The sequence below is a fragment of the Astyanax mexicanus genome, chromosome 1 (genome assembly GCF_023375975.1).
Source record: "Astyanax mexicanus isolate ESR-SI-001 chromosome 1, AstMex3_surface, whole genome shotgun sequence".
In the NCBI taxonomy this organism is placed as follows: Eukaryota; Metazoa; Chordata; class Actinopteri; order Characiformes; family Acestrorhamphidae; genus Astyanax; species Astyanax mexicanus.
This window is the reverse complement of record NC_064408.1, coordinates 51,669,789-51,779,868: the sequence shown is the minus strand read 5'-3', so window position 1 is coordinate 51,779,868 and position 110,080 is coordinate 51,669,789. Positions and strand designations below refer to the sequence as shown.

At 37.2% G+C, this 110,080-nt stretch overlaps 4 protein-coding genes across 7 annotated transcripts; 3 read left to right on the top strand and 1 right to left on the bottom strand.

The window, feature by feature from the left end:
- The first annotated feature begins 20,328 nt into the window (after nucleotides 1-20,328).
- On the top strand, nucleotides 20,329-28,328 carry LOC103046133 (solute carrier family 66 member 3). The gene is made up of 7 exons (XM_007240734.4): nucleotides 20,329-20,656; nucleotides 24,290-24,372; nucleotides 24,494-24,563; nucleotides 25,451-25,508; nucleotides 25,603-25,723; nucleotides 25,820-25,861; nucleotides 27,261-28,328. Exons 1-7 carry the CDS (start codon nucleotides 20,511-20,513, stop codon nucleotides 27,350-27,352), a joined length of 612 nt encoding a protein of 203 aa, XP_007240796.2. The 5' UTR covers nucleotides 20,329-20,510; the 3' UTR covers nucleotides 27,353-28,328.
- Nucleotides 28,329-28,669: 341 nt separating this feature from the next.
- On the bottom strand, nucleotides 28,670-81,703 carry LOC103045824 (rho-associated protein kinase 2). 4 transcript variants are annotated; one of them, XR_007439295.1, is made up of 34 exons: nucleotides 81,232-81,703; nucleotides 72,173-72,254; nucleotides 71,532-71,632; nucleotides 68,875-69,012; nucleotides 68,212-68,472; nucleotides 66,637-66,781; nucleotides 66,058-66,196; nucleotides 64,350-64,441; nucleotides 60,261-60,420; nucleotides 58,800-58,893; nucleotides 56,733-56,821; nucleotides 54,646-54,694; nucleotides 52,282-52,417; nucleotides 50,966-51,057; nucleotides 49,481-49,727; nucleotides 47,172-47,278; nucleotides 46,835-46,994; nucleotides 45,961-46,121; nucleotides 45,102-45,286; nucleotides 43,347-43,416; nucleotides 43,048-43,151; nucleotides 41,668-41,854; nucleotides 40,991-41,084; nucleotides 40,750-40,844; nucleotides 40,473-40,661; nucleotides 39,919-40,087; nucleotides 39,397-39,594; nucleotides 37,006-37,073; nucleotides 36,799-36,887; nucleotides 35,683-35,761; nucleotides 34,869-35,133; nucleotides 34,404-34,671; nucleotides 32,101-32,191; nucleotides 28,670-30,249 (listed from the first exon to the last, which is right to left on the bottom strand). XR_007439295.1 is itself a non-coding variant. In XM_049479762.1 (34 exons), exons 1-33 carry the CDS (start codon nucleotides 81,328-81,330, stop codon nucleotides 31,085-31,087), a joined length of 4,494 nt encoding a protein of 1,497 aa, XP_049335719.1. In that variant the 5' UTR covers nucleotides 81,331-81,703; the 3' UTR covers nucleotides 28,670-30,249; nucleotides 31,065-31,084. The 4 variants fall into 4 exon arrangements, 3 of the variants coding, with proteins under 3 accessions (XP_049335719.1, XP_049335721.1, XP_049335729.1); XM_049479762.1 differs by lacking the exon at nucleotides 32,101-32,191 and adding an exon at nucleotides 31,065-31,166; XM_049479764.1 differs by lacking the exon at nucleotides 32,101-32,191 and having other exon boundaries at nucleotides 81,232-81,702.
- An 18,331-nt stretch (nucleotides 81,704-100,034) lies between these two features.
- arpc5b (actin related protein 2/3 complex, subunit 5B) lies at nucleotides 100,035-106,686 on the top strand. Its single transcript, XM_049479780.1, has 4 exons — nucleotides 100,035-100,304; nucleotides 101,591-101,662; nucleotides 101,880-102,056; nucleotides 105,258-106,686. The coding sequence occupies exons 1-4, from the start codon at nucleotides 100,164-100,166 to the stop codon at nucleotides 105,318-105,320; spliced, it is 453 nt and encodes a 150-aa protein (XP_049335737.1). The 5' UTR covers nucleotides 100,035-100,163; the 3' UTR covers nucleotides 105,321-106,686.
- Nucleotides 106,687-108,546: 1,860 nt separating this feature from the next.
- LOC103045211 (coiled-coil domain-containing protein 42 like-2-like) lies at nucleotides 108,547-109,763 on the top strand. The gene has a single exon (XM_007240731.3). It carries the CDS (start codon nucleotides 108,840-108,842, stop codon nucleotides 109,539-109,541), a length of 702 nt encoding a protein of 233 aa, XP_007240793.3. The 5' UTR covers nucleotides 108,547-108,839; the 3' UTR covers nucleotides 109,542-109,763.
- The last annotated feature ends 317 nt before the right edge of the window (nucleotides 109,764-110,080 follow it).

The following is a 110,080-nucleotide window of genomic DNA, read 5'->3' as shown; positions in this document are numbered from 1 at the left end:
TAAAATGAAAGCCGATATATATATAATGAAAGCGATATATATATAATGAAAGCTGATATATATATAATGAAAGCCGATATATATATAATGAAAGCGATATATATATAATGAAAGCCGATATATATATAATGAAAGCGATATATATATAATGAAAGCGATATATATATAATGAAAGCCGATATATATATAATGAAAGCCGATATATATATAATGAAAGCGATATATATATAATGAAAGCGATATATATATAATGAAAGCCGATATATATATAATGAAAGCCGATATATATATAATGAAAGCGATATATATATAATGAAAGCCGATATATATATAATGAAAGCGATATATATATAATGAAAGCCGATATATATATAATGAAAGCCGATATATATATAATGAAAGCGATATATATATAATGAAAGCCGATATATATATAATGAAAGCCGATATATATATATAATGAAAGCCGATATATATATAATGAAAGCCGATATATATATAATGAAAGCGATATATATATAATGAAAGCCGATATATATATAATGAAAGCCGATATATATATAATGAAAGCGATATATATATAATGAAAGCCGATATATATATAATGAAAGCGATATATATATAATGAAAGCCGATATATATATAATGAAAGCCGATATATATATAATGAAAGCGATATATATATAATGAAAGCCGATATATATATAATGAAAGCGATATATATATAATGAAAGCCGATATATATATAATGAAAGCCGATATATATATATAATGAAAGCCAATATATATATAATGAAAGCTGATATATATATAATGAAAGCTGATATATATATAATAAAAGCGATATATATATAATGAAAGCCGATATATATATAATGAAAGCTGATATATATATAATGAAAGCTGATATATATATAATGAAAGCTGATATATATATATATATATATATATATATATATATATATATATATATATATATATATATATATATATATATATATATAAAACGAAAGCTGTTAAGACCCTTTAAGAGGTAAACGGGTGGTCCGCACAGTCAGCCTGAGAGACTGAAGGTGGCGTTGTGGTTCAGCCGGCCGCAGCTCCTCGCGCAGGGGAGGCCGACCACCGGCAGGCAGCGCGGCGCATTCTCTCCACGGAGGTGCAGCGCGACCGGCCTCGGACTGGCTTTAAAGTGTCAGGGGGCGAAGGTGGCAAAAAAGCACCGGCCCGCGAGCTGCTTTCACTTTCCCCGAGCCGGGGACGGTCTACCAGCGTTCATTATATATATATATATATCAGCTTTCATTATATATATATCAGCTTTCATTATATATATATCAGCTTTCATTATATATATATCAGCTTTCATTATATATATATCGCTTTTATTATATATATATCAGCTTTCATTATATATATATCAGCTTTCATTATATATATATCGGCTTTCATTATATATATATCAGCTTTCATTATATATATATCGCTTTTATTATATATATATCAGCTTTCATTATATATATATCAGCTTTCATTATATATATATCAGCTTTCATTATATATATATCACTTTCATTATATATATATCGCTTTTATTATATATATATCGCTTTCATTATATATATATATCAGAGTTTATTATATATATATATCAGCGTTCATTATATATATATATCAGAGTTCATTATATATATATCAGTGCTATCCTTACTTCCTTTTCCTGATGATTTAATTTCCTGTTCCTATTTTTCCCCCCAAGCTAGCTGCTGTTGTTAAAAAAACTTATGGAGTGTTATTTGTAACAATATCATATAAATAAATGAATAAAGAAATAATTGCTTAAAATGTTAAATAAATATTTAAAATGAGATTTAATTAATTAAAAAATAATTAATAATTAGTTTCCCAAATCCCTATATTTCCCTATATATATACGGAAAAAATAATTAATAATTAGTTTCCCAAATCCCTATATTTCCCTATATATACATATATAGGGAAATATAGGGATTTGGGAAACTAATTATTAATTATTTTTTCCGTATATATATAGGGAATTATAGGGATTTGGGAAACTAATTATTAATTATTTTTTAATTCCTATATGTATATATAGGGAAATATAGGGATTTGGGAAACTAATTATTAATTATTTTTTCCGTATATATATATATATATATATATATATATATATATATATATATATACGGAAATATAGGGATTTGGGAAACTAATTATTAATTATTTTTAATTAATTAAATCTCATTTTAAATATTTATTTAACATTTTAAGCAATTATTTCTTTATTCATTTATTTATATGATATTGTTACAAATAACACTCCATAAGTTTTTTTTAACAACAGCAGCTAGCTTGGGGGGAAAAATGGGAACAGGAAATTAAATCATCAGGAAAAGGAAGTAAGGATAGCACTGATATATATATAATGAACTCTGATATATATATAATGAACGCTGATATATATATAATAAACTCTGATATATATATAATGAAAGCGATATATATATATATAATAAAAGCGATATATATATAATGAAAGTGATATATATATAATGAAAGCTGATATATATATAATGAAAGCTGATATATATATAATAAAAGCGATATATATATAATGAAAGCTGATATATATATAATGAAAGCTGATATATATATAATAAAAGCGATATATATATAATGAAAGCTGATATATATATAATGAAAGCTGATATATATATAATGAAAGCTGATATATATATAATGAAAGCTGATATATATATATATATATAATGAACGCTGGTAGACCGTCCCCGGCTCGGGGAAAGTGAAAGCAGCTCGCGGGCCGGTGCTTTTTTGCCACCTTCGCCCCCTGACACTTTAAAGCCAGTCCGAGGCCGGTCGCGCTGCACCTCCGTGGAGAGAATGAGCCGCGCTGCCTGCCGGTGGTCGGCCTCCCCTGCGCGAGGAGCTGCGGCCGGCTGAACCACAACGCCACCTTCAGTCTCTCAGGCTGACTGTGCGGACCACCCGTTTACCTCTTAAAGGGTCTTAACAGCTTTCGTTATATATATATATATATATATATATATATCAGCTTTCATTATATATATATCAGCTTTCATTATATATATATCAGCTTTCATTATATATATATCGGCTTTCATTATATATATATCAGCTTTCATTATATATATATATATCAGCTTTTATTATATATATATCAGAGTTCATTATATATATATCAGAGTTCATTATATATATATCGGCTTTCATTATATATATATCGCTTTTATTATATATATATCAGCTTTCATTATATATATATCAGCTTTCATTATATATATATCACTTTTATTATATATATATCAGCTTTCATTATATATATATCGGAGTTCATTATATATATATATCGGCTTTCATTATATATATATCGCTTTTATTATATATATATCAGCTTTCATTATATATATATCAGAGTTCATTATATATATATATCGACTTTCATTATATATATATCAGCTTTTATTATATATTTCCTGTTTGGCTTGCCATAGTATGTATATATATATATATATATATATATATATATATATATATATATAGTGTTTTGGGGTTCAAAGCAGCGATTTAACAAAACAGCCACCTTGTTTGATCAAAGTTGATCGCACACTGCATAAAAAAGATTGGTCAGTGGGATTGTCTCCTTAAAAAGCAATACAGGTGGGAGATTTTTACCAAAGAGCCATGGGACAAGTTCTTTAGTCCATGACAAATTCCTAGTTCTTTAAGATCCAGACAGCTCATTCACACTATTGCAGTTGCTGCTCTAAATGAATCTGAAGGCAATGATTAAAGTTCTGCCTGTCATTTCAGACACATGCAAACAAGCCTAAAAAAAGTGAATTGCAGATGGAAGTGCTCAACTTACATGTAATGAAGAAAGTCTTCACACTCCTAATCCATCACAATCCATCCAAGAATGTACATCTAATGTCAAAAAGTGGGTGACCAATATCTGTGAGGAGAGTAAGACATTAGCTGTGACTGATGGTGACCAGGCTAATCTGCATCATCTTCCAGAGCTTATCCCACATCTGGTGAGGCTCTTACCTACTTCTCTGGACAGGTGTAATAAAGTGGCCACTGAGTGGAACTATAAGGTAGGTGTTTGTAATAAAGTGGCCAGTGAGTAGAACTTTTTACTTAGACCACTTCAGTTTCTGAATCAGGTTCTCTAATTTTGGTATTTATAGGTATATGTTTGAGTAAAATGAACACTGTTGTTTTATTCTATGAACTATAGACATTGTCATGTAGAGCATTTATTTGCAGAAAATGAGAAATGGCTGAAATAAGTAAAAAGATGCAGAGCTTTCAGACCTCAAATAATGCAAAGAAAACAAGTATTCATGCTCAAATATTCATACAGTCAATTAATATTTGGTGGAATAACCCTGGTTTTTAATCGCAGTTTTCATGCATCCCTGCATGTTGTCCTCCACCAGTATCACACACTGATTTTGGATAACTTTATGCCACTCCTGGTGCAGAAATTCAAGCAGTTCAGTTTGGTTTGATGGCGTGTGGTCATCTATCTTCCTCATGATTATATTCCAGAGATTTTCAATTTGGTAAAATAAAAAACACACATCATTTTTAAGTGGTCTCTTATTTAAGGTAGGCATTTCTGACAAAGTGGCCAGTGAGTGGAACTATAAGGTAAGTGTTTCTAGTAAAGTGGCAAGTAAGTGAAATGATAAAATAGGCAGTTTCTAATAAAGTGGCCAGTGCGTCGAATTAAAAAATAAGTGTTTCTAATAAAGTGGCTATTGTGTGGAAGTACAGTGTATGTGTTTATAATAATTTAGCATGTGAATGGAAAATACAGCCATATATGTGACATCTGAATGAATAATGAATATTCAAATGAACTGTATTTATCCTATTACAAGGATGCAGCAGATCATTACATTACATTACATTTCATTTGGCAGACGCTTTTGTCCAAAGCGACTTACAATAATGAAGTACAAAAGTAATAGGAATTTAGATAACCCATTTTTAGATAGGGCTTAAAGGAGGTCAAAGGGGAATAATAGGATAGAGAAGTGAAGGAGGGGAAGAAGGAAATGGGGTTAGAAGTAGTTAGTGTGTTAGAGGTGTTAGGAGAGTAAGTGCTCTTTGAAGAGCTCTGTCTTCAGGAGTCTCTTAAAGATAGCGAGAGATTCTCCTGATCTGGTAGTGGAAGGTAGTTTGTTCCACCGTTGGGGAACTCTGTATGAGAACAGTCTGGATTGCTTTGTGTGAATGTTTGTTTGGTAAAGAGAGGTGACGTTCATTGGAGGAGTGCAGCGGCCGGGAGGTAGCGTAAGCCTTCAGGAGCGAGTGCAGGTAGGAAGGAGCCTGTTCTGTCATCACCTTGTAGGCGATTGTAAGAGTTTTGAATTTGATGCGAGCATCAACTGGTAGCCAGTGGAGCTCAATGAGCAGCGGGGTGACATGTGCCCGTTTTGGTTGGTTGAAGACCAGACGTGCTGCTGCAGTCTGGATCATTTGGAGTGGTTTTACTACGCAGGCCGGGAGGCCAGTTAGCAGGGCATTGCAGTAGTCGAGGCGTGAGATGACGACCGCTTGCACCAGGAGTTGGGTGGCCTGTTGCGTCAGAAACTGTCTAATGTTCCTGATGTTATAAAGCGCGAAGCGGCAGGATCAACATGGTGCGTGAAGGAGAGCTGGTCATCAACCATAACACTCAGGTTCCTGGCAACCTTTGTCGGTGAGAGAGAGAGAGAGTCGATGCTTATAGAGAGGTTGTGTTGAAAAGATGGTTTTGCTGGTATGACCAGAAGTTCAGTGTAGATCATGTATATCATGCTTATCATCTAGATGCAAGTTCGTATACATTAGTGTTAAGGTAGATAGCATCAAATCTTTTTATTTTATGGCACTAAAACTTTGTCATACTTTTTTATTATGTTGCATTCTGCTGAAGATTCTGTTCAGCTTTAATTTATACCCTTTGGTTGTTTTGGTTCTGTTAAGGGATAAGTAATTGATTAGCTATTCAACATTGGCCTCCTTCTGACCCGAGTTCATTTGCACTCAGGCAATTTGTTAAATGGTCTGACACAATTAGTTAAAGCTGACATGCGTGAAATGCAGTAATAACTTAAACACCGAAGCCTCTGTCAGATCTGTGAGAGTAAATGTTGCTGTTTATTGTGAAAACCTACCAAAGGCATCGATTGTTCTGCACTTTAAATCTAAAAAAGATTTTAACATAAAGTCTCTGGGTAGAGTTTTAGCAGCAGAGTTGTTTCAGAGCATCACTCAGTTTTTGTGAGCTATTTGGGGAGGGTGGGTGTTAAATTTTGCAGCAGGGTTTTGAGCATCCCTCAGGGTCTGAGCCATTACCGAACATGTGTGAGAGGGTAGTGGAGAAGCAGAAGTGAGGATGAATTAAAACTGGGGGTATTGGTTAAAGTTTCTTTAAGTGCTTTTACAACAGTTCTACTCAAAAGCTTTAGACACGCCTACCTATTTCCACTAAAATCACATTAAAAATTTGAAATTGAAAAAAATGTAAAAAAAACAAACAAAAAAAAAACATTTTAAATATTTACAGTCTGTATTGACAACACATTTCTGGATTTTTTAGTTTCACAACCTCTTACAATCATTTACCCTAAAGTATAAGAAACTAGACTGATTTTACATGTATTGCAACATATATTTTATATACAGTTAATGCAATATTTTTATGTTGTTTTAGTCAGATACTTGTACAATATATTGTTTTTTTTATTATTGTTTACACATTTACTGTACTCTTTAGCCCAAATGACTTTTTATTTAAAGAAATGTTATTTTATCATAAACTGCTTACTAGGATTTGTATTTCTGTAACATTATTCTGCAACAAAATGTACAATATCTTACATTTATTATGTTTTTTATTTATTATTAATTACAGTAGACAATAATCTATTTTTATGGTACAATAAAATTGATTTAGTGCCCTGTGCACTAAAATCCCACTGTTTGTTTTAACTCTTTAAAAGTATTGTAAAATATCTTGAAATAATCTAAATGTAAATTTACAATATTTTATTGGCAGCTACAATTGTCAGTAATTTGATATCATTTTTACAGTACATTTTTACACTATACATCAGTTTTTAATATTTATTACCTCCCAGTTAACCTGACTAGCTGTATATTGCTCTGCACTTATATTTGAAGGATTGTAATTGAAGTACAGTAATGTCCTACACTTACACAACACTGTCCTGGAAAATGTACATGGCTTCGTATTGGATAATATGCAGAATTGTACTGAATACTTAATGTAAAACTTAGAGTATTATTACCTAAAAAAAAAACTTTGTTTGAATATCTTAGTGAAACAGTGAAAATATTTTTAAATGTGATTAATAGCGAACCAGACTTTAAACTAATTTCTTTAGAGGTCTGATGCAAAATCCATCTTTCTTAGATGCATGCTTGATGTAAATGGCTGTGGTCATGTGACAAACTGCACCACCCACATATAAGTTGACTTATGAAATGAAGACAACATATAATTTCAGTTACAGCTCTATGTTCATTGTAGAACACATTAACAGCTTTTTCAGAGCCTTCAAAGTCACCGTCGGTGGGATTAAATGGCGCAGGTTTAAGCTTTTAGATCACAGTTTTTTAAGATTACATAAAACTCACATTCAATCAAGTGTGTCCAAGCTGTGCAGACTGGCATATGTGTGTGTGTGTGTGTGTGTGTGTGTGTGTGTGTGTGTGTGTGCGCGCTAAAAGGCAGGGTGCTAGAACGAGAGCTTCTTTGTTTGTGTGTGTGTGAGTGTGTCAATGGCTGGAATCTGAGATACGGCACTGAGCATGTGGGTGGACAGACGTGTTGTCACTGCTAATAGCAAACAATCAGTAACCCCCATCAGCCCACGCACCTCAGTTTCTCACCACACACACACACACACACACACTGACTTATATTCAGACCCTGCAAACCTACAAATATATGCTTCTAAATGAAAGCATTCTTTAAGACATTTCCATAAACACATTTCTCTCTTTTTCAAAGCTCCTCTCGTCCTACACAGAGCAGAACACACAATAAAGCCTCCTAAGCACTTCCTGTCACTCCCACTGCTGTGGACAGTGTGGACACACAGCAGATAAACCCCAGCACACTCCACCTAACAGACCACCACCTAAAAGAGAGGCAAGCATGTTATGCATCCAACAGTCTGTCCAAATCCTTTATTCTGCCTCAGTCTCACATGGATCAGTGTTGAGTTACACCACAGACATAGTTTCCACTGGGGACAACTTTTCAAAATCCAGTTTAGCTTCGCCCCTATGAAGGTTAGCTACAGGATATGGGCAAAATGATAGCCTAAATATTCTGCTCATACTGTGCCCTGTTGTAATCATGATGATAAAACTACAGCAGGGATTTGGCTTATATAGTTCAGGGCAAACAAGTGCAAACTCCTACTACCTGTAAATTTCTTCTCAGATTTATAGCTCTAGCCTAAATCACAGCTAATCCTTCACTTTAGCCAATATACCCATTTTTTTCATGGTATAAGTCCATCTATGTGTTTGAACTACACCAATTTCCATGGTTATGATCTTAAGATCTTCATTGAAATCCTTAAAAAAGAAAATTAAGCACTATTAATAAGGCACTATTACTGAACCAATACAAATACAGCTGAGACCCACTAAAATAAATAAGGTATAGTCTATGTAACATTTCTTACTGCATCACACAAAATGTACCTCTTTCCGATTGTCTTCTGGTATTATTTATTTGAATAATAGATGGGTCCCTCCATCCCTTACTCACAATCAGTGTGTAGTATTGCCAAATGAACATGATTGGCGGTACATGGGGAAATACTGTAACTCTGCACACAGTTCCTTCATTGCAATTCTTTGCCAGCATGAAGTCAGACTTGCGGTAACTACAACACTGGCCTTCAACACTGTGGTCATGCAGTCATCAAAGTAAATATTATTAAAGGGGGCATATTACACCTCTTTTACCCCAAGTTAGAATATGTCTATGGGCTACACAAGACATGTTTACAAAGTTATTTTATATAAAGAGATCTCACCAAGATCTTGCCATTTTCAGTCCTTTTCAGAAGGAGCCGTTTAAGGGCTCTCTCACTTTTATGCAAATAAGCTGTTGTTGGCCATGCCATATATGTGCTTAGAGTTTACAACATGTTAGTGTTAGCTTGTGCTAAATCACAAAACACAAACTAGCTAGTTCATGCTTAACTGCGATAGCAGCAAAAAACTCTTTAATTGAATTACAGTACTTACATCTCCAGTAGGCAGTAGGTACAGATCCCTCCATCAGACAAAGTCTGTTAGCTAACCCTGCTGTGAACTGTTTAAGGATCTTAACCAAAAAAGTAAAATGTCGGATCTTCAACTGATCTATTGTGTGCGGCTCTGGTTGGGGTTAATGGGTTACAGGTGGTTCCAGAATGGTTTTCTTATTGTGATGTCACAATAAGGGAGCCATCCAAAAGGCTCATTATATCATATGATTTCTGAAACCAAACTCTTTCAGCTTATTACAGAAAACTGATGGATGGAAAGTGGAAATACAAAAGCACGCAAAAAAGTGAGTTTTGCCTAAAATGTCCCCTTGAATGGTGAAAAGGAAAAGGTGGTTTGCACACAGAAAATTGACCAGTGAACTTTAAAATTTAAAAATCCCTTTACTTCAGTATATAGTGTAAAAATAACCCATCTAGACCGGTATTACTGTCCCACTGCCTGAAATCTCAATATGCTGTATTGCATTTCCCTGCTTTTAACACAGCCGGATCATAAAAGCCTGGATAAGCCACTGAAAAGATCTGTAAGATTATTTCTGGTGTATTCTCTCACACGGATGCCAATCATACGAGCCTTCAATAAAAGCCTCCATCTGCATGTCTGTGGAGCAGACGGCTGTACAATGACTAACACATTCAAGCCTAATGGCCACATTACCGTGTGCAGCTTCAGTTGAATGAGCGGCGAGACAATAGCAGCTGTTATGATTTAAATGAGGGAGTCGGTTTATAATAGAAAGGTTTATAGAAGGTAAGCCAGGTGAGGATGAAGCAAGTCCCAGCCAGAAGACTGGCAAACTGTAAAATGTCTTTATTATCTACAGAATATATGTGACATATTATACTGTATATGTCTGTATTTTTTTTTCCAAACTGACCAATAAAAATGCTCCAGAATGACAAGGAATAAAATCATATTACATTGATCCATTAAAATTAGGAAAGCTTCTACATTTCTTCTGTAAAGTTGACATTTTGGAATGAAAAGATTTTTGCTAGAGAACATCAAGAAGCTAATTCTCAATAATAATCATATTTTATTATTATTGCAACTGACTAAACTAGATAAATACTACTAATCAGAATTTACATTTACTGAAGAAAAAAAGAGAGAATATTTTACAACAGAAAAGAACCTTGCTCTTTTCTGTTATATAAAACATGTCTTTTGTGCTTTACTTACAGAGTGCAAAAAGACCACATATAATATGATATATATAATGTTATATATAATACTATTTATATACTATTGCAACAACATAAATAAAAAATCAACAGTAAGGTACTAAGATGATTTTGTATAGAGATCACAATATTGTAACATAAATAATGTAACATAAAAATAATTTTGAGAATACAGCTATTTGTGTAAAAGTGAATTACACAGTACATTAAAACACTACACTAACTGAACTGCTCAGAAAACAAAACTTGTAATGCACATTAATGAAACTTCATTCAAATTAAAACCCAAAAATGTGGTTAATATGTAAAAAAGTATATATCCCTAGGGGGTTATATATGATTCGTTTTACAGAGCAGATTAACAGAATTTTCTGTAGAGCATCAAAAGACTCCATAGATTCTCAGCATATTTCCAGTTTTTGAAAAAAGAACTTAAGAAAATTGGCCAATTGTCCCCTGTTTAAGGCCAGTGATAAAAGGAAAAGAACAGAGGAGTGATGTGTTTTCACATTAAATGGGTCTGAATATGAATGATGTGAAACGTCTAGGTTAAAAAACAGCAAATCTATTCTTTAAGGCCAGTGAGTTATGAAGGAAGGTCGCGGTTAGCTAGCTAATGGCCCCATGGCTCAGTGCCATGATTTTGCCTCTTCCACCACCACCCCATTAGCTAAAGAAGGGCGGTGGCCACTTCGTGAAGGACAATTTTAATGTCTCACGCAGAGGCAAATGAACAAATTATCACTGAAACATTTTCGCCTGAAGCTTGAGTGACAGACAGGGGCCTAAAATACCTGGAATTTAAGTTTCCATTTAGATCCAGAACAAATTTATCCTGAATAAAATCAGGCTAGACTTTTTAGTTGACATTTTTTTTGTAGCAGACAGACACCATAAAAGCAGTGAGTAATGCTCTATAATGTTCAACTACTCTCTCTGGCATACAGTTGGTCTGTAGGTCTTTATGAAAACTGCCTCCATGCCTCTGGAGCAGTTTATTGTGGCAGCATTTTTCATTCTTCTCATCTTCTATATTTCCAAGTCTGCACACTCGATAAATCAGGAAACGTCTAATTACTGAAATTGGCCATGAGTGACAGAGCATGGGGCTCGTGAAAAGCAGGCGTGTGGGTAATTAATTATTGCTAGCTGTGAGAGCACACTTTTTACTTTTTGAATAGTTCTCCCAATACAGATGAGTGTTTTGACTGATTGAGTATATCACTATAGGCAGAAAGTCATAAAAACACAAACCTCAGTATCATTTCACAACTTTTTTTTACACTAAATGTCTACAGTCTATATTTACAGTGCTGTGTCACATTATGCATGTTCTGTTGTGCTGTGGGCACTATGTATATAAATTAATTTATATGATACAATTACTTTAAGTGCTTTAAGTGTGAGTGAATCATGAACTGTAGATTTTAAATCAGATATAAATGAGGCAATTAATACACATACATATAATATGAATATGAAATACTACCTAAGAAAATAATTTGCTTAAGTAGGATGAGAGAAAATGGAGAAGGTGGAGCTAATAAATTGTTTAAAAATGAAGAGTGCAGAAACACTTTTAAAGTATTGCAGTTGTGTGCCTTAATGTTTTGGAATTATGGCCATTTATGGTGCTAATGTAGTCTCAGTTTTTATTATGGTTCTTTATAAAAAATCTTTACATTTAATAAAGAATTTTCAAAGAATAAAAAACTTCTTTATTGTTACTAATTGTTCTTTTAAAATGTACTTTTTCATTTAAATAACAAAAGAAAGTAAAAAAATGGCATCACTCCATACTGCAAAATTAATGGTGTATTGTTTCTAAATCCACCTTCAACACGTGATATAAATAATATATAAAAATATATATAGTAGATTATTTTTTTAGAAAATCATATTTTATATCCAAATGAATCAGTATCTATATGGGCAATATTTCCCACAGTACCAGCACGCTTTATCACTTAAAACCTGCAGGCAGCACAGGCCATGGTAACAGACCAAGCCATTGTGTTCTTCAACCGAGGTCTCAGTTTGTCTCCAGGAAAATCAATTCTGCCTGGGCTTCACATAAAGACTATTAATGTCCCCATAAAGCACCCAGTGGAACTGGACACAAAACAGCGGGCAGATAACGGAGAGTGGAGCTGAGAGCTGAACAATGCAGAGAGGAGTTCTCACATGATGTGCAAACACACACATCCATACACACACATACATCACAGGTCAGCTATTCTAAAGCTCTTCCATGCACAGGCCGTAAAAGTTCCCTTTCTATCTTCTGCTGCACCATCAGGTGATTGTTTTGGCACCAGTGAGCAATGCAAGGACAGCCACACACAAACACAATCACAGGCCCTGTAATACTATATTGTGTTAACAGAATAAAGGGACGGGGGGGGGTGGTTACATTTTCTAAAATCAGTTTGGCAACCTTGGGGATCAAGGTCACAAAATATATATGTGTGTGTGTGTGTGTGTGTGTGTGTGTGTGTGTGTGTGTGTGTGAGAGTAAAGTGGCAGAGATTTGTGACGTAAAAGGTTGGCATTGTTAAGCACAGTTTGGAACTGGACAGTTTAACAGCCTCTCTCTTAGGAAGCTTTTATAGTAGACTAATCAAAAAGCAACACCACCACCCAACACAGTGTCTAAATGAATGCATGAAATGAAATCAATTCAGTCTATAAAATACATTAGAGAAATTACTTTATTCATGCTATATATTAAAAATAAAACAAGCAACCAATCTATCCAGAACCACTAGGTACTAGTTAAAGAAGGGCCCAGTACATGACAAGATACCACACATAACTACTCACTTCCATCCAGTGGGACAACAGCACAGTATTTTCACGTCATGTGTTTTTTGGGGGAAAGAAGAAACCAAGTACCAAAAGAAAACCCATAGAGATACAGAGAGGACACATCCAACTCCTCATAGATCAGACCAGACACCAGGAAAAAGGATTGAATTTCTAACCCTATGTTAAAAAATGTGCAGCATGCATATTGCCTGCTATGCTGTTCTTGTTTAAAAATTCTGGAAAAAAAATGTTTTATTTGATCTTTTCAGCTTTGCAACAAAGTTAAGATCATGCTTAACTTTTTTCTGCCTCTTCTTGAGTTTCCAAAATGTAACATCACTGAACTGATAAATTGCATTCTTGCAGAAGTACAGCTTGTCTTTTCCGTACAGCTTGTCTCATCAGTCCATAATCAATCCACAGGCTTGTCTCTGTACTTCTTGGTGAATTCCAGTCTGGTCTTCTTAATGGTTTCCATTTTTTGCTGATGCTTGTGTTTTTGTTCATGAAGTCTTCTGTAAACAGTAGATTGTGATATCTTCACTCCTGTGCTCTAGAAGTCATTGCTGATGTCACCAACAGCTGTTTTAGTCTGGTCTTTCTTGACAGAACTCACATTGTTTCTGTCATCAACCGCTGCAGGTTTTCTTGTTCTACCTGTTTGACATCTGTTATTTACTACACCAGTGATTACTTTCTTCTTCAGGACATATTAAACCGTTGTTCTGGCTTTGGACAATATTTGTGCAATGGCTCTTATTGATTTTTCATCTTCTTTTAGATTCACAAGTGCTTGTTTTTCACTTTTGTTTTTTAATTCCTCTAACTGTAAATGCACAGTCTGCACAGAAAATCCCAAATCTGAAACTGAGTGTAACACATTCAGTGCTGTTTATTGTTTGAATAAATAATGTATCGGGAAGGACCTGGACAGCTAAACACACCTGAAGATGTTATTTTCTGAATTGTTTATCCCAATGTAAATACCTGGACATAAAAACTGAAATATTGATCTTTTGTCTCATGTTAATCATTTAATGTTAAACTCACATTTTTTTCAGTCTACAGCAAAAATAAAGGGATTGAATTCACAGTTCCAAAACTTCAGAAGGGCACTGTACCTGTACTAATTTAAGTTGGGTGTATTAATTCTGCTTTCTTTATTCAGTGTTTTGTTTGTACTTTTTACTGCATCAAAATAAATCATCACTGTTTGAATGGACTTTTGTGTAACAGTGTGGTACCTTTATCCATTACAAGATACTCAGCTATACTACCTGGTGACTAGGTGTCTCCCTACAGGGGAGTTTTGCAAAGCATAAAACTCTTATTGGACAGGTAAAACTTATTTCTGAGAAACAACCATATTACTCATTGTTCTAAAGTGGGAATCATTCACAATCAGTACTCTTAAGTTTAAAACCATTTTAAAAACAGACTTTAGAAACAGAAATTTTAATGTATTATGATTCAAGAAAAAAAATCCATAAAAGATGAAATGAGAGGGAGGGACATAAATGCAGTAAGATTTATTTAAAAATAAATAAATGAATAACAACCAAGAAAGCAAACACAAGTAGGTAAACTTAAAACCAAAATAAACAAAACTATGAAAATCAAACTAAGAAAACAAGACTAAACCGATTTAACTTGACTATGAAAACAAGAAACAAAGAACAACTAAGAACAGGAAAGGAGCACAAAAAAGCGACAGACCTGAAAAAAGCACACAAAGCATACAAAACACCAGACAAGTAACACTGAAAAACTGATTTATGAACTCTGAAAAAATGCAACAATTCTGTAGATGTTTTATCACTGTGGGTTGTTACACTGTCATTCACTATGTCACATACTGTATAGGTGACCCAATAGCTAAATTTAGGGTAAATCTGGGGAAAGATCTAAACTTTGATTGGAAACATTTTTGCTGTATTGGTGAGCTTACTCATAATTACTTTATCACTCTTTTTAGTGATGAGCAAATGTTGCTGTCTTCACTTACCATATGATTTCTCTGATGTGCTTCCTATGATGCTCTGCTCTGCCCACCTTAACAACCTCAGAGAAATCAAAACTATTGTTACATGTAAAGTTGTGTTTTTACAACAACACAAAAGCCCTTATTGCGACTGGCTGCAAAAATGTAAGAGGCTACAACCTTACCTGGCAAATTTTACAAGATGGCCCATTTTAGCTGACTCCACCCTGTTTTTGCATCAGTTTAACTACATTTAAATGTTTAAATGATCTCCCAACCTGCTTTACTACTTAACACTTATTATACGTAAGAAACAAATGGAATTTTTACTGAGTGTGAACTGGGGGTTAAGAGAGCACTGCTTTATGAGTACATGCTAGTGTCTGATTATAGAACTATTAAACCTATCTATCATTAAAGGTGTACTCCGAAGACAGAGACCAAATGTACTTCCTGCAAGTCATCAATCCAGGGCTTGCCAACTGGAAAACAGTGTGTGTGAGTGTGTGTGTGTCAGACAAGGTGAACTGTACTGAAGCTGTCCTCACAAAGATGGCAAGAAAAATAGTAGTGCTCCAAAAGAAGGAAAACATGATGGAGTGCAATATGAAGAAAAGGTTGAAAGCTGGAGCAAGGACAAACGCTGTCAGCTACGGTCAGGAGCTAGTGTTCCAGTCACAAACTGACAGCACTCACAACAGGCTTTAATTTTCATAAGTAACCTCCCCAAGTGTGTGCCCTGTGTTAAAAGAGTCGTAAATCTCCCTCCCTGTTCCTCCTTCACCCTTATACACACACACAGAGACTCATTCTGTCTCCCTCACACACACACATCTCACTCACCCAGGGTCCTGCTTCTGCTCCCAGACAGGCTAATGCTCATTACATTACTGTCACATTAGCATTAGCATGCTAACTAATGGCTTTTAATAAAGTAGGAGTAATTAAAGCCTGATATCAATGCTGACATTTTTTGCCATGTTAGTTCACACTTCTTTTAAAGCATACACTTAATATATGTGCAGAAAAAAAACATGAATTTTAATTTAATTGTTTCTGTGATGTCATAAAACACAATACATGTACATATCTCGGCCTCTTCATGCTACAGCAGTTTATAAGTGTCAGGGTGGGGTGCGGGAAGGACGAGGAGGCGGACGCAAACGCAAACTATACAAACATTTAACAAAAATGAACACAAAATAAACATGGAATAAACTTAACAAGGAAACCAGGACTGAGCATAACAGAAAAACATGAGAACACTAACAGACGTAAAAACGTACAAGGATCGACACGAGAGAAGGGAACACGGACTTTAAATAGTGGTGGACACACACGGGAAACAGGAAACACCTGGGACTAAGGGGCGGAGCTACAAATGAACACAGGTGAGTGGAAAACTACTAAGACAGGAGACACAGAGGAGCACAGGTCACGTGGGGATATAACAGACATGATACAGGGCCAGAAAAGGTAAATAAACACAGAAACATGAGAACAGACAGGGACCACGTGACAGAACCCCCTCCTCAACGCGCAACTCCTGGGGCGCGAAAAAACAAACCCCCAGGAGCCGGTCAGGAGAGGGTAGAAACCAAAAAAAAAAAAAAAAGAAGACAAGACTAAGACAGAACTCCAGTGAGGAGGCTGAGCAGGGAACGAGGCTGGAAACATAAACTGAGACTTGGGCGGAGGAAAAAACTGGGACACAGACTGGACAACGGGCACAAATGGAGATTGAGACGGAACAGAGAACGGAGACTGGACAGGTGAAGTGACAAAAGACTGGACCGGGGACTCTACTGGAAATGGGGACTGGACATTACTGGGCAAGGGACCGGGACGAAAACATTAACAGGGACAGAAACTAACACCGTAACTGGGACAGGAATAGAGACAGAGACAGAAACGGGTACAGGGACATAAACAGAGATAGGAATTAGGACAGGGAGAGAGAGGTACAAATAACACAAGAGAGTGCCCAGGACCAGCTAAAGTCTGTGGGGTTAGCCTGGGCACACTACTGGGGGCAAAGTCAGGAGAACTCGGGGCAGGCCTAGAAACAGGGGGCCTGGGGCCAAACATTGTTCTGGGAGCGGGCACAGGGGCAGCGGGAGCTGCTGGTGCTGGAGCTGGAGCAGAGCCTGAAACTGCTGGTGCTGCAGTGTATGCAGATTCCAGGGCTGTGGGAGCAGCATATGCAGGTTCAGGGGTGGCAGGAGTCGAGGAGCGCGGATGAACCACGGGAGTCACGGAGCGCGGCGTCTCGGCCGCGGGCTTCACGGAGCGCGGCGTCTCGGCCGCGAGAGTCACGGAGCGCGGCGTTTAGACCACGAGAGTCACGGAGCGCGGCGTTTAGACCGCGAGAGTCAGGGAGCGCGGCGTTTAGACCGCGAGATTCACGGAGCGCGGCGTTTCGACCACGAGAGTCACGGAGCGCGGTGTCTCGGCCGCGGGCTTCGCGGAGCGCGGCGTCTCGGCCGCGGGCTTCGTGGAGCGCGGCGTTTCGACCGCGAGAGTCACGGAGCGCGTCGTCTCGGCCGCGGCCTTCACGGAGCGCGGCGTCTCGGCCGCGAGAGTCACAGAGCGCGGCGTTTCGACCGCGAGAGTCACGGAGCGCGGCGTCTCGGCCGCGGGCTTCACGGAGCGCGGCGTCTCGGCCGCGGGCTTCACGGAGCGCGGCGTCTCGGACGCGGGCTTCGCGGAGCGCGGCGTTTCGACCGCGAGAGTCACGGAGCGCGCCGTCTCGGCCGCGGGCTTCAAGGAGCGCGGCGTTTTAGCCGCGTGCATCATGGGAGTCGGGATGGCCTTGGGAGCTGTGCGGCCGAGAGCCGAGTAGAGTACAGCCCCTGGGGGAAACGGCAATGGAGTGCGGGCTGGTGCGGGGTAGAGCTCCTCCTCCTCCTCGGAGCTACTGGGTGCACATCCCAGGTAGTCCCACGGGCTGTGCGTCACCTGCCTCGGGTACTCATGGCTACTGCCTACATGGGTAGAGACCCGAGGCTCACCGCACCAACCCGTAGCGCCCCCCCAAGAAAATCCTCCCCCATGAAGGGTACTTCTTCGGGCAGGCGGGACCCTTTAGAGCGCTTACCCTGAGGCTTCCTCCGGCTTCGGTGCCTCGGGGTCTCCTGCGCCAGGGTGCCTAAGGGGGCACGGCGGATGGCCATCCTGGACCCGAGCCAAGGGTTTGCTGCGTCCATTATAGGTCGATCCTTCTGTCAGGGTGGGGTGCGGGAAGGACGAGGAGGCGGACGCAAACGCAAACTATACAAACATTTATTAACAAAAATGAACACAAAATAAACATGGAATAAACTTAACAAGGAAACCAGGACTGAGCATTACAGAAAAACATGAGGACCACTAACAGACGTAAAAACGTACAAGGATCGACACGAGAGAAGGGAACACTGACTTTAAATAGTGGTGGACACACACGGGAAACAGGAAACACCTGGGACTAAGGGGCGGAGCTACAAATGAACACAGGTGAGTGGAAAACTACTAAGACAGGAGACACAGAGGAGCACAGGTCACGTGGGGATATAACAGACATGATACAGGGCCAGAAAAGGTAAATAAAAACAGACAGGGACCACGTGACAATAAGGAATATTTATAATAATATTTTTGTCATAAACTTTTTATATGAGGCACAAAAAAATAATTTTTTGAATCCTTATATTCCATATTAATTCCATTGATGATATAACAGGACTTCAGGGGTTTTGATTATCTTACAAATTTCAGGGCTAAAATGCAGGAGTGGATGTTAATTAATTAATAAAATTAAATTGATTACAAAAAAAAAAACATTAAATATTTGTGTTCTTTTCAATAATTTATGGCTGTATTTATTATTATTTTTCTTTGCATTTTCCATACTGTCACAACCTTTTCTGGTTTAGGATTGCACTTTAGTTCTGTTAAATGAGCTTTTTAGATAAAATGTCTCTAGTTTTTGAGCAGAAAAAGCTAAAACAATATTTGCCTTACATTCCCTACTGAAAAAGAAGTATGAACAGTTAGTTAGCCAAGCTGATTAAGCTGATTGACTGGCTTAGCTTTTAATCAGCATAGGGTTCTTGTTTGGTTTTGTTATCTTTATAAAATATTATAAAATATATAAATAATAAAAAAATATATACATATTTTTTATATATATATATACTATGATGTTTTTTTTAAGTATTACGTTCTGTATATCCTCAATGTTATTTATAATTTGCTATTACTGGAGCTAAAATCATCCAAAAGAGGATCAATAGAAAATTGAACCTTCTTCTTTCCTTGGAGCCCCCAAAGCTGGTTTATGGTGAGCCTCCCACTTCCTATTTTCCCTGTTAAATCAGATAATTAATGCAGACCGCTAGAGGGAGCCCGCGAGTCAGTCCTTTCCAAAGGGAGTGAATGGAGCTAAACGGATAAAACTCTAATTAAAAATAATAACTACTTGCCCAGTATATTCCTTAATTTATATAAAGTAGAATTAAGTATTTTTCTTTAAAAAGTATAGAAAGATGCCTAAATTTTTCAGTTTTTCCTTAGTAAACAGGTTTTAGGCAGCAAAGCGCTGTTCCTGCTACTGTGGAGATACAGCCAGCGCAGGTTTAAACGGTAATAACTGGAGTTAAGTTTTAAACATTGTGTATTGGGTATTTAACATATGATATTGTTCTGTGTTGAGGAAATAAGTCAATGTTTGTTATAAAAATGGTCAAACATTTATAAACTATGATTATTCTTAGATGTTCCATAGGAACCCATTCATTTTAACTCACTCAGGAGCGCTGGTGTCTGACAAATTCAAGAACACTCAGAACAGTCTGAAGTGGGTATTCCCCTCTGTATAGATTCTGTGGGACCCCCCTGTGGACCATCTAGAGGGGCAGTTCTCCTCAGTAGAGCCTTCAGCGCCCCCTTTTGATTAAAACAACCTCCTGGGTTCTCACCTCCATAAATAACTTTAAGTGAACTCTGTCCATGAGCATCGGTAGTGTTCACTGCAGCCCCCTCAGTATTTCTGATCTATCACATTTTTGTGTGTTTTTGTGTGTGTGTATATATCATGGCTGATCGTGTGTGATGGTCAGAGTGTCTGGTGGAGGTTGGACCCGCTGAGTCTGATCCAGGGGGAGATAAATCAGGAGATAAAGATGATCAGAGATCTGCTGCTGCAGTCGCTGAACCTCAGCACGCTGCTGGCCTGTTCCGTGCTGAAGGTGCCGCAGATCGCCCTGCTGACCCGGACCAAGTCTCCTAAAGGTATCAGTCAGAGAGGACTAGTCCTGGAGCTTTTAGGGTAAGGGGTGCGGGAGCAGCATGCAGTTTTTTTCTTCTTTTCATTGAAACCTATGAGGGGAAAAGCCCTTTTAAAAAATCATTACTGAGTATTAAAGTATTTGTTAGTTAATTTGTCTTTGGTGAAATTAATAGCTAAAGGCCAGAGTAAACCTACAGCTCAAATGCAAACATAAACAAGCCCTTAAAATATTTAAAATGAGAACCGATCAACAAATGATAGTTATGATGAAGGACATTTCAGAAACAATAACAACAAAACAATATAATACATGATCAACTAGAGAGTGCACAAAAGTGAAAAATAACAAGGACAGCTTATAGGAATTCATAAAATGGACACAAACAGATATCTTAACATGTTCAATTTTATTAATCACTTCAGCTTCAGCAACAGCTGTTTTACAGGTGTTTAGAATAACTACACCATTAAAGGGAAAAAAGGAGAGCAAAACGCAAAAAATAAAACAGAAATAACATTGTGAGGAATTTGTATTCTACAATGTATTATCACTGTTAGTAGTAGTATTATATTTGCAAAATAAGAGGTAACTTTGACCCTGTTCGACGGCAATCGGCTCCGTACCTTTGAATTATAAGGAGCAACTTCTCCAAACATTACAGCACAGTATTTTGGGTCGTGTTTTTTGCACGTCATTGTTAGCATAGTTGTATAAAAACTTTATTTTCTAAAGCTATGAACAGATTATAAATCTTATGGATCAAATGACAGAAAATCAGTTCTTTGTAAAAAAGAACATGGGCCGTGTCATAATCGAAAACGTTTATTACTGGTTTAAAGACACCCCGAAATGAATGAAAGTGAATGGACAGCTTCGCTCAAATTGTCCTCTCATCCCTCAGCAGCACACTTCCGGTGGCACGTTTTGGAAGGGAAAAGCTGGGGGCCTAATGTGCACATCTAGGACTGCGTCCAGAAACTTTTGCTACTCCTCCTCTCCTACTTCTCCTCTCCTACCACGGAAGAAGGTGGAGGAATCACAAGTACCCCGGAATCAAGGAGAGGAGAGGAGGAGGAATGGAGGGAAGGAGCTGTAATTGGGGAAATGTGACAGCCGATCCCTTTTAGAAAGGATGATGACTACTGATTAACTGAGCCTATCACAACGCTCACTTTTAGCACATGCCGGATACTGCCCAGCCAATTACAGCTTCTGGATAGAACTCCGCATACAAAAATAAAAACGAGAAAAATTAATAAACACAACTCCAGATTATAAAGATCATAACTTTAACAAGCATATCAAGTTTCAAAGTACAACCTGATTACCTGAACTTTCTGTCAGTATGATGTAGTTTAAAACAATAAACACATATTTTGTGCAATGAACGCTTGTGTATGATTTCCTTTTAGAGGAGATCCAAAGTGAACTAATTAATAACTGATCTGGTTTTAGATAACACAGAGACAGTGTGTTAACTTCTCCATTTTCGCATGCTCTGTGGGCGTGGATGCAGTGATGTCATTCGAAAATCCCTAAAAGTCTTCCGGAGTAGGATGCACTGATGTATCCTCCGTTGGAAGCCTCTTCAAGGAGGATATTAAGCGGCTTCTCTCGCCTCCTGCGGTATTCAGACAGGCGGCAAAGATGGCGTCAGGAAATCAGTTTCCGGGTCACGGAGGAGAGGAGGACCGTTGTAGTGTGTTCTGATACTTGTTAGACTGGAGAAGGAGGGGGAAGTGTTGTACATGAACCTTCAAACTGAGATTCTCCAGAGGCACATTTAAAACAGGGGGCTATTAGAGTCACTAACAAGATGGCCACACAAATTTAAGTTTTTTTTTCTTGATAAAAATGACAACCACATTTTACCATAGTTTAATTGACTTCATAACAAGCATAAAAAACGCTAGTATCTTGTCTCATTAGCAAGTTAGCTAGCTAACTTTCCCATTCCACCTTAAATGATGCATCAGAGGCTGCAGCATTGTGGCTTAAAACATTGTGTGATCTGTGTATCACGTGACAAGCGCATAGTAGAAGCCGTTGCTGTGCGGCTCCAATAAAGAGCACACGTCCAGTAACAACAGCTCTTGCTGTGCCTTTCTTAAGAAGTACAAAATATAACACCTATCACAGTGGAATTAAGGAATGGATAATAATGAATTGCTGCACCACCTGCCCCTTTTCTGAAGACAAACAATGCCCTAAATGCAAACTAGTTAAGCAGCAGTTATGTTACTGAAGTTTAGCGTTACATTGCTATCGGATTCTGAAGGGTTGTCTGAGGTAAAAAAGATATAGGACAAACATATGGTTACTTTGCCTATTCTTTGCGGTCACTTAGAAGTGATGGAACTCCACATTCTTTTAAGTGCATTGGTTTTGTTTTCTACAATTTAAAAAGAGTAAAAAATGGATTGGAGTTTTGGCCAAGCATTTTAATTATCTCCAACTGATAATCACAATGGTGGATCAATCAAGACTGAACATTTAATTTAAGTTTAATATAAGCAAGTCTGGACACAAATATCCCTTCGCATGTAAAAATATGAAGATTGAAATAGGATGTGTTTTACAGTAAGATAAAAATCTTAAACTCATCTCAAAATCCACAGTACACTGATATGTGGATAGATCCTAAATATCTCTGAGGACTGGAAGCATTTATAGATTCACATGTAAAGAAAGAAAGATTTAACAAACAAGATCTGAAAGACTATTAGCCAGTTGCAATACTGATTGTGTAAAGTCTTGTTTCAGGCCTTAATACTGTTCTCTACAAAACTGTACAATATGGAAATAAAGATAACACTTTACAATAAGGGTACATTAATTAATAGTACTTACAATAGAATATCTCAACTAATTATGATATTGATATTATGATAGTTATTCCATTATGAAGTTTTATAACTAATGTCTCAATTCATGATTATGAACAACATTCGTCTTAGTTAGTGTCAAGAATTAGTTGAGACATTACTTAACCATATATATTAATGTTCAATATGGTCGTCAGTACTGTTAATTGTGGCACTTATTGTAAAGTGTTACCAAAATAAAATGTAACCTTGAAAGTCGTAATTATCTTATTAGATAAGTGTGTCATATTTAACTTTATATCTTTTAGAAATCAGTTTATTTTTCCTTTGCTCAGTAACAGAGCTCTTGATCAGGGCTGGCTATACTTTCGTATGCTGCTGTACAGTACATCAAATGTGCTGTATAGCTCTCATCTTTGTGAGTCTCTCTGTGTGTGTATGTGTGTGTGTGGCAGTAAGGAGGGGGGTAAGGGTGGAAAGTGCGTTCTGTGGAAAGTACAGCCTCTCAGTATAGAAGCGCAGCTGTTTGCTGTCGTAACTCTGTACCGGGATTCGTGCAGGGAAAGGTCAAGTGGAAGTGTTATTTTGGAGCACTTATGTGTGTGTGTGTGTGTGCGTGTGGAGATTGCGTTGACATGCAGTGCATGCTTTGTTAATGGACATACAATCTCTGCTAATGGATGGCCCTGAGGGCTGTGCTTTTTTGATTACACATCATGTAGTCTTCTGTACTTTCTTTTCCCACACTCTGAAGTTAAAATCTGAATGTTAAATTAAATGTACTCAATGTTTTATGATTTTTTGCGGAACAACGACAAATGGGATAAACTCATGTCTATATTTCAGGTATATTGTGTTTACAACATATGAGATGTATCATGAATATCCACTGGAAGCATACTTGGAGTACCCTGCCCTCATAGCCCAAGGTAAACCAAAACCCTGAATGTGTCTGAGCGTCTGTTGCCTGTCCACAGTCTTCATTCATGTTCATGTTGGTGGGAGAGAGTGAAAGAGAGAGTGAGAATGAAGTGCTCATGCTTCTTCCAGATACTGTCCTGTTCCTGCTGATACTTCACTATGGAGGTAACCTGAGACAGAGCCTCATCTACAGCCTCCTGTATCCTCTCAATCAGTCATAAGGCAGAAGGGTTTTACACATGGCAGTGTCAAATTATACACACTTCTGTTTACCTCATCATGCCTGCTTGCGTTAATACATAAATGTGTCCATAGTTTAGTCTAAAATAAAACATATGCACATTATTTTTTTTATTTCTCTCCTTTTTAAACACATAATACAGAACATAAAAGAATGGGGATCCACTGTCTAGTGTGTAATACAGTCTTCTAATTTTCTCATCTCTAACTAAACCTGTCAGGAGGTGTGTTTATGCTGGGAAATTGCCAAACTGTGTAGCAAGCTATTCAGCGCTACTTCTGTAGGGACTTTGGATTAATATAGTGTATGTAGCTGACCCCTGTTCTGATTGGCTGCCCTGCACGATTCCTCATTTAAAGGAACCATCAGGACTCAACTGAAGGGGTGGCAATATTTAAATATGGTCATAGCTGTGATATAATAGTAATTCCTGTATTTTAAGTATATGAACTGTATGGAGTAGAGAGTAATCGTTATGTAACACATGGTTGCAACATTATGTGATGCATTTCTTGCTCCTGCACTCCCCCTAAAGTCAATAAGCGGAGTATTGGCTTTGAGTCTCCACTAAGGGCCGCACTTTTCACATCCATTTCTGGACAAGGTGAGAGATATAGAACAGTCCCTGGAAGTGAAAAAAGCACAAAAAAGGACACGTTTAACAATATACTATTCTCAAAATTACATGTCTTTGGAAAATCAACTTGATTTTTTCTAAAATAGTGATGCTGTAAAGAGAGCCCTGCTTGTTAAGACATGTAAGCTTTGATATGGTGGACATGGTGTCCAATATCCCAGACGTAGCATAACTTGTGTGTTCACGGTCGACCTTGACAGCCGTTCAGTTTTGTTGGGGTGTCGCAGCTCCTTACTCTGAAGAGCTGGATCATTGATTCAGCAATGGTGAGCATTCACTGTGAAGTCTCCTATCTGCAATGTCCATGTGTGTGTTTTGTCTAGTGTTGGGAACCTGTGCATGTGTGTGTTTTAAACACAGAGCCTGTGCACATTGATGAGTGCGAGCAGTAGGTTTGCTCAGTTGCAGTGCCTCTGGCAGACCAAGGATGCAGGTCAGGTGAGCGCTCTGACTTGGGCCATGTCCACATACACTTGCATGGGTAAGCCTGCAGCCAATCAAATCTATTTGCTTGGAAGAATTGTAAACTGCAAATCTGTGATATAAAACTCTTCCTGTTCTGCATTTATCTGTTTAGCCAGAATACTGACTACTGTTCTTACTTCTGGGGATCTGAAAGGTGAGTATAAGAATATATTGTTACAGAAATAATATATATAACAATAACAATAAACAATATTATTGTAATTTTAAAGCAATTTTATGTCACTGATATTATGAGCATAATGATGCAAATACACAATGCTTTTATCATGAGCCCTTCTAATGAATTACAATACAGTGACCATTTTTACATTTTCTTAATTTAATTAATTTTCTTAACTAATAAGTTATTTTATTTTATTATAGTGACTTGAATAGAAACATAAATACATCTTAAGATAGCACAATTTAGTTTCTCTGAAAAAAAGCATTAATAATAGTAATATAAGAATAATAGAAAAAATAGTTGATGCAGTACATGGTGGATACGTTGGAAGGGCATTTGGATTTGACCATAAAAATAATTAATATCCTAAATAAATGAAACATAAATCAAATAAAAAACACTATTTTTAAACAAAATCGGCATAGCATATACTGTCCCATGATACGGGTTAGTCCAATTTTAATAAAAGTCCTGTCCACATTTATTTAATAATTATTTATGTAATTATTATGAGAGGCTAACAGAAAGATCATAGAAACAGCTCATATTCATGATGCATAAACTTAAATCCCATGATCACATCCCTTGCCATAACCCCCTTCCCAAAACTAGAGACTGTTATCATACATAGTCATATTACATGAAGGAAAAAAACAATGGTTGTGCCAGACCTGAGGTTCTAAACAGGATTACAGGGTATTACAGTAGGAACCACATTATAAAAGTCCAGTCTAGATTAAACCTCTAGGCATCTCTACATCACACCAGCTCTCTTTAAAGTATTGAAAATATGTTTTAGATTATGACATTTATTTTACACAGCATATTTATTTTAGGCTCAAAATTTAGAAGAGAGTCAAACCTTTAGAAGGGATTAGAATAAGAATTTTATATGTTTATATTATTTTATATGCTGTTGGAGTTTTTAAACACCTTAGCATTCTGTTACCACTGATAAATGTCTAGAGGATGACCAACACAAACTGTGCAGATAGATGACGATATCTACAAGCTGGAGCAGCTATAGGTAGGAGTGTGTCATATGTAACCAGTGTTTAAAAATGCCAGCAGCACTGCTGTGTCTGATCCACTTGCATCATTACAACACACCAATCTCACTGTAGCGCTAAAAATGATTAAAAAAAAAAAGTCAGTAAAACAATTGGGTTAGAACTGATGAATTCCTTCGTCTGTAAAGTCACTATTTTGGAGAAACAAAGGCAAAGTACAAATGCATTATTTCCTGTGGCGTCACAGAAACAATAAATTGAAAATAGACCGGAGAGTGTGATACTTTGTGTACCAGAAGAAACATTCAGTAACATTTATTTTTTAATGAAACAACATTTCAAATGTTCTTGCTCTCCAGTCCTCCTGCGGTTTGTCATCATGAGCACGCTGAACGGCTGGGTCCTGGCTACTGTGGTCTTCTATAAGTGGAGTGGTGGAAAGCTAAAATGACAGACGATTCAGACACTTCTATGGTGACTAAGTGAACACTGCCCTGCCACTCACTGACCAACCTGTGACCAAGCTGAGGGGAACGAGTGAGGCTTCATTCGCCCAGGGGCCAGGCTTTAGACTCTCTTTAGGCCAGTGCTGTTTATGAACTCAGAAACCAACCAAGATCCTTTCTCTCAGTGCGTTTCCTAGTTTCCTCAGAGTTTCCCAGAAACTAGTGATCTGCAGGAACTGGGTATATTATCAAAGCATACATATATATACATACATACATACAAAGTAAACATATTACACCTTTACTGATCATACGCACAATCAGCATCATACGCACAATCGAAGCTCAGTACTCATCTGAATGACGGTTTGGGTGGGAACTGCTGTTAGCAAGCATCTGTTATTCAAATGTTTGGGCACATGTATGCTGCAGTAACTTAGTTATTTTAATATTGTCAAAAATGTTTAGTTTTCAGAATATCATAACATATTTAGACATATTTAGAAAAATGCTGCAAAATACAAGGAGCAACAGTGTACTTTTTCAAATCATGTAACTTACTCAAAATGTTTACAATTGTTCACAGTTGTTGTAATACACTAATGCATGTACGGTAACTGTCAGTAAGGCTTGGAAAATTTATTTCTTTGGACATTTATTTCTTTAATAACTCACATATGCGTAACCGCACTATTTAATTACAGTATAGCGCTGGAATCCAGTGAGCTCTTTACAACCTCCCATTGTTTTACTAATGTTAGCAAAGCCAGACTGAAATACTTCAAATTTAGTGACTGATTAAGATCTGTCCCAGTACTACTGTCTATACTCATTGATTCAACTTAGTTGATTACCATTTATTAGTTAAGTTCATCATGTGTAAGGAAATACACAAAAACCATCAACTGTTCTAAACATCTTACCCTCAGCTTCCCATCCCTCCCTACCTTTTTAAATGCCCATGAATAAGAGTGTATGATTGATTATGATGCAAACTGACAAAAAACATGACTTTTAGTAAAGGTTTTGATCCATAAGAAACTGTCAACTAAAAGATCATGCATGCTTAAAAAAATGTTCTTTATCTAGTGGGAAAATATCTTAACCCATTAAAATGGGCTCCACTAATGACAAGTCAAAAACCTTTGTTTACAGTATCCTATATATTACTATACAAAACTTTTTTTGTAGCTTAAAGTGTTGCTGTCCCCAGTTTACTGATGGGCAGGTGTCTGTTTTAATTGTAAGTTTATGAAATCTTCATGATTTTATGGTTCATGGTTTCTCTATAGTTGGTGTGCATACACAAGAAACAGAAAAACTTTATTTCCCCAATAAAACATTTATTTCTTTCCAAATAAATCTTTAAAGTAAATGAATAAAGCCTTGTTGTGCTGCATTTAGTCAGTGGTGTTTGTCTGTTCTAATAGGGTCATCAATCTTATCCACAAGAGTTTTTTATCCCAACCAATGAAAACCTTGCATTATATAACTAGGCAAGTGTTTGAAACTTTTTTGAACGGAGAAATGGTGCTTAAAAAATGCTTGTGCCAAATTTTTTTAACCAGAAGGCGGTGCTAAGACCTCACAAAATCTGCTGGCAAATATATTAAAAAGGCTCAATGACCAAAACAGACATAAATTTAGTGCAATGTGTTGTAGAAGTGTTAAAGTTGGCCCCCCTCTGCAGCTCCAACAGCAGGTGAGGAACTCTGCAGTCAGTCAGATCAGCAGTGTTGGAGACATTTATATACTATGCACTTCAGCACTCAAGACAACCTGCTCTTTAATCTTATGTGGGCAGATTGCCCTGGTTTCTAATGCTTCGACTGTTCAATAATATAGCTTTAAATCACACACGGACCTAGATATCTGATTTGTACTGAAAAAAACACCCAAATAAATCTGAGGAAAATCTACTGTAGATGTACAAGTAGAGGTCATGTAACCTTTTGAACATTCTATCACAGTTTGATGAAAATAGATTTTTGCTAAAATCTGCATTTTTCTCTATTCACAAAAAACAATGAAAATAAAGTTAGCAAAAATGTCCACTGTAAAGTGCGTTTTCGAAAACGACCTTTAAATGCCACCACGTTCATGGAAACATGTCTAGTTATGTGTGAGACACTGCTGATTAAACTCTTAAAACTCTAAAAAACCTGCAGCCACACTGGCCCCTGGTGGATAAGAGTGGTGACCAATGTTCTAGGACAAAGTTCATGTATAGACAGCGTTTGGACCAGGGCTGCACATTCTGCTCATGTAGGTAGTTTTAGTTAACTATAAATTTGCAAAACAGATAATATAATGTGCAGCATATTGCATCTCTGAACACAAAATAGGCACTTTTTTTGTATTCTTTCCTTCAAATACAAACATTAATATCAGACAACCTGGCTCTTTCTGAAGCTTTAGCTCTTAAATATTCTTTGTTTTTCAGCAAGCTTAAATGTAGTGTTTGGCTGTTTCTCTTAATAGAAATAAAATAGCTGAGTACATAAATTCAGGACAGAGTATGCTTTCCTGACTTACTACCTCACATACAGTATCTTCACACAATCGACACACACAGACATACGCACATATATACAAACACACACACAAACAAACGTCAAAACTGTGTCTTAATACTTTTAAACACTTTCACACTGCAATATTGACACCTTTGGAAACTTGACACAGAAAGGCAGATCTATAAAAAGACCAGACCTGTTGAAAGGCACATATTACTGTATGTTTTAACCTGCCACACTTTGCGTCATGTAGAGCCTGTTTACATTAAAACCCTCCATTAGATGGTTGTTCTCTTGATGGATTTGTCGGTAAAGTCCTTTGTGTAATGTCCAATGTTCTGCAGCATTTGCTACATGGGAGTGTGTCCAGTGCTGGTCAGGGTTAGCTGTAAAAACAAGTACAGAGGAGAAGTTGTCAGGTCATGCTTTAATCACTAATGCAAACTGCTGCATGCAGTACACTAGGGGAGAGTAGGGCACAAAATGAAATAGATCAAGTGAACAGGTTCCAGAAATACATGCTTTATGTCTTCTTCAAAATTCTCACTGTCAGCAAACAGATTTAACCTTAAGGTACCATTAAGACACATTTTGATTATTTAATTGCTCTCACTGGCTAGGATATCTCACAATTTTCAAGCAACTTAAGTAATGAAAACCAGGATAAAGTACAGCCTCCACATTATGAAGTTTGCTGTGTTACAACTAACCCTCTCAAAATTTACAAAAAGAGAATATCCTGAAATTGCTGATCCTTTATGATTTTTATTACAAAAAACATATGTTTGTGCTATATTGTGCCCTACTGTCCCCTACAAGAAACCAATTCAAAGTGCATCAGAACCACAGCACACAACACTTGCAACACCAGGCGCAGTGCATTAGTGCCACACCGCAATTACTGTCACAAACAAACAGCTACAAAAAAAAGGAACACATCAACTTTACTCATGTCTCTAGGAGAACAGTTTTGTTTATATATGTGATGCAATTGAAACAAATTTCTAATATATACTACATTTTAAATGTGAGTGCAACATCTTCTAATCTAATTTAATACAAACAAATAATTTCATCACACCAAAGTTAGTAAAAAAGAAGATCATCATCATAATCATTATTATAATGAAGAGCCCTCTCACACAACAAGCTTTAAGCTGCTTTAGATGTCATCATACTGATAATGTGCCACTCTGGTTACCCTGCAGTCTCTTCACATCTTCAGAAGTCAAACATATCGTCATCATCATCATCATCCTCATGAACAGCCCAACCCCAGTCCTTCAGTCCAAACTCTATAATGCTGGAACAGGAGAGGGACCACCTTGGTTATGGAGAGTCTTTCTCCATTACTTGCCATGATCTGATTTGCATTACTGATCTGTGTTTAAATCATTAAAAAAAAACTTCTTGTCGAATTGATTATTCAGTAATGAGTACACTGATACTCCCTGTAAACTAGGGGTGGGCAATATTATATCATATGCAATATATCGTGACACAGAAATATCATGATATTAAAAATCCATATCGTGATAATAGGGCTGTTCTGTCTTAAAAGTAGTCTATTATTTACTGTGAAGCTTTAGGTGTATTTATTGTTTAATTGTTTAGTTTGCAGTTTATATGAATGCACTAAATATTCTGCAATATTATTTGCTGCATTATATTATTTTATGCTATATTATTTATTTTGCCACATGATTATACTGTTATACTATTATACTATATTCCTGAAATGAATGAATTATTTTAGTTTTCCTATATCGATAAGTATATCGCTATCGCAAAAATACCCGGAAATATCGTGATATTATTTTAGAGCCATATCGCCCACCCCTACTGTAAACCTTAGTTAAGAGTATCATTATCATCTCATTTTAAACATATCTCACTACCTGCCAGTTGGTACATATGTACAATTCCTGTTTCTCTCGTGCTTGCTGACTCAATATTGTTTAATAATATTTGTAGGCATGAGTGGTAACGTCACCTAATAAACTACACACACTAGATACTGGATCATTTGCTTCTGCTCGGTTGGTTAAAGCTGGAGTTTGCATGGAATTAATGCAGTTGTTGTTGTTTGATTATTGCTGGCCCTTGCAGGTTTGAAGTTAATGATGTTATTGTGCTGCCAACAAGACAAGACAGATAGTGGTGCTGCATGGCCAGGTGAGGATTTCAGCACAACACAGACAAGCAGACATGCGGGCTGGTCTGCACCTCATACTTACTGTCACACAAACACACACTCAGCCGCAGGGTAAAGGAGTAAGATCAGGGAGAAGAGGTCAGTGTAGAATGATTCGGAGCATGGGGCCAGGGCTAAATGGGGTTAGCAGTGTAAAGAAAGTGATTCAGTAACATTTGAGTCAGACAATTAAAATTAGACTTAAAGTATAAATGCCTTGATCAGGGGTCAGCAATTAAATTTGGCCGAGGGCCAGATATTTTTGAAGCCATTACGTGGCGGGCCACAAAAAAAAAAAAAAAAAAAATCAGTTTTGGAAAATTTTGTGTAATGGGATGGGGTGCTAAAGACAAGTAGCTCTTCAGCCCAGAGGGTTGTTGAACCCAATTGCAGAACAGTTAAATTTAAAGCAGGTAAACCCAAAAAGAAAGAAATCAAAAAAATAAAAAATGAATAAAATCACACTGCTCCTCACGCGAGATCGAACCCGTGTCATCAGGGTCACGGTCCAATCCACTACCGCTGCCCTGGCTAGTGAATTGGGACACAGCTGGGGAAAAAAACACCCCTATAAGGAGGTAGGGAACCCAAGAACGGGCGGAGAAACAAGAACGGCGGAAACTAAAGTCACGCCGAGAACTACAGAGAGACGGGGGAGGAATGTAAACAAAAGCTCTCCAAAGAAGCATTTCATTTAATTTAATTTTATTTCCATTATCGGTTATTATAGTTCAAACAACCGACCCCTGGCCTAGATTATAACATTAATGATCTCTCTCTCATGGGTATCATTCCTGTACACAAATACCTTTTACATTATCTTCATAAACATTAAGGGTAAAAATGTGTCTATTTGATCAACATTCTACAAGTTAGTGCTTCACAGTATAAAGTGACTACATACATTCCTCTACAGCAGTTCTTAAGGTAGTATGAATGATAGTATGATAGTCTCCACTTTAATTTCAGCCTAATGGGGTGCCAACAATTGATAATCTACTGATAATCTGTGTCAGTGGGTGGGGCTAATAAAAAGCATAATTTACTAAGAATGTTCTTGCAAATAAGAAAAATGGGTGCAATAAAAACTAATGATTATAAGTACATGATTACTCTGTGACATTATTTTTAGCATAAGTTACATTTTGAAAAAGAAGCGTGTGAAGGTTTAACTATTTGCAGCGCATCTGCTTTCTGCAACATTTATGCAACATTAGCTACAGGGTAGCTTCAGCAGCTTTAGTAGGACTGTGCAAACAAATGATGTAATCAAGCAATCATGCTTTGTTATAATAATCTCCTTACAATATGATTGTCTTTAGAGAGAAAGTCCTATAAATGCAGATGCAAAGCAGCTAAAGCAATTAAAAGCAGCTACCACCAATTTAATGTTAATATGGATGCTAAAAAGCTGCTGTGCCTTTTTATTAAATCACAGAAAACCAGTATAGTGTCTGCAAAGGCAATCTGACCCTAAAAGAGCAAAACAGAGCAACAACAATGTTATTCTGTCTATTGTTATACTTACATTGTGCTATCTAGTTTATGCCTTACTTGACTTTGATAATCTTTATTCGTAATCTTTATTTATTATTAAATTAAACTTAACAAATTCTCCTCTAGGACAAAAATATCACGTAATTAGGGCAGTTGTCATATCTGGACAACTTAGTCTGGTTAAATCAGACTCTGGTTCATTTTAACCTTTAGTGCAAGGTTTAGTTTACTTTAGCTACTTTCTTGCCTCTACCTTACACAGCTCTGACCAATCAACAGAAAGAGCATTCTCACATGGTTGGTTGTGACAGATTTGCACTTGGATTTTTCTCTGTGTGAAAAAAGTGCAATCCAACTATAGGTGTGAAAATGCCATAAAACATCAATTTAATGCTAAAATATGCCATTGCAGACCTACAGGACAGTTTCCACAGACAACTGGTTGAATGAATGAGATAACATATACTGAATTTAGTACAGAGAAAGTGTGATAAGAAGAGAAAATATTGTTAGGGGCTACTTAAAAGTAGATGAAAAAAAAGTTATGATTTTTTAGCTACTTTAAAATCTGTTATTAATGAAATAGAATTAAAATAATGGAATAAAAGCATGGCTATGAGAAAATGCATTTACATTAACATGCCACACAGTTTAGACTGCTGCATAAGAAATTAGAATGCCTGTTACCTAAAATGACAGAACTAAAATGTAGAGTATATTGGTTCTCTAGTTAAATGCTATACGGTACCAACACACGGGGAAACTAGTACTGTGTCCTTTTTCTTTTCTCCACTGAAATTATCTATAGATGAAATATCAAATATACAGGTTATGCCTTTGGTCACTCACCTGGTCTTAGCAGAAGGTGGAGGACCTCTGCTCTGCACCCTGATAGCCCCTCTGGGGGAGAGTTTTGGGGAGTTGCGGGGCGACAGGAGTGGTGAGGGCTGTGGTGGTGACGTAGCGACAGGGGGCTCCTGAGGGGGTGTGTGGGTCAAAGCTGGTACAGATGATTTGCGAGGAATTCGCTTTAGTAGGCGACTGACCCATTTCTGCTGCTCTGCCGTGGAGCTCGCCAGCAGCAGCAGCTCTTTAGCCGTGGACATGTCGTAGTTCACTGCAGGAACCACACAGCAAAGGTTACTTACAGTACAGGACCTCACACGTGCACGCACCAACCCATAGATAGATACACATGTACTATCATTAACATGTAAATCATTTACACTAAAAGATACTTCTGAGACAACTGCAACAGACTGTTGTAGCCACAAAATAAAACTTGTAAAAACAAAGCACAGGTGATCTCCTGACCTTTGCAGGGCGCAAGCACCTCCTCCTTTCGGTCCAAGTGGTCTTTGTGGCATTTGAGGCGGCAGCGACGGCACTCCAGAGCTGGAGGAGGCTTGAAGACGTTCCATAGGGGCCGTGGGCACACCTCACAACTAGAGGGGAAATGATAGAGTGTAGGCACAAACTCGTGACCTTTGTGGGGGATGCACGCTGACCTGTCCACCGACAAAAGTTCCATAGTGCCCTCCTGATCCTTCTTACTCTCCCCCTCATTATCATAGAGTATCTATAGAGAGAGAGAGAGAGAGAGAGAGATATTATTTATTAAAATACTGTAGACATATAGAAAACAATACAGTTGTATAATGACTAATTTGAGTTATTTGGACACAACCACATGCGTCTCCATACACACAGAGTGGCACCAACAGGTGAAGTGTGAAGGAAAAAAAAAGAACTAAATAAAACAGAAAAACAGCATTTAAAAATATGCTGCAAACAGGCTATACATATAATATAATAATACAGTTTAAATGAATGTATGGTCAAATTATGTTCTAATGAGTACAATTACTGATTATGTGCTAAACTATTTAACATATCTGGAAAAAATACTAAATATGGGATGTGCAGACAACTTTTAAAGTAACAATTTAAGGTTTTAAGTAAATAGGAGTAAAGCAAACAAATCTGAAGACCTGTGTGTCACAGGCAGGACACAAAACGTGTCAATTGACAGCACATGCCCAAACCTTTTGCATAAAAGACTGTAAACATACAGTGCAGTGCCTTTGTACAGCAGTGTAACTGCACTGAAGAAGACACCACATGTTACCTGGAAAATGCGTGGGATCTCTCTGGCATCTGCACGGTAAACATCTGTTTGAGTGACAGGCCGAACATGGAAGAGTTTACTGAAGGAAGAGAAGAGAAAACGGATCAAATTATGTGCTATCTAGCTTTCTGCCATCTGCCACTTATTCGCAGAGATTTCTCCAGATTCTCTGAAACATGATGATATTATGGACTGTAGATGATCAAATGTCACATTGAAAAATGTTGTTCTTAAACTGTTGGACTATTTCCTCAAGCTGTTGTTCATAAAGTGGTGAACCTCACCCTATCCTTGCTTGCGAACGAGTCTTTCAGGGATGCTCCCTTTATACCCAATCATAACAATGACCTGTTTTCAATCAACCTGTTTACCTTTAAAATGTTCCAAACAGGTGTCAAGTTCAAAATGATTATGATTGAATGATTAAAATGATTATCTGTGCTATATTCAAATGAATATAGGTTAAACCGGATTTGCAAATCTTTTTTTAGTTTTTACACAACATCCCTTTCAACATCATTGGAATTGTAGTTGTACTAATTATGTTAAGAGTTGGCTGGATTTGTATGCTGAATTTGCTGGTATTTTGTGGAATCTATTCACACACATGCTTCAAAAATGATGTTATTTTCATGAAACACTTGCTGTTTTCTACCCAACTTTCTATAGCTGTTTTATCACTTTGTTTACAAAACTCACCTCGCGCGCACAAGCTATCTTTCTCTTGCCCGCGTGCATGCCCTCTCTGTTTCTCTCTCTCTCTATTCACTTGAATAGTTTGATCTTTCATTGATAGAGTTTGTGGATTTTATAACATAACTAACTAAAAGGTTATTTAACATTAAGGAGTAATTACATTTATTTTATATTACATTTGGTTACATTTATTATATTTATAAGTTACATCTGGCCCTTTGAGGACAGCCATTATGTCAATGTGGCCCTCGGTAAAAATGAGTTTGACACCCTTGTTATATGTCTTTTATATTTTAAATCATGGGTTTGGTGAGGTTTCTCCGTTTATTATGGCTCAGCAATTTGGTGCTAATGTTTGTTTAACACTTTAAATCTGATATTTCTTGTAACATAATGTTGTGTGTGGATGTATGGACTCACTCTATATCCAGTATCATAAATGGGTTGGACTGTTCTCTATCTTCCTCAGAATCATAGAACAGGATCTTCTTACTGCTCATCACCACATACTACAAAAAACACAAACAAACATGGATACATACATTCATTTTTAAATGCATTATTTCAGATCATGTCCCTGTGAGAGTATGTCTCCATAACTGGGAGTTTAATGAATTGGTGTTTTACCTTCTTATCCCATCCAAATCTCTTGGTATTCTTACTTGGAAGGGACAGCCAGCCCTCCAGACTCGACTCTGTGGGGAAGCAGAGAAGAAAATATACATTTTTACAAATCATTAAGGTAAATTTAAGACTGACACTCTGGATACCCAAACATATCTTTTGGCAGTGCTAGCATTTTCACACACTCATAACACATCACACCACAGCACACAATATTAATAAAAACACTGCACGCCATACAAACCAACAAAGCAAGTTTCAAGTGTGTGTTATAGGCTATAGCCATCAGTGTGACCAGTGTACAATGTTAGCGTGTGCATACAGTATCAGTCAGTCAAACCTTTGAACTCACTGATTGAAGGCAGCTTTTCCAAACCTTTTAAACGGCCTTAAGCTGACGAATCATAGTTTTCTGTATATACAGTCATATGAAAAAGTTTGGGCACCCCTATTAATCTTAATCATTTTTAGTTCTAAATATTTGGGTGTTTTTAACAGCCATTTCAGTTTGATATATCTAATAACTGATGGACAGTAATATTTCAGGATTGAAAAGAGGTTTATTGTACTAAAAGGAAATGTCCAATATGCATTAAACCAAAATTTGACCGGTGCAAAAGTATGGGCACCCTTCTATTCCTAACTACTTTTTACTGACTTACTACAGCACAAAATTGGTTTGGTAACCTCATTGAGCTTTGAACTTCATAGCCAGGTGTATCCAATCATGAGAAAAGGTATTTAAGGTGGCCAATTGCAAGTTGTTCTCCTATTTGAATCTCCTCTGAAGAGTGGCATCATGGGCTCATCAAAACAACTCTCAAATGATCTAAAAACAAAGATTGTTCAACATAGTTGTTCAGGGGAAGGATACAAAAAGTTGTCTCAGAGATTTAAGTGAGTGATGTGAAAGAAGCCATTTCTGCAAGCACGCCACAAGCAGAGTCGCCTGAGTTGTGCTTGTGCTTTTGCATACCTCAGGCGACTCTGTTTGTGGCAGAAATGGCTTCTTTCGCATCACTCTCCCATACAGCTTCTCCTTGTGCAAAGGGTACTGTTGACCGATGCACAGCGACACCATCTGCAGCAAGATGATGCTGCAGCTCTTTGGAGGTGGTCTGTGGATTGTCCTTGACTGTTCTCACCATTCTTCTTCTCTGCCTTTCTGATATTTTTCTTGTCCTGCCACTTCTGGGCTAAACAAGAACTGTCCCTGTGGTCTTCCATTTCCTTACTATGTTCCTCACAGTGGAAACTGACAGGTTAAATCTCTGAGACAACTTTTTGTATCCTTCCCCAGAACAACTATGTTGAACAATCTTTGTTTTTAGATCATTTGAGAGTTGTTTTGATGAGCCCATGATGCCACACTTCAGAGGAGATTCAAATAGGAGAACAACTTGCAATTGGCCACCTTAAATACCTTTTCTCATGATTGGATACACCTGGCTATGTTCAAAGCTCAATGAGGTTACCAAACCAATTTTGTGCTTCAGTAAGTCAGTAAAAAGTAGTTAGGAGTATTCAAATCCATAAAATTATAAGGGTGCCCATACTTTTGCACCGGTCAAATTTTGGTTTAATGCATATTGCACATTTTCTGTTAGTAATATTTCAGGATTGAAATGGAGGTTTATTGTACTGTGTCCATCAGTTATTAGATATATCAAACTGAAATGGCTGTTGCAAACAGCCAAATATTTAGAACTAAAAATGATTAAGATTAATAGTAGTGCCCAAACGTTTTCATATGACTGTATATCTCAAAATACCACAAACAGGCCACTCTGCAAGTTTGTAATGAACAATAGTGGTCTCTGTACAGTTTGTTGTGGTGCCTAACACAAGATAAAGGTATGTGACGTAGGCCTACATTTTTTTATGTTATTTTTTATTTTATATAAAGCTATGCTGTGATAATCACAAAATGTTCAAATATACTGGAATATACTGAGCATGCAGGAGTACCAAATTTGCTTAGAGACCTTCTTCCAGTTTCTAATATTTTGAAACAGTAATACATGAATGAGTAAATAAAAATGTACTCATTCATTAAAAATTGGATTGGAAATCAGGTCAACTTTTACTCACTTAGCCATTTAAAGTAACGGAAATTTTGACCAGAACTGCCCAAACTGTTGAATGCAACTGTGAATTTTTAAGGTTGGTGTGTATGTAAGACCCTGGTTTCACATCCAGAACATTTTTTTTGTCTTCATAGTTCGAATTTGCGTCATATTATAGTGGTCTGCAGTGCTACTCTAAACTTCGAAAAACAGTAAGAATAAGCAAAACTATTCATTATAAGACGAGTCCAAAGGTTTGACTGTGCATGCATGCATCTCATTAACGGGTGTGTGTTTTTGCGCTTTTCCTGTCTCCATGCAGGGTCACCTGCAGGCTCACAGTCAACGGGCCTCTCGTAGGTGAGGGCCAGCCGAGGCCGCTGCTGCTCTTCCTCGTCCTCATCCTCTGAGTCCAAGGGGAAGAGAGGAGTGATGCGACACGGCCGGGTGTCGATACACACAGACTTGGAGCTTCGCTGGTACGAGAATGACATGGACTCCGATGTTTGTGAGTGTGTAATGCGCACTACAGCGCCACCATGGGGGCAAGGAGTGAAGAGTGCACCAGTTAAAAAAGGAAAGGGATAAAAGACTTCTATTAAAAGCAGAGGTTAGGTGGACAGAAGTGTGCAACAGAAAAAAAGATTAGGAGTGAAATACTGACAACAGAAATAAGATAGAGAAAATGAGAGCTGGAAAAAAAGCTAGAGGTGAACATATAATATCAAAGAGATGGCAAACAAAGATGAAGAGGAAAATACCCTTTTTAGCACATTTTAATATGCATGTGTGTGTTTTGGGTGTCAAGTTTTAGTGTGTGTGTGTGAAAAGTGAGCTAGGACTCACTGACCTGGGTAAGACTCGTCGTCTCGCTCATTGCCTATACTGCTGATGCTGGTGGTATCAAAGGAATGGATACTGAGAGAGGTCAGCTGACTGCGCAGGCGCTCAATATCACTGTCCTTACTGTCCAGAGCCATTTGCAGATCCACACGCACCTGCGACTCGTCCATTATCACCTACACAACACATAGTATTCAAAATATTGTGATATGTTCTAAGATTTTTTTTAAATAAACATTTAGGAAGACTGTCATAGTATTAAAACAACACAGCAAAGGAGACTGAAGAAAAAAATACAACACTGCTAGGTAGTGATCAGGGTTTAAATACAACACTAAATGAAAACGTCAGATATTAAACTATTTATTAAGAATATATACAGTTTTTTTGTAAAGTTTCTATTTTAGAGATCAATGATTTGGTGTGACATCTATGTTATACAACGACTGCTAATGGTGTATACTCAGTGTAGCTTAAGTGTAGACAATGGTATGATTCTGTTTATTTGATATTTAAACTCTTTTTCTGTGGAATATAGGGTGTAGTTTAGTTGGTGCTCACAGCCTGCATCTCACTAATCTCCTTCTGATACTTGATGATGGTGCTGTTGAGCTTCTCCCTCTCGGTGCGCAGCTCCAGCTGCAACTTCCTGTTTTCCTTCTCCCTCCTGCGCAGCTCTATGTCGTCGCCACGGCGACCGCTGGGCACAACATCCTTCCTGTTCATGATCTCAGCCAGCTTATTTATCGCCTAAACACGGGAAACATCAGAGGAGCATTACACACCTTTGGCTGGAGTTCCTCCTATTTTGTGGATTAAGTAGTAAAGCACCACCCACCTGGATCTTGAGCGTTCTCTCAGACTGAAGCTGCTTTTCAAAGGAAACTTTCACGATGCTCATCTCTTTCTCCTCTTCTTTAGCCCTCTGCAACTCTGTGTACACCAAAAAAAAAAAACAATTTTACATTGCTCTCAAGTTTGCCTTTTTACCACTGTTTCTTCACAGTAAAAATCTAAAAAAAACCCACACTTTTTTATTATAATTAGTTTAGTCATTCTAGAAATGTTGCGGAACTTACGCTGCAGAAGTTCTTTAAGCTGGTTATTGAGCTCTTCTTTCTCACTGGCCAAGTTGCCCACATCGACTGTCAGCGTGCGGTTGGACTCCTCTAGCTGACCACACACAGAGCACAGAAAACAAATGGGTTGAATCACATGGGCAATAAAATATGAACTAGAGCTACAATGTATTTACAATAAATAAATATTTTAGCAGGTACACCCTCCATGTAGTACACTTTATAGCAATACAGTTGCTGGCCACCTAAGGACCACTGTTAACTTGGTATTATTCAGGTGGGGGAGCATTCTCAGGAGTGGATAAAGCACAGGAGGGTTGCCAGGTGTTTTGAACAAACTAGACTCTACCAAACTATAAAAAATTATCTGGTAACTGTTCTCTTGTCCCATATAGTGCTACACTCATTGATGGCCTGTAGGTCATGCTCTATTGTATGTTGCTGATGCTTGCATCCCAGTTGGTCTAAAACATTTGGCAATTTGGCAGTGACATATCTGAAAAACTCTTAATATGTGTGGGTTAGCATTATCTTGCTGAAAAATGCCAGCTAAAAGCCCTGACATAAGGAGCAACACGCATGGCAAAGGACTATGGGTCACGGTCTGTCGTATGCAATGTCTCCCCATACACCCTAACATGACAGCTAAAAGCTAATTTTTTAACACACTTTCTCACCGAGTTGATAGTATTGTCCTTGTCGCTGAGCTCCTGCCGGTGCCTGGCAATCATGTCTTTGATCTCCAACTCCTTCATGATTTTCTCCTTCTCCAGGTCTGAGTACTGCTCCTCAGCGATGGAGCGTGCCAGCTGCTCTGAATCTGCCTTCGTCAGGCTCACCTCCAACTGAGCAGCCAGGGAATCCCTACACACAAACATATAATTCAGTCATCTACTGATTTTACTTTTTGAGCAGCAAGTAGAGCATTATCCAATCATTTATATAGCGGTTCCCAGGCTAGTGGTGCTCAGACACGCCACGCACTGTCTTAGAGCAAGACAAACATTAGAATATGCACACTAAGGGTATTTTAGAAGTAATGCAGTAATAGATTTAGTGATAGTATAGTGAACAGTATGTGCCACTAGATGGAGCTCAATGCACATTCTATGCATCTTTTGGAATTTCTGCTGCATCACATAACGCAGCCACCACCCCTTTCCTTAAGCACCAAATTTTTGGTAGCACTTTATTTTATTTAATGTTGCGTAAATACAGTATATTTAATAGGTAAATCATAGTAGTCAGTAAGTACTAATGATTTACGTTACATGCTTAGTAAGTCAGTAGTAATTACCAGTAAAACTACCAGGTATGTACAGCAGTACTTTCTCAGAAATAAATAGTAGATCTGTAGTAATTACAAAAAGATGTATACATACTTAGCAATTACTGTGAAATATTTACTTTAACACTTACTTTAATATTTAGTACCTACAAATACATACTTCGCAAGAACAGAGTAACTCATCTCTGGCAACAAGGTATGAACATTAGTACAGCAAAATGTAATAATCCTTCAGAATCGAAGGTGTAGTAAATACTAGTGATGTAAAAATGACCATGTATGAACATTAGTACTTAAATAAGTATTAAAATATGTGGTTAATTATAAGTAGCTTTCTCTCACAACTACAGTGTAAAATCAGTTCTGTACTGCGGTACTTATCAGAATTTACCAAGCATTTGCTAAAAATGGGGCCAGAAAACTGTAGGTGCAACACAATTAGTGGGTGAATACACTTGTATGCACTCTGTACTACTACAAAAAATGGACTGTAAAACAAAGTGTATTGTTGTGCATAGTACTTAATTAGGAAGTCCTGTTATTTGCATGTAACCCAAAAACCTAACACTACACAAACACTGCTTAAATATATTTGTATCTACCCAGTAAAACTACAAAACACTGGAAAATAAGGTGTAGTGTTTTGCATAGTACTTAAATATTAATTTTCTTTATTAACAGTCTCTGTGTAGTGTATGCTACATGTGTAAGAAAGGCAGCTAAGGATAATGTCCAGTCTTGATTCTCCTGACATTTTCCAAGTTTATACCTCTCTTCCTGTAGATCCTCAAGTCTCTGCTGGGCATCCTGGTACAGTTTTGTTTTCTCATCACACTCCTCTTTCAGCTCACGAATCTGGGTCTTATACAGTTTCTGTAGACACAAACACATTTTACATATAATTTATGAATTAGGACTTTACGTTAGCCAGAGATCATAATAACAAACTATCTTGTTTAATAAGAGGACATGGATGTTCCTATTAGATGTGTTTTTTTATATATTACATATCTTTTTGTTATTTTATATATTACAAACAAAAAAACAAAAACAATAAAGCAGACATACAGTGAAATACTGCTCAGCTTCCAGTTGGTCCTTCAACTCCTTCAGGTGCAAGTCAGCCTCTTCTCTCTCCCTGATTATACACAAATAAAAATGACTTATCTCCACATATTACGGATAAAGTGGTATGAAAAGTTTGAGCACTCCTGATAATTTTCATGATTTTCCTTTATTGGTTGGTTGGATCAGCAATTTCAGTTAAATATATCATATAGCAGATGAACACAGAGATATTTGAGAAGTGAAATGAAGTTTATAGATTTACAGAAAGTACGCAGTAATTCTATAAACAAAATTAGGCAGGTGCATAAATTTGGCCACCCTTGTCGTTTTATTGATTTAAAAATATTTAACACTAATTACTGGAACACACAATTAGTTTGGTAAGCTCATTTACCCTTGACCTACATACATGGATGAATCCAATTAAGAGAAAGGGTTAAGGAGCCCTTTGCAAGTTTTTCTCCTCTTTGCATTTTCTCTAAGAGCGACAACATGGGAGTCCCAAAAAACAACTCTGAAATGACCTGAAAACAAAAATTTGTTCAACATCATGGTTTAGAGGAAGATATAAAAAGCTCTCAGGGATTTCAGCTGTCACTTTCCACTGTGAGGATCACATTGAGGAAATGGAAGATCACAGGCACAGTTCTAGTGAAGACCTGAAGTAGCAGAACAAGAAAAATCTCAGATAATCAGAGGAGAAGGATGGTGAGAACCGTCATAGTCAATCCACAGACCAAAACCAAACACCAACATAATCATCTGGCTGCAGATGGAGTCACTGTGCATCGTTCAGCTATTCAGCGAGTGCACTTTACACAAGGAGAGGCTGTATGATAGAGAAATGCAATCGATTGAGGTATGCTAAAGCACATTTGGAAAAGCTAGCTTCATTTCGGAATAAGGTTTTGTGGACTGATGAAACTAAAATTTAGTTATTTGTAGGGCGGTTATTTATGCATGGAGGGAAATGAACACCACATTCCAAGACAAACACTTTACCGCTCCCCACAGTAAAATTAGGTGATGGTTCATCATGCTGTGGGGCTGTGTGATCAGTGCAAGTACTGGGAATCTTGATAAAGTTGAGGGTCGCATGGATTCCAGTCAATTTCAGCAGATTCTTCAGAACAATGTTCAAGAATCAGTTAGAAAATTAAAGTTGTACTGGGGCTGGATACTTTAACAAGAGAACAACCCTAAACTCTACTAAAGCAGTACAGAGGAACAAGTACAACATTCTGGAATGATCATCTCAGTCCTCAGACCTGAATATTATTAAAATCTGTGGTATAATTTAAAGTGGGCTGTTCATGATCAGAAACCATCAAACCTGACTGAACTGGAGATGGTAAGTAAAGAAGAACGATCCAAAATATCTTCAACCAGAAGCCAGACTCTCACTGGACGCTAAAGGAAGAGTTTAGAGGCTGTTATTACTGCAAAAGGAGGATCTACTAAATATTGATGTAATTTTTCTGTTGGGGTGCCCAAATTTATGCACCTGCCTAATTTTCGTTAAAGAATTATTGGACACGTTCTGTAAATCCTATAAACTTTATTTCGCTTCTTAAATATATCTGTGTTCATCTGCTATATGATAAATATAACTGAAATTACTGATCCAAAAAAAAAAAAAAAAGATTTATAAAGGAAACTCAAGAAAATGACCAAACCTTTTCATGCCACTGTACCAGTAGCCTCTCAGTGCTATTGGATTTGCTTAACAGGACTAAAGTAATTACAGAAACACACCTGCGCAATTCTTGGTTATTTTTCTCCAGACTGAGTTTGAGCTCCAGTAGATGGTTCAGTTCTTGTTTGAGTTGTTTTTCTGTGGAGCGAAGTGTGGTGACCTCTTGCCTCTGAGCCTTCAGATCAGCCTGAGAGAGATTGCGCCGCTGAGCCTCCTGCTCCACACGCACAGTCAGCACATCCACCTACACATACATACACATTAAACATTTTAAGGTGCAACAATCTTCTGATACACATTGTGTATATCAAATGTATGCCCATGTTGATACATTTCATTTAGGACACAGCTGCACAATTGTTATCCGTTTTTCATACTGATTGGCTCTTCCAAAATATCACACAAATTGTAATCCATGTTTATGAAGGTGAAAATTTGTCAGCATGACACCTGGCTGTTCACTGCAGCTTCTTGCAGATGCCACTTGTTTTGGAGGGTTACTGTCTTTAGTTTCCTCTTAAGCAGGTAAAATGCATGCTTTATAGGGTTTAAGTCTGGAGATTGACTAGGCCAAGCTTAAACCTTCTGCTTCTTCCTGATTATTAACTGCTTTGTTCTGGCAGTGGGTTTTGGGTCATTGTCTTGCTGGATCTCCCAATCACGTTGGGTGCATAAATGCACAGTCTGCACAGGCATAACCCAAACGTGAAACTGAGCATAGACATTCATCACTATTTGTTGTTTGAATGATCAATGTAACAGGACACATAAAAGGCGCCTTTTAAAAGGAAGTTTATAGAGAAAATATGTAAATACACAAGCCTGACAGGTTCAATGGAAATAAAGACAACCTACATACACACACAAAAAAAAAAAAAACTTAAAACAATGGCCATTAACACAAATGAACAGACATACCTCCTCGGTGAGTTTGTGTTTGTGTGAACGTAATTCCTGCAGCTCATTCTGTGCCTGTTTATAATCACAGTCAAGGACAGACTGATGCTTCTCCAGCTGCATTAGTTTACCCTCCAGCTGCTGCTTAGATTGGCGCTCTTCCTGTAACTTGCGTTCCATATCTGAGTGCACAGAAAAAAAAATGTTACATGCATGTAAATTCAATGTATGTAATATTCTAATACATGCACTCTATACTTTTACAAAAACATGGGCTTCTTGACATTAAAACACGAGATGCGACACTAATATTTCTAAACTCACAGGACTTAGACATGGATCAAATTTCAGTAAATAATCTGTTTTAGTAAAATAGCAAGCACAGACCATATCAAAATATTTAGAATAACTTCAATTAATCAATCAAGCAATGTTAGCATCTCCTGTAGTAAACTAAAGAAGCAGATAGAACCAAATGTATTTAACCAATTAATCAGATTAATAACAACATTTTTGTGGACTAGCATTTAATAATGGATATTTTTTTGGGCCAGGCAGTGATTGTTTAACATTGCACCACTAGAATCAGCTAAACATATAGCTCATGGCATTGTTAGAGAAGCCAGGGTATAAAGAGTGAAAGTATAACATTCAAAGAGAAAAAAAATATATTAAAAAAAAAAGAAATTGTATTCTGTTGACAGTCCCTAATTACATTTGGTGACAGGGCAAATTAGTTAATCATAGAAAATCTTGATTTGCCAAGCTTACGGTGTGTAATTCTTTCCACAGGCCACAGTAAGTACGTTTTTACATTATAAGGGAAGTTGGACAAATGTGTAACTGTGCATTTTTACAGACATTCTCATCAAAGCATCTTTATAATAAGTTTCACCTCTCAGGACTTCCGACTTGGCCTCCTCAATGGACTGGTTGAGTTTGCTGTGGTCAGCAAGTCGTGCTTTAGTGGCCTTATGTTCTTCTTCCTCTTGCTCCAAACGCTGCTGGACAGATTTGAGCTTAAAGGAGAGATCAATCTCCTGCTGACTCCTCAGCTAAAGAGACAGAGAGAGAGAAAGGTTTTAGAGCACATGGTTCAGATATTTCACACAGAAAAAAGCTCTAAATTGGAAAATAGTTTTAACACTTGATTTACAAACTTAATAAGATCATCTGTGTTAGTTGTGTGTGCCAGAGAGTGAGAAAATGAGGGTCAAATGATACACATGTACCTTCTCTAGGCCGGTCAGTTCCTCCTGTAGCTGTCTCTTCTCCCCCTCAGCCTTAGAGAGAGAAGCTTTCATCTGCTTCAGCTCCTCCTCCAGACCTGAGGCACGAGCTGAGAGGGCGAGAGAAAGAGAGAGAGAGGGAGAAAAAGAGAGAGAGTGTAAAACGTAACCCACTTTTGGCCTCAGCTCGTGAGGTATACTGGCCTCAGAAGAGAAGACCAATGGTGGAATGTTCTCAGAGGTTCAAATGTGACGTCAGACACCTGCCCCCTGCCTCTAGACTAGGGGGCTGAAAAGATCACTGAGGCAGTGTTTACTCTCTGCAGGAGAAACTCCACCCAAACACAACAGCACCACACAGCCCAACCAGACAAGGGTCCAGTGTGTGTCTGAGGGAGAGGAGGCTTATGCTCAGCACCAAAACTCAAACTACTAACACGGCTTTACACACACAGGCAATAGGTGGGAGACATTAGAAAGTATATAATAAAACACTTTGAGAGTCTTATTAGATCCTTCTAGGAACACCAGAAATCTAACCAGGTACAATCTTAGATTTTTAGAGTTTTATTTATCTAGACCAAGCGTGGGCAGCATGGCAGGAGTCCAGTACAGTAAAGAGAGGCCCCTGCTCTAACAGACCTAATAAATATGCCAATGAACAAGTGAATCAAGCATGCTTGCATAGGAAAAGCACAACAAAACCGTTCAGGAACAATTATGTCATGTCTTTCTCACAAATTAATATTTAGAGATAATGATGACTGAAATATACTAAATATACTGTTATGCAGAAATATTCTGTTATTCTGTTTCTGCCCTTTAAAATATGAAATTCAGAAAACATTAATATAAATGTTAATTAATTAATTAAACTTGATTCACATATTATATATAAAGGCAAAAGTTCATGCCTTTATATGACTTGCCTTAAGCCACTGCTGCCCCTTCTACGATACCCTAAGCATAACCGCCACCTGTTGCAACATCTCTGCAAAAGTGGGACACGTTTTGGTAATAAAGTATAAGGTCTTTAGAAAAGCTACAGTTGTGGTCAGATGCACATACACATATCAACATGAACGTCTTGGTAAAAATTGGTTTACTGTGGTAGGAGAAGATGAGTGTAAAGCACAAGTAAATTTTTTGCAGGGTAAAAAATATACATTATTAATGCAGTGGTGAAATGGCCAGGACATTGCTGGGTTTGTTTGAAAAAAAATAACTGGAAAGACCAGCACACAATACAGTAAAAATTCCTCAAGTTCCACAATAATCTGTTCAAAAACTGTACACAAGCACAAGTTATTGGTAAGTGTAGCAAATTTGTCCAGGGTCTAGAAACAACCCAAACTGTCACCAACTGCTTGGAAACTTGGACAGCTTGGTTTGGATGATAATGGACAACCAAAGAATGACAAAAGCAGCCGAAAAAGAACTGGAACCTGCCGTGTCCAGTATCACTGTCTACATTCAAACAAGCTTTACATGAACTAAGAGACTGCTGTCCAATACAAAGCTTCAAAATTAACACCTTCAAGATTGACCAATGCAGCTGAACAAATAGACAATTAAACAGCCTTCTGGAGATAAGTTCTGTGCACACTGTGGCCAAACAACTAGTCTTTGACCAGAATAACAACAGTTTAAAGAAACCAATTTTACCATTTACAATGACCTTCACCACCTTGATGAGTATATATTATTCTTCCGACAACAATTGTATATGCTTTTGTCTTTTGGATTTTTGAGTAATGCATTTTATTTTAGTAGAAAGAGTTTGCCATACAGTTGTTTGTTAAGGAACTAAAGAGTGATTTTGACACATGTCATGATTAAAGTAGACATAAAATAATACTGCTGATATTTCACTCACTTCTTCCCTTGACTGTGTTCTTCTGCTCTCTCATTTAATTATGTCTTTCTGTCTAATTCACTTGCCTACTTTATCCCTCGTTTTTTCACTCTCCCTCTCATTTACTCTTAATTTAGTTGTACCTTAGCTCACTCCTTCTTTCTTTTTTCATCACATATTCACTCTTACATCACTCCTTTGGGCAATCTTTCATTCACTCCCTCCCTTCCTCTATTTGTTCTATTTACACCTTCCCTCCCTGTCTCTTTTCCCTTAAGGTATCCAATCATTCCCTTCTTCATTCCTTCCGCTCGCCCCCCTATTTCCCTTAACCACTCTTTCCCATTATCGTTCTATTGTTCTAGTGAAGTCTTTTTCTCATTATTTTTTTTTTTTTTTTTTGTTACCCACTCTCCCTCCCTCCCTTCGTTTCTGAGCCATTCCCTTTTTTACGCACCTTGCAGGTCAGTAATGGTTTCGGTGCCAAGGCTGTGCTCCTTCTTCTCAGCCTCCAGAGCGTCCTGTAGGCCAAGTTTGTCCTGCTCCAGCACCAGTTTGCTGCTCTCCAGCTGGGTCAGCCGCTCCTGCAGTTCCCTGAGAGTGAGCTCCAGCTGCTGGGCCTGCTTTACTGCCTCACCCTGAGCTTTCTTCAGGCGTCCAGACTCCTGCACCTCTGCCTGCAGCTTAGCACTGACCTCCTCCAACTACAGACAGACAGAAAGACGGAAAAAAGAGGGTGTGATCCATACCTTCATCATACAAAATATTTGTATACACACATTTCATAAATCACATTTTATAAATAAATCAATAGGCTGCACTGAAGCTGGAACTCCAGAATAGGCGTGCAAAAACTAGATTATAGTATGTTCACTCTACCAGGTTGAAGTGATTAAAATCCGATTTATTTGTTTCAGATTTTTCTGTGTGGGCATGTCAAATTGCACATATCTGAGTTACTTTCACATGTGGCCCTAGACTAGATATGTATTAGAGCTTTCTGCCTTTACACATGTGCTTAATGCTGCTGTTTACATGCTATTTTGTAGGTGATGGAGGCACAAATGTGCACAAATGTATTAATATGTGCTGTTTTAGAGTCATTCACATTAAAGACAAATACATGTCATTTACATCTATGAATATGATCCGCCAAGAAAGAAAAAACTTTGATTAACTATTGATTAAGAAGGCTTGTAATGTAAACATAATTTTAGACTGCCTCATTTAAAGGTGACCAATAACAATTAACAGTACTGATATTATAGCATGTTATATAATAGCATAACATTACATTAAAATGAGACAGTACAGGGCACCCAATCAGAACAGATCTTGTTTATATATAGTCAGTGTTAATAGAACAATATAAAAAAGCCTGTTTTATGGAGCCTGTATTATGAAGGAATAAAATATATGAAAACTTGGTTGTGTAAAATGAGAAACTGTTACATTAGATGTAAGTGGATTATGGGCCCAATTGAGAACCAAACAAATTTTTGGAAGAAAAAAAAGCAAATAAGCAAATATTTTAACCAATGGAGGTCTTAAATAATTTCTGAAATAAATATTATTGTAACTTATTGTTATAGATGGAATGAATTGTGGGTCCATAATTTTAATCTACTATATAGTCACAAACGTATCCCAAAACACATCCCCATCCAGTTTGTTTATTTCATCCTGTAAAGGATGGGATATAGTCAGCTTGCCTGTAATAATTGTAAGTCTAATGTAAATTCAAGTCTCAAGTTACTAGTTGATATTTTTCAGCTTTCCAGGTCAGAGCCAAAGTAGTAAATAGCGTGACTTCAGTCTAGGTCTGCTTTTACTATCAAAAAACACGAACAACGCGGTTCTGCTCAGTACACAATCAACTGAATTCCACTTTACAGCACTTAACAGAGTGTATGTGTTGATCAAATATTGCAGCAGCACTGACCTGTCTCTCCAGGTGGATGTTTTTCTCGGTGGAGATCTGAGAGATCTGGCTCTTCTTCTTCAACTCAGCCAGCTGCTCTTTCAAACCGCTCACTGCACAACAAAGTGCACAACAGCCACAGTGTTAGCATAACTAATATGTTCTGGATGTGTGAAAATCAGCAGGGAGCATGGAATGATGTGGGGTGGCAACCATTTATTTATGGGCTTTTTTACAGACCAGTCAAAGCAAACAGGTTCAGCAGTTATACAAGTCAATTCAAAATCAAAGACCAGAAGCAAGTGTTGATAAGAGTGGCAGTTTTAGGTGATTATTAAATTAGTTTAAAGTTAGAGTGTGTTGCTATGCCCCAAGCGCATATTAATGACTATGGGTAAGAGATCAGCATCAATATGCATCAGTATGAAAATTTAATTATATTAATTTATATTTAAATATCCAAATCTTAAAATAGCACACACTCACATTGTGTGATGTCATGTTGTTAGCTATGTGTTACTCTCTATGTGATAGTAGAGTCTGAGCAGTGTAACCACGACAGCCTCACTAAAGATACTCATTTTAAGTGATGTGCTAAAGTTAAATGTACTCAATCCATCACTCACACTTAGTACTGGGCTATTTCTAAGTATTGCCCGATGGTAAAGGAGGAGCTGCTCTCAATGCTGGAAAAGTCTGAAAACATGTTGAGTTAAACGCTCCAAAAATACTCATGACAACGTTACAAAATATCCATAACAATACACTCTCTCAGCAGCTTTCATTGGGGGTTAGAAAATCCGTTGTTTTCCTAAGCGGACACAATATTAATAAAATGAAGAAATGTAGACTACCTGAAATAAAGTTACAGAAAAATACATTTTTTTTTACTATTCCTTTTTTTAATTATTTGAATAAATTAAACCTAAAACAATACAGAAATTCAGTATAAATCAGGCATTCCCTACACATCCTGCTTTCCACATTCTACAATAAATATGTCATCAAACATTCATCAAATTTAAACATCTATTGCTGATTATTTTTTTTAAGATATTCTCTGCGTATACTGACTTGATTTAGACATCACTGTACACATATTGGTTTAGTGTGACCCCAGTTTTTTTTTTCTAAAAGCATTTAGGCCCCACCCAGCTAATTAACAACCCACCCCCACAGACCTAAACTAGGTCTGTTCAAGCAGGAAAAATGCTAAAACATGCAGAACTGGGTGTGCAAAACTAGAGGGCAAGGATTAGTTAGTGTCTAGTACACAGTTATGATGCAGAATAAGTTTAAAATTAAAGTTAAGTATGTCATTTTGAAAGTGCTCTTACCTTCATTCTCTAAGCCACGCTTTCTCTCCGTCTCCAGCTCTGCTTTTCTCAGGCTCTCTGTGTTCTGGTGCTGCAAGAGAGCGCTCTCTCTCTCCAACTTTCTTAAAAATTCCTCCGCCCTCTGCCTCGAACTCATCTACACAGAGGGAGAGAAAGCATAAAAAGTGAGCGAGAGGGAGAGAAAATGTTCTCAGAGAAGTAGTTCAGCGGGAAATCATACAGAACTGTTTTACTGCACTTTTGGCAATACATATTTAATTACTTTCTCAACAAACTACACACTGTCCGGACCCCTTAAAAATGATGGAACAGTCAATGGAAACAACTCAGGGTTGGGGCCAAATGGCTCTGCTGAAAGGAAAATGGGTTTTCAATTTCCAAACTAAAATCAGGTTTAAACCAAACCTCAGTGCAAACACCTCTAAAAGCCACTTAATATGATTTATGTTGCATTACTCAGAACATACTGAACCAGTTAACTCTTATTTTGGGCTTCTTCATTTGACTTTTGCATTAAATGAAAGTTTCAGTCTCACATGTAATAATAATAATAATAATAATAATATGACCACATTGATTACATTCATAACATATAAAGTACTGTGCAGTCTTAGGAACATAAGTAAACAGTATAAAAACATTTATCTGGGCAATCAGTGTAGCTTTATGTGTAAATACGCCACATAATGAAATCAAATATAAGGAAAAAAGGAAGCAGTAACAATAATATCTTGTATTTGTTAAAACACATTTTAAAAAGTCGCAGTTTTTTAATAGCACAATAAATATAATTAGTCAACATAGCACTATCAAGATCAATATATTTTCAAGAACTATTTTTCCAAAATAGTGCAGCACTAGTAAGAACGCAGGATAGGTTTTCTACATCACCACTCCAATAGTCTGCCAGATGTGGGTCTTTTATTGGCTCTGTTATTGTTAAGTGTCATTTCCTAATTATATTTAAAAATCGACACTGATTACACTACAATAAATATATGTTTTAAATATACATTTCTCAGACACGTACGACTGTTTCTGGTAGTGCTAATATGCTATCTTAAGAACAGGAACTTCCTTGTATGAAGCTATTTTGAGTGCTAAACATTCCTCAGAGAGAAGCAGACATTCCTCACTCACCTGACATTTCCAGGTTGTGACAAACACTATGGACCAGAATATCTAGGGGATTTTTATGTAACCAGAATGACACTACACATACAAAATGTATAGTTATAATACACTGAAGCTTCATGTCAACAGAGAATAGGCTACACCCATTCCCATCAGACATTCCTATTCTAGTAAATACATAAAAAGAAAAAAGGAAATGAGCATTAAAGATAATTAGTTTCAGCTGTGCCTAATACTAGTAATACATATTAAGTTCACTGTTAAATGAAAAGTCGTTACTTCTTTATATCATTATTTTTTAATTACTGGTAAAGGCCACTTGCACTGTGATTACACAACTGCCAAGTCACTGGTAGTTTATATTATTTGCATTGTTTGTGGTTTTATTGTTTTGTGTGCTTTAAAGTGGGTACAACCACGTGGGGTATAAATTTCTCATTAACTCATATGATTTCTGAAGTGTGAATAAATGTATTTAAATAAATATTAGTCTTATTTTGTGTTACATGCTCTATTTGCACATTTTCTGTTATGTTCCTGCATGTCGCTGGTTACAGAGCACTCTGCCAAAGCTAATTCCTGGCATGCTGTTCTATTTATGAAAGAAAGTGTTCCTAAATCTGACAGTAAACACCAGCTAGAGCGAAACATGGAGAAAACACTGTGTCATTTAGGAAATGCTGAAAAAGTGAGTACAGCTTACCACTGACATTGCCATTACATGGTCAAAATTACTCCTTTGCTCCAAATAGAGCTAATTTGAGTCATTACTTTAAAAACACTTGGGCTGTGCCAGAAGAGATATAAGACTGTGTGTAACTATAAGGTTTTTAGAAAGAAAATCAGACTTTAGCATGAATTAATTGGATTAACTATGCTACTATAGGTGTTGCCTATTTCTGTTCTGTATTAGCTGTCTTAGCTCTACTACTACTACTACTACTCAAAACCAGAAAACAAATAACAGACATATTAAACACTGTCAATTGTCCCTAAATGATTTTATATAGCAGCATCATTCTACGGGGCTCCCCAGAAAGCAGTTCTCTCAAGAAATGCAGTTCTCTCAAGTATTCTGCTGCAGCTTTAAATGGTTACATAGTTTTTTAACAGCAAATAGGAAATACGGATAGGGAAACTTTTCTCTGTATTATTGGTCAGTGAAAAATGAACATGATTTTTAATGCTAATGTTGCTTTAAGTGATATTTGCATGTTCGAAGTATCTTACCTCCTCTTCGAGCTCTTTTGACAGTTTATCTAGCCGATCGTTTGCAGTTCTAATGACATAAAAAACAGTAAATAAATGAGTATGTAAATATACACAGAAACATTTTAATGAACAGTACTCTGCATAAAACAGGGATTTCTTCTTTCATTTATTTTTGTTCCAAACAAAATAGTTAATATTTATAATTATTATATATTTTTGGTTGTTTTTGTTGACAAGTTAATTTGCTTACAATTAGTGATCTCTGAATTTCAATGGAACACAATAAAAAAGACATGAGGGTGTTATTACATGTACATTCAGGAAAATAAGTATTTGAACACTCTGCGACTTTGCAAGTTCTCCCACTTACAAATCATCTTAGGTGCATGTCCACTGTGAGAGACATAATCTAAAAACAAAATCTGGAAATCACAATGTAATTATGTTTTAATAATTTATGTGTGTAATTTCTGCAAGTAAGTATTTAAACACCTGTGAAAATCAATGTTAATATTTGGTACAGTGGCCTGTTTGCAATTACAGAGGTCAAACGTTTCCTGTAGTTTTTCACCAGGTTTGCACAAACTGCAACAGGGAGTTTGGCTCATTTCTCCACACAGATCTCCAGATCAGTCAGGTTTCTGGGCTGCCACTAAGAAACACAGTTTGAGCTCCTTCCAAAGATTTTCTACAGGGTTTAGGTCTGGAGACTGGCTAGGCCACTCCAGAACCTTGATATGCTTATGGTACCACTCCTTGGTTATCCTGGCAGTGTGCTTTGGGTCATTGTCATGTTGGAAGACCCAGCCATGACCCATCTTCAATGCTCTAACTGAGGGAAGGAGGTTGTTCCCCAAAATCTCACAATACCTGACCCCAGTCATCCTCTCCTTAATACAGTGCAGTCGTCCTGTCCCATATGCAGAAAAACACCCCCAAAGCATGATGCTTCCAGCCCCATGCTTCACAGTGAGGAAGGTATTTTTGGGATGGCACTCATCATTCTTCGTCCTCCAAACACTTTTAGAACAGGTTTAGAATTAAGACCAAAAAGTTCTATTTCGGTCTCATCTGACCACAGAACTTTTTCCCATGACTCCTCTGGATCATCCAAATGGTCGTGGGTAAACTTAAGACAGGCCTGAACATGTGTTGATTTAAGCAGGGGAAACTTCTGTGCCATCCACAACTTTAAACTATGAAGTCTTAGTGTATTACCCACAGTAACCTTGGAAACAGTGGTGCCAGCTCTCTTCAGGTCATTGACCAGCTCCTCCCGTGTAGTTCTGGGCTGTTTCCTCACCTTTTTTAGGATCACTGATACACCACAAGGTGAGATTCTGCATGGAGCCCCAGTCCGAGGGAGATTGACAGTCATGTCTCTGGTGTCTTTGAACAGCTCTTGGTCTTAGTTATGTTAGTAGTTAGAGTCTTACTGATTGTTTGGGGTGGACAGGTGTCTTTAGGTCTTTGAGGAACAGAATGTTTGCTTATTGGCAGGTATTCAAATACTTATTTGCATACTTACTTATTTTTTAATTATTTAAAAAATTCATACATTGTGATTTATTATAATTTTTTTAGATTTTGTCTTTCACATTGGACATGCACCTAAGATAAAAATATTTCAGATCCCTCCATGATTTCTAAGTGGGAGAAATCGCAGTGTTCAAATACTTATTTTCCTCACTGTATGGTGAAATAAAGAGTATATAAAATAAAATAAAAAAACAAAAAAAAAAACATATACATCAACGTTTACAAATATTTAACAAGTTCATGGCATCTGTCCAAAAATGTATCATTGTTGCTATGACATTATGAAATCTAGCTGTTTTATGCTCCAAGATGAGAACGTCCAAAAAAAAATCTGCATCACAGGCTGCTGTTGTTGCTGCAATTATAACTTTTCTTTGTTGTACACTCAGCATTATATTTTCAGCAGTCTGTCCTGGAGTTTAGTTTAGTGAAAGATTAGATATCATATTATTAATCTACTCAAAAATATTCACAAAATAAGAACAAAAGTACTTGTGCTTAATGGCTAAAAGGAGTTTTGTATAATACTAAAGTTCTGCACAAAATACGTATGTCCTGGGCTTTACCTGCATTTGCTTTCCAGCTCCCCCTTGACTTGAATTTCATTTTTGAACTTCTCCTCCAACTTACTCAGCTTCTTCTGCAGATCATCAGACTTAGGAGAAAGCACATCATCATCATTTAAATCATCAAATCATTCACTGTGCATTTACATAGCTCAAACTGTTTCTGCACATTCTGCACTGTACAAGATCACAAGCTTATAAAATGTAAAATTATAATGATACTATTAAATTTGGTTATCTGCTGTGCAGTTAGAAGTTAAGGTTTTCTGATAGGAACTACACTACACAAAAGGTACAAAGAAACTAAATATTTTTACAGTTGTTTTTTTCTTTGGATTGGAAAAGAGAACACCCGCACTAAACTCCTGTAAAAATTCTCTTGAAGGATTGCCCAGCTAGTCAAGCCCACGCTGGTTACACACACAGCATTTTGTGAAATTCCATTGCAAAGAGAATTTCACTAAAGTTATCTTTAAACTGCTGCTTGACACAATGTTCATTTGGGGTCTCCCACATTGAGTGATATATGAAAAGAGGCTGACTGTTTTGTTTTTTGTTTTAAATAGTGTTCTCTGTTTGCTAATTAATCTTGAAGCATCAGTGACAGTAAGTAGAGTAGTTGCTACGTAACGCACACACATCCAGACATTAGGGCTGTGTTTTGGCAAGATATGCATTACGATTCAGGGGTTATGATTCAATATGTCAAAACATACAGGAATACTGTAAGATGGAAAAGTATTCTGACTGTTTAAATCAAATTTTAGAACAAAAATGTCATAGTACAATAAACATCATATGTATACAATCTGAATATTTACAGATTTTACTGTAGCACTAGTTAAGTAAGACAAAATACTAGTTAAGTTTATTTAATTTGTTAACAGCTATGTAAAAATGGCCCAAATGCTACAGATTGTTAAAAATGTTCCAAATCATACAATAATTATACATCAAAATATTATGAGTTGCAATACCATATCAATTAAAAAAAACAAAATCTTAATAATTAATAACAGTTGACATCTAAAGACTAACAAAGTTGCTAACAAAGTTTGATTTCAAATTTATCAAAAAATCCAGTGTGACAACCTAAACTGATCTAAACACTAAGCAAAGCTGAGACATATTTTCGGATATGTATACTTTGTGTTTAACCAGCATCTCACACACAGGCCTAATCCCCTTTTGTTCCATGAATAAAACTAATCTCCTACGAATACTTTTTTACTTTAATTTTGAAAATCACAAACACTACTAATTATTCAGAGACATTGAGGTGTTTTATCTTTTAATATTTAAACTGTCTACAGCGTAACCTGTGCACGTGACCTATACTGCTTTGCACGTTTATACTTTTCTGTTTGTGTTTCTGACCAGCGGACCAATCACAGCTGCTGCTGTCCACACTGTGTGGTCAAGTTTCTGGGGTGTGAATCGGGCTATGGCGAAGGGTATGCAGAGGCTACGGCAAAGGTTCCCTGCAGACATATAAATTGGCCTTTAATTGTCACCAACCAACCAAGCTAACTGTGTGATGTCCATTTTATAGTAACCTAAAATGCCATGTTTACATAGATGGGCAAACAAAAAAAAAATAAATAAAATAAGTTGCATTTGAGGGGGGAAAAAAACTGCTATGCTAAATACATAGGTGGAGAAAGGTAAATGATCTGGTTCTCATGTCAATTGAGAAACAATAAAATTAAAATGGGTAAATTACTGCCTAGTTTACATATATCGTCACTGTCCAATGAAAAACGATTTTTAGTTTACTACATAATTTGAACAGACAAAATGTCCCTTACACTGTGTCAAAATTTCTTGATGAACGAATCAATAGAAATACTTCAAAATTACCTGAAATAAGCTCCTACATAAATAAGCTTTTCCATGGACTTTTTTTTTTATCTCCTGTAAAGTTGCTATTCCTGAGATACTTGTTTTTCATTGGACAGCAATGATATGAACTGTGTTGCATAAAAAAAAAATGTTTTGAAATTTAATCTGGAAAGTAATTATAAACATTTGCATTTAAGGTACAAGTGCACACACAGACACACTCACCTCAGATTTGGCTGAGTAGCATTCCTTTTCTGAGGGACCGTCAACATAGATGTCTGATTCATCATCTGCAGAGCTTACGCTGTTGCTTAACAACCTGAGTAACATCAGATAGGGAGATGGAAAGAAAAAGAGAGGGAAAGGGGCAGGAAAGGATAGGAGTAAGAAGGGAATTGTAAGCGAATGCCTGCAGTACTCAGCTATGGCTGCTCTAACCACTTCCTTTAACATAAACAGTGTATTTCCTGTCTCCGACCGGTATTACCTAACTTTACACAGAAGCTCACTGTAACTCAACAGGCCCCCACTAAGACCCATAACAAAACACATGGACAGAATTAGACACTGCAACTGTGAGCTGTGGTAAAAAGGCTTTCATTCAGTTACTTTGTTGTTGTTTTTTCTCAGTCTTTCCCTATTAAATAAATGTTTTTATATCACATAATTATTACCACTCTAATCATCTTGATGATAAAATAAAACACTATACATTTTAGACAGATTTGTGGTCTAGCTTAAATCACTGAAGAGTTCAAGAGAACTTTGTCTCTTTAAAGGAGAAGGCTAAAATGCTGCCAATTTTTTGTATTCGGGTAAGTCAACATTAATTATATATTTTACTCATTTTAGATTAGTTCTATTGGTCTATTGTGTCTACTATGTTCTGTTGTATTCTTTTCTTGGTGCTTACTTCTGTCTTCTTAACCACACATTTAGATTTCTCTAAATGGGTCAGTGAAGCAGTGAAGAGAACACTAGATCTTCTTGACGTCTGCTGACGTCTGCTGTTCAACAACGTACCAGTTCTTGTAGATGTAGATTGCAGAAGAAAGGAGTCTCAGACAACGTTATTGCAGGAAGATTGTAGCTTTATTCGGATAGTTGTTTAAAGCATGGACACTGAGACAAGCATGGTCCAGCCTTAGTACAGCCTTACGGCTGTCCAGCAGCTCTCCCAGCCAGCTCACCTCCAACACCAACGCAGTCTCTCTCTCTAACTCATTCACACACATTGGCTAAATAGTGTTTAGACATGGGGGAGGTGTACCAGAAACAAAGGACCTTCAACCATCAGTCCCAAAAACAGATGTCTTGCTCTGTTAAGGACCCAGCTTGACACCTGGCACCGCTATGTCTGGTCTAAAGATTGCTTACAGGGTAAACTGACATGCTTACACTGGTAAACTAACACAAGAACTAATTAACAATGATTAAAAAAATTATATTCATTACATCAGTTCAAATGATAAAGAAAAGTAAAAATCTGGACAGAGAGCCTTTAGTTAAATCACACAGGTTTTTTAATTCTGCAGTGTCAGAATCCTGGCCAAACACATGGTGTGCATTTCTGTCTCTGTGTGTTACATAAAACAAAGTATTTACAAAATCCAGCAAATGTTAATCATTCCCTAACACACATACTCACATGCACGCACACACACACACACACACAAATATACTTACTGGTTCTCTCTGAAGTAGGTAAAGCCCACAAATGGTAGTTGATTGCCTACGAAGGCGCGGGCTGGAGGGAACGTCTCCACATCTCCTTTCTCATCCTCAATGTCATCAAAATGACTGGTGTCAATATCGCTGTTTAGCTCTGGCACCACTGGAGCCATGGCTGAGAGAGGGAGAGGGAGAGAGAGAGAGGGAGAGAGAGAGAAAATATAAACCTGCAAATACCTTCCTTTTTCTGTGAGTGTGTAAGTGTGTGTATGAGAGTGAGCATGTATGTATGTATCATTCTCTGAAAGGCTCAGTGTGTGTAACACAAAGTCGACCCTGTAGTTGCAGGGAGGAGTGAAGTTCAGTCTTTGCCAAGCTGGCCACGGCTCTACCTACTGCGCCCAGGCTGGCTCACACACATACAGATACACACACATTAAGATTTCATACCTTTTCTGAACACGTGGTCATGCACGTGTCCCACCTCAATGAAAATGTTTAAAGCCTAATGCTAAAGCAGGGTAAAGGTGAACCCTGTTTTACTCTAGTTTTCATAAATAGCCTGCTTTTTCCTTAAAATCTATGAAAACAAACACGCACACTCCCTCACAGTGTTTCTCTCTCTCTCTCTCTGTCTGTCTCTCTCCCCCTGTATATGATTAGAGCATGCATTTCACACCCACAAAAAAAACGCATTGAATGAGAAGGTGTGTCCAAACTTTTGTCCTGTAAATAATTATTTTGACAGAAAAAAAGGATGCTCTACACAAAAGTAAACGTGAAGGGAGACCTATAACAGCTTGAATCACAGCCCTCTTGAACAGTTTGGGGAGGGGGCGGACAGTGTAAAGTTTCAATGCCCTTATAGCAACATTGCCACTCGGAATTATATTATAAATGTTATTGTTATTATTATACAATTACTCTACTGTATCTTTCAGTATATCTGTACATTACAGATGTGAGAGGCCAGACTCCCATCCACCTTTAAACCAAACTGATCCAACACGTAACCACCAGTATCACATCTAGCTGTAGATGAATATTTCTGGCAACTGCATCTAGCCCACATCTGGGTCATCATTTCAAGTAGTGTGTGGTTTACCTTAAATGGCGGATTTGGGCCAGATTCAGAAAGGGAGGGGCTCTGGGCTGTTACGTGCATTTCGTCTGACCTCACGCATGGATGCAAACACGCTGTGAAATTCTGTTGCGTGTTGCAACAGAAAACATGTCTTCAGTCTGTCAGGTTTTTTCTTTTTTAACCATTGGGGCTCAATCTTAGCCAAGGCTACTGTAAAATGTTTAAAACTAACAAGGAAGGAGAGGAAAGATTTTACACACCACTAATGCCAAGTTTAAAATAAACAACATTTTAGTCACTAATACACTACACTATTTGTTGTCCTATAATTTGTAACCAGTAGGAACCTGCAATAAAGCTGTCTGCTCTACAAAATGATGTTTTGTCATGTCATTTCTTTTTTTAAATGGATGTTCTTAAGAAATTAGCATTTGTTGTCTGTGCAATGACTTGCATTGTGTATTGCATTATGTCTTGTTTGATATCGCAAAGCAGCAAAACAAAGAATCAGTGTTATCTGTTGTTTTAGTCTTTTCTTATATCTTTTTTGAACACTTGGACAGCTAATTAATGTGAGAGAAATTATTTAGGAGAAAACACATGTTGAGGTGTTTTTGTTTTATTAGTTAACTGCACCTCACTAATAATCCTAACTTGACATACTAACTTCTGCAACTATATGTAGAACGTTATACAGAAAAATACAGTAAATGGGGTAAACAACTAACAACAACTGCGTTTTTTTTCTCATTCCCCCAGCCCCCAAAAAAGTTCCAAATTAAGGCAACTAAATGAAACCCAATTTTATGATGAAAACCAGTTTTTCTAACTGTGAAAAGTGTGGAAAGTGTGGATTGGGAGAACATTCTCAAACATATCAATGGAAAGAGAACACTACTTAACAGCAAAAAACATAAGTAAATTTGAGTGAATATCAGAGAATAATATAGAAACACCTAAAATCCCTGACTATTCATGAGTGTGTCCCATATTAAATTCACTTTTTTCTACAATGATGTAAACAGGGAGTAAACGTTTCAGAGCAGTATGAATGGTATGGTGCACCAACCCTGTGCAGATCTGCTAGTATTTGCTGGGTTAGTGTTCTCTGGTCTTATGGAATCTGGCAACTGTGCTGTACTGGGTCTCTGCTCTTTAATAAGAACCCATTCTGGCTGAAAGTGACTAAAAACAGCTCCTGCAGAGGGAAACAGGCTAAGGACTGGGAGGCACGGTAGAACCCTCAGAGCAATTTTCTAGCAAGCTCCCAGGGAACTGCTTCCAGGGAGGGAGAGCGAAAGCAGGAGAGGCAGCCTGGAGCCTGCTGGTGGTTTTGAATCAGTCCTCTCATTAGTAGCTCTGCATTGGCCACGAGCTGGGTTCCACCCGTATCCAAAAATGTACACAACACAACAGTGTAGATAAATGCCATACAAAATGTGTGCCTCACATTCTAAATCACACTAGAAACCATATGAAAGTTTTCATTCTTGCAGTATATCTATTTGTAACAACTATGGAAATAATAAAATCAGTACAAAGGAGAACGACACTTAATGTATTATCTGTTTTTTTTCATTATATGTATTTTTCACTTTACTTTACACTGCCCACTTCATATAGATGCATTCTCACTGGCTCAAAACGAAAGGAAACAATTTAGTAAATACAGGTATAAATTAAATAGTTACACATTTAACATTTCGATATATAAACACGTACTATAATAGAAATAGAAATAAAACTTTTTTAAAAACGTTCTAGAACTAACTAACATCCTGGTGGTTAAATTAATTTGTTCATAATGAATTCATACTGTTATTATTTAAAGCAATAAATGTATTTTTGCATATGATATTGTAATTTCTAATCATTTTTAAACTGTTTATTCTTTGAAGGCAAACAATAACTGCATTTTCTCTAAATTACAAACCAGCCAGTGATACACTTGATACGTGTACATTACATTCCACAGTAACTGTTAAACCAAAACTTTACTAAAGAAGAAAAACATTTCAATTTGTTACACTAGTTAACAGATTTTGTTCTAAGGAACTTGTTATTAAAACCTATAAAAAACAATTATTATTATTATTATTATTATTATTATTATTATTATTATTATTATTATTATTATTATTATTATTATTGTTATTATTATGCTGCTATGTAGGCAAGATTACTCTGTATTTCAGTTAACAGACATTTGGCAGCAACTATTGTTGCTGTTTGTTGTTTTTAAATAAAATGCATAACTTGTCTTTTGGATGTTTTTGGATCATGATACAGAGAATAGTTTAGAATCGTGAGTATCAACAGCGGCGTCCACAACATACAGTTCAAATCCACATTATTCCAATAAGAGTCCTTGACAATAATTCCAAAACTACACTCCTTCATGTGTGAAATTTATAGTTCAATTATAAGTCAACCTAGATAAGAGCAGAAAAGGCAAACACTGTAAACAGAAATGCATCCGTTTACATAATTTGAATACAGGTCTAATAACAAACATTGATACTATGACCTATAACCTACTATTCAATATATACTGATTAATCAGTAACTACTATTTATTCAATAATAACTAATTAAGCAGTATCTGCTAATGAATTCAGTATATAATAATTCTACTAACAATTCGAATACATATTCTGTAAATAATCTAAGTTTTACAGACAAGGATTAAGCCTGGTTGTAGACTATATTTTTCTTTCAAATGAAAAGGCCGTGCTTAATCACATTTTGGGAAACCATCTCTACTAAATACTATCAACTAATTATTCAGAATCTACTATAAAACTCATTTGTAACTTGGTCTTTACTGTAATATGTAACAGGTATGTTTTGTGTCATGATTTTATGTGTGTATGTGTCATTCACAAGTAAATTATGTAGATCTGTATCAAATAAAATTGCTGCACCATATTCTGTTATTTGTATTTTCACACACAAACACACACACACACACACACACACACACACACACAAACACAAAAACACACACAGAGGATGCTTACTGTCTCGTATGGTGTCGAAGGTCCACTGGTCGTTTTTGAAAAAGGGATGACATTTGATTTCCTCCACTCCTGTCCGGCCCAGCCTCACCTCCCTGAACATACCAAAATACTGATTAACACACACACACACACACACACACACACACACACACACACAGCTGCAGAGCACAACTTAACTACACTACTTCACTTCTAAGTAGTCCATTCAGTAACTGTGTGCTGCTGATATAAAGTGTATCTGTGTGTGGGAGAGAGAAGCAATGCAATGAAGAAGAGCAGCCACAAAACTCAAGATCCCCAGCACACACACACACACCCCTCCCCTCCCATATTTACTCCCTCAAGCATGAGCAGTGCAGCAGACTCTACGCTGCCACGTGTGGGACATACCAGCAGAGCCTAAAACTGGAGTAAGGATTGTGCGTGTGTTTGTGTCTGTGTCAGGCCAAACACTGCTCTTAAATTGTGCTGCCAAAGTTAAGGAATTGAATGAGAGTTGACCTCAGGAGCAAGTAAGTACAATTAGTGGAGGCAGCAAGTTAAAAGGAACTGAACAAGGGTGATTAAGATAGAGGAATGAGTAAGTAAAAGGAGGAGAAACTGATGGAGAATGATAGGTGAGCTAAGATACCAAGTGAGTTATAAAAGATAAAAAAATCTTAAAACTATTAAGTTAGCTTGAGGAGAAAATAAATAAAAAGAAATAATAACTGAACAAGAGTGAGGGAGCTTGAAAAGTGAGGAAGTGAAAAGAAGGAGGATTTAATCAAGAGTGAAATTGTTAAAGAGGTGCATAAGTAAGATGAAGCACATAAGTGAAAAGAATAAGAAACTGAATTTGAGTGAGTAAACTAGAGGAGTGACTAAAAGAAGAATGAACTAGACAGGTGTGAGCAATAAGTAGAAAGAGAAATTAAATGTGAGTGAGCAATCTAAATGAGTGAGTAAAAAGAATGAGCATGTGCTAGAGGAGAAAGTAAGTAAAAAAGGAGCAACTCGATGAAAGTGAGCTTGACAAGCAAGCAGAAAAGAAAAAAAAGAAGGAGAAACAGAACACAAATGACTAAGCTAAAGAAGAGTGAATGAAATAATGAAGAAACTTAAGAGTGAGTGAGCTTAATAAGCATGTGGGTAAACAGAATGAGGAATTGATATAAAGTGAGCTAGGCAAATGTGCAAATGTTTTAGGCACCTGTGGGAATTTCAGTAAAGAAAGAGCTTCTTATCTGTGAAGTGTTTATTAGCTCAGTAAAACACCAGCACTACAATAAATACAAACAGCAATTTTACAAAAAGCTGAGCTTTTACAGCCCTGTTTTCCTTAAAACATCTCCTAATAAATTGTTGCGATTTACTGTATGTATGTCTATATTTGCATATGTTAAAATAATATGTGATGTGGCTTTTTCAGGTAAAAACACTGAGATAAAGACTATTGCTGACATAAATGGATTAGTGTAATTTGCTTTGGTGCCTAAAACTTTTGCACAGTACTGTATATATATTGTTATAGTAGTGCCAAAAAAAACAAAAAAAAAGCAAAAAATGGACAAATATCAAAAATAACTAATAGAACTATTATTTATTTAATTACTCCAAGACCACTATTAAACTACACTGGTCTAACAGCATAACTTTCTCCATCGTTCTCTCTGTGTACCCTTGAGCAATCACTCTCTCTTGACCTTTCTTTGTGTATCATTCTCACCTGTCAGTCAGAAAGGCACAGATCAGGCTTTTTGCTTCTTTTGACATTTCCACATCATCAGGAAATGTCAGACTGTTTTTGTGGTCCATGATCTTTCCATAAGTGCCCACTAGTGACTCTGCATAGAATGGAGTGTCACCTTGGGAAAGGGTTAACACAGGGTTAATAATAATAATGACAAATCACGTTACAGTGGTAATGACAATGATGATAATGATTATATATATATGTATATATATATATTTTTTTTTTTTACCATTGGCACCACTGACTAAAAAACTGAGTATTGCATTTCAGTGGAAAGACTATCCAAAACTATCAAAACCAACAATATTGAAAAGAAAAGAAAAACAAGGAGAGAGGAGGAGAGGAGAGAAGAGGAAGAATGAATTAGAAGAATAAGAAGAGGTCAGAACAAGAAAAAAAAGAAAAGTAAAAGGGTAAGAAAAGAGAAAAGAATATAAAAGAGAATAGAGAAGAGAGAAAAAACAAAAGATAAGAGAAAAAGGAAAAAACAAAAGATGAGAGAAAGGAAAAAGTGAAGAGAAGAGAAGAGAAGAGAAGAGAAGAGAGACTTACCAACCAGTAGTTCATAGAGGAAGACTCCCACAGACCACCAATCACATTCACGTCCATAGTAACCCGTCCCACCCTGTGACATCAGCACCTCTGGTGAAATGTAGTCAGGAGTCCCTACAGCTGTGTCACATCGGACCATGCCAGTCTGCGGGTACCCACACACACAATACACAAAACAGAATACTTAGATATAGTAAATGAATACACTGAATCAGAAACAGACATACCATTTTTTGCAATTTGTGCAGTTAAGTTATTCTCCACAAGATGGCAGAATTTATTGCTTTTTACACACTACTGTCCAACTGTTTGGTTGTTTGTAATTTGGTGGAAAAAAAATTATGGTACAAATAATTGGAATTACTTAGAAGTGTTGAATCATTATGTAAAAACTTTAGAACTACTGTTCAGTAGTTTTCAATTATTATTGAGTAGATTGGAACTGTTCTGAAGTTTGAAAATGAAAATGTTTAAATTCTAGTTCAGATGTATGGAGACAAAAAACAATTGTTAAAATATTTTAAACCACTATAAATATAAAATAATTATTTGATCCCCTGTTGATTTTGTAAATCTACTCCTGTACAAAGACATATAAACAGTCCATAATTGTTATGGTAGGTTTTATGGTCTATGGTAGGTAGAGAGACAGAAGGCCAACAAAATTACAGAAAAAAAACAGTAAATAAAAGTTAAGAATTAATTTGATGACGTTTAATAATATTTAATCCCCTACAAACCAGCAAGAATTCTCACCCCCATAGACCAGTTACAGGCACATAAATTAGTCCTGTCCCTTTAAGTAAGCAATCTTACTCTGAATAACAGACACCAATAACAGTCATTGATTGCATAGAAAATCTGTGGAGAGAGCTCAGCAGCTAAGTGTCATCCTAAAAATCTTTAAGATTTACATTGATTTTTTGTGAAGAAGAGTGGGACAAAATCCCTAAAATGTGCATAAACCTGGTGACTAACTATAAGAAAGGTCTGAACTCTCAAGGTGTTTCTTCAAGTAATAAGTAACATTTTGCTTGAGGATCAAATACATATTTTACTGAATTATATAATTTATTAATTTATAATATTTATTTCGTGTTTATTTCTGAAATTATTTTTTATTACCCTGTCAAAATAAACCATCATAAAATTATAGACAGTTCATGTCTTTGTAAGGGGGAAAACTTATAAAATCAACTAAAATACGAAATACGGATTTTGCTGACTGTAGCTAGAACTCCTAATATGTTTAATAATTTCATGTTTTATACATACAATTTTAGTACAAGCCGTAGTAGAAACTGTGTATATAAAGGGACAAGTAAGAAAACATACTGGAATTACCTGAATCTGAATGAACAGACTTATTTTCTAGTTTAGTCATGCCAGGAGTTACTGGCAGATTCTGGAGAAGGCATTTGGTACATATTAAGCATGAAATAATCCCACAATGAGAAATGTTGCTCATAATAAAGACAAATAAAAACAAATATTTTGTGGCACAGATACAGATACACACACACACACACACACACACACACAAACACACAAACACACACACACACACACACACACCTTGTCCATCTTCATGCAGGTGCCAAAGTCTGCAAGTTTAAGATGGCCGGTGCGGTCGAGAAGCATGTTGTCGGGTTTGATGTCTCTGTGAATGAAGCCCAGGGAGTGGATGGCATCCAGCGCCATCACCACCTCTGCCGTGTAGAATCGAGCCCACTTTTCTGGCATGTCGTAGTTCATTGTCAGAGTAACTAGGTCTCCTCCTGGCATGAACTCCATCACCAGGTACAGGTGCCGCTCATCTTGGAAAGCACAGCATAGCTGCAGAGAGAAAAGAACTGTACTGTAAGAGATCAGAGAACAAATGTTTCCTAAATGCAACACTCACTAACCTCAATCTCGTTCTTAAATGTAAATCTGTCAACCTAAAACCTAAAATAAAAACATAACACAGGTAACACTGAAAGTTTTTCAACAATGCTATAAGAGACCATCAAAAGAAAGAATGAAATATTTCATGCTATTGTTTTAACACACCATGTACTACCACATTTTAAGGGTGTCGCAGTTCATCCAAACAGTTACAGTCTGGTGTCAGTAAAGTTTGCATTTGCATGGTATTGTGGGAATTGTGAAAAGGTGGGTATTTTCTTTCATACCCATAACAAACAAAGTTTGTGTGTGTGTGTGAAGTTTGCGCATGTGGGTGTATTTAAATTTTACCTGTACAATCCAGGGGCTGTTGGAGAAGGCCATGATGTCACGCTCCTCCCAAAAGAAAGCAGAATCTGAGCGCTTGATCATCTCAAACTTACTCAGCTGCTTCATAGCATAGACTTGCTTAGAGACCTTGTGACGCACCTACAAACACACACAATGTTAAACACAATGTTCTAATGTTGCTTCTTACACTGAAAGCTGCAGCAAAAGTATAAATCCCATTATTAGGTTAAAGACACAAGATTTATATAATCAAATGTATAATAGACCTGAATGATAAACCAGAAGAATGACATACTAAATAGCATTCCAAGTTGACTTTCATATCCACACACACTACATGTCCATATGTTCGTGGACATCCCTTCTAATAAATGCATTCAGCTACTTTAAGTTGCACCTATTGCTGACCGACATGTCCAAGCACTCACACTAGTCCCTGTAGAGAAGAATTGTCAATAGAATAGAACTGAAGCTCTCAAGAGCAGATAAAAAATAAACCTAATGAGCTGTGGAGCAGTGGAATGATAATGCTCCATCCTTTATTTCTGGGACGATTTGGAGAGTTGTGGATGAGGTAGAGAGGTTACCATCCAACATCCTGACCTCACTACAGTACTTAATGCAATTAATTCCCCACATTAATGCTCGAATAGAAAGCCTTCCCTGGACTATAGAGACAGTTGCTTTATCAAAAGCAGGATTAACTATTTAACACTTTTAGCATTTCCACATCTAAGGCAGCCTGTTTTTTTTTTCTTTTTTACATGTGGCAACTATCAAAAAGCTCATACTTTCACCAATGAAGAGCAACAGCATGTATGGTACAAATGGTACAAATATGAGGTAAAGGTACCTCCAATTATTTTTTAATGTTACACAAAAACAAGCACTAAATAAAATAACAAATTACAGGATTGTGTAGTGTGATCACTGTCCCTGGCATGAATTACTGCAGTATATGAGCAAAGTTCAAGGCACCTGTGTAAGCTATTTTCGGTGGTTTAGTACTTCGTTAATGATATAAAGCGAAAGATGAATGTAACAATTATTTTAACAATTTTTTTATAGTGTCAGCATTTGTTTATACTTTCACCAATGAAGAGCAAAAGCATGTTCCTTTAGTAGGCCACCTACACATGTTTGTGTAACATGCCTTTAAGCAGGAAGCTCCAAACTAGGAGCAATTACAGTGTTTATGATAATAGCAGGAAGAACTAAAACTTTTGGTGTAAATAATGGACAAAATAGATCAATGACATTATTTAATATCCAATATTCATAGCAGATTTCTGGTCAGTCAGGTGTCTTAAGCTGAATTCAGACTATGCTTCATGTAACAAACCGCATTCACGCTCAGCCAGGTTCTTCAAGGGTTCTTTAATAAAAGCAATGAAACTGTGACCACGCAAAAACAACTTGGACTCAAATAGGTCTTTGGTTGGTTAAAAGGAATCTTAAGTGTTGGAAAAACTTTTTGTACATGGTTGTGTACCATGGAACCATCATTTTTGGCATTATGTATGCCTGCAGCAGGATACAGAAATTAAATTTAGGGTAAATTAACGTAGAGAGTTTTGAGTAAAAAATTAGAGGACATTGTTGATTTTGTTAGTATGGTACAAATATGAGGTTATTTTTTAATGTTACACAAAAACAAGCACTAAATAAAATGCTTTATTTAAAAACAAATTACAGGATTGTGTAGTGTGATCACTGTCCATGGCATGAATTGAGCAACTGCAGTATATGAGCAAAGTTCAAGGCGCCTGTGTAAGCTATTTTCGGTGGTTTAGTACTTTGTTAATGATATAAAGCGAAAGATGAATGTAATAATTCTTTAAACAAAATTTTAATAGTGTCAGCATTTGTTTATATCAGTGGGTATGCCAATACAAAGCACATTTACCTCTCAAAACTGAGGAATAATAAAATATTCTGTGGAAACGGAGTGCATCAAATTTTGATAAGAAGGGCCAGCGTGTTGCGCAGGATTCATACTATGAACATAACAAGGATGTATGTATGTATGTGTTAACACCTACACACAAACAGACTTCACATTTTCATAACAGTCCACATATGTAAAAGCTGTCTCTAAGCTGCAGTATTCTAATTTGGGTTTAAAAGTAGCCGAACACTAAAACTTATGAACACAGAATGTATAATGTGATGTCCTGGAAAAAGGACACACACACAAGCAGTTGGTTTTGATGTTTTTGTAAACATAATAATAGTTGTGGTTTATTAACACTACACCTAAAAATAACTGTAAATGTATATTAAAGTGCCAATTTTTATTAAAAAGAAAGCATTCAAATTTGATCAAAATAACCAAAATACCCTCACACACTAACAAATGATGACATACCACTATGATTGTAAGGACAAAGACAGCAATACACACACACACACACACACACATTCACACACACCAAGCAAAGCCTCAATTATAACCTGGCGCTTCACAGAGATCACAGAGATCTTGAGAGAGTCCAACTCACACACTCCTGTCTGGGCTGTGCTCTCTTTAGGCGTGTACAAACATGCAAAGGTCTTTCAGGCATTGATGCAGCAAAACAAAAAGCCAATGCCTGAGAAAAGATTGACAGTTTTTTTTGCTGCGCTCTCTCTCTCTCTCTCTCTCTCTTACAACTTACCAGCTGCACTGCCCCATATGCTCCTCTGCCAATCAGCTTTATTCGGTCAAAATCATCCAACCTTGCTTGCAGCTCCCTCAGACGGCTAACGGCCTTTTCATCTGTACAAGAAATCATACATATCTCTCAAGCCCACTAATTCACACATCTATTCACAAAGAGACTTTACACCACCACTTTTTATGGATTATTAAGGGGAAATTTCAACAGAAGTTGCTTCAGTAAAGGGACATTTACAGACAAAATCATTTTTAAGGCAGAAACAAAGCAGACAAAATAGACAGGCTGAATTACTGATTTTTTACGTAACTGAATAGTAACAGTGGAAATTAAACACTAGATGAACATTTTGAAAAGACTATTAGAAAAGAATGCAAAATGTCTGCAGATTGTTAATGGGTGTTGTCCACACAAAAGATGCTGCACGTACACCAGCCTCACCGGATTACTGCACTTCGTAGCAGGAGTTAGTAAGGTATGAATGTGCTTCAATGTAAAGGTCACAGTTGGGTTTTGGAAATAATTTTGCAGAGTGAGTTCTAAAGTCTAAGGCAAGTTTAATAAACTTAACATAGCTTGTTTTTTGTCCTTCTTAAGCTTGCGTTGGAATACATGTATATTCTCTGTTATAGGGGACTTACATCTGCTTAAGAAGGCATCAATGTTCTTGTTCTTCCGAAGTGCAGGGTGATTCAGGTCAAGGGCCAAGGCGTTCACGGAATCCTGCACAAAGAGAGAGCAAAGATTTAAACCATTAGGTAGAGGCATCTGCGCTAAAGAATTTCTTCAGCACCCTTAGGGTGTAAGAGATCTGCTCCACAACTTACTTACACATCAAACTGAGGTCGGCAGACTACACCGCCATTTAATCAATTTAAATCTTTTTCGACATCAGAAAAAAAAATATCTACATGTACTAATCTTCAGTTACAGTTGATACAGGAATCAACATTGGAATATATAAGAATAAGAAGATACAGCCCAAGTATGTAACGATGACAGGGCAGCAAAGTTCTTTAATGTGCTCATTAAAGTGCAGTATAAAACCAAAAGGACAAAATGTTTCAAAAGTAACAATGTTACAACCTTGGACCATGCTTTCAGGTGTGGAAATGCCCTTCTGTTTCTCACCATTCCAAACACATTCAGGGATATTGAGGTCTGGTCTCAACAGTAATGGTTAGTCCACTGTTAATAAAACACCAGCATCTTGACTTGATCTAATGTTGGTCTCTTTTACTTTCCTCAGTATGAACATGTGCAGTTTTTGTGATCTACAAGGTAATTGTACAGATGATAAGGCTGTTTTTAATGGAATAAACTGAGAGTTGTCTCGGACTCTTGCTCAGTACTGTAGTTTCTAACAGTGTACGCCATACTGCTAATGTCATTGCTGCCAAAAATAGCTATGGCTTGTAGGTCAATGTATCATGATCAACTGCGATAGTGTAAGTGAGGAGATATATGGCGATAGTTTAAATAAAAGTTTAGGGAAACTATGATAGTATTAAAGGTTATTCAGAGCTAAGGAACAAATTGTTAGAATTTGTCTATGGAATGCCACCAGAGAAGTACAACTGAGATAGCTATTTGTGTGTGTTTAAAACAGTTCTGTATACACTAGTTAAAAGTAAAAATCCACCTCAGAGTTTTGTTCCAACTGCTTGGGCAGCTCTGCTGTGGCTCAGCCAACAAAACTCTGGGGTGAATTTTTACTTTCTGGACCTGGATTACCCACTTCTGAGTGTTTACATAGGATCTCCGGTGGATTTTGCATTTTACAGAGACTAGGACTAGGTCAGTAGCTTAGCAGGGCATTACACATGTTGTAAAGTAACATATTAATAGTGTAAAAATTCTTTATTTTAAAACTTTTCTAACTGTTGTCCGTCTCACCCCCCTACTCATTCACCAGACTAAAGCAGCGTTATACCAGATTTTTTTAACAAACAAATGCTTTCAGGCATTCATTCATACGAGACCACAACTAGACATTTTAAAATGAATTAAAAAAAAGATAAAATGAGATCTTTAACAAACACATCATATTTATAAAATCTGAGTAAAAGAAAAGTTAACATTTTATGCAAGAGTGTGATCTAACAACAGAGTGCAACACTGCTGCCTAGTGGGAGACAACACTATCTGACAATCTTTACATGTAAATTAAAAACCAAAAATCAGTACTGCTGTTTTGAAAACCAATACAGTATTGCAAAATATTTCCCTATGCCTAAAGTAAACAGTGTCAGGTTCTACAAAACAGGTCTTGGGACTGTGTTATCTTGCAGTTTTCATGACCTCTGGAGAAGGACCTTCCTAAGAGCACATGTCACATCTAACTGAGCTTTTTCTAAATGACAGCTCTGGATGTTTCTAGAACGTCTTCTATAGCTTTAGTCTCCACCAGCCTCCTGTCACACTGGTGATCCTCCACAGGGCTGTAAAGTCAGAGCTAAAAATATGTACAAAGGAGACCTCCCCTGTTGCACAACCCCCCAATAACCTAAACATCCCCATCTGTTTCTCTTTCACACACAACACCGTCCACACCATGGGTGTACAAAAGTTCAAGAGTAATACATACATACTTTTTGTAAAATGGTTTGGGCTATTATTTGACATCTCTAATACTCCCCGGCCTTTACACTGTAACATGCAGGGTTCCTCTCACTGGGTATAGTGGTATGCAGTTAACATGTTTACCCCACAGATCCCTAGATTTGTATGGCTTCCCTCCATGTGAGACTCATTTCACCTCTTCCATAAAAGATACACACACTCCTGCGTCATTAACATTGCCTCTGCAAATGAGCTGGAGCACAGCGGGCATGCACTCACATGCATATACACACAGAGACAGGAAGCAGCCTGTGTTCAAAATGCCTGAATTGGTTATCTCTCGCTACTCAATTCGAGGATGTGACTTCAGCTTCCTGAATGGTCTTTCCCTCGGAAACAAGAAAAAGAGGTAAAGAGGTGGGTGTGGAATGCTCAGGTCTACAATCACCACCCAGACTAAAACCCCAAATCTTTCTCTCTCTTTCTCTCGGATATACAGAGTTTGAATTGAAGCAATTATTATTTATTTTTAATGTAACTGATCTATTCAAACCAATGGTAAATTCTGCTGCAAAAATTGCCTCTGCTGACGTTAAGTTTAGATTGAATGTTAGTCATGGCATCAGTTGACAAACATTTTACGTGAGAATAACGTCTAATACTGTTACTTGCCTGCAGGAAATGGGAATGTGCATCTCCCCTGTCTAAGTTCCAGAATTTAACATTTTCTTAAGAAAAGACATTACATGCGAAACCTCCCTGTGGGTAAAAGTCATTACTTTCTTCCATTCAATAGCTGGTTACACCATATTACCATCACTAACTGCAACCAAACACCTTTTGCAGTTGCTGCTTATTGTGTGACAATGCTGTGGAGGAACTGCCTTAGCCTTGCAGATTAGCAGGCCTGCCAAGCGTGAACTTCACATTTCAGTTTCTGCAAAAATCTTTCAATAGGGTTTAGGTCAGGACATATGGTTTTGTATAGCTAACCATTGCGGTGAAAAAGATTTGAGCTAGTTTGAATCAGTGTCTTCATTCATGACCAAACTCTAGTGCAGCCGTAGATCAGAATAGATGGCCTAAAATAATCTTGCAGAGTTAACTAAAACATATTTCAAAGTTCTGAGCAGAATTTCTAGTCCAGGTCCTGATGCAGCAACATATTTAAAAAGCACAACTCTACCAACCACATGCTTCAAAGTTAGTACTTCAAAAAGCAGAGAAAGGTTATCACCTGCAGAATTTATGAAGTTTCTTGGCAAACTTGCCAGCTTATACATTTTTTTAAGTTTTTTTTTTGGTTTGTTTTAGCTCAGCTAATTAAAGGGAGGAATGCCATTCTTTAGATGTACTTGGTTCTTTGTCAGTTCCAGGGTAAATTTATAGCTTTCTCTTGAAGACATTTGTGATTTTGCGATGGACATTCCCTTCTGGGAGAACTAACTACTGTTCTATAATTTCTCCTTCTGTTCAGTATGCTTCTCATTATACAGGTGCATCTAAAATAATTATAATAAAATATTGTTAGAATTGAAATGTTACTTTTAGTAATTCAGTTAAATTTCAGTAATGCAGTTCAAAATGTAAAACTCATATTATATAAATGTATTATGCACATAGTAATCTATTTTAAGCGTTTATTTATTGTATTGTTGATTATGGCTTGCAGCCAATGAAAGCCCAAAAATCAGTTTCTCAGTAATTATGATTATTATATAAGACAAATTGGTACTTTTGACAGTGTGGGCAGTGTGCCAAGTCCTGCTGAACAATGAAATCCACATCTCCATAAACATTGTCAGCAGAAGAAAGCATGAAGTGCTGTAAGATTTTTCGGGAAAACACTGTACTGACTTTGGACAGTGGACCAAAACCAGATGACTTGGCTCTCCAAACCATCACTGATTGGTGAAACTTCACACTAGACCTCTAGAAGCTTCGCATTTCAAAAGAAATAAATGCTAAAAATACATAACTCTGTTTGTAATACACCCATATACGTTTCACATTTTGAACTGAATTACTGAAATAAAGTAACTTTTTACTAATATTCTAATTTTTTAGATGCACCTGTAGCTTGGTGGAGTACTGAAATACCCAGTTAGATTTGGTTTACATTACCTGGGGTAAAAATACCTGTTCACACCTTAAGACTGTGTAATTGAAGGCATCAGTGAAATACTGTCTTTTATGTCAGTTTCCCTCCAGAGTCTGTAGATTACTGTAATCAACTGTAAAGTTAGACGCAGTATGATGTAAAAAGTAGGCACAATATACAACACTTAAAAAGTGTTTTAGCTCATACAGCATTTTGACAGTCAAACCACAGCAAAGCTTCTTTACACGCATCACTCCTAAAATCATAGAAACAAAAAATATTATGCATTTTCCTCTAGATGTTAAAAGCATATCAGATAAAAAAAAATGCTTTGTATTCAGCCATGCCTCAGTCCTCCTATTTGTCTCCTTTAACCTTACCAAGCCCAGCTGATCTGTCCGTTAGCATCCTAGGCTCTCACCCTACTCAGACTGGCTGCTAGCATTGTGGCTAACCCTCACCAAACTTGCAATGCTGGGCTGTTTTCTCTGTCAGCATAGCGGTTCAAACCCTGCTGAAGTTGGCTACTAGTATTGCAGCTAACCTGCTTAAATAATGTGGATTCTGCCTGCTGTCTGAAGGGGGTGTAGGAAAACATCACTGTGTGGTTTGTTTAGTGTTTAAACTATGCCCACTAACCCTAGTCTGACACCTATCTTTACATGTAAATGAATAATGATTTTTTTTTTTATCAATACTGTATTGCAAAAGTAAATGTTGCAATACTTTGCTATATTGATATCTTACATGCCAATATTTCTTGCTCGAAATGTTGTATTTTGTACCTTCAAAAAAAAAATACAATGTTTGTAAACATAAAAATCTATAGTATGTATTGTCTAACTGCTACACAGTCACTGTTATTCCAATATTGTGGACAGTAAAGCACAAAGGTCAACACTCCACATCAGACTGAGCAGCACACAATCAGTTACAACTTCAAAGTACAAAAAATGTGAAATCTATTTTGCCCTGTTTTCTCTGTACCCCCCAATGTAACCAATGTAACAAAGTAGCATTGTGGTAAACAATATGCCTAAATAATCACAATTATTCATCAGTATTAAGTAGGGGTGTGACGAGATCTCGTGGCACGAGAGTTCTGGCCAGATTAAAAAGTGACGATCAAGTTTAAACCTGTCTCGCGGGAAGAAAAAAATTGTTTAGTGTGGACTTTTTAAGAGGGATCTGGCAACCCAGTAGCGGTACAGCGGGTGGCTGAGGAGTGAGAGCAGCTCTCAGCAGAAGAGGAAAATTCGGGTATTTGCATAGAACAGTTGTCACTAATGGGCGGACCGTCCAACGTTGTCCAATGCGGACCCAAACCTACTGAGAAGGATTTAATTGTATACACGCTTTGCGGCGCAGTAAATCACAGACCAATCACGTGTGCGGTAAGATCACCAAACGCTCTCTTCAGTCATTCAGACCTGTGCAGACGCGGTAAGGAAAAAACAAATAAACACACCGCTCCTCACGCGGGACTGAACCCGTGTTGTCAGGGTCGCGGCCGTGAAAAAACGCCTTTATAAGGAGATAGGGAGCCGGAAAACGGGCGGAAAAACGAGAACTGGACCACTGAATTCTAATGAAATACTCCTGGCATAGAAAATGTTTCTGCTACTTTTAAGTTGCATGTCTGGCTGCATTTTGGCTCCAGTGGAAACAATAAACAGTAACAGAGTGACCAACAAGACACAAACCATATGTAAATCGTACACGTGACTGTTTCATAGGCAGTTGTACTAATCCCTTAGCTCTGTACTGTATTTAAAAAAATGTTCTGTCTCTGTTTGCACTTCAAGCATAGTCTTAATATGACTGATTATGGTTATGCATAGTTAAATTACAAGAGATTTAGGAGACAAAAAAACACAAACCATAGTCTTAATATGACTGGTTGTGGTTTGCACTTATTGTTTGCACTATATAAGAACTTTATTTTTATTTTTTATTCTTATTTCTATTTCTTATAAAATCAAAGTGTGAGAGAAACCAGTATGTTAATTGTGTGTTATATGATTTTGTTCAATAAAACTAGTTTTTAAGCCATTTTTCATTTTTGACATTTTCTTTAAAATTTTATTTTTAAATCTAGTCTCGTCTCGTTTTCGTGAACCCAATATCGTGTCTCTTCTCGTCTCGTGAGATTAGTGTCTCATCACACCCAGAGTATTAAGGGGCTATTATGTATAACATTACTATATACAGGAATAAGAGTTGAATCAGCCTTTATGTAAGTCCAATGTAAATTAGATATCAGGAAGTTAGTTTCTTTCCTTGTCCTGAGCTCTGCACATTTTGTGACGCACATGCACCCAAAATAAATCACACAATAACTCAGCAGCACTTAATTGCAGACAGCTATTATTTTTCATTAAGCGCATAAGCATGCAAGTGATGCAAACACTCAAGAGTGACCATCCAAGACTGACATCTGTGTTTGTTTGTCTGTATGTGTGTGTGTATTTAGTACATTAAAAGGTCTGTTATTATATAGTAATGTGTTTGTTTTACTCATCACACACTTCTAACCTAACACTGCTGCCATTGTTGTGTTTGTCACAAAAGTAAAAAAAACTCACTTTCAGTTCACCTAAGACTGTTCACTAGACCAAAACATTAATGTTTTGTAAGGAATGTGTAAAACACCACTCCAAGAAACACATTAACTATTTGAATAGGAACCTACTGATAATTTGCCTGCATGATAGGAAGAGCCAAGCATTTGCCAATAGATTATTCTGCAGGTTCCAGAAAAGCTTGCTTGACAAGTCCCCCCTCATGTTACTCCAAACAGCTTATGGTGCAACAAAGGCATCCATAAACCAGAGAGCAGACATGCCATTAAATGCTTAGCAGGTAAATAACAAAGAAAGATGGTTTGCTGCAACATAAAGGGCCAGTTGTGTGAAGATATCTAATTTACACACTTTTCCCCTTACTAAAAATGTAGTCTGTCAGTCAAGATGTGTGTGCTCTCCAATATTTGCTTTGGTTTCTTTGGTATGGAACAAGATATACAAGGCTAATGTAGCAAACAACCGCTTAAAGCCTATACACAAAAGCATAAATTAGGATTTATACATTAATCAACAATGCTGTAAACTAAGCTAAGTTACAATATTTATTACTATTTTTAGAAGTTAAGTTAGGTTAAAATATTAAATATATTAAAATATTACAATAAATACTGGGAAAAAAGAGGTATTATGCCACCTCTAGGATGCATATGCACACACACAAACTGATTGGAAATAGACCAGCAAGGGGCAGGCACATTCTTGAGAAGAAGGGTGTGTTCCCCACATAGAGATCCTATCTAACAAGCTGATAAGAGTCAGAAACACCGGCCTGGCACTTACGCTGATTTGTCTGTATACTCCTCAAGTTCTATAGTTTTGTTTACTGGTGTGGTTTTGCATATGTTTTGTCGACATATGTGCAATGCTGTTTCCAGAGAGTTTAAGTGTAACATAAGATGGGAACTGACCAGAAAGCTGTGATATTTGAAGGCATAGTGGTAGACGCAGGCTTGCAAGACTGGTTTGAGGATGTTTCTTGTTTGTCCTTTTGCTTTTTGAAACCCAGCTTAAATGTCCAGAAAGTTGAGAGCAGTTGAATTTAGTATTGCGTTTTAAATCACTACTCTTCTTAGCCAAAACAGGCAATAATACACTTTTAATTAATCGTGCTAAATTATTAGTGGAATTCCAGATATACTTAGCCTCTGTAATGGTATAGAATAATACTAAGAGACAAGAAATCATAGTCATGTTTATGACCACAAATAGTCAAAAATACTAGCCAAAACCAAAATGTAATATCTAATGAAAAAAAAGAATAATTAGCCTACACTATAACGTAAATGCCAAATTACAGGATCCTACAGGTGCTTGTGTACACATGCCATACTCTATTCTGACTGATCTCGTTACTGACATATACTCAAAGTTGCTGGAGAACATGCAATGACATAAGTTTGCATAGCCAACTTGTTACTAATGTGTCAAACACGCACTTCTACAAGTACATAAGCAGAGATGTACAAAAGCACTAGAGACCGAGACTTGAATAAAAGCACAAGTGACCTATCAAAAAAGAGACTTTAGTAGAAGTGTTCTTTAAGCTCCACACTTAATTGGAAGTACTTGTATGCTTTGTATGTTTTGGTACTTACGTATTGCAAGTATTTTGTTTTAAAATGTACAACTGAAGTAGTGACAGTAAAAGTACAGTACTGTGTTGTGTAGTTATTACAAAAAAGCAGTGGAAAGTTTTCAGTGCTAAAGGCAGAACAGGAGCAGTCAAGGATCAATTCAGAGCATCTACCGCTCTGGCTTAAGTGACAATATGGGTTTGGAATGAATCCTAACATTTTAATAATTGTTACGTAATTATGTAACGTTAATTGTTGAGTAATGGTGCAGCACATAAAATAAATGTATTTATACATTATACATTTATATATTATACATCTCTGTATATAACTACTAGATTATATAACTCATAGTATTAACTGTGTAGGGTAAAACTAGGCCACAGCCTGAAGCTAACGTTAAATGTTTAATAGTTAAAAAGATTGTACTTTTAGGACATAACATTATAAAATGTACCACTACTAACCAGAATATATTTGTCTGTTTTCGTTTATTACAAATATAACGTTACTTTAATATATTCAGTGTGTTGTGAAAAAAAGATTAGTATAGGTTAACTAACTAATCTAGCCAGCGTTGACTAATTTTAGCTAAGCTAGCTAGGTTAGCTAAGCTAATTTGTTTACTAGCGTTAGGTAGCTTAGCTATGTTTACTAATTTGTTAACTAGCTTTAGCTAGGTCAGGTGTGCTAAAATAAGCTAGGTTAACTAAGTTAGTTGGTTAGACAGTATAAAAGCAGTCTGTTGCGAGTTTATAGTTAATTAACACGCAGTTAATTATAGATAACTAAATATACAGTATAGTATAGGTAACGTTGGTTAACCTATCTAACTATCCTCAGTTCAGTGTCTCTCGGCTCCATTCACACTTCCTTACCAGCAGGCTCTCCAGGTTTAGGGCTGAGCGCTGTTCTCTGATCAGCGCCTCCAGTTTCCTCAGGCGGGACTCCAGCCTGCTCTCGGCTCCGGGAGACATGCTGGAAGAGCGGGCAGCGGGTTACAGTCCGCAGATCAGACATGTATCTGTAAACCACAGCCACACTGGGAGCCGTCCAGTCCCAGTAACACCCCGCCGGAGGACCTGCCCACTTCCAGCACTGCCCGGGCGAGCGGCTCCAGGAGCTCCTCGGTTAGTCTCTTCTCCCGCGGAGTGACTAAGCTCCCAGTCCGCGCCGAGGGAGCCGACCGACAGCGCCTGCGTGCTGTTAACACACTGATAACACCGCCGCGCTGCTCCCCTCCTCCGCCCCTGTACTCTAATACTGTTCACCTGTAAAACCGGAGCCAGCGGCGGACTGCAGCCTGCCTCTCCGGCCCAGTCTCACTCACTCACTCACTCAGTCAGACAGGCCGATCTAAAGCTCTGACTGTCTGTCTGCCCCCGGGGCGAAAGCAGGAATTCCTCCAGCCTTATCTCACACATCACTTTTACCGCTCCTACTTTTAGCATGGAGGCAGTTCCGCTCACCATTAGCGCACACACACTCTACATACTCTATTAATAGAGAATTGCACGTTTAGTCAACACGTTTCTACATTCAGCCTCATCGATAATCCCTGCTTTTACCTAGGGGTGAACTCTAGAAACTTGGTCCTAAAATGTGTACTAAAATAAAGTGGCTTTAAAGTACACATTTCAATAAACAAATTATACATTTAACACATTTTTTTTTGTATAAATGTTATTTTTTGATAAATAAAACCTAGAAGTTGCACTAAGTTAGACAATCACCAATTCGATTTCTCCACCCATATTAATCCTATACAGTCAGGTCCATAAGTATTAGGACAGTACACTTTTTGTAATTTTGCCTATTATTGACTATAACAAATCTTTTGAATGACACTGATATAAAAAATATAGTAACAACAGTAACATCACTGTAAAAAATAAACTTTGTAAAAATAAACTAATTTTGTGCCATTTTATTTGGGAACTCATATTAAAACTTAGTTATTTTTTAAAACGTATATACTTTTTATTAAAACATAGAGCAGTTACACATTTACTTAATGGCTTTATATGTGTATTTTGTATGAGAGCCAAATTGTTTTATTAGATTTGAAAAGGTTTCCATAAACCTGCCCTGCCTGCTCTCAGGAGATTCCTCTTGGCAGATGAGCCAAGCAGGTCCCCCGAGTTCCTTGTAGCCACCCGAGGCAAGAAAAGAAAACAAAAGCAAAGCAGTTGGATAAAAATACATGATCAAAACCACAAATAGTGCGTAGTTATATTATATAGAAAAAAATCGGACAGACCTTCAGATGCTGCCTCTGAATACACTGTGTTTTTGTTCTGTATCATGTGATGTTTCTAGTGATGAGGATAGGGGTGGTAGTGGATCAGTGTGAAAGAAGAAGTTGCTGTGTCACTTCAGCTGACTTGTTTATCATCTTGTGGGGAGTGAAAGTGTGACGTTGCAGCATTATTATAAACAGGATACATGACGTTTGCTGGTTGGCATATACTTAATTGTGGTTAATGAAAGGTCTGAAATAGTGGAACAATTCTTTCTGTGGCACAAAATGCATATTAGAACCTTAACAAAAGTAGGATGCTGTTTTAAAGGCCTTAATCTGGAGTTCAACAGTAACAGAGAGACTGGATTGTATCTGAAGATGAGTAATTAAAGAAGTGTGCCACAAGCATGGTGACACAAGCAAACTAATCCTGTACTAGCACAGGCATACATGCCGAGTGATGTCATCACGGTGTGGCACAGCAGCTGTTGACATTGGCGTCTTCTCCCTGGCAGATCATTAACCCGTGTTAGACCTCAGGGCAGTGTCTGCTCTGCTGTTGGGAAAAATAATATTTTCATTTATTTAAGTAATTTTAAAGTGTTAATACAACAAAAAAAAATGTTTTATTTACAAAACTTTCACATCACCCTAAATGTAGCTCACCAGGTAAGATGTGTTTGGTGTCTACATTTTGCTTCTTTTATTTTTTAATAAGTAATGTGAGTTGATACTTTGTTTACATAGCATCAGAGTTTTTTAATCTATTTAATATACTATTACGTATCTACATGGTGTATATAAAAGATATAGGCCACATGTTTGAGGCAAATGTGTAAGGGTAGGTCCACACATTTCCAAAGGTTACATCATATGGTGTAGTCATCCATCATTTTGCATCTCCATTAGCCATGTAGGTACAGTCGAAAATAAAGGAAATGCTAAACATCAACCATACAGATATGCATGGGTGTAATAATTTACATGAATTACTGAAATCACAATACGAAGATAAAATAAAGAAACACGAGAAAGATTTCTGCAAGTATTTCTAGAAATACTACAAGATATTTAAATAATACTGTATCAAATGTACTTTTTACCAGCACAAATTTCTATATAATCATTATATATTTTTGAACTAAGGGTCTGTTATTGTAATGTCAGTGTTTCCAGTCGTAGAATTGAATTCATAAATTAGACACATGGTACAGTGTGCATACAGTTTTGCATACTCCATTTGGACTTTTTTCATAGAAGCACATACGAACAAAACAAAAACTTCTTTATAATTAAAGACATTTTAATAAGATTAAACAAAACTTAATGGTTTTTTGGAGTAAAAGAAAAAATTGTCATTGCATTTAATCAAACACAGCAGCAAAATGATCTGTTTTTATCTTCTTTTCTAAATTGAGAGATAACTATTATTAGCTAATTGGGAGCTTATGCACTAAAGTAATTTAACAGTAACCCAAAGTTAACAACCTAGCCCTCAAGCTAACAGACTAATGCAGTAAACATAAACTAACACACTCACAAGTGTGAGCTAGTAAGGATCTAGCGATGAGCTACTAAACCAACCATGATTTCAAAATACAGTGCATTAATGCTGCATTCTATTTACCTCAGAAGTCTGATGTCAGAGCTGAGAATGATGTAACATCCAAGGTTATGGGTTTCCATACATTGCAATAACTACATTATTTCAAAACGTTTCCCCAACAATTAGCCAAAGGTCTTGAAGTTCCCTACATTTATATTTTAAATCTTTTACCAGTATTTTATGGTGAATCTAGCAAAAATACATCACACTACTTTTTTAGGTTGTAGGTTGTTATTGTTAGTTTGTTCCAGGTTAGCCCTGTTATCAATACTAGTTCATAAGTATTATGATTTTCTGCACATTCAACCACCATGGAAAATGTCCACAGATAGAAATTGGACAGTTCTGTGTGTAGACACAGATGTACAGAGATACAGATGTTTATAATTGATAATATTTAGTACTGTATAAAACTGCTGCTTTTACTACTGTTGATGTGGTTCAGTCATCTTCGATTCTGAACTCAGGGTTGGTGAGGCTCTCCCGAATCGGTGAGGAATACCAATTTGTGGGGGCGTTCCTGGTAAAATACTACTTGGAACATGGATATTCCAACATCTGAGTTCACATGGAAAATAGCATAACTAACTAACACATTAACTGCAAGCAGGCTCTATAGCCACAAGGCAAAAATGAAAACGATTCACTTTGCTCTAACCTATTGAATGTACGCGACCAATCAGGATTGTCATTGTATTAAATAATACTGTGTTAATTTAAATGTGACTTATTTGCTACACATAAGAAGAAGAAGAAGAAGAAGAAGAAGAAGAAGAAGAAGAAGAAGAAGAAGAAGAAGAAGAAGAAGAAAAAGATTTTTGGATCTGAACACTTGATCAAACCTAACTGTTAAGAGGTAAATTCTCACCTCTGGGTGCTAAAGTAAGTTAGGGCAGGTCAGAGCAGAGTCCTGAGACAACACCCACAAGAGAACTGTTTATTGAGAAACAAGATTACAGTGTTTGCAGATAATAATCTACAGCTTAGTTTTCCAGACACACATTAGGCCCATACCCTGTAAGTTTTTATTCATACCGTTAGGGTCCCTATTGACAGGTAATGTAGTTTATGATTAATCATTGTCTGTGTTGGTTCAAAATACAAATTACTTGTGGTGGCTCCCATATGAAGCTGGTGGCGGACTTTGTCAAAACAGTTGGCAAGTAAAGGGAAATGGCTTCAGTGAAGTAATCTAGCAGCATTTAATTTAAGATACAAGAGCATACAAAACTAATTCAGATGGAGTAACGTTACTGCTAAAGAAGACCAGATAAACAAGAACTGAAAAGTAGCCCACTCCTAAATTTATAATGACTGTGTGAACTTGCAGCATTTCTATGAAAGATTGCCCTCTACTGGTAAAATACACTTAATGCAGAGTTGAACAGTTGCACTTATAGTTACTTTATTAGAACTTCTAATGTTTCCTGTACTGTTGTCCTTATTCTTTTTTTCAAGACCTATAATATTGTCCGTATTTCACCTGTAAGCGTAAATGTCCTTAATTGACAAACAATATACAAACACAAAACTGTTGTTCCCAAAGAAGTTGTTTATTTATTGTCTTGTCCAAAATCAAAGGTAGATAAGGTTACCCTCTTGTATTGGAATAACTGTCTTTACAGGGAATATATTTTACACATCACTGCTGTGAGGATTTGAATTCATTAGCAACACACTTGTACTGTTCCATAGTTCAATGCCGGTGGGGGGGTGGGGGGGTTACATGTCTTTTTGAGATGTAAAACTATCTGTGACGGGTGTCTGGAGTTAAATTACCGTGTACTTTTGCTTTCAGTTTTGATTGGATAGACATCCAACCTTTCCTGTGTATGGATGGAGGCTGCCTGACTCTCAGTGTAAATCGGGTTGGGTTCACTTGCTCAAATCAAGCAAGTGTGCTATAAAGTGCATGCGGATTGGTTCTTTTTTGGTGCTTTGTAGACCTATTATAGCCGTGCGTCATTCTGTAGTCCTCGTAGAGGTTTTTCCCTTTTGAGGAAAATGAATGGGCTATATCGTTCACTCGATTTAATTATTTTTTTTTATCCATGGCCACTCCCTGGCTCGTTAAAGCTCTAGTGCTGTAGTGCTGGAAATACAGTGTGCAGATTTTGTCGTAGCGGTAGCGTCTCCACAGCGCGTGGGGGAGAGCCAAACCGTGGCGTCTCCCCCCTTATATTTTTTGTGGGTTTTTTTTTATTTTTATAATGTAATTATTTTTGTTTGGTTTTATGTTTTTTTTTATTGTTTTTAAAATGTTTTTGTTATTTTATTTTATGTTTTGTGTTTTTTATGTCTTTTTTATTGAATTATTTTTTGTGGGTTTTTTAAATGTAATTTTTTAATGTAATTTTTTATTTTTTATTTTTTGGGGGAGAGCCAAACCGTGGCGTCCCCACAGCGCTCGGGGTACTAACTTATATGTCTAATCTAAATTAAACTTGTATGGGAATTAAATGTAAATTAAATAATGTACTACATGATATACATCATTACAAATCAAAACTATAATCCAGATTTATGAGCTCAGAAACACACATTAACAGTATAATCACAGACACTGTTTTTTTGTACATATTTTAGTGATACCGGCGGGACAAAGCTCTTTAAGCTTCCAATTTGGTCACCTTTCACATGTACACAATGATGGAAACGCAAAATCGCATTTCATGTGATATTTCTATATCTGATAAAATAGACTAAAGCTCTGCATATTGTCAAATCACAGTGTTCAGAAACATGTCACAAGCCTCAAAAAGACATATAAAACAAATAATTATAAACTTGTTCAAGCTATATTTTCTGAATTATGTGTTTTTTTTTTTTTTGCTACAAAGATTAATAAATGCCCTGTAACAGCCCATAAGAGGAAAATGTTCCTTTTCCTCCGAGCCTCTTGTCTTAGTGCGCATAAAAAAACGTTACCTCAAATTACAGAAATCATTCACTTGAATTATAGAAATCGTTCGCTCGAATTATAGAAATCGTGAGCATGAACTGCAAATCGTTCACTCGAATTAAAGAAAACGTGAGCACGAACCGCTATATTGTTCACTCAATTTAATTATTTTTTTTCACGGCCCCTCCCCGGCTCCATAATATAACTAATAAAAAAAAAAACAAAAAAAAAAAACCTTCCATGCATCCTCGATAATGTGAGAGAAGGGGCAGGAGCACATCCGGGTATTAGTTGTGTACTTGGCTAACTGCGATCTTCTAATTTGAACAGTACTTGGGCTGCGACTGATGACGTTACCCGAGTCCAGAAGAACACAAGTACAGACAAGAACGCAGATTGAGAGCTAAGCGTCAACTCTAGCCTGGGACAGAGCAGGTTTGTACAAATGTATATGTTGCTGTAGTAACTAAACTAGGCTTAAGTCTAGCCTCTTTCGTGAAACCAAAATTTGAGCAAAATGAGCTAGGCTCGTCCTAAAAAGCCTGGATTAGTGAGTTAGCTCGCTTCGTGGACCAGCCCCCTGGTCTCAGCGAGGGCAGATAGTTAGTTGATTAGTTAGTTGTTAGTTGATTATTTGGATCAGCTGTGCTGTAATTAGTATAAACTAATGACCATAAATAAATGTTAAACCCAAGGGCCGGTAAAACTCACTTTCTCTTATTATCTGCTGTTTAAATCTTAACACAGACTACACTGCTCAACACCATACTGAAAGTGTTCACCACACCCACTCCACACCCCTCACACGCCCCGCACCACACACACACACACACACACACCACACATACTCCACACCACACTCCACACACACCACACACCCACTCCACACCCTACACACGCCCCGCACCACACACACACACCACACATACTCCACACCACACACCCACTCCACACCCTACACACGCCCCACACCACACACACACACACACCACACACACTCCACAACACACACGCCCCACACCACCATGGGCGTGGTAGTGGGGGGAAAAGTGGACCTGACTACCCAGGGCCCGAGTAGGGAGAGGGGCCCATGAAAATCCATATTTTTATTTTTTCGCTCACGTTCCTTGTGTACTGGCATGGATAGAGGCCCACTGACTTTGAGAGTGTAGCGGGCCCTGAATTTGTTGCTACACCCCTGCACACCACACACACCACTCACACACTCCACGCCCCACACTACACACATACACACCACACACACACACACACTCCACACCACACACACACCACACACTCCAAACCACACACACTCTCCACACAGCACACCACAAGCACACTTCACACACCACACACACACTCCACATACCACACACGTCCCACACACACACACCCCACACCACACACACTCTCCACACACCACAAGCACACTTCACACACCACACACACACACACACACTTGTCTGGTGAAGATGGCCCTGTCTGGTCAGTCACACGGCCCCACCTCCCACCTCCCAGGCTCCAATTTGCCTTAAATTTGCAAAGTTGAAATTTGCCCAGCTATTCTTACTGATCATAAAATGATAAAACTTCATATTAGGCTGGATACTGGGGAATTTAGGCCAAATTTAGACTTAAATAGCCTGCTATTAACTAATACAGAACTGATTTCCACTATTACAGTTTTTTCCAATTGCTAAGACACTATAATGACACGAATAGCACATTTTTAAACTGACACACAGAGAGTATAACCTCTTCTCAAGTATCCAAAACTCTAAACACGTTTTCTGCTTTACACACATTTTACAATTCAGAATGGCTCTTTTTAACTGCACTGAACACGATTCTCTACATAACACACAACAATCTGAGATAAAGTCACATGTTTGCCATGTCAAAACACTGCCATTCAACATGACAAAACATGAGCTCATCCAAGAAAACACAATATTCAGCAACATTCAACAAGTCAGTCTTTCTACATTGGCTCGCATTCTCAAGCGAAACCAAATCAGAATGAAACAACTTTATAAAGTGCCTTTTGAGAGAAACTCTCAAAGAAACAAAGAGCTCAGACGAGCATATGTGGATGTAAGTACAATATTGACTACAGTACACATTGTTTACCAGCGTACTGGATAACACCATGTTCACTGATTTTTGTTCTTTGTTTTTAGACAGTACTGGAAATGGATGCTCATGCAACTCCACATGAGTTCATCTTTATAGATGAGGCTGGGTTCAACCTAGCAAAGACCAGAAGAAGGGGAAGAAATGTCATTGGCCACAGAGCAATTATAAATGTTCCTGGCCAACGTGGTGGGAACATCACAATGTGCGCTGCCATCTCCAATACGCATGGTGTCCTCCACCGCCATGCCAACCTTGGACCATACAACACAGCCCATATTCTCACATTTCTGGGTAGACTCCACAACATTCTCATACCAGAGCGAATTAATGACGCAGACCGTCACAGAAACAGGTAAGTTGTAGTATGGGACAACGTGCAGCCACAGTCCAAAACTGGTTTGCTGACCACCCACCATTTCTCGTGCAATACCTCCCACCATACTCACCATTTCTGAACCCCATAGAAGAGTTCTTTTCAGCATGGCGGTGGAAGGTATATGACCGGCAGCCCTTTGTGCGCATGCCTCTTCTGCAGGCTATGGAAGAGGCATGTGATGAAATTGATGTGGGTGCAATTCAGGGATGGATAAGGCACTCAAGATGCTTCTTCCCTCAATGTCTGGCAAAGGACAATATTGCCTGTGATGTGGACGTGGCATTGTGGCCAGACCCAGCTGTACGGCAAGAAGCTGTCTAATTATTTTTGCAGATTTCTTTTGTATTTTTTTTTTCAGTTTATTGTTTTTGTGAGCATATTTTTGTTTGTTCCAATGTATTTCTGCTGCATTGCATTGACTTGTTTTACTGAACAATAAAATATTCGGCAGCATCTGTGTGTGTCTGCATATATTTCTGTGCATGTGAACAATCTGAAGAATTTTCTACAATTTGAACTGTTTTTGTATTATGGTTAAGCTTACTGAAGGTGACAGTGCTTTTCATTATACCCAGCAGTGTGTAGCTGGTTAGACAAAAATCTGGTAACCTGAAGGAAGTGTGTCTTAGTTGGTGCAAAAGTTTGATTTTGATAATGCTGTATTTAGTTTTGCTTGCAGTGCTTCATTTTGCAGGATATATAAGGTGTTTTGCAGTTTGAGTGTGTGGTTTCGTGAATTGTGTTAAATATTTGATAAAACAAGCCTAGTTTACAAAATTGTGTTTTAGCAATTGGAAAAAACTGTAATAACCTTATTGATCAATATTGGGAAAATGCAAATAGATGCAAACAATTCAGGTTACATTTGGGAGTTACTAAAATACGAAATTAGATGCTCAGCAATTGGTATAGGAAAAGAAGTAGCTGCTAAAAAAGTCAAGTCAAGTCAAGAGTCAAGAGGCTTTTATTGTAATTACAACTGAGTACAGGTACACAGTGTAGTGAAATTTCGTTCCTCCGGAACCATGGTGCAACATAGAAAAACAAGCAATAGACAACATAAAGTGCAGGAGTGACGATAGTGCAACATAAAACTATAACATTAAATAACACTAAATACAATATATACAAAAGATAAGACAATTTAAGGACATGACAGTGCAGTAATGATACGGTGTAATAGAGTGTATAGTGGGGATAAGGTGCAAAGATGTGTAACATACTGTAACATATAGAACATGATCACAGCAGTTACTAAGTTAGAGAGTTTGTAGTTTTTGAGAGTGGCAGCAAATATTGCTCATAGGAATAAAGACATTTCATTCTCTGTGTGCTGAGTGTGTGTGTGTGTGGGTGAAGTTCAGTCTTTGTGTGTGTAAAGGGGGGGTGGGGGGTTCAGTTCAGTTTTGTGTGTGTGGTGGGTGGGGTGGGGTTCAGCTCTGTCTCTGTGTGTTGAGAAGTCTGACTGCCTGGTGGATGAAGCTGTTGCAGAGTCTAGAAGTGGAGGCTCGGATTCTCCTGTATCTTCTGCCGGATGGCATCAGAGCGTCCGTGTGAGGGATGGGTGGGGTCGTCCACAATGCTGGTGGCTTTGCGGATGCAGCGTGCGGTGTAGATCTTGGTGATGGAGGGAAGAGAGACTCCGATGATCTTCTCAGCTGTCCTCACTTTCCTCTTGGGTCTTGCAGTCTGAAATGTTGCAGTTCCCAAACCAGACGGTAATGATGGTGCTCAGGATGCTTTCTACAGTCCCTCTATAGAACATGGTGAGGATGGGAGGTGGTAGATACGTTTTCCTTTGTCTCCGCAGGAAGTACAGGCGCTGCTGAAAAAGGTTAAAATAGAAAATCTTGTTCATAGAATTGTATCCATTCAGCAAAGCCCTTCTTTTTCTTCATCTCACGGTACAGAACTTGAAGTCCTACAAATGGAACATAATATTATTTATACAGAAATAGCCAAAAGTGCTTTTGTTAGATCAAGGCAAAAATGGCTGGAAGCTGGTGAAAAAAAACAGTAAATATTTTTTTGGCCTTGAAAAAAAAAAATCGTAATTCTCTAATCAACAAACATAAAATTGATGATGAAACCTCATCTGATGCATCTAAAATCTTAAAATATGTACAACAGTGATACTCAACATAATAATGCAGAATTATTCAGTGTCCTTAAATATCTCATTTTAGCAGATGAAGGTTACAAATTGGAATGTTCAAAACCCTTAACATTAGAAGAAATTGAAGAGAGCATTACCAGATTGGAAAACAATAAATCACCTGGAAATGATGGCTTAACCTCTGAATTTTATAAACTTTTTAAAGGAAAAATCTCAAAATATCTTATCTTATCTTATCTCATCTAGCTGTATATGTAGAGTCATTTGAGGCAGGCGAACTGCCTTCCAGTATGAAACAAGGAATTATTACTCTTATTCCAAAGGCAAAAAAAGATCATTTCTTGGTAGAAAATTGGCGCCCTATTATTTTACTAAACAATGATAATAAAATAATTTTCTTCTGTTTTGGCTAAAAGATTTAAATCAGGTCTTAATAACATTATTAGTGAATCCCAAAATGGTTTCTTAAAAGAACGCAACATTTCAAACTATGGCTGCATTATTTTGGTAGTCGACTAAACTGATGATCATTTTTCATATATAATATAGGGGTTATCTATCTATTAAATATAAATCTTGGTTTTGTATGTGCTTCATGAATATGCAGACAAGGGGTCTAAACGGTTCAGGTCAATGGAAAAAAATTATATTTTAAAAACTGGCCTCTATTACATTCTGTGGTAAATAAATATGCTCAGAAGAACCCTGTACATTTTATTCTGTATATATGTACATCTTGAACAACACTGGATCCTCTGAATTTGGAGATCGTTTAGGGGTAATTATTAGAAAAATGCAAGCTTTAAGCTAATGCTTAACGTCAAAGCACAGTGGCGGACAATGGCAGCGGACTCGATTTTGCACTACACCCAGGGGCAGATTTTACCACCACGCAGCCCACGCAATTGTGTGGGGCCCCCCTGCTGGCCAAAAGTTTTTTTTTAAACACATATATATATACATATACAGAGGGCAGTTAGTTCATTAGTTGGCTCAGCTGTGTGTAATATGCCCTTAGTGTTGCCAACTCCTCAGTAAGGAAAGTAGCAATTGGCTGTCCTAGTTGCAGGAAATCGCTAAATGACGCCATCGCCTAATTTGCATAATATATGTTTTTGAAGCTGTAAAGGATTAACGTTGTGGGACAAAAAAAAAATTTGTAAAACACCTTAAAATATGTTAGAAATGTTACACATGAACTCTAACAAATAAACAACTTCTGTTGCTTTTTTAAATAGACAGTCACTTCTCAAAATAGCTTTTTTTGTACATTAATTACATAAATCAGTTTTTTGCCGTGTTGTTAAATGTTATTATAAGAGCAGCAGTTAGCCGGAACTGTTATTCTACGTTTTTTTTTTTTTTAGTTTTTTTTTTCAGGGTTTTGTTTTATTTGATTTTTTAAAGTTTTCTTTATTTTTAAACATATTATAGACAAATTGTTCAATGATGAGCTATCTGGCTAGATGTTTAGTCAGACACTGTGAGTGACAGGCTAGTGACTAAGGTGAGTGACTGAGACTGTGTGTGTGTGTGTGACCACTTTTACAATGTACAATTTTTTTTTTTTTTAATTAAGAATTTACTTTGTTTCACTTTTATAAGTGCTATTGTAATGTAGGGCTGCAACCAATGATTATTTTGGTAGTCGACTAATCTGATGATCATTTTTTCGATTAGTCAATTAGTCAACGATTATTTCTACCATGTCCTCCATCTCTAAAAACAACAGAGAAACAGCTAAACATGAGATTTAAAAGGCATTTAAATGTCCACATGTTGTTTAAGCGTGGAGAGTACTGATATTTAGTTAATAAATATGTAATCTGTTGTGTTTGGGCACTTTTGGAGACCAAGTTCCTTTTGTCCCCAGTACTTTGTGTAATGCGGTTCTGTTACAAAGTAATGATTAGACGACAATGAGAATTGTAGTCTATAGGGGTGTCACAATTTCGATATTTTATCGAAATCGATCGAAATTATGTCATGGTCTCGAGCATCGAAGTCAAAAAAGATGATCGACGATACCTTCCTCTAAGCTACGCAAACACGCGCGTGCTAGCAAATGGCGCAGCACATGCCGCGGACATTGTGACTGCTGAAAGAGCAGCCCTTTCTCAAGAATGTGGACATTCTCATCTTCTTAAAGAAAAACTTATAAAATATAAAAATAACAGTTGTTTTGTCTAGACTCAAATATGTTAATAGTTTTGGTACCTTAAGGAGCATCTTTCTCTCAGATAAAGTTAATAATATATCTTTGTTAAAGAAAAAAAATTTTCATTCTCAGGGACCGAGTCTTATTTTTCATGTTTAACTGTTATAGTAGGATAGAGTTCAGTTTGTTAAGGCTCTAAATGTTCTATTATTTTGTACATGACTGTTCCTGTATTTTTTTATTAATTATTTTATGTTGCACAATTGCTGTTTTAATAGTGCCCGCTGCTGCTACCAAAAAAGCCACTAGATGGGATTACATTTATATCTTTAAAAAACTGGCATAGGCCTCTCTGCTGTAAAAAAAAAAAAGAAAATTGAGAATCAAATCGAATCGTGACCCTAAAATCGGAAATAAAATCGAATCGAGGATTTAGAGAATCGTGACACCCCAAGTAGTCTACAAATTTAAATAATCGATATTGTCGATTATATCGACTAATCGTTGCAGACCTATTGTAATTTACACTCACCCAAATCTTTGTGGACATCCATTCTAATGACTAAACGTCACAGATTTGACATACCAAGTTTGAAGAAATTAATTTCAGGGAGGTACCCCCGTATGGAGTCAAAAAAGGGTCATAAAGATTTTGAGTTTGTAAAACAGAAGTCACAAATGTACTGAAACTTGTAACTGCGTTTAAACAACTACATGCACAAAAATCCAAATCCACAAATTAACTGGAATGTGCAAACTTGAAACAGAAAGTAATATTAATAATAATTCAAATGTACAAATGCGAAAAAATATTTTAATTATATATAAATATATATTTTTTAATTTGTAAATCCAATCTCTTGAATGTGTGAATCAGTACTGCTCAAATGGCTTAAGCTGGGTCAGACCAAAAATCACATTGAATTTGTGAGGTTGTAAATGTGACAGTGGGTGTTTTTCACTGTGGAGCTAAAAATCCTCTCATTCACCTTCTCTGCTGCGTGTGCGAAGCTCTAGCTGCAGTTGCGAATTTTGACCCTGTTTTGACGCCTGATTGATGGACCAATAGGAAAGCTTTATCCGGACCAATCAGATTACGGGGTTTGTTTAACCAATCAGAACAATGGGTGGGTCTCTGCAGCTCAGAGTACTGGGCGTGTCGAAAGGTGGTCGTCTATTGGTCTATTGGAGCTGACGTTCCACGTGGCCGCCATTTTGGAGTCGGCCACCATGCGCCCCCCAGTGGATCAATTTACACTGAGGAAGGAGTTTAATAAACCGATAATATTCACAACTCTACCAATTTACACACGGTTTGGTTTGTTACAAACAGCAGAGATGTAGTAATGATACAGGACGCTGTCACACATTACAAATATGTGCTTTCATGCTGAAATACTTTACATTATGCTCTTTATCAAAGACAGACATATGGTATAGCATATTAATTAGTACATAAATTAATTAATTTATTAATATATATATATATATATATATATATATATATATATATATATATATATATATATATATATATATGTGTGTGTGTGTGTGTGTGTGTGTGTGTGTGCATCTATGTACATAAATATAAAATTAATTCATATAATTAGAACATAATATAAAGTATTTCAGCATGAAAGCACGTATTTGTAATGTGTAAATCGGGTAAAAAATTGGTAGAGTCATGAATATTATTGTTTTATTAAACTCCTTCCTCTGTGTAAATTAATCCACCGGGGGCGCATGGTGGCTGACTCCAAAATGGCGGCCACACTTTCGACACGCCCACACCTTTCGACACGCCCAGTACTCTGAGCTGCAGAGACCCACCCATTGTTCTGATTGGTTAAACAAACCCCGTAATCTGATTGGTCCGGATAAAGCTTTCCTATTGGTCCATCAATCAGGCGTCAAAACAGGGTCAAAATTCGCAACTGCAGCTAGAGCTTCGCACCCGCAGCAGAGAAGGTGAATGAGAGGATTTTTAGCTCCACAGTGAAAAACACCCACTGTCACATTTACAACCTCACAAATTCCATGTGATTTTTGGTCTGACCCAGCTTAAGCCATTTGAGCAGTACTGATTCACACATTCAAGAGATTGGATTTACAAATTAAAAAATATATATTTATATATAATTAAAATATTTTTTCGCATTCGTACATTTGAATTATTATTAATATTACTTTCTGTTTCAAGTTTGCACATTCCAGTTAATTTGTGGATTTGGATTTTTGTGCATGTAGTTGTTTAAACGCAGTTACAAGTTTCAGTACATTTGTGACTTCTGTTTTACAAACTCAAAATCTTTATGACCCTTTTTTGACTCCATACCCCCGGACCAATTTGGGATGATCTATCTATATAATATATAATATAGGGGTTATCTACCGTCGGCGGGCCAGAAATATGTCGTAATTGATATCTTGCTGTGTTTATGAATAATTATGGACACCCAATATGCCATTTTAAAGCCTAGAATCTCTGCTTTTCTGTATCTAGCCTATTTAGCTGTATGTCCTTTCAGGAAATAAACATTTAGGGCAAAAAATGCCTTGTTTATTAGAATTAAGATTCATAATTTTGAATCAGGTAAAGCTTTATATTCTTTATATTCTATAATTTGTATGAAACATGTTTAAGTAAAGGGTGGTCTGTTACTTTCCAATGTATACTTGTACTTATTTGCAATAAAAAGGCATTGTAAGATCTACCTGCTGTTTTATTTATTCAAATTCCTGCTCCATGGAAAATATGGGCTGGATTTGGGCATGAAACTCCCGAGCTAAAAAAGTGGCCCACTCTGGCCCTGGAGCAGTGTAATGTTGAGCAGTGTAGTCTGTGTTCGAGCTTTAAAAGGCAGATAATAAGCAGCACTTCCCTGTAGATTTAATATTTAATTAAGGTCATTGGTTTATTCTAATTACAACACACCTGACCCAAATAATCAACTAACTATCTGCCCTCACTGAGGCGAGCTTTGTGATGCAGCAGTTACTTCAGAAACAAAGCTAGAACCATAGAATTTAAAATACTTAATGTTAAAAGGCTTAATGTGTGTGTTTTTCCACTGAAACCTATTATATAACCACAAATCCTAACAAGGATTAATGTGCTAAAACAACAAACCAGAAACACTAAACATCTCTAATTTATTTCACAGCATAATAAAGATTGTATATATTAAAACGTGGTACAGTGTTTAAAGCTGGTTCTGGGGTAACTCTGTGCTGTTGGGTTAGTGATTTTCTGCTGTAACACTCAGTTCTCCTCAGTGAGGGCAGTTAGTTCATTAGTTGGATCAGCTGGCTGTAACATGCTCACTGGTGTTGTGCCGAAGAGAGTCCCCTGCCGATCTCTGCGACTCTGAGGTCAGTTCACTCCACTGTAGCATTAGCTTAAAGCTAGCATTTTCCTCTTTACGACTCTTAAACAATCTTGTTGGATGATAACCAGTCCATCGTATCTCACATCATCTTAAAAGTATTGGATGAACACCATCATTCCAGAGAACACAGTTCCACTGCTCCACAGCTTAATACTGGGGCTTTATACACTATTCCAAGGGATGTCCACAAACATTTAAATGCAATGTATTATTATTATTATTTCTTATTATTTTTATTTTCAATACTGAGATTAGTTCCCAGGTGAATAGCTGTTGAATTCTACTTTGTCTTGTGTCTAAAATTTACAGATGTACTGTAGTCTCTATTGTTCTTTTGCTGTGGGTGACATTTTCTGGTCAAACATTTTCTGGTGAGTTGAAAGCCAACCTCTCTTTTACAGTTTTTATTATTATTAATGAATTATCCTTCTTTAAATTTTCCCGTTCCACTTTAAATGGTGCTGGAGGCATAAATAGCACAGAGGCACCAGTAGGCAACTGCTCCAACTTTGTTCTTTAACTACATATGTTAAATATTTACTATTAGGGTCACACATCATCTTATTTATTTATTTATTTATTTATTTATTTATTTATTTATTTATTGAAACACACCAGCTGGAGTAGCCAGTTCTATTGTGTAAAGCTAAATACATGTATTTATTTTTTATAGTGTTTTCTGTTTTCTTTAGGCTACTAATGTGAGAGTAATACAGGCCTTAGTGTCCAAGATTGCTGTGATAAGTGAGGCTCCCCTACGGCTGCAAGAGAAAATCAAGATATTCTAAAGTTTAATATAGATTTTTAATGCTAAATAACTAAAAAATTCCATTCTAATTTAGAAATGACTCTTTTTTTAATTAGAAGAGAAAAGACTGTCTGCTTTTTAAAATTGATTAGCTAGTAAATCTGATTCACATTTGGAAGTAAGCCCAGTGTTTAATAACTTATTGATTTTTATTTATTTATTTTTTTCAGAAGGAAAATCTAAAATGAAGTCATAAGTAGTTATTATACACATTCTGCCAACTAATGAACTAACTGCCCTCTCTGAGGAGAACTGAATGTGTTAAAGCAGAAAATCACCAACCCTTAGTGATTAGATTTTTTTTTTATTTCTGCATACTTGTTTAAAAAAATGTTTTCCGTTTTTCTTTTGCCAACCTTTTGGCCAGCAGGGGGGGTGCGTGGTGGTAAAATCTGCCCCTGGGTGTAGCGCAGAATCGAGTCCGCTGCCATTGTCCGCCACTGTGCTGTGACGTTAAGCATTAGCTTAAAGCTAGCATTTTTCTAATTATTACCCCTAAACGATCTCAAAATTCAGAGGATCCAGTGTTGTTCAAGATGTACATATATACAGAATAAAATGTACAGGGTTCTTCTGAGCATATTTATTTACCACAGAATGTAATAGAGGCCAGTTTTTTTAAAATATTCATTTTTTTCCATTGACCTGACCCCTTGTCTGCATATTCATGAAGCACATCCAAAACCAAGATTTATATTTTATAGATAGATAACCCCTATATTATATATGAAAAATGATCATCAGATTAGTCGACTACCAAAATAATGCAGCCCTATTTCAAACAATATCTGGCTAATTTTAGACCTCATTGATTATCAAGAGTTTTTACTTTATGACCCATATATTCTGTTCTTATATTTTCATAAAGCCATTTCATATCACTATAGAATTGGCTTTTAATTTACAAACATAATTTTTCCCCTCACAGGTTTTTATTATGGAACAATGAACATATTTCCCTTAATAAGGAAACATTATTTTCTCAATTGCTATTTGGAAAAGTTTTAAAGCATTACAATTGAATTTAAATAATACAAAATATAAAATAAATAAATAGAAAAGATAATTTGAGAAATTCTTGTGGATCATCATTATTTTTGCAATCTTTTCAAAGGATGAGATGACTATGGAATTCTTTTTTTTTTTTTAGATTGTTTTGGCAATTCCTCTTGCTTTTTTCTCTTTTGTTGTTTTTTTTCCTTCTTTTCTTTATTTACTAATCTTTGACATTGTTTATTTGCTGCTGTTACTGCTTGTTTCCTGTTTTGATTTATCACGGCACCTATTTGCATAACTAATACACAAAAAAAGGGGACGTCCTGATCATGGTAGCGAGTCATTGGAGCACCTCCAAAGGGAGGTGCACAGCTCCAAATAGGGGGGACATGTGTGATTATTATTAGTTGAAGAGAAATTCAGCGTTTTTTTTTTTTAATAAAATGTTAATCATTATTTAGTTACGTTTCTTTTCCATCTTTGTTATTTTTTGTCTACGGTTAATGGAATATTTCATGCATCTGAGCTCCATGTAACAGCGAAAGTTATTAAATATATTATTAACATATTATATAATCATCAGAAACATGTAATTTAATCATTTTTCTACAGTCAGTACTCATCAACCCACAGTAAATAAATGCATTAGTATTAATGTGTAGAATGGATGGGACTGATGTCTCATTCATGAAAATCCTGCATACATTTTACTTGTTTTTAGACATTTATATGTTCTGTATATGCAAATGTTGTGTAGATCACAAGTTTCAAAGCCTTGAGCAACGTCATAATGTACGTTTAATGTTTTTTTCTGCTTTGCCTGTGGCTTTAACGCACTTCATCTTACTTTTAAATATTTTTTAAGATGTTAGAAATACGTAACATACAATATACAGGTATATGGTGGCTCCTGCTCGCAGAGCTGCGGCTTGGGCTGTAGGGGTCGCGCTGTTGTGAAGAAGTGGGCGGAATCCTGCGGAGAGGAAGCGAGTGAACGGCTGCAGGCGGACCAGTGTCTCGAGTCGCGTTATTCATGATCTACAGTTAATCAGCGGATTAACCAGGGAAACTCTCAGCAGTCATGTCGAAGAACACCGTGTCCGACCGATTCCGCAAGGTGGATGTGGACGAATATGACGAGAACAAGTTCGTGGACGAGGAGGATGGAGGAGAGAACCAGCTGGGTCCAGACGAGGCAGAGGTGGATTCCCTGATCAGACAATATCCTTCTGTTCCCAGAGAACACAGACTGCGGTTCACTCGTGTTTTTACACTCTAATCTCGACTAACGAGCTTAACACTGTACTGTACAGTTCAAGCGAGCCAGCTAGTTAGCTTCTTAATCGGAATCATCTTGGAATTGTTCGGTCCACCTTAACTGGTGCAGCGACTACAGTGTCTGCACTGTCCAGCCTGGTTAGCCTCTGCGGTGTAACTGCTGAAAATTTAAGGTGGAACGGAACATTCAAATGCATGTAGGCAGCCTGTGGTATAGGGTGCAGTTAGCTCTAATAAAGGGTATTGCTAATACTGGCCACTGTTAGCGTAATTGTTAGCTAGGTTAGTAAATTAATTAATATTTTTGCCCTCCCAGCCAAATGAACTAGTTAACCTAGCTGTGTGGTACAGTAGATTAATGATGATTAGCGAGTTATACTGTGAAAAAAGCTCATGGTAGGGGTACGATTCAGACTAGATACAATAGAAAATAGAAAGGACCACCAGCTCACTAGCTTTAGCTAACCTATGAAGAAATAAATGTAGACCAGTAATAGAAACAGGCCTGTGTTAAACATTAAGCTTAAAAAGCTATGTACGGCTCTGTGCATGGATAAATAACAGCTAACGCTATCTAAGATAGCTAAGATGAGCTAGGTTATGTGGGGTCTAATTGTCCACCTAAGATAGGTAGGCTATTTCTGTTACCCTAGCTTGGCTTAGCTATGTTAGTTAACTAACGTGGTATATTACAGTAGGTTAACTAGTTTAATATCTAAGCTCGCGGTTAGGTGTCCCAGATAGACTAAGGATTTGACATATAACTGGTTATCCTAACCTTGAGTGTGCCGAAGCTCTTAATTGCAAGACCCCTGTAGCTAGTGTATCAGTTCAGTTCTGCTCAGTGTAAGGCTGCGGATGTCCAGACATGCCCTGTGACCACATTCCTAGCATTATCTCAGTTTCTACCTCCTCAGGAATTGCACTCCCAGGCCAGCACTCACTTTTTACAGTTCACGTTTTCTGCAAACGCCCCTCTCCAGTTTGTAACAGGCTAAGGCCTTTAAATTGAGGAAGTTAGTTTTTTATGTCCATATATGTCCAACTTGCCTGACAGCAATGCTTATATCCTGTTTCTCATTGACTTTTAATGTTATTTATGAAACTATATTCTCTTTTCACTCATAACACTATACAGAAGGTCGGGTATAGTGATGTTGTTTTTGTTTTTAAATATTTGTGTCTGCCTGAAACAGTGCCCAGTCTTCTTTCTTAACTCTCATCTGTAAAGGGAACCTCATGGAGGCGTTGCAGGCAGTCCTGAAAAACCCACCAATCAATACAAAAAATCAGAACGTCAAGGTGAGTGATAAGTTGGTTGGGTGACATCAAAAAGCTATTAAATATCCTCTTTTCCTAGTTACAGTGATTTTAATTAATAGAGATAATCTGCCCTATTTCGCTGTAGCTACAGATATACAGATGAATGCCTTAAGTGTGTTAAGTCTGATTGCTGTCCAACAATAGCTGTGATGTTCACACACAGTGTAAAAGCTGGTCTTTTGTTGTGTTTCTACAGGACCGTGCTGAGGGACTAGTGCTTAAGGTGCTCAGCTCCTTTAAGGCCAGTGACATTGAGAAGGGAGTACAGTCTCTGGACAAGAACGGGGTGGACCTGTTGATGAAGTACATATACAAGGGCTTTGAGAGGCCATCAGAAAATAGCAGCGCTATCCTCCTGCAGTGGCATGAGAAGGTACCATGTGCTGAGCACCACTGATTCAGTCCTCTGTAAATCTGTCTAATCCTTTAGAGACAGAACACAGCTGTAAAGCATTAAAAAGCCAGTCACAAAAAAATGGCGTTTACATCACCTTGGGAGATGTGAAATGAAAATGTGTCTTAACTCAACTTTCCATCTTACTGTATCCTCCACACTGGACCACATCTGATGAAACCAGCACTTCCTGTTTTAAAGGAATGGGATAAGTTGCTGTGCATTGACATGCCAAAACAGTTCCAAAATGCTTTTAATGCGTTGAATCATTGAACTATTGTGTTGCTGCGGTTTGGAGTCATGGTTAGAAAGGTTTACAGTTAAGTTACATTAAGCTTCACTTTGTGTAGAGGTTTAAAACTACCAAATAACAATTCAGTTGCATAGAAACTATTTGACTATATGACCAAAGATTCATGTCCTGATTTAGCCCTTTCATATCCTGATAGTGATATTTATCACAATGGAGTAATGTAATGTGAATTTTCTGATTTTTCATAAAATTAATAATAACTAATGCTTAGTAGAGGAAATGCTTGAGTATACTGGGTATATTGTGTTGCGCAAAAGTAAAAAAAAAAATTGGACCTGTTAGTCTGTATGTCTTTTGCAGCACTGATTACTGCTGCCTACAGCTCTTTGCAGCATCTCATTACAACTCTAAACAGACATTTTAAAGAAACTAGTTCTTAATGTGCTTTATTTTGGAGGACATGTAGTCTCACAGCTTACACTGAGACAGCATTGTATAACTAAATTAAACTACTCACCAACACATTACTGACCGTCCTCACTAATAGAAATCTTAATAAATGGTTAATTAATTAATTTTAATGGTAAAGTTTGCATTTTTATTCAGTTTTAATATACTGAACTGGACTGAACGCTGGGCTGAATAGTGAATAGACAGTTCCACTATCATTTTATTATTTTTCTTATTAAATATGACACATGATAAGCACTTTTTAACTGGAGATAAACATTTAAGAAATGTTTCAATAACGATGATATCACTTTTGTGGTATATTGATATGTATTATTTACAGAATCTTTTACGGACAGGTGTTTTTACTGTCAGTTCGATGCAGAGCAGAACACAAACAGTCTCCATAGCCAGGCTACGGCAGTGCATGATGACGTTATCAAAGCAGAGCCGAACCTAGCCTAGCCTTGGCCCTGCTCGGCTCAATAGGAAATTATATCCTATCGACCGAAATTAAGGAATATATTGCGATATAATTTATGGCCATATCGTCCAGCACTATGCACAGACCTGGAAAAAAAATTACAAACAGTCACAAATTTCCTGACATAGATGTGTATGAGCAGAAAAAGGCAGAAACTTTTATGAAAAAGGATTGTATATAAGATGATAACAGATTTTAAATAATGTAATTACTTTGTCTTCCTGCACAAACAGATGGACCATTTTTTTTTTTTATTATTATTAATTACTTTGTAATAATTTACACTACCGTTCAAAAGTTTGGGGTCACTCAGACAATTTTGTGTTTTCCATGAAAAGTCACACTTATTCACCACCATACGTTGTGAAATGAATAGAAAATAGAGTCAAGACATTGACAAGATTAGAAATAATGATTTGTATTTGAAATAACATTGTTTTTACATCAAACTTTGCTTTCATCAAAGAATCCTCCATTTGCAGCAATTACAGCATTGCACACCTTTGGCATTATAGCTGTTAATTTGTTGAGGTAAGCTGGAGAAATTGCACCCCACGCTTCTAGAAGCAGCTCCCACAAGTTGGATTGGTTGGATGGGCACTTCTGGCGTACCATACGGTCAGGCTGCTCCCACAACAGCTCAATGGGGTTCAGATCTGGTGACTGCGCTGGCCACTCCATTACCAATAGAATACCAGCTGCCTGCTTCTGCTGTAAATAGTTCTTGCACAATTTGGAGGTGTGTTTAGGGTCATTGTCCTGTTGTAGGATGAAATTGGCTCCGATCAGGCGCTGTCCACTGGGTATGGCATGGCGTTGCAAAATGGAGTGATAGCCTTCCTTATTCAGAATCCCTTTTACCCTGTACAAATCTCCCACCTTACCAGCACCAAAGCAACCCCAGACCATCACATTACCTCCACCATGCTTAACAGATGGCGTCAGGCATTCTTCCAGCATCTTTTCATTTGTTCTGCGTCTCACAAACGTTCTTCTTTGTGATCCAAACACCTCAAACTTGGATTCATCTGTCCACAACACTTTTTCCAGTCTTCCTCTGTCCAATGTCTGTGTTCTTTTGCCCATCTTAATCTTTTTCTTTTATTAGCCAGTCTCAGATATGGCTTTTTCTTTGCCACTCTGCCCTGAAGCCCAAAATCCCGCAGCCGCCTCTTCACTGTAGATGTTGACACTGGTGTTTTGCGGGTACTATTTAATGAAGATGCCAGTTGGGGACCTGTGAGGCGTCTGTTTCTCAAACTAGAGACTCTAATGTACTTATCTTCTTGCTTAGTTGTGCAACGCGGCCTTTCACTTCTTTTTCTACTCTGGTTAGAGCCTGTTTGTGCTGTCCTCTGAAGGGAGTAGTACACACCGTTGTAGGAAATCTTCAATTTCTTAGCAATTTCTCGCATGGAGTCGAGTTTCATATGAAAGTTCTCTTTTTCTGGCCATTTTGAGCGTTTAATTGACCCCACAAATGTGATGCTCCAGAAACTCAATCTGCTCAAAGGAAGGTCAGTTTTGTAGCTTCTGTAATGAGCTAGACTGTTTTCAGGTGTGTGAACATGATTGTACAAGGGTTTTCTAATCATCAATTAGCCTTCTGAGCCAATGAGCAAACACATTGTACCATTAGAACACTGGAGTGATAGTTGCTGGAAATGGGCCTCTATACACCTATGTAGATATTGCACTAAAACCAGACATTTGCAGCTAGAATAGTCATTTACCACATTAGCAATGTACAGAGTGTATTTGTTTAAAGTTAGGACTAGTTTAAAGTTATCTTCATTGAAAAGTACAGTGCTTTTCCTTCAAAAATAAGGACGTTTCAATGTGACCCCAAACTTTTGAACGGTAGTGTATGTTTAAATTTAAAGTTAAATATTGTATCAAGTAATAATTATGTATTATAAGTGATAGTAACTTATAAATTGTATTAGATATATTTGTTGGCTACAGATGCTCATGTTGGCTGTGTTGTACTCAGGCTCTCTCTGCAGGAGGAGTGGGCTGCATCGTCCGGGTGCTGACCGCTAGGAAAACTGTGTAAGCACCGGCCCTGGCATTCCGACACTTCACACAGACAACCACAGGATTGGCTTCTGCTGGTCCGCTTAGAACCAAGAAAAGACTTCTACAGGGTGCTGTAAACAACCCATATCTGATTCTGCTCTTCCTTTTTATGGTTTGTCTGTCTTACAGTCTGTGTCATGTTCTCTCTACGCCCCATCACTCAAAATTGTGAGCGTATACTTACGTACATCTTATGGTGCCATTGATTTTTATGGTAGATTTAGCTTCTCTCAGGAAATAAAATCTTAAGGTACGTCGCCTTAAGGATGCAAGTCGTTATGAATTTATAAAATCTATATATATAATTTTTTGTACTTTTTTGTATGACTTAAAGTGGTTCAGTGATTACACTTCTTGGAGATATTTGGGTTTCCCCATATAGTCTGTTTGTGTTCTGCTGGACGAGGGTGTGGTCATAACCTGAAATGTACAGCCACAGATGGGTTAGATGGGGTGTGTCTGTCTCTCGCCTTCCAGTCGGGCATGTCTGTCTGCCTCGCTTCGTCTGGCCTGGAATGGATTAGGATTAATATCCTAAAGGCTTCCTCCCATTTCTGCCCTGTCAGTCCTTAATCCCAGCTCATAGCTTCACAGTATTCACTCCTAAAACAACCAAAGGGCATTAGCTGCTTACTTCACAATGAAAATAGCTTCCTCTTCTGTGCTCCACAATTACAGTAAATAGCAGGTTGTCCAGTTCTGGTCTAACATTCAGCACAGTTTGCTGCCCATGTACAGCCACTGATGCTGGTAACAAAATAGTAGTTTGAATCAAGTGTGTTTTATTGGGTGAACTACCAGAATGTGCTGGAAGTCCCTTAAGGATTGGAACTAGACAGCTGTGCATTTTTGCAAAACGCAGTTAAATACACACCTAGTTTAATAGCTAATTCGTTTACAATTTTCTCACCGTCCCACTGAGCAGCCATTCCCTAATCCTGTTCCTCGCTAATGCCATGGTATAAATGCCTGTGTTTGTCATGTTAAATATTTTACTGTCGCGTCTTTAACTCCATCATTCCTAAGCACTAAGCGTCTGTGTCTTAAATGCTTAAGCACTTACTGCAAGCCTGTAGAAGACCATTTGTACGTAAATGCTTTTGTCTGTACTTCATCACATCTTTGACCAAGCATTGTGAGAGATCACTGTCTACAACTTGTCTGAGCACTAACAATGTACTAAAGCAGATGGACCTCCAATGCAGTAATGTTTTCACTCTTGTGACCAAGTGCAAAACACATTCTCTACAAACCAAACTGGTGTAAAAACTGCCTTACTAAATACTCATCTTTTGTTTGTGCTTTTTGAGATTGAATAATAAAGATTTATACATATGATCAAATTTGCTTATTTCCTTAATTTTCTTTAAACTGTTGGCAGTTTACAGTAAACCAAACAAGATCCATGCAATTGAACACAACTAATATAATAAGTGAAGTGGTTTCTTGTTATGAGGCTATGTTCACATTACATGCCGAATTACTCAAATCAGATTTTTTGCTCAGATCGGATCTTGGCGATTCACATTTACAATGTAAGTGATCTGTATCTGTGTGTAATATGAATGGATCTGTCCCTGAAACGCCTCACATGCTACAGCTGCACAACTACACCAAGAGATGTGTGGGTACGAGAGAGAAGCATGTAGCGCATGCGTAAAAACAAAAAGATGCATGAATTCTAATTTGACCGTTCACATTCATGTTGCATGTCCATGGATCGAATACGTGTCCGATTTAGGACCACATATGAAAATGACTGAACTTTGATTCGAAAAAATCGGAAGTGAAATCTAAACCACATTGAGCAAAAATCTGATTTTGAGTCACTTCATCCTGGTAATGTGAACGTAGCTTAAGACTAGTTAACCACACTTTTGGTGTAACAGGCTCTTGGATCTCAGCTCATTCGTTATGGCCAGTGGCCTCCACTTCAGTAATGAAGCAATTTTTTTTTCTGATCCCATCAAAGATGACTTGTGGTGTGCTTGAGATCACTGTCCTGTTGAAAGGTCTAATAAAGTTACTGTGTCCTTACTGCCTGCATTAAATAAACACTGATGAATAAAATGTAACAACCATATTGTTAACACTAATAATGTTGTAGCAATATTTGTATCACTGGCAAATTTAATTTGCACACTTGATTGAATCCATTGACTTGACTTATTGACTGAATCCCTGCTGATCCATCAACCTGAAAACTTCCACTTCTGTTTTGTCGCTCCACAGAACAGAATTCCAACTTCTGCGGCTTTGTCTTGTCAAATATACAAGTGAAGTTCAGTAAAGATTGAGTTATAGTTTGTTGTTCATAATTTAATTACAAAACTGCACTTGCACTGATTGTTTTTCATTTCATAAAATGACAAGGAACAGTCAAATTCGGTTCCACTAACAAGGCTAAACGTTCTGTGATTCTGCACTATACTACTGCACACAATACTGATTTAGTTTAAATTTGAATATTAATATACTGTTTACACTAGTAATATATGTAATTAGGCATACAATTATTAAATTAGCAGCTGATTTAAAAAATGCAAATATACGTGAATGAGTTTAATCTGATCACTTAGCAACCACCACGGATACCCTAGCAACACCATAGCAACCGCCACAGACACCATAGCAACACCTTAGCAATCGCCACAGATACCATAGCAACACCTTAGCAACCACCTAGCAACACCTTAGCAACCACCACCACAGACACCATAGCAACCACCACAGATACCATAGCAACACCTTAGCAACCACCACAGACACCATAGCAACACCTTAGCAACCACAACTGACCTTAGACAAGACTGAACAAAGGCTGCAGAGATACTGTAGTCGGTGATTGGTTTAATAACGTTTTTCATTACATTACAGTTTGTTTGTTTACACATAATTAAGGTGCAGAGAAACTAAGCAGTTAGTGTAACGTCATCAGAGATTCATTAGGTCTCTGTGAACATAGAGGTCCTGTCTTCAAGGGTTACTGCAGTGCTTCTCTTTTACAGGAGCTTGCTGTGTTCGGGTGGGATGGTTAAATGGGTGTTGATGTTATGTTGCTTTTTTTACGCTCTCTTTTTTTCCCCCCAGGCTGTCACTTCATACTTTTTTTTCAGTCTTAGATTGAAGTATATATATATATATATATATATATATATATATATATATATATATATATATATATATATATATATATATTATACTTTGCCATATTTTACCAAATGTAGTGTGCTTCCATCAAATTAAGTTAAGTTTTGGATTTTTATTTAATTTAAATGTATGTCAATTGAAATGACATAGGCTTACTTATTACTTATATAAAAATATTCGTCACAGGACACCGTACTTATTACTTAGAACCAGTCATCCTAGCAACCAGCGGTAACCAAGGGAGGGCGGGGCAGGCGGCGTTCCGAACGTGACGTCATCGCTCAAGTCTGCGAGTGAGTATAAAAGCGCTGACATCACAAACAGAACGTCATTCGCGCAATTGAAGATGTTTCGCTTGAAAGATACTACTGTGCCTATGCCAAAGGAGGACTTGTGGACTGGAACCGCTCGAATACTGGACAAACAGCGAGAGATAAAGTACATACATGCTGTTCTCAGAAAACACAAAGAGAGACAAATTGCTGCCCTGCTGACCAAGAAGGAGAAACTGCAGAAGCGAGTCAGCCAGGACCGAATCTACTGGAGCTTATTAGACAGTGTCTTGAAGTCCTCAGATGAGTTTGAGGACTTTGGAAAGCTCATTGGCCGCTTCAAGACACTGGTGCGTACGAAGGAGCAGCTGCTGAAGAGGCAGAGCACGATGGAGAGCGAGAGAGAGAGGGAAGCCGTGCAGCTGAGGCAATATGTCAGCGAGAGGAGATCATTGTTACAGCATTATGAGAACACACTCTCACAGCTACAGACTGAACTGAACACCACCCGTTCTCAGGCTCGCAGATTGGAATCCACTGAGAAGCACATCCAGAAAACAGATGCCAAAAGGACATTACTTTTGGGCCGGATACACGTTGCGACACGGAATCTTTATCAAATGACTGGCGGAGTCACAAGTGGTGCTGAAGGGTTTAATGTTAAGGACACGCTGGATCAACTGGACAGGATACAGCAGAACATCCAGATGTGGACTGAAATTCTTCAGGATCTGGGGTCAGACAAAGGATCTATCAAAGCCAGCAACCACGCGTGAAACCCCACACAAATTCACTAAACTGTACAGACCGAGCGGATTTTACCGGACAGTATTTGAAACAGGAGGCTCTCGCGCCGCCGCAGCGTCTCTAATCACCGGCCGCAGCTCATCAATCACCTAATCAATATCAATACACGCCTTCCTGCCGCGCATGCGCACCAGCCAACCAGCGCCTACTGGCAGAAAATAGAAACAAAATAAAAGACTGCATTTATTCCATTTTATTGTTTAATTATTTTACATTAATTTATTGACTAGAAAAAAAATAAGGACAAGAATTCAGTATTCCGTACACCTGCCAACAAACAGGCAACGGTGTTCCGTACACCTCAGATTTCCGCTCGTAGTGGCTGTATTTTGCAAAACTTCACCACATTTAACATATGAGCTTAGACTGACATAGAAGCTTAGTTAAGTGTTTGTCAAATTGATTTGACAAGTTGTCTATGAATTGAAAACAAATCTCAGCTGTCTATGAGTGATGAAGTGGAGCTGGAGTAAGCTCGTTTTTAAAGTAAGTTAAAAACTATAATTAT

Coding starts and splice junctions, on each gene's coding strand:
- LOC103046133 (XM_007240734.4), top strand. CDS start 20,511: ATGATCAGAGATCTGCTGCTGCAGTCGCTGAACCTCAGCACGCTGCTG. Junction 20,657..24,289: donor CTAGTCCTGGAGCTTTTAGG/GTAAGGGGTGCG, acceptor TCTATATTTCAG/GTATATTGTGTTTACAACAT. Junction 25,509..25,602: donor GGATCATTGATTCAGCAATG/GTGAGCATTCAC, acceptor TTTTAAACACAG/AGCCTGTGCACATTGATGAG.
- LOC103045824 (XM_049479762.1), bottom strand. CDS start 81,330: ATGTCTCCCGGAGCCGAGAGCAGGCTGGAGTCCCGCCTGAGGAAACTG. Junction 72,255..81,231: donor TAAACCTGGAGAGCCTGCTG/GTAAGGAAGTGT, acceptor CTCTTTGTGCAG/GATTCCGTGAACGCCTTGGC. Junction 64,442..66,057: donor TGTGCCTTTCTGACTGACAG/GTGAGAATGATA, acceptor TGGTATGTTCAG/GGAGGTGAGGCTGGGCCGGA.
- LOC103045211 (XM_007240731.3), top strand. CDS start 108,840: ATGTTTCGCTTGAAAGATACTACTGTGCCTATGCCAAAGGAGGACTTG.
- arpc5b (XM_049479780.1), top strand. CDS start 100,164: ATGTCGAAGAACACCGTGTCCGACCGATTCCGCAAGGTGGATGTGGAC. Junction 101,663..101,879: donor CAAAAAATCAGAACGTCAAG/GTGAGTGATAAG, acceptor GTGTTTCTACAG/GACCGTGCTGAGGGACTAGT. Junction 102,057..105,257: donor TCCTGCAGTGGCATGAGAAG/GTACCATGTGCT, acceptor TGTTGTACTCAG/GCTCTCTCTGCAGGAGGAGT.